At 36.0% G+C, this 144,179-nt stretch overlaps 2 protein-coding genes across 4 annotated transcripts; both read left to right on the forward strand.

Annotated features, from left to right (window-relative positions):
• Nucleotides 1–20,849: 20,849 nt before the first annotated feature.
• GJE1 (gap junction protein epsilon 1) lies at nucleotides 20,850–22,711 on the forward strand (the record flags this gene model as incomplete). Its single annotated transcript, XM_079716109.1, has 3 exons — nucleotides 20,850–20,888; nucleotides 21,566–21,748; nucleotides 22,316–22,711. The coding sequence occupies 3 exons, from the start codon at nucleotides 20,850–20,852 to the stop codon at nucleotides 22,709–22,711; spliced, it is 618 nt and encodes a 205-aa protein (XP_079572235.1).
• Nucleotides 22,712–31,924: 9,213 nt separating this feature from the next.
• Nucleotides 31,925–102,174, forward strand: VTA1 (vesicle trafficking 1; the record flags this gene model as incomplete). 3 transcript variants are annotated; one of them, XM_079716553.1, is made up of 8 exons in its annotated part: nucleotides 31,925–32,045; nucleotides 50,785–50,879; nucleotides 53,432–53,559; nucleotides 54,203–54,278; nucleotides 70,164–70,272; nucleotides 81,896–82,069; nucleotides 93,843–93,923; nucleotides 100,835–102,174. In XM_079716553.1, the coding sequence occupies 8 exons, from the start codon at nucleotides 31,925–31,927 to the stop codon at nucleotides 100,978–100,980; spliced, it is 930 nt and encodes a 309-aa protein (XP_079572679.1). In that variant the 3' UTR covers nucleotides 100,981–102,174. The 3 variants fall into 3 exon arrangements, with proteins under 3 accessions (XP_079572679.1, XP_079572680.1, XP_079572681.1); XM_079716554.1 differs by lacking the exon at nucleotides 93,843–93,923; XM_079716555.1 differs by lacking the exons at nucleotides 50,785–50,879; nucleotides 93,843–93,923 and having other exon boundaries at nucleotides 32,013–32,045.
• Nucleotides 102,175–144,179: the final 42,005 nt, after the last annotated feature.

The following is a 144,179-nucleotide window of genomic DNA, read 5'->3' on the forward strand; positions in this document are numbered from 1 at the left end:
CAAATACAGAAACTTTCCTACTGCTGACATATTATTTTCTAACTTACAGTTTATTGAAATATAGCATGCATAAGGTACACAGTTCTTAAATGTAAGTTCAGTCTAACCAAAATTCAGAATCTACAATCTAACCACTATCCCCTAATATCACCACTATTCATTCTGCCTTTTATCATCTAAAGTTAGTTTGCCTGCTTTTGAGCATCATATAAATGAAATTATAAAATGTTTAATCTTGTGTCCAGCTTCTTTTACTCAACATTATAGCTGTGAGATCCACCCACATTTTTGTGTGTAGTATTTTTCATTGCTGTATACTATTCCAGTATAAATATACCACTGTTCAGGTATCCCTTCTAATGTTGATTGACATTTGGATTCTTTATAGCTTTAGGTAACTTGAATAATGTTTCTGTAAATATCCATGTGCCTGTCTTCTGGTGCACATTGGAATTCCAGAGGTGGATCTGCTAGGTCACAATGATTATGTTAAACTTGAGCAGAAATTAACAATTTTTCAAAGTGAATTCCAAGTTTTTTTCTTTTGGAAACTTGCTTGACAATACCTATTAAGGCTGAACATATGCATGTCTATGACCGAGCAATGCCACCCCTAAGTATATTCTCAATATATATCTGATACATTGTTTTAAATAGAATGTCCCTAAGAACAAAATAACTCTCCAAATTAACACCATTTGAGTCTAATATAAACCTCTCAGGAGTGGCACAGTTCTGAAGTTAGCCAAATAACACTTTTTACATTAGGAAAAAACATCTGGCTAATTCTTGATTAAAAGATAAAATTTTTTTATCCACTTTTATCCAACATTGTACTGCAAGTTCTAGGATTGCAATAGGGAAAAAAATGAAATGAAAGGTATATTGATAAGGAAGTAAGAAATAAAACACTCTTTGTTAGGGAATGACATGATCGTCTATGTAGAAAATCCAAAAAAAAAATCAACAACAACAAAAAAAAGAGCTCCTGTAACTAATAAGCAATTACAGCAAGGTTGCAGAATATAAGGTTAAGTTATAAAAGTCGATTGCTTTCTTATATACCAGCAATAAGCAAGTGGAATTTGAAATTAAAAACACAGTACCATTTATACTAGCACCCACCAAAATAAAATACTTAGGTATAAATCTGACAAAATATGTACCAGATCTGAGATTATTAAAGCAGATGAATCCATGGGGAACCTAACTGGGCTCAGATACTGGAGATCACATTACTTGCAATGAAGGTGGCCTATGGGAGACCCACATAGGTATATTGGGTATATAAAGGTATATTTAGGGGTAACCACTCCCACATGAGTTTGTCTTGAGAAATGGAAAAATTTTCTGTGCAAATGTGTTTCCTAATTTCACTCAGGCAGTTACAATACAATGGATACAACATATATAGTGGATAAAACAAAACTGGACTACCAGGTCAAAGAGACCATCAGGGGAAATGAGACTAGACATAGGTAAATCAACACAAACAGAATTCACCTTTAATGCAAAGAGACATTCAGAGGATAAAACTTTCTTGCAAGAGTATGGTGCCCCATGATATCTTATTCTAGGGAGAAGGCAAATGAGAGTAAGCTTCTTAGTCTGGTAAAGAAGCTTTAACTAAATTTCTTCCAAAGGGAAGAAATGTTAAGAAAATGTGAATGAACAAACTGGTAGGAAGGAGCTTGCACTCTGAATCAAAAAGAGCTGTTAGATACATTACTACAAATAGAAGCAGAAGTAGCCCAGGATAGGAGGACAATGTCTAGAATGGCAGTGCAAAGAGTCCACATACATTCTCCCTAGTGAAACAACCATAATTGGTGAAAATTATAAGTAAACAAAAATAGTCATTTAATGTCTCTAGAAATTGTCCAAAGTACATACAGCAACTGAAGAAATATTATTCAATATTATCTACTAAATCTAAGTGAAAACATCCAAAGTCTGACATTTGAGACTTGATCCTCTTTTTCTATCCCCCACACTGCTAGTTCTGCATGACAAAATCTCCTCTCTGTGTGGGTGCAACAATGAACACAAGACTCCTTCTGCCCCCAGCAGAGAAACCAATCATTAAGCACCATGAAGAACCATGGTAATGTGATATCACAGACACACGAAAAAGAAAATTCTCCGGAAACCAAAATTAAAGTCATGGAATATTATGATCTAACTGATAAAGAATTCAAGATATAATAAAATAAAATAATTTATTCAGGAATAAAATTAATGAACAGAAGGAATACTTTATCAAAGAGATTGAAAGTCTAAAAACAAACCAAACAGAAATTCTGGAGTTGAAGAACTCAATAAATGAGATGAAGAACACATTAGAAAGCACTGGAAATAGAGAAGACCATATGATAGAGAGTATTAGCGAGCTCGAAGATAGAAATATAGAAATGAGACAAGTAGAAGAGGAGACACAATTAAGATGTTAAAAAATGAAGAAATTCTATGACAGTTATCTGACTCCATTAGGAAGGGCAATGTTAGAATAATGGGTATCCCAGAAGGAGAAAAGAGGGAGAAGAGAGCAGAGAGTTTATGTAAAGATAAAAATCAGAGAACTTCCCAAACCTGGGGAAGGAAATGAATATACAAGTCCATGGAACTAAGAGAACATCAAATTACCTAAAAGCAAAAAGGTCTTCTCCAAGACACATTATATTAAAGCTGTCAAAAGTTAGTGACAAAGAAAGAATTTTAAAAGCAGCCAAGGAGAAAAGAATGGTAATCTACAGAGGAACCTCCATTAGGCTATCAGCAGATTTTTTCAGCAGAAACTCTACAGGCCAGGAGAGAGTGGAATGACACACTCAAAGTATTGAAAGTATTGAAAGATAAAAACTCTCAGCCAGGAATACTCCACATGCAAAATTATACTTAAGATATGAAGGAGAAATAAAGGATTTCCTAGACAAACAAAAGCTGAGGGAGTTCATCAACACCAGACTTGCCTTACAGGAAATAATGAAAGAAGCTCTTCTATCTGAAACGAAAAGGGAAAAAGCACACAAAACTTTGAGTAAGATGATAAATAGATATACAGGAAAAATGCAACTCTATTGGAATAGGTTGTTAAAAACTTAATTGTAGCACAAAGGTTAAAGGGAAAAAAGCAGTGAAAGTACTATAACTACTTCAATTTGGTAACAAACACAACAAGAAAAGGGATAATTTGAGACAAAAAAATCAAAAATGGGGAAGAGGAAAAGGATGGAACCCATATAGGCAAATGAAGATAAGATGCCATTAGCAGAAAAAGGACTATTTTATCTATGAGACAGTTTACACAAACCTCATGGTAACCTCATGTCTTTCAAAAATAGGTAGGACTATAGTTTCTTGGGAGTTAGTAGCTCCCAAGAATTTCATTTGAATTCTGAATTTTGTGCTTAAAGGAATCACCACAATGTGATTCAACATTTTCCCCTCTTGCAGCATATGACTGGAAAGTAGTTCATACAAGCAAACAACTTGACTTAGCTCTCAGTAGAAGGTGCTTTATTTTTTTCAAATATTATGAAGTAAACATGAAAGAATAAATATAATCTTCAAATTCAGTATAAAGTAAGAATTGAATAAATCTCAAAAATCATTGGATGTGGCATCAGCACTCCTCAAATAAGAGACAGGATGACTAGCATGTCTTTACCCCCTAAATTCTTATTACTAAACTATAACGTATCTTCATGGGCAATAGGAGTTGACAATTCAATATTTTGTGTCTCATTAGCTCCACCTACTGAGTGCTGGTCACATTTCAGAAATAGTTACAAGTAAATGCAAAAGGAACCAAATCAAAGTAACAGAAGGATGACAATAGAATGATTGTATCTCAACATTTCTTTTAATCCATGCTATTTGAGTAGACATGCAGTAGCCAGAGCAGTGACCGTCAGGTCAAAAAAAAAAGAATTATGACACTTAATTTGATTAAAATATTTGACAAAAGCAAATATTAAGCCATACCAGCCTTACTCATCAGAATTATAATAAAAATTATATTAAAAATGTACGTGAAAAATCTTTGCAAAACACTAAAAATTTTAAAACATTCTATACAATTTAACCCATAATGGAATGTCATTTTCAGTTTTAATTTTTTTCAGAAAACTTTAAAATGCTACAACTGAACTTATGATCTAAGCTAGGCTGTTACCTTAACTTTGATTAATCAAAAAATTTGGGAAAGCTGAAATATTTCATTTCACTGGAAAGAGATTTTCCATATTTGATGTTTAAACCCCTTTCTTAGTATTTTCTCATATCTAGAAATAAAGGGGGGTATATTTATAGCCTAAAGTCATATTTTATTTTTCAGTTTTGAAAATGCATTGAATCATACACACTGAACATGGTGTATTAAGACTCAATTGATGAAAATGGAGTGGTAATTCAAACTTCTGACTTCTCTGAAACAACTGAAAGAGTCAGGAAGCACATGAAGAACTTAAAGTGGTTAAGTATCAAGTTTATTGATATTCAACTGTTGGTAAGTTTTATAAAACAGAGTGGTTCTATTTGGAAAGAGTTCTTCTCACAAACTTTAGCTCTTTTACCACCTTCCTGGAAATCTTGTCTGAAGTAACAAAATAACAATAAATAATAAAGTAATAACTAATAATAAAACTAAAATTAAATAATTCCATATATCTGATTAAATACTTTCATTACATGTTTTTTTCCTACCATATGCATAATGCAGGTAAAACACCAGGATTGAGGAATCAAACAAAGCTCCCATTGCATGTTTTCTCATCCACAGTCTCCAATCGTATAATAAGCAGCTTACTAAATTTGAAAGCATCTAAATATCTGTAAACATTTAAATATTTGCCACTTTTCCCTGACATTTCAATTTTGTCTGAACATTTCTTTTTCACGTAGAGCCTTTGATTTTTGAAAATATAAACATAGCCAAAATATTGAAGTCACTAGTAGTCTCCAAATGCAAATACATGAATGTTTAGCAGAAATCTTGCTTTGGCTCAATTCCTTCCTACGTTCACATTTCCCTGGCTGTAAACCTCTGGTGATGCCCCAGAGGTTTCTCAGCATGAAGAGCCCAATTATGAAATGGGAAAAGCTCACTCAAAGCCTATACATGCAGTTACAAAGTGCTCTGGAGAGGTTAAAAAACTGATAAGAATCTGGTCCACTGAATATAACCTGCCGTGATATTGCTAGAGAAGACAAGAATTTGAATGCACATAGGTTGGAAAAATAAATTACCTCTTTGCCTTGAAGGCAATCTCCTTGAGTCAAGGCTAAGAACTTTTTCTTTGGTGTTGTGTGGAGAATTATCTCTATCACTTTTTTTTCTCCACATAACTAGGTGGTTTGTGGTCAGTAATCTGCTATTTTTTCAAAAATTGCCTTTCAAAAAATGGAAAGGGTTCTCATTAGTTGAATGGAAATGGTTGATCATGCTAACAAATGTCTTTCTCAAAATCCATCATGACTTTAAATCAAGGTCAGGGTATGACTAGGACTTCTACCTTCCTCATATTTATTTTCCTCTCTCTAGGTTTGTATGTCAGTCTGTGTCTAGCTAATGTCAACAGCAGAAGAAAATAACATCATGCTTCAAGGAATGCCGTCTTGTTAATATTTATTTAAGGGGTACGGACTTGATAATGATCATCGGAAAACATTTCAGGAAAAAAAAACAAAAATGTACTTGCGTCTACAAATACATTTAATTTCTATATCAGAAACTTTAATTCAAGGAGAAAATAGACTAGTCCTGAGACTAAGGATGGTGGCACAAAACACAATATTTGTAAAGGTCGGTACAACTTACTGATTAGGGTTTCTATGCCAAATAACTTGCTAGACAGTTTACATTCATTATCTCATGTCATATTCTTACCAACACTATGAACTCCATATTATTATGCTTGTTTTACCAGGAAGGAAACTAAATTTAGAGAGGTAAACTAGCATATCCAAGGTCATCCAGATAGACAGTGACAGAAGAGAGAACTGAAGTCTAGTGAATCTCCATTCACTAGGAAAAATACATCCCGGCAAGGAGTTACATGTGATAGGATTAAGAAGTACTTTTTTCTAATTCACTTAGAATCAGAGTCAGCTCACCCAGCTGTGCACCTGTGGGACTGTCTGCCCAAATTGAGTGAGTCTTTCTCATTTATACAAAAATGTCCAGGGATCTAGTACCAGCCCCGTGTGGTGGCAAATGTTCTAAAACTTCAGGGAGAAGTTTGCTTTTAGCTCAGTTGATCAGAAATAGGATCATACACATAAAATTTAAACTTAGCCTGAAAAAAAGTATAGAATTTTAACTAGGAAGATGAAGAGTGGGAAGGTAAAGTAGGACATTTTTTGGAAAATGCAAAGGATCCATCCATTGTTCTGTGTATTCTCTTAATCTCACAAAAACATATACCTACCCAAACACATACACCCGCACCCACACAAAAACATATCTTCAGCCTACAATTACTATAGGAAGCTGTGCATAGAATATTTGGCTCAAAGGAAATGTATAGCATTATTAAAACCTTGTTTGAATGCAGATAAAGTTCTTCAAGGGGTTCTATTTTTAGAACATTTTATGAAGAACTCATGCTCAAACGGTACTTTCACTAACAGTCTTGAAATTCTAGAAGGTTGTTGATGCTTTTGAGTTGTGACATAGCAGGAATCAGGGGAAGGTCTCTATATCATATCTGTGATACCACTTGATTCCAAATTACTCTGTCTACCAACTCCAGGGTCTTGCTTTTTCACAAGATCTCCTTGTGTCATTTGACAATTGATAAGCAATTTTCAGCCAGGTGTGACTTAGGCATTCTTTTATTTTCTTACCCATCAAATCTCCATTCATAACTGTTACATATCTCAATAGATTTAAGATCTATTGGCATAAAATCATTTTTCAGATTATTATTATTGTAAATTTTTTTTCATCCATGTATGATTTTGTTTTTATGAGTTTCTGCTTTATAACAAAGTGAATCAGTCATACATATACATCTGTTCCCACATCCCTTCCCTCATGCATCTCCCTCCCTCCCACCCTCCCCATATTGTAAATTTTATACAGTGAGGCAAATAACCCCATAATTATTATCTTTGTTGTTAACATAATTGCTTTAAACAAATTAACTTATAACATCATCATTAGAAACCTGCCACCTCACCCAAAATAAGTTAAGTCTTACATACGTTTTATAGATAAAAAGTGTTATTAGGAACTTGCAGCCCATAAACTCACCTTAAATTGTTTGTATCTCAAAAACATAAATGATGGGACTGGTTTCCATTCGTTGCAGTGTACAAGGATCTTGTGATGATAAGGTCACTAAAGGTCATTAGACAGTCACAAAACCTTTCACTACATCTTGAAAAGTATGTACCCTGAACATATAAAGCTGGATAAATCATTCCTTCTAAAACTATCAGAGACTACATGATGGTTTTAGTTCATCTGACTCATAAAACTCGAATAATTATAGTCAGTGGCATATTTATATAATCATCTAATATATGGTTGCATATTTTACCAGCTCCAGTACATTTGCATCCTGAGATCTATATTAACATTTTAAAGGTAAATTAGCATATCCTAATACTTAATAAGTAGGAATTCATAGAAAAATGGACGTTAAAATGTGCTTCTAAAAGGGAGAAAACATGGTTTATATATTAAGTGTTCATAGAAGGAAAGGCATTAATCAGCTTTCAAAAGCTAAATTTGTCTCAAGCTCATTATTATTCAAAGCAATGAATTTTCCCTGGTAACATGTCACAAAGGGAATAAAGAATGGAAGTTCTAATGATAGCCCAGCAATTTAGCACAGGGTTTTAATTCAGTAATCTGGAGTTTATGCACATAAGACTGATTATATGCACCAAAGTTTGATTCTACAAGCATTTCATAAAGTAAAGGAATACTATGTATTTCAACAATGCAAAATATGATTCAGTATATACTGAAATTAAGAAACTGTTGGAGTATACTGCTTTGCCAAACATAAAAGAATCATACTTTTCTCCACACTAAAGCATGCAACAAAAGTACTTACAATTTCTCATTATGTCCAACATTGGAAAATTACAGCAAATTGATCACTTATAGAACTTATACTGATGAAAATTGGGGTGAAATCAAGGATAAGCACTGACAAATGAGTAATATCAAGATTGGGCTTCTGAGTTTGACTCTATAGCAAATAATTTCACAAAAACAATTGACTGTCAGACGTTTAGTTCCCTGCAGATACTTGGTTCATAGAAAATAATTTAATAAAACTGAGCATGAATGAATTTTAAAATTTAGTATTTCTCAGGAAGATGAATAAAGCCTCCAATCAATAAATCTAAAGGGTCCTGTTACAGCGCCATAATGCTCACTAACTCCTTCGGTATTGAAGTAATTTGAAATAATATGAAAATTTGAGCATGTTAAAGGTATATGCTAATACACTCATATTTGTAGTCATCACTAAGTTATTACTAAGAATATTAATCCTGTGCACATAGCCAACCCCAATACCTAAGTTTCCCATTTGCTAATGGCAATTTGTAATAACTTCAGATAAGAGCCCTCCAAAGTCAGGTCTATTGACGCAGATTGTCTCATATTGGGAGAATCTGTTAATTGAAGAATTACACTAACACACCTTCAGGTTTATCTAGGAATCACTTTTAGGAGAAATGGCCATGTCTGAAAATCTTTTGGAATATGTGGACTATTCAAAAAGTGTCAGGAAGCATGGAAGCTTTGGGGAAGTTAATGTGAATCTGAGAGTTAAGAAATATTCCATCTTCCGGCACATCTGAAAGATAAACACCTCAGCTACCTAGAGCTATCTTTTTTTTTTTTTTCCAAAAGCGACTGTGCAGGTTGGTCTAATTATTGCCTCTCTTTCTGTACTTTCTCCATGTCCTTCCTTCCTTCCTCTTTAAGATTGAAATGTATTCAGGAACACATGTATTATAAAGGTTTCCAATTTAAAAAGAAAAAACATTTCCAGATTCACTTGGGTTGCTGAAGGTTGTGTTTAAGAACCACAGGGAAGGAAGGCATAGGAAACCATCTTAGCAGATGTTCAATAACTCTTGATCTCCATACTCCTGATTCAGAGGCCTATGTCTGGTCTCAGAGAGAGCCAGAGCAATGGATCATCTGTATGCCAGATTACCATTCTCTCACTGGGTATGTCTCATATTCATGCTCCCCAAGTGTCAGAGTGGGTTTCACAAGAATGGACTTTGAGATGATGACATGTGTGCAGAAGGTTTACTGAAGAGTGCTCTCAGGAGTTGACACTGTAAGGAAATGAGGAAAGTAGGACTGAGCAGATGAAGAAACACTTGCAATGTGGTTGCAACTGAAGTCTCCACCAATCCCAAGGGTTTCTCCAGAGCTGGAATGGCCATTTAGAGTTGTTCTGAAATAGGATGGGAGCAGGCCTTTTAGCTCTGCATCAGCCAGTTTCTGGCCACATATCCCTTCGCTCTGGGAAGGGACACAAGCTTGGGTGAGGCATTTCCCTGCAATGGAGGGCTGTGTTCGGTGAAGAATATATGCATTGCCACCAGCCAATGTTCCCAGCAGTGGGGGTATGGTGCAAAGACAAAGGGCCATAGCGTTCACCACCCCAAGAAGAGAGCTCTGACTCAATCAGGTTACTTCCACTAAATAACAACACGTCATTAGGCATGACCTTCTCTACTATACCTACTCATGGCCAGTTTCAGCTGGTGCCCTAAGAGCTTGTTTGGTCTGTTGAAGCCAAGTAAATTGGCCTGCTTTCACCCAAAACGTAAAGCAAGGATTCTAGCAAAATTGGTACTTAAATGTTTATAGACTCATCTTCAGTACAACTTCTCAATAACAATCACATCAACAACAGTAATAAAATAGTATTTTACGTTAATTTGGTACATACAGTGCTAGGTACCATGTTAAATACTTCTATTTAATCTATCTTACTTAATCTTAATTGCAACCCTATGAGATGTGTACTGTTATTTTTATATTACAGATGGAAAATTGAAACCCAGAAAAAAAGACTGACAAATGTATTTAATATCACATGACTGATAAGTCATGGAACTTAGAGTTTCACATTCCATCACTGTAAGAACTTTACTAAACTATCTACACAACTTGACTTATTACTAACCATATACTACTTGACACTTGAAAAGAACTCTGTTGACTTCTTAATTTTAAATGTAAAGTTAGATCTACTGTGTTACAAAGATTGCAAAATTGACATTATACTTATTCAAAGCTCATATGATCTTAACTCTTTGGAACATTGTCAAGAACCATGAGACCAGTGTAAAAGATTTTATGTTCTGGTAGAAATGGAGTAATGAGGATTGGATATTCTTTTCTACTTTCTGCATAACAACAACTAGAAAACTGGATCATAGAAGGTAACCATCGTTGTAAAATATGAGATAGCCATTGGAAAACAAGCAGCACAGGACTATAATCACCGAGAAGAGGGAAGCAAACCATGGGAGACTTGAGCACAAGAACTTACTTCCTCGAGGCAGTTTTCAGGCCACTGATCAGGAAGTGGAAACCCTAATAGAGCCCAAAGTCCTCACTGAATTTAGGAACCAGAGGCAGGATCTGAGGAGGCAGAGATGGCTAGAATTTGGAGGGCAGTGTACTACCGAGGTGGGAGCTAAACAGAGAGAACTTCAGAGGTCTGCAGGGGGTTCCACTTAAGGCTTTGACTGAGTACTGATCTGCTTATGCATGAGAAGAAACTTCCCATGGCTAGAGAAAGAACCACCCACTAAGATTTAAAGTACAAACCGGGCTGAGAGTAATTTGTGTCTCCACAGGAGAGTGGAAAGACCTTGTAAAGCAATGTGTACCCTGTAGAATACTTAGAAACATATTATTTGAGTCGTGAGCCTAAATACGCCATATTCTACAAGTTAATCTAAACTCAGCTTTGCAATGATTTGATCAGGCCTCAAGGGTATACAACTGATTCCAGTGACCTACCTGCATGCCAGAACAAATTCTAACACTATTGAAAGTATGACAATACAATACAGCAACCAACAAGTCAAGCATCCAGTATTAAAAATTATCAGTTATATAAATACCAGGAAAATATAACCCATAATGAGGAGAAAATTAATCATTAAAAAGAGACATAAAAATGACAGAAATGATGGAACTAGAAAATAAGGACATTAAACAGCTATTAAAATATACTCCATCCTCAACATCACTCATCATCAGGGAAATGCAAATCATAACCAGAATGAGAAGTCACCTCACACCTGTTAGAAGGGCCATCATAGAAAGACAAGAAATAACAAGTGTTGGCAAGGATGTGGAGAAAAGGGAACACCTGTGCACTGTTGGTGGGAAAATTGGTGCAGCCTCTATGGAAAACAGTATGGAAGTTCTTCAGGAAATTAAAAATAGAACTATCACGTGACCTACCAACTTCACGTCTGGGTATTTATCTGAAGGAAACAAAAACACTAACTTGAAAAGATATGTGCACCCTTATGTTCACTGGATCTGTGTTTACAATAGCCGAACATGGAAACAACCTAAGTGTCCATCAGTGGATGAATGAATAAAGAAAATACAGAATATATATGCAATAGAAAACTATCCAGCCATAAAAAAAGAAGGAAATCTTGCAGTTTGTAACATGGATGGACCTTGAGGGCATTACACTAAGTGAAATAAGTCACTGAGAAAGACAAATATGATATGATCTCACTTATAACTTGAATCTAAATTTTTTTTAAAAAACTGAATTAATAGATACAGAAAACAGATTGCTAGTTGCCAGAAGTGGGACATGGGAGGTAAGTGAAATGGGTGAATGGGATCAAAATGTACAAATTTCCAGTTATAAAATAAACAAGTCATGGGGATTTAATGTACAGAATGGTGACTGTAGTTAATAATAATGTATTGTATATCTGAAAGTGGCTATGACAGTAAATCTCAAAAGTTTTCATCACAACAGAAAAAAATTTGTAACTATGTGTGGTGATGGATGTTGACGAGACTTGCTGTGGTGATCATTTCACAATATACAAAAATATCAAATCACTCTGCTGTATGCCTGAAACTAAAATAATGTAATGTTATTTGTCAATTAAGACAAAAAGTGAAATAAATATATATATATTCCACCTACATTTACAAAGGTAGAGAAAAATATGAACGTGATGCTCAGAGAAATGGAAGACTAAAAAATGATCCAAATAAAACCTCTACGGCAGGGCTTCCCTGGTGGTGCAGTGATTAAGAATCCGCCTGCCTTGGGGCTTCCCTGGTGGCGCAGTGGTTGAGAGTCCGCCTGCCGATGCAGGGGACGCGGGTTCGTGCCCCGGTCTGGGAGGATCCCACATGCCGCGGAGCGGCTGGGCCCGTGAGCCATGGCCGTTGAGCCGGCGCGTCCGGAGCCTGTGCTCCGCAACGGGAGAGGCCACAACAGTGAGAGGCCCACATACCGCAAAAAAAAAAAAAAAAAAAAAAAAAAAAAGAATCCGCCTGCCAGTGCAGGGGACATGGGTTCAATCCCTGGTCCGGGAAGATCCCACATGCCGCGGAGCAACTAAACCCGTGCGCCACAACTACTGAAGCCTGCGCACCAAAAGCCTGTGCTCCGCAACAAGAGAAGCCACTGCAATGAGAAGTCTGCACACCACAACGAGAGTAGCCCCCACTCACCACAACTAGAGAAAGCCCATGCGCAGCAACAAAGATCCAACACAGCCAAAAATAAATAAAATAAAGTAAAATAAATACATTTAAAAAAAAAACCTCTAGAGCAGGATTGGCTCTGGAAAGATTGGCAATTTTTTTCTTAAAGGGCCAGATAGTAAATATTTGGGGCTTATGGGCAATACGATCTTTACTGCAAATATTCAACTCTCACAAAAGCAACCACAGACAACACATAAATGAATGAGCATGACTACATTGCAATAAAACCTTATTTTACAAAAGGAATGGACTGATCCATGGACAACAAATAGTTCACTGACCCCTGTCCTAGAGATAAAAATATCAGAAATGAAAAATGCCCTGAATAGGATTAGCTTCAGATAAGATTCTGTACAAGATCAGGGAAATTAACATAGTGACTATTCACAATGAAACACCATGAGAACAATGATTTATAGAGAGAATCAGGTATGTTTGGCAACATATCAAGCAGTCTTGATATATATACATATTCTTAGTCCCAGAACAAGAGGTGAAGGAGAAAGAAAAAATATTTGAAGAAATAATGGCTGATTTGTTTTCCCAAATGTGTTAAAAACAAGTCTACAGATACAGAGAGCTCAACAAATTCCAAGCAAATGAAGAAACTGAGGTTTAGAGTTGTTAGATAATTTTGCCAATGTATTTTCATTACAAGCTATGATTCAAATTCATGTTTGCTGTTTAAAGAACCCAAGTTTTTACTTATTTGGTAGGCTTCCTCTCAAACTTGATAGAATGACTCTAGTCTCCATAATAAGAGCAAAGCTCATATTTATTGAGAAGCCAAATATGCATCAAGCACTGCACTCCATGTTATCGCATATATTCTCCCATCTAATTACAGTATCTCTATTAGATAAGAATAATTTTCCTCATTTTACAGATGGAAAAAGTAAAACTCACAGTTAAGACGGAATGTTTAAATAACAACCAGTAATGGTAGAAAAAGACATGAACTCAGGTCTTCTGGATTTACAGGCTGTGTTCTCCTATAGAACTTGGCTATATGGATGGAGTATCTGAAAAAAGAAATAAAGCATATGTGTTATATAACTAGATACCATGTATTTTAGGAATATTTAAAATACAAACTCATTGATAAAGATGGAAAACAAGGCCTTCAATTTAACCATTAGGTCAAGTAATTACTGGCATCATAAAAATTACTGACAATAAATCTCAGAGCTAGTACAATAGCTCCAAGTATGGTTATAAGACTTAGAATTTTAAAAAAAAAGCATAGATTGTGAAATTATTTACAAATCATAGAATCCAGTCTTTTCATTTTGGAGAAATGGAAACACACCCCAGAAGGTTAAATAACTTGCCTAAAATAACATCATTGGTTACTGACCCTTTATTCTAAGCCATTCCCAATTCCATTCCAGAAAATATAAATTATTCATGCAGAAGGATAAACCCAATTTTGGCAGGTCAGGGATTTCAATGAGATGTGAATTGGTTAAGGATTGTGATTTATGAATTGAGGCAGCTATCCAGATTGCCTTATCTCAGCTGTCCTTCTGTGAAGCACACTGTTGTGAGCACCTAAATTGACCTCTAGTCCATCCCATTCAACAGTCGTTGGATAGCTCATGTGGAGGAGGGTAAATACTGTAACAGTGCAAAACTTATATAGAGATCATTTCTTCTTGTTTGACAGATATAAAATAACCCAAGATAGTTTACGACACTACTCTGAAGGATTTAATGTCATGCCTCATTTTAAGCAAGTTCTCAGCAGTATACACATCAACTACGTGCATGTATACAAATGTACCTATGTATATACATACAACACAAGCACACATGCTCTTATGTAAGTCCTATGAAGGCAGGGGCCACAACGTTCTTACATACTACCAATACCTTACACAGCAGTTGATACTGTAGGTGCTCAATATTTATTGTATGAATGAGAAAAATGTGTGAATAAGCGCAAACACATAGAAAAGCATAGATCTAGAGCAATACATATAATTCAATTTTAAAGTACTAATTTAGAGCAGATTATTAAATAGTAATAATAACTAATGTATGGATTGATTTTCATGTGTAAGCTGTCATGAATAGTGCTTTTCTACACTTTGAATTTATTCAATACTGTCTTGGGTTCTGCACAGAATTAAAGGTTTATCCCCCTTCCGGGTTAGACCACAAAGGTCTTAAATGTTTTTAATCTCAGAAATTTTAGGACATCAAGAATATGTGTCAAAGATTATATGTGACTTCCAGGGTTTAGATTAGTACTGGAAGATAACAGCCATCAATAAATGCCAGCAATTTGTGTGTATGTGTATAGTAGTAGTAGCAGCAGTAGTAGTGCTAAATCTGAGCTTGCCTTCACCCCGCTATCTGAAGTTAAAAGCTTTAAGCAAGTTTGAGCAAGTAAGCTGGTATGGTTGGCTCAAATTTTGGGTCATTTACTCAGGAAATTGATAGAGGTGTCCTGGTCATTTTTAAAAATCTTTGAGGCTTGGAGAGCAGAGGTAGCTTTTAATGATTAAATTTACTCAAAGCCCACTGCGGTTCAATCCCACTAGTCCTTGCTGAGCAAAAGTCCATATCTTGCCATCTTAGTAATAGACCCTAACAGAAGAGACACGCCTCCCGAATAGATTAAACAGAGAAGAAGAGAGAGACACTGAAAATAGACATGGCATTTGCATGTTATTTATCCTTCCCTGAAACATTCTTACTCTGGCCAACTCGAAGTTTCTTTACATTGAAGAAAGTAGTGGTTCTTCCTTGTTTAAGAAAGATTATTAATATGTTAATATCCTGTAGTCTCCACAACAAGGAAAAATGAATAGAAAACAATTGATGGTTCAAGCTCTCATTAAAGACAGGAGGAATAGTCCTCCAAATGCTTTAATAATCCACATGCAACAACCCTGTGAGGTAAATACTATTGTCATCCCCAGGTAAAGAAGCTGAGATTGAGATAGTAAATTTTCCTGAGATCTCAAATCTAGCCAAATGGTGAAACCAGTGTAGATTTTCTGACTCCAGAGCCCCTGATCCCAGATACCATGTGGTCATTTCGCCTTACACTGAGGCCAAATGGGAAAGAAACATTAGCTAAATTCATTTCTGTGGAGTCCTTCATGTTTCTCAAGTACTCTCCCAGCATGTATTATACTTGGTTAGCTCTCTTCATGGCCTTTCATACTCACAATGAGATCTGGCCAGGAGCATGGGATAAGGGCCAAGCTCTGCAGAACCATCCAGCTGCTGTGTGCCCTGATAACTCTCTGAGCTCTTCTCAGGAGAAAATAAGAATGTCTGAGCTTATTTCCCCTTCATTCCCTGTGTTTCAGGATCCTAGCAATCAACCTATTAATATCCTCAATAATATCCTTTAGCTTTTCATTTAACAACAAGTAATCCATTCACTGTCAGTCCCTACCTGGTTTTGCCACTTACTAACTGTAATTTTGGATAAATTGCTTAAACCCTCTAAGCCTCATCTGCAAAATAGATCTATAAGAGTACATACTTTACGGAGTTGTAAGAATTTAGAGAGATAATTTGTTTAAAACACTTAGTAGCAAATAGAAACTGTTGAATAAGCGTAATACATTATTATTAGCTTTTAACTATAGGAGAGTTCTTTTCCCATCTGTTCTAGTCCTTCTCATGTTCCTTTCAGGGCTCAATGTAACAGCACACAAGCCTGACCTCAAACTTTAGTTCTCATAAATTGATTCTAGGATTCTCTACGAAAGAAAGTACATATCCATGATTCTCAAATTGCATTTTCAAACAGCCAAGATTCTTGAATATTAGATTTACTCGATTTATGCCCCCAGTCATGTGGTAGATTGTAAAATTACTGCAAATTCTTCATCTTTCCACATCCATGCCACTGGAATGTGACTTCAGATCTTCCCACTAAAAGGTGGAATCTAAGTTTGCGGTGACACTTGCTTTGGCCAGTGGGATGTGAGCAATCATGAATCAAGCAGAAACTTGAAAAGCTCTTGCACATTTGGGTTTTTCCATTACTTGCTACTTTGGGAACTCTGCAATCACCACCATAATAAGAAGCCTGGGCTAGTCCCCCAAACAACAAGAAACATGTGCCATAGTCACCCTTATCACTCCACCCAAAGCCTGCCAACCACCTGACATGAGTGAAGTCATTCTAGATAATCCTCCTGGCAGCTTATCTGCATACTGACCACACATACACGTGAGAATCCAGCAGAGGTCAACTGAGTCAGCCCAGACAAGGAAAAATAATCACCCAAACCATAAGCTAAATAAGTGTTTGCTGTTTGACCATTAATTGAGTGGCTTGCTATGAAAAAAATTCTTAACTGATATAGATATTGGTACCAAGGATCAGGGACTACTATAACAAGTACGTTAAAAAAACATGACATCATCTTTGGGACCAGGCAGGAGGCAGAAGGTAGAAAAGTAACAAAGAAACTATTACTAATGTCAGGGAAAGCAATGAGAAACTATTAGTGAAGGCTGGAAAAGCAGTGAGGAAACTACTGTGACAGGCTGGAAATATGGTAACCTTTATTATATGTAGTGAGACAATTAGCACAACAGTCACCTGAAATAACTTGGAAGGTAAAAAATGTATTAATTAAATGTTGGATTTGACTAAGGAACATCCCAGAGAGAATACTAACGGTAACAGTTTGGTACTCCTGGCCACATTTTATAAGGTATAAGAAGAGAGAGATTACCTAGTGAAGGAGCCCAGAAATGAATTTGCAAAGAAAATTTGGGGAAAATATAGAGGGATCAGGACTTGCTACACAGGAATTCCTTTCCTTTTTTTTTTTTTAATCCCTAGTGTTGGCCAGTAAAACTTTCTCATGTAAAACATGGTTTGAGGGTAAAAAACAAATCATTCATGTGACTATAACAGCCTTGATAAGACTCAAATACTTAAGGCATAACTAATGATCATCTCAATCAATTAGACAAAAGTTTTCTAAAAATCTTAAAAGCATGGTCTCAGAGAAGCTTAATCCAAAAATATCAGCAAATAAATAAATAAATATCTGTAAAATAATTGTGGGTACAACTTTTTTTTCCAAATTAATTGCATTAAATCTAATACATAGAAAATTCAAAAAGTGATTAAGAGACTTGTACAAGTAAAAGAACTACTAATTTCAATTAAAATAAAATAGTGGTGAAATTGTAGAAATGACTTCTGGGGCCCCAACTTTCTTCTAACAAGAAGCAGTTTGAGGAAGATAATCAGCTTCAAATATAGCCATTCTTTTAAATGCAAAAGGGAAGATATTTTCAGCCAAGGACCCACTTCCATTAAGCAGTAGAGTACACTAAACTAGGGAGTAGCTTTCAGGGAATAGTACTATACCGTAATCACGGACCTTTTCTGACTCCAGAAGAGGAAGAACTGGCAACATTTCCCCTGCAAGATTTCAAAATTGTTATGGACCAGTGACAGTGTTGTGCCTCCTGTTGGAGTAGAAGCATCTATTGGAATCATCCTACCCCTTATCATCATTGTATATTGACTTTGTATGGAAAATAACTTTTCCTTTTGTTTCATTAGATTCTGGATCACCAAGAGTCACCTCTGAGCCACATCCAGATTTGCACATGAGACAAATCACAGAACCCTGGACTCAAACTTCAATGCTATAATTAGATGAGAGCTCTGACATCCTGGGATTAAGGTGAAGACATGTAGGAGAGATATGAATATATGTGATCATAGGGCACACTGTGGTAGGATATAAAGTTGGCCACAGATTTTTTTCTATCCTTGTACCCACAGCTCTGCAACATGACTTTGCAGGTCCATCAAGACATAGAATCTATTTCTTGAATCTGGGTTGGGATTGTAATTCATCTTGCCTAATATAACATCAGCAAACATGAAGCAAGCAGAGGCCTAAACAATGCTTTCACACTGGGGATTGCCCTCTTTTGCTGTTTGGAAACTTGCAACTATTAACATGTAAGGAAGCTCAGGTTGTCACCCTAATTAACAGCCCTACCAAGTATCATACATGTGAGGCCAACCTCACTATCTTATCTGGTGAGTTCACCTTACATTTGGAAAGTAAAATTTGGCATACATCGTTCATTTCTTAGCATCTTCCCCTTGGGAGCAGGTTGCCCACAGAGATCAATAGTTCTATTCTGCTCTTTTCATGCATAAATCTTATACAGGAGGGGGGCGCTCCATGCTGGAAAGGCAGCCATGATACAGCATTGACCTAGTCTGCACCTGTGTCTGCCTGAGAGTCATGCTTTCCCAAAGAGTTAAGCTATGTCCCTCTTCCAACCACATCTTTATGGTAGTAAGAGTGTAACAAAGGTGACATTTTGGCGCCCATCTGCCTTACTCCTTTGTCTTATGATTCAGTCGGGTCATAACCCATATGAGGAAGACCAGTATTATTTATTTTGCCTCTCATAGATCCCAACAATGGAATGATGCTGCATTTTCCTCTTCTTCACATGCAATTAAGGTTCAAGACAATTTCATTCATCTCTGGAAAAACACAGGAAGAACTCTGATGATTTTTACAAGTCTGACACTTGAATATATTTGTCTAAACAAAAACATTTACTATTGTACAATGGTAGAAGCCAAAGCAGGATTCCTCTCATGCAAATGATTGTTTTGGCTTTTGGATACCCCTTCGAAGGAATCAACACGTAGCGAACCTGGAATTCTGTTTCACAGAAGATGAGAATATATACCGATTTCTCTTACTCAACAGTTCTGAGGGGTGATTACATTGCCCATTTTTATTTTTTCCTATCCAGTACAACAGTCTGGTTCAAAAGGCCACTGCCTCTTGCTCATTGGTTATAACTACATGTGTTATGCAATCACTTCTCTACTTGCTGACAAGAGCAATGAAGTCAATTGGAGTTATCACTTTCACAGATTGCAAACAAAACAAAGATGAGAAAAGCAGGTGAAGAAATCAAGTTTGATCAACCATTAGCTGAATAGTGTTATAGGTGGCTGGAAGGTAGCAAGCAGATGTATTATCAGTTAGAAGGCAGCCACTTGTTCTTGGCCCCTGCTCCTTCTCAGTACCCATAACCATCTCTAGCAGATGATGTGTCTACTGAGGACAAAAGAAAGGGAGGGTGGGGGCTTCCCTGGTGGCGCAGTGCTTGAGAGTCCACCTGCCGATGCAGGGGACATGGGTTCGTGTCCCGGTCCGGGAGGATCCCGCATGAGGCGGAGCGGCTGGGCCCGAGAGCCATGGCCGCTGAGCCTGCGCGTCCAGAGCCTGTGCTCCGCAACGAGAGAGGCCACAGCAGTGAGAGGCCCGCGTACCGCAAAAAAAAAAAAAAAAAAAAAAAAAAGAAAGGAAAGGTGGGATTATTCACATGATTTATGCTAGATCCAGGTCTTATCTTGGTTAGCAGTATCCTATCTTTTTCCTTAGAATCAAGATCTAACTGCAGATTTTTCCATGTCTGTGGTAAGTATTCATCAAAAAGACAAAGATAGTAACACATTAGTAATATTCAGTGATGTAATAGCTATCATAACCTGCTTTACAGTTCCATAAACTTCCCAGAAATCAGTTTTATTCCATGGAAGTAAACAAGAAAGAATCAGGAATATTTCCCACATACTTATCTTTTCAGACATACCTAAAAGGAAGCCAAAAAAAAAAAAAATCACTTGACATTTCAGAGAAAACTCTAAGCTAAAGAGTCCACTGCTTTACGCACAGGCATTTCTTAGGTAACTGAGAGGCACTGAGTGTCAGAACCCTTGCCGGCCTGGCCTCCTGCTTTACTGGCACTCCTGTCTGGCTGGCTGGCTATGCTGACAGTGTAAATCAAGGGATTATCAGATTGACCACATGCCCTACTCTTTTGTTTCTTTGTTTTTGTTTTGTTTGGGGAGGGAGAGAGGAAAGTTGACTGGAGCCCCAGAGATCTATGAAAAAAAAAAAAAAAAAGAAAAGGAGGAGGGGAGAGAAATGTGCAGTGATAAGTGCTTTCTGTTGTAAAAGTTATGACAGAAAATAAGAGTTTGATTCTGGCAGAAACAAACTGGCAATGTGGGTTAAGGATTAACCCACAGGGATGCTGGGATAACATCTCCTGAGACATGTCTCTAAATTACATCAAAAACTTCTATGAAGGATGTGTAAGTATCATACAAGCAGCAGCAACAACAATTGTATGAGTCCTATCTGTTATTTTAACCTGATTTGCATGAGTGCTGATGAATAAGGTCCTCTACATGTATGGAGAATAATATATATATCAACCATTTACTTCAACATATTCTGAATTTAAATAACTGTAACTAGAATAATTCAGGAAGTACTTTTAGCTGTTGGTGCTTTAAAGCTGATCGCTCTCTCAATTTGATAATTGAGAAGAGAAGCTGTAATGACAACTAAATAAACATTATTTGCTTATTAAGATAGTGTGTATACTAATGAATTTAATGTTGGATTTATTATCTAATTTTTTAGAAAGGTACTAGATATACTAAGATTACCTTGATTTTATTGCAGAAGGATTACAGGGGTAAGGGATATTAATTAACTTCAAAGCTTTTTACAAGTTTCCAAAATTATTTATGTCATTAGCAACAAGTCCCTATTTGACTTGCACTTCATATTTTCAAAGTGAAAAGGGTAAGAAATCTCAAAATGCAGGATTTGAATTTGGCTTGATGATCTCTAAGTTTCTGTCTTTCTTCAAAACTTTATGAATCTTAAATTTTTTAAAATGTGATAATGAAAACATACTTTAAAATATCCCCCTTTAATATTTGTTTTCAAAAGTTTTTTTTTTCTCCTAAAACTGTAACAGATGAAGCCTCCCACTGTGATCGGTCAGTTCCACACCCTTTTCTTTGGATCGGTCCGAATGTTCTTCCTCGGGGTGTTAGGCTTTGCAGTCTATGGGAATGAGGCTTTGCACTTCAGTTGTGATCCAGACAAGAGAGAAATAAACCTCTTCTGTTACAATCAGTTCAGGCCAATCACTCCACAAGTAAGTATTTCTGTGTGCACAAATGTAAACCTTACTCCACACCAGATAAAATTGTTTTCTTTTTAAATGTAAAATAATGTCATAATAAGATGAAGAATATTCTAACAGGTATTATTTCTAGAATAATTACCTTTTAAAAATATTAGCTGTATATTTCAGGTAAATTAATTTGAGTTGGTCAAGAGTTTCTTCCAAGTCCAGCATTCTATTATCTATTGATGTTAGAATTATACTCCCGGCTTGTAATTAGAAATGGAAATTGAGTAGATACTAAAATAACATATTTCATCATTATTAGTAATTGGTAGGTGATGACAGTAAAATATGACTACTTTTTCACAAATACTAAGTGTTTACAATTTTAAACTCTAAACATCTTGGTAATTAAATGAGATTATGTCCAGCATTACCACCTTCATTATATTAATTTTATCCTCGTAAGACTTACAAAACTTAGAATTTTTAAATTAGCCTCTATTGAGGGTCAGTGAATTATTGGGGTTTTTTTAGTGTATTTTTTCATTACGTGTTGACTGATTTGACTAAGATATTTCTGACATACTTTAGGTGTTCTGGGCATTACAACTAGTGATTGTCCTGGTTCCTGGAGCTATTTTTCATCTTTATGCTGCATGTAAAAGCATCAATCAAGAATGCATTCTTCAAAAGCCCATCTACACTGTGATTTATATCCTCTCTGTTTTATTAAGAATTAGTCTAGAAGTGGTAGCATTTTGGCTTCAGATTCACCTCTTTGGTTTCCAAGTAAAACCTCTCTACCTGTGTGATGCTGTGTCTCTTGGGAAAAATTTTACTACTATAAAATGCATGGTGCCAGAACACTTTGAGAAGACCGTTTTTCTTATTGCAATGTATACATTTACTGTAATTACAATAGTCTTATGTATTGCTGAGATTTTTGAGATAATATTTAGAAGATTATGCTTTCTAATTAGGCAATGACCAAAAGGTTGATTACCTACTGTCATGCCACAATTATTTATCAACGATTTTTATTTAGTTTTATCTAATTCAGTGAGTATCTCAATTTCAAACATAAATATCTGTTCTTCAAACTAACCTCAGCATGTCTAAAATTTATGTCTAGTATAAAATACAATACTCAGTTCTAAGGCAGGGATTCTTGAACAAAACCTTTGTTCCATTTTAATTTTGTCACACATTAGGAAACATACATGGAACTAATGTTAACTCTTTTTTTTTTTTTTTTTTTTTTTTTTTTTTTTCGGTACACGGGCCTCTCACTGTTGTGGCCTCTCCCGTTGCGGAGCACAGGCTCTGGACGCGCAGGCTCAGCGGCCATGGCTCATGGGCCCAGCCGCTCCGCAGCATGTGGGATCCTCCCGGACCGGGACACAAACCCGTGTCCGCTGCATCGGCAGGCGGACTCTCAACCACTGCGCCACCAGGGAACCCCAACTCATTTTTAAATAGTACTTTTACAGAGTTCTTTCATATACAACATCTTAATCAATCACAGTATTTTATGGCCAGAAAAACTTTTATTAACTCTTTTACACAGAGTAGAAAAATGAGGCTCAGGGAGATTAATATATGCAATCCTAGGATTCAGCTTTCCTAACTATAAAGCTATTTCCCTTTCCATTTAACTATGCAGCATAAACTTTGAGGATGTAATTATTGTTGTATTCATGTAAAATATAACTTATTTAAGTGCAAAAGTTGTCAATTAATTATTAAAAGAGTCATTCTATAATTTGATGACTAACTTGAAGAAATGGAGCACTTACATTTTTAATATTATACTCATACTGTTTTCTTGAAATTTTTAATATTAAATGATATGGTAATGTGGCCACCAAATAAATAAAAAATGCTATGGAAAATACTGTGCATGATTTCCTTGTTGCTTGTTGGAAAAAAAAAAAAACCCTCTGTGCTCATAGATATCCTACAACTATAGTTTCTATATTCAAGACTATTGAAATAGTAAGTTATATTTATATTAAGCTAGACTTCCTAAATAGCTATGAAATGATTTCAAAGGCAATTTTTTAAACTTTTTATTTTATAAAGGAGTACAGCCGATTAACAATGTTGTGATAGTTTCAGGTGCACAGCAGAGCAACTCAGCCATACATATACATGTGTCCATTCTCCCCCAGACTCCCCTCCCATCCAGGCTACCAAGAACATTGTCAAAGGTAATTTTATATTAATTCAGTGCATTTCTTTTTATCTGCCTATCTTACCAAGAATCATGTCCATATGATATCATTTAAAAACTTTATGTATGACTGCCTTATACTGGTGCTTTATTAGGGAAATAAGTATAGTCAGTCAAAAACTGAGGTTTTCAATTTTGTCTTAAGCATTATTCAACCTATGGTTGATATCATGAATTTCTACATTAATTTTTAAATCATTGAGGCTTTCTCCACAGAAAAGCACAAGAAAAAATCCAATTTACCTTCATTCAACAAATAGTTGCATAGTATCGATTATTAAACATGTACCACATTAAAAGTTCAAATACAAAGATAAACAAGATGTAGTACCTTTATAAGATCATATTCTAGTGAGGGGCACAGTGACATGACAAGAGGCTAGGGGCTGTTGGAAATAGCCTCCTCTGAAGGGAAAGACTATTTGCTCATTGTTTTTGTTTAGAATTACTGGCCCTTAGTGATAATAAGCAGCAACAATGTCTAGTATGTTTTATTATTATTTTTAAATTATCTGTAGATAATTTACCCTTTATTGCCTGTACCTAGGGTGGACTGCTCCTACCAATTCTCCCACAAACACATACATCTTCAATATGGGTCATATTTTCCTGCATCTTTAGAAGGCATGTAATTTTTTATTGGATACCAGACATTGTGTGTTTTACCTTGTCGGATGCTGAATATTTTTGTCTTCCCATAAATAATTCTTAAATTTTATTCTGGGGTACAGTTAAATTACTTGGAAACAGTTGATCCTTTGTACTTCCTTTTAAGCTTTATTAGATGGGACCAGTGTAGCCCTTACTGAAGGGCTAATTTTGCCCCGTTACTAAGGCAAAATGTTTCTGAGTGCTCTATGAGATGCCTCTTTGGTGCTTTGGAGATGGTATCTTTCCACCATTTTCAAATTCTTGAATTCCTTCCTCAAGGTGGTTGACTCATTGTCTTAGTCCATTTGGGCTGCTATTACAAAATACCTAGACTGGATAGTTTATAAACAAAAGAAATTTATTTTTCATAGGTCTGGAGGATGGAAGTCTGAGATCAAGGTGCTGGCATGTTCAGGTTCTGATGAGAGCCGTCTTCTGTGTTACAGACTTGTCACTGTATCCTCACATGGTGGAAAGAAGGCCAGAGAGCTCCCTAGGATTCCTTTTATAAGGACACTAATCTCATTCATGAGGGCTCCCTCCCCATGACCTACTTACTTCCCAAAGGTCCCACCTTCTAATACTATCACATTGGAGGTTAGGATTTCCAAAATATGAATTTTGGGGGACACAACATTTGGCCCATTGCACTCATGGTTACAACAGAAATTGCTGTAGCTACAGGAAACAGGTTTTTGCTGTGCCCAGGGAAAGAAGGGAGAAGGGGCAAAAAGACATTCTTCTTGTTTGCCTCTCAAGATTTTTCTAAGGGAAGATCATTTTTTAAAAAAACCAACAGACTTCCCCTAATATCATTGCCCATTCACAGGCGAACAATTTGATTTATTCTTATGCTGATTCATCCTAGGACATTGTCAAAGTATGCTCCTTTTTAAGGGGATTTCTACCCTAGCTGTTGGAAAAAGTAACTATTCTCAGTTCTGTGTGAATCTTGGGTATTGTTTCTTTTAATCCTTTCAGGTAGCTCATTTTCTGCAAAGATGTTTAAAGATGTTACACTGATCAGGACTCAGTCGAAGACCCTTTACAGATCTCTGGAGCTCTCATGCTTTGTAGCTTCTCCCTCACAGTAGTCTGTCCTATGAAAACTAGCCTCTTTAGCCCTGGACTCTCTCTCCTCAACTCACAAGGAGGAAGGATAGCATTTCTAAGCCACTAGAGGAACCCTGGTCACCCCTGCTTCTTTTAAGTACACAGTCCATATTGTTATGTGTAAAGATTCAGATCCTGTGAGAGTTGGTTTGGACAGTCTTTTCAATTCCTTAATGATCTATATTATTCTACGATTTCATTTTGTTAGTAACTATATCAGGATTGTTAGCACACAGTTGTATACTCCTGGATAATAAATGCTACATAAAAATATAGCATTTATAAAATATAAGATATTTAAATATATGTAATATAGTTTAAAATATAAAAAGTGATTTTTCTAACTAAACTTCAAATGTAGAAAAAATTAATAAGAATGTCAAAGCTAAACAAATAACTAACCACTTGAAAATATATTTAAAGTTATTCCATAAAAAATTGTTGGGTCAAATAAGGTAATTCAACCAGAAGTTTTTCAGTTTGTTTATAAATGAACAACAGTCAGAATATTACATATTAAAACCTATAAGATATTGCCAAAATTGCAGTGCATGGCCAATTGACAGTGGAAAATACATTTCTTTTTTAAAAATAAACAATAAATGTAATTCAAACAGCAAATGTAAGAACTTCAAACTAAAACTAAGGAAAACAAAAATAATTTAATAAGGATAAAGACAGGAAGTAATAAATTAGAAAACAAACAGCTTACGATGGATAAATCCAAAATTGTTCTTGAAAAAACTATGTGTGGCATATCAAATCAAGTGTGGAAGTATATCCTTATAAGATTTTATAATATATATGAAGTTATATATTATCACTTGAAGTACACTGTGATAATTTAAAGATGTATACTATTAAATACAAGACAACCAGAAAAACAAAACAACAAAAGTTTAGCTACTAAACCAACAAAAGAAATTAAAACATTCAATTAATCCAAAAGATGACCAAAAAGACAAAAAGGAAAAAAAAACAGATGGGACAAATTGAAAACAATAACAAGGTAGTAGAACTAAACCTAAAAATATCAACAGTTACAATAAATATAAAGATCTTAGCAATCCAAACCAAAACAGGGATTTCTGACTGCATTTTTTTTTTTTCGGTATGCGGGCCTCTCACTGTTGTGGCCTCTCCCGTTGCGGAGCACAGGCTCCGGACGCACAGGCTCAGCGGCCATGGCTTACGGGCCCAGTCGCTCCGCGGCATGTGGGATTCTCCCGGACTGGGGCACGAACCCGTGTCCCCTTCATCAACAGGCGGACTCTCAACCACTGCGCCACCAGGGAAGACCCACATTAAAAAAAAAAAATCCAGATCAAATTATTAACGAGACCCCACTTTAAATATTTAATATTTAAAACATTTTAATATTTTTACAAATAAATAATAATAAAAGTGGAAAAAGATATATCATGCAAACAGTAAGCATCAGAGAGCTGAATTAGCTGCATTAATATGAGAAAACTCAAGAAGATTTCAGGGCAAAGAATAATGACGGGGATAAAAGAGACATTTCACAATGTCATTAGGAAGCATAACAGTTATAAATGTGTATGCCACCAGTGCCAAAATAGAAGAAGCAAAGCCTGCTAGAACTGAAAAGAGAAATAAATCCAATTATAATTAAAGATTTCAACATTCCTCATCAGAAATCAATTGACAAAGTAGAACATCAGGAAGGGAACAGAACACTTAAACATTACCAATAAGCAACTTGAACTAATTGATATTTAGAGAACACTCTTACTAGACAACAGCAGAATATACATTTTTTTCAAGTGCAAGTGTAACATTCACCAAGAAAGTTCATTTTCTGGGTCTTGATAAAGTCTCAATGACTTTGTTTAATTCACAACAGAATTAAACTAGAAATTAATAAAAATAAGATATCTGAAATATGCCCAAATATTTGAGAAACTAACAATACATTTTTATTAACCCATTGATCAAAGAAGAAATTACATGGAAAATTTTAAACTATTTTAAACACAATTTATCAAAATTTGTGGAAAGCAATTAAAACAGTTCTTGAGAGCATTTTAAAAGTTCTATATATTATGTTAGAAAAAAAGAATTTTTAGCTTCCATCTCAAGAAATTATTTTAAAAAGCAGTTTAAAAACAAATTACGTAGTAGGGAAATAAAAATAAGAGCATGAAACATTGAAATAGAAAACTGAAAGACAATAGAAAAATCAATGAAAGGAGAAGCTGGTCTTTGAAAAGATTAGTAAAACTGACCAATTTCTAGCTAGACAGATTGAGATAATAAAAGAGAAAAAGAAAATTACTCATATCATAAATGAAAAAAGAAAGAAACATCACAACAGAACATTTAAATGATTATAAGGAAACACCATGAATGATATTACACCAATAAGTTTGATAGTTAGATGAAATGGAAAAATTCCTTGAAAGACACATATTACTAAAAACTGACTCAACAATAAACAGAAAACATGAATATCTCTATACCTATTAAAGAAATTGAATTTAAAATCAGAAGCTTTCCCAGAAAAAAAAAAATCAGGCCCAGATAGCTTCATTGGTGAATTCCTTCAAATGTTTAAGAAATAATACTTCACAACCTCTTTTAGGAACTAGGAGGGACTATTTGCCATGTCATTTAACAGAGCCAGCATAACCGTGATATCAAAACTTCTTAGCAAAAATAGGCTATGTAATCCAGCAATATATATATAAAGATAATACATCATGTTCAAGTGGGGTTTATCCCAGGAATGAAAAGTTTTTTTAACAGTCTAAAACCAATTAATGTAATTCAACTAGATTAATGGAATAAAGGAAAAAAATCACCTAGTCATCCTAATAGATGCGGATTAAAGCATTTGATTACATAACATCCATTTATAATGAAACAAACAAACAAAAACCCAAATCTCTCACTGTAAAACGGAAGTAGCTAAACTTGATAAAAAGCATCTAAAAATACCTACAGGAAATATCCTATTTAATAGTGGAAGAATGAATAATTTCCCGTATAATCGGGAAAAAAGGTAAGGATGTGTACTTTTACCACTTTTGTTTAACATTGAACTGAAGGCCAATAAGACTAAACAAAACAAAAATTATATATATATCTAATATATACTTATTCAATAAATGCAGTAAGACAAAAAATTGAAGATATACAGATTAAAAACGAAGAAATATTATCTTTAGTCACAGACATAATCATGTAAATAAAAAATTCTAAAGGATGTGCTAAAAGTTACTAGAATTTGTAATTAAGTTATCAAGATTAAAATTTCTGTAGAGCAATAAAAAAGGAAATTTAAATTTTAAAATAAGATTTATAATATTATTCATTAAGTATGAAACAGGTAGAGATAAATTTTACAACAGATGTGCTAAACCTGTACAATGAAAACTACAAAATGGTGTTGAGAGAAATTAAAGATGTTAGGGCTCCCCTGGTGGCTCAGTGATTAAGAATCATCTGCCAATGCAGGGGACACGGGTTCGAGCCCTGGTCCGAGAAGATCCCACATGCTGCGGAGCAACTAAGCCCGTGTGCCACAACTACTGAGCCTGCGCTCTAGAGACCGTGAGCCACAGCTACTGAAGCCTGCACACCTAGAGCCCATGCTCCGCAACAAGAGAAGACACCGCAATGAGAGGCCCATGCACCGCAATGAAGAGTAGCCCCCGCTCTCTGCAAATAGAGAAAAACCCACACACAGCAATGGAGACCCAACACAGCCAAAAATAAATAAAATAAAATAAATAAATTTATTTAAAAAAAGAAATTAAAGATGTTTTAAATAGGTGAAACAATAAACCAAGTCCATGGTTTAGAGGCCTTAATCTTTTATAACTTCGGTCACTCCAAATTGATGTGTAGATCCAATACAATTCCAGTCAAAATCCCAGAAAGCTTTTGTAGAAATTCATAAGCTGCTTTTAAATTTTATATGGGATACAAAAGACCTAGAATAGCCAACATGATTTTGAAAAAGTAAAAGTAGACAACTTACATTATGTATTCTCAAAACTTACTACAAAGTTACAATAATCAAAACAGAGTAGGGTTGGTATGCAGATAGGCATGTTGATTACAGGAACAATAGAGACCAAAAATAGTTCAGCACATATATAGTTGTTGTTTTTTTTAAATTCTCCAATTTAATTCAATGGTGCTGGAACAACCAGATATCCATGTTGAAAAAATAAAAAGCAATTTTTTACCTCTACCCCTGTCTCAGCCATGGATGTGTAATGGACCTGACCAAGTCATTGGTCTTCTCTTTCAGTCTTCTGCTAGTAACTGTAGGGAAAAAAAACAACTCTATTTTAGGGGATGCTAAACAATCAGAATGTGAGTGACATATACTGGAAGACAAATTTCTACCATAGAGAGTGTACCCAAAAGAGACAGCTATAGTATATACTACCCTTATTACATTGGTTGAGCCCTGTCGTTTCCCATCAAAATATTGGTGACCACAATTAGAACAGAAAGTTTTGCTGTGAGAAGACCACGAGTACACTGGAGTCCAGGGAATGGTGCAGAACATTTAACTTTTCCCACCAAAACACCAGTCAGTTCCGGTCTCTCTCCCTTTTCTTCTTCCTGTGGTTGCTCCTATCCCCTATCTCTGCCCTCCCCTAACTTGCCAAGATTCTAGCCCCAACCTGGAGGGTGATATCAGGTCCTTCAGCAACTGATCAGAGTTGGATGGAAGAGAGTTAGGTCTTTCTTCATAGCAAAATATCAGTAAATTCTTAATTGTAAATCATCAACCAGAAAAATTAACTTCATGTTGTTAATATTTACTTTGTTTACACTCATACTTACTAGCTGTGACCTGGTGCAAGTTAAATAAATTCTATGTGTCTCATTTTTCTTACCTGTAAAATAATGAAAATGATAACACCTTCTTTGCAGGGTTGTAGTAAAAATTAAATGAGTTGATTTAAAGTCACTAGAAACATGCTCGATACACAGTAGATACTTGGCAAACTGCTAGCTAGTTATTATTGCTTTGTTGTGGCAGGGAAGAGGTGAAACAACTCATATTTGGTGAACTTAACTTCAGTAGCAGGAAGTGCAGTTTCTGACCAAGGCAATCAGGCTAGAGGGTCTGACTTGAAGAGAGTGGAGAAGGCTTAAAACATCAGCCATGTACTGATGATTCACGAGGGCACTGGCCCTCAAACTTGAGTTGAGATCTTGTTTCTTGGAGATGGTGTGATTCCAATGAAAACCAGTTTTAAGATGAACTCTCAAAATTGGGGAGTGAGATAAAATAAAGAAATAAAGATTAAGGTTACTGGAGGAGGTAAATAAAGTGTAAAGTCCTGATAGCATGGGCTGGAGAGGAGAGAAAAAGAACTGATGACGTCACTGATGGTAGAAGGAAAAGTTGATGCCTACCTACAATGGTATGAGTCGGCAGCATTGAGCAAGAACTACAACCTGAACGCCTTATCTGTGCATTGACAAGATAGTAACTGTCAAATGACTTTGCAAATCGCTCATTACTCTCCAGAAACAAACGATCTACAAATTATTCATTCACTAGTGTATACGCTCTCCAGCTCAGAACAAAAGCTCAATTTTCTTTAAGCTTAATGTGTTAGTATTTATGTTGAAAAAATATCTGGTTGTTTTATCCAATGTGCCCATACAGAAGAGTGTAATTTAAAACTGAAACACATCATCTCTCATCTTACGCAAGAATTAAATTTAAACTTTCTGAAATTAGAAAAGCTTCTATGGACGCTATTAATATAATCTGAGGTACTGGAAACGATAATTCCTGAAGGATACCAAAGGCAATTCATGTCTTTACCTTTTCTCCCAATCAACAAACATTATTTTCTTTTTGTTTTTCCCTTTCTACCCATCCTTCAGCCACAAAAGGCGGGTAGAGGCTGGAAACAGAAGAGAAATAAAACAAAATCTCTTCTCCCTCCGGCCAGCGGCCAGCAGGGAGCGCTGGTGCCATAGGCGGTATCACAGCCAAGCTGCTCCACCTCCTCTGGGCTCTATAGCTGCTACGAGCCAGGCGCGCTGAGGTTGTCCCTGCTGGGTACCCGTAGTTGCCTCGATCTCGCGGAGCAACGGGAAAATGGGCGGGATTTGCCTGCGCGTTAGTGCGCGCACCCTCCCAGACGGAAGCGGAAGTGTCGGCAGCCGGCGAGTAAAAAGGGCTTATTCCTGGAGTGGAGATGGCGGCGCTTGCCCCGCTGCCCGTGCTGCCCCCGCTGCCCCCACAGTTTAAGAGCATACAGCATCATCTGAGGACGGCTCAGGAGCATGACAAGCGGGACCCTGTGGTGGCCTATTACTGTGAGTCTTTCCGAGTCGCCGCGGCCCTACTTACCCTCCGGGGCCCACACACCGCCCCCTGGTTCTTAAGGCAGGCCCCGCTCCCCTAGCTTTAGATCTGAGCTTTGACCTCTGACCTGCCCTGGGAATCCCTTGGGGCCCCTCCCTCCTCAGGGATCTCCACCTCTCTCCGCCCCCTCGAAGGCCCCAGAAAGGCAAAACTTCACAAGGACCATGGTGTCCACCACCTATCCAGTCTTGTGCTTAAATATTTTTAAACAGAATACTTGGGCTCATGAACTCCGGAACACATTGTTCTAAGGGTTTTTTTTTCCTGCGTGTACACACAAGAGCCTCCTGTTGCCACCAGGGAATCCTGATAATAACCTGGGTAGTTAAGTAATTGAGTTGGAGCTAAAACGAAGGTAAGTGTCACAAAGACAGTAGTGATGTGGACAAAAGGAAGATTGACTAGTTGAAACTATAGTAATAAGGGCAGGTGAATTAGGACAACATGCAAACCCATTCAAAAATTCATAAAGAGAGAGTAGCTGCTACAAAACAAGTACTTGGATTTGTCCATTCCCCCTTCTGCATTCAAACTACCCTGTCCCACCAATGAGAATTTATAGTCTTGATTTTGAATAATACCTGGGGTTGAGACATTTGGTAGCAATAGTCTCACTTTGGTTGACTGTGATGCTTATAATCTACAGGTGATGAAAAACACAGATTAAATTTGTTGACACTTTTTCCTTTGCAGTGAAGAGAGTAGGTCCGGTAAACTTTATTTCCTATTCCATACTCTAATGTTACTGCAAATAAAACATGTGACTAAGCAACTATAAAGCTTCTGAAAAGGATTTTTAGCCTTGAGAAGCTCAATATAATATGTCCTCTATTGTGGACGTTTTAAGATTATCTAAAAAATGGTCCACTGTCATCCCTGCCATACTCCAGGTGACCCCATTTTCATTTCTCAAATTGCAAGGCCCTTTCAAACCTCCACGTTCTTCACTGTCTTGGACCGTCTTCCTTTTTTCTCCAATTGGCAAACTCTTTATGATTCAGGGTCTAACTCAAATGGCACCACTTCTGTGGGCAGTAAGTTGATTACTCTCATGGCTTTACCTCAGCTTGTTCAAATCGTAACAGCATTTTCCCATTATACTTGTTTTTGAGGTTCCTCAAGTAGGGACCATTAGTCTTTCATTCAGCTTGTATTTATTGAGATTCTACCTGTATGAGCCTTACCAGACACTGTGACTACAGTTCCTGCATTCATGGAACTTACATACTATGGGGTGGGGAGATTAAGCAATAAAATGAGTATATTATATAGAATATTAGAAGGTTACAAAGAAAAATAAAGCAGGGAAAGTATAGGGAGTACCAGGAGTAGGGTGGTAGGAAGTGAGGAAGGGATTTCATTTTTAGACTGATCAGGGAGAGCTTCACTGGGTTTACATCTGAGCAAGACTTGAAAGGAGTGAAAGGCAGGCTTTGCATCACCGGGGAAAGAGTACTCTCCATAGAGGGGGAAACAAGCACAAAAGTCTTGCTTGAAGGAGGATCAAGGTGACCATTGTAACGAGTGATAGAGCAAGGAGAAAAACGATGTGATTAAAGTCAAAGAGGTTATCTCTTATAACAATGAAATAGGAACACTTGATTCTGTGTAAAGCTAATCCCTGTTTATGGGTTTTGTATTATATACCTTTGTGACTGCCCAGAGACCCTTTATTTCCCGTGTCATTATCTTCCCTCTTTTGCTATTTCTTTCTAAACTTGCCCCAGTTTCCTTTATTTAAAAAATAAAAGGAGCTCTCACTGTGACATTCCTCTAAAGTTGCAGTCCTGTCTGCCCAGCCTCAAAGATAAGCTTGAAATAATTGTCTGTAGTTGTCTTTACATCCTTATCTCATAGAACTTTTTCAGCCCATTGCGGTCTGGTTTTCATGCCCATTATTTCACTGTAATTGCTCTCAGCAGGGTCATGAGCAAACATTTCTATTGCTAAATCCAGGTGACACTTAAAAAATATTTTTGTTATGAAACATATGCATGTTAAAGAACATATATAATCTATGTAAGGAACAGTAAAATGAATGCTAATGTACTCAACCATATTTGCTGCTATTAGACTTAAATTTTTGCTGATCTGACGAGTGTGAAATGATGTCTCATTTGAGTGAAATTTGCAATTCACTGAGCCTTAATAAAGTTGAGCATCTTTTCATATTTTAATTAACCATTTGTGATTTCCTTTTGAAATACCTATTTATTGCTTTTGACCGTTTTTCTATTTCATTGTCTTTTCTTAATAATCTATCTACTGATCCTTTGGTATATGCGTTGTGATTGTCTTCTCCAAGTTTATAGTTTGATTTTTCACTCGATTTATGAAATCCTTTGATGTGCAAAAGTTCTTAATTTTAAAATATGGCCAGTTTATTAATCTCTTCCTTATGGTTCATGTTCTGATTTTCTAGGCCTTGATTTCTTTTTGTGTACCTTATTTGGCACTTTGGCTTCCTGAGTTTGTAGGTTGGTGTCTTTCATTAAATTTAGAAAATTTTCTACTATCATCTGTTCAAGTACTGCTTCTCTGCTATCTCTATTCTCTCCTGCAGTTTTAATTAGGTATGTGTTGCATTTTTCTCCTTTAGCTTCTTTGTCTCTTAATGCTTTCATAGTTTGTATCCATTTTCTTTCTGTGCTACATTCTGTATAATTTCTTTAGGTCCGTGTTCACCTCCACATATCCTATTGTAGAACCCATCTGTTGAGTTTCTATTTCCATTTTTTATTTCTAGATGTTCTCATTTTGTTTTTAAATCAGCTAGCCATTTCTGATAATCTTTTGTTAACTGTGTTTTTAAAACACTCTTACTTCTTTAAATGCTTTAAAAAATATTTACGTTTATATTTGCTGTCTGATAATTCCTGTGCATGTTATATTTTAGGTGTGATTCTGCTGTCTAACAGAAGATGGCTCATGATGACTTTTTTCCTTGTAATTTATGCTCTAGACGTACTAAACCAGTGTTCTTCAAACTTCAGTATGCAAATAATTCTACAGGAATCATTTTCACAATTCTCAACTTCTGTATGTTTCTTTCCTGACAAACTTCCTTTGGTCAAGGTAGCAAAGTAGTATGCTTCTTCTTTTTTTTTTTAATCATCTCCTGTTCTCAATTGCCCTTCTCCTACTTTAAAGAAGAAGGACATACTCTGATGCCTCATTATCATTTTTATGGTGTATTTCCCTGGAGGAGAAGGTGGAAAATACTCCAGGGTGTCCAGAAAAAAGGGACAATTCAAATAAATGACTGGTATTAGTGAAACCTCCATTAATTAAGGTATTAGGTAGAGCTTCCTATCTTTCTCTGTCTTATTTGGAAGAAAACCAGTCAGAGCAAAGAATAAGCTTTTATTTTTAAATGCTGGGCATGAGAAAGAAAGGATGTCAAAGGAACATTCTAACATATAACTTTTTATAAGGGGAGCAGTCAAGAATGAAACTCAGAAGAAGAAGGAATTGTTCTTAGCTATTAGCAGCCATTGTTTGGTCATTTTGGATTTTATCCAGAGGAGTGCAGAGGGACAGTGTGCGACCAAGATCAAGTGCAAGATGGTGTGGAGAGGGTTAGCTGTGGGGACAAGGACATGAACGTACCACAGTGGAAACTTCTTTGTATTTCAGAGTCTCTTACACTTGTATGTATATATATTAAGGGTAACATCTCATGTTCAAAATTGGCCTGTGTTGAGGTGTTCTGAAGTTTCAAAATGGTAAGAGTTTTCATTATATGACCTTACCTTTTTGTTCTCTGTTCCTTACCAAAGTGTCATTCCGGAGGTACGAAACAAAAGGGAAATGCTGAAGTGGGGCAGTGCCTTACTTCATCCAAGTCACAAGCTCATGTAAAGGTCTGTAGGTTATCAAAATTTTAGAATTAGAATTCAGAAATGAGATGGGGCTTGTGGGGACGTGTGAACATATTTATTCAAATTAGAGAAGTCATATTTTTCTGAAAAAAGTAAACCTCCAGTGGCTGATTGGTTTGGCTTTAACAACTGGTTTTGTCATTTATGTAAAATGGTGGACATTCTCCTTAAATGAGGTAAATCTTTAGCTCTGAAGTGTTTTGTTTTTTCAGAAATACATTTAAAACAAGTGACAAAATTAAAATATTAAAAAAAAATTTTTTCCTGCCAGCGGATGTTGAAATGAACAGTATTTCCGTTTTCCCAATCCTGTGTCACTGTCTTAGAATAAAAAGAAGCCTTTGAAAGAAAATGTTGAGTCTTTCTTTATAAGATCTTTTCTGAATACTTCACAGGAATTGAGAAAATGAATACTCTAATGATGGGGTGACAGATTCTTTTCTAGTCTTAAAACAAATTTTGAGGCAGACCTAATTAAAATGTCAGCTAAGAGAGATTATTAACAATATTATTTGATAAGTGATGATGTGGTTTTTAGCCTATAACCCAGAAGGAATTTAAAGAATTCAGTGATTTTGCTGTGACAGAGCTTCCATTCTCATCTGCTGCTTTATATGAATGAATTTTCTCCCTTGTTAGAGTCATAAAAATGAAAGTAGGAATAGAACCAATACTCTACCCTGGTTCATTATGAGGATAAATCATATTAATTCATAGATAGGCAGTTTAACTCATTATTTGATGCATTTCCAAGAAAATTGTACTATTTATACTTAATGATTATTAAAATAAATAATCATGTTGTCTTGATCAATTATACATAATAATAATTGCCAAAACTCAATTCCAGAAGAAATATTTTAACACATAGTACCTTCTCTCACAGGAAATTTTGTCAGAATTTCAATTTTTATATCCTTTCTGTTGCAGAGCAGTATGATAGGATAATCAAGTAGGACTTTTAAGCATACAAATACATTTTTTATAATAAAATTCTATAGGATAAGTAAATAGAAATATGGGTTAAAAGAAAATACAACAGTGTATTATTCCTGACTCTTAAAAAAAGAGCTTTTTGTATCTTAAAATAGATTATAATAGATACCAAATTGCTATGGTATTTACAGTTGAAAGAGTGGTATAATTTTTAGATGTCAATATTTGATGTAGTACAGAAATTACATTTTTTTACCTGTTTAAACTTCTGATGAAAAGTGGTAGATGTCAACTGAAAAATCTGTGAAGGGATACATTTCTATAAACTTAGAGCAAACGAAAATATTCTAAATCCCTAGAGCAAGGAAGAATTTTTTGTGAGAAAAAAATTCAAGATTATTTTGCTAAAGTACTTGCCGATTTATAAAAGTTCCATATTCTCTTATTTCTGAGGCTTTATATATGTTGCTCTCTGCCTGGAATCCCCTCTGACTTCCTCTTAATCTAACTAATTTATGCTTATGGACTCAGTACTTTTTGCAAATTGGTTTTCCTGACCTCATAGAATGGTCTAGAAATTGTTTCACATATGTCCCTCATCTTGATCACGTTGTGTTATAACACTGTTATCTTTCTGTCTCCTGGATTCTCCTGGAAGACAGGGATTGATACCTTTTTTTCACCTGGCACATAATTGGCATTCATAAATATTTAATGAAAGCCATTGTTCTAAATATTATGAATATTCCATTCTTACTAGAATGTAAGCTCTGTGAGAGCAAGAAGTATGTCTTAGTTGAATCTCTTAACTCCTAATACAGTACCTAAGCCATGGTGGATAATTTAAATTATGTAATTTACATGTAATATCTGTTGATTGAATTAATGAACTACACGGTAATTCTTAGTTTTTTCACATGCTCTTACTCTACAGTAAGGAAACGTAATGAAAAGAATTTCAAAACACAGTATTTTATGACTTGTGGGTATTAGATTAAGTCATAGATATGTCATAGGATGTGCTCATTGTGCCTTCTCCTTTCCAGTATTTTGTGATTTCCAAAAATGATTTATATCTGGCCTTAATGGGAATACTCTAGTGTTTTATCTTTTTTTTTTTTTTTTTTTGCGTTTCGCGGGCCTCTCACTGTTGTGGCCTCTCCCATTGCGGAGCACAGGCTCCAGACGCGCAGGCTCAGCAGCCATGGCTCCCAGGCCTAGCCACTCTGCGGCATGTGGGATCTTCCCGGACTGGGGCACGAACCCATGTCCCCTGCATCGGCAGGTGGACTCTCAACCACTGCGCCACCAGGGAAGCCCCTGTTTTATCATTTTTTTAATTGTTACCTTAATATTCCTACATTTCTTAATTGATCTTTTATTTTCTTTTTAAGTCAGGAATGAGTGTTGAAACACCATAGATCAGATTATTTTTTGACTAATATGCTTAGTGTTTACTTCTCTGAACCTTTTAATGTAGTAAATAATAACAAATTATTAAATTTACTCATATTTGGAACATCTCCTCATTCCTGGAAAGAATCCCATTAGATTTTTTTTATTAAACTTTTTATTTTGAGATAATTGTAGATCCACATACAGTTGTGAGAAATAATACAGAAGATCCTGTGTGCCTTTTACCCATTGTGCCCCAATGGTAATATCTTGCAAAATTATAGTACAGTATTACAACCAGAATATTGACATTGACACAATCCACTAATCTGATTCAGACTTCCCTAGTTTTCCATGTATTCATTTGCGTGTGCGTTTTTAGTTCTAAATAGTTTTGTCAGGTGTAGGTTCATGTATCCATCACCATAGTGAAGACAGCAGTTTCCTAAGAAGAATCCTTCATGTTACCCTGTTATAGCCAGAACTTTATGTTTTGGGGGGAAGTTATTTCTTATATTTGTCAATTTCTTACATTGAAAAAATTCGACTTAAGCTAATATTGATGTATTAAAGTTTTCTAGAATATCTTTCATATCTGTCAGATTTTCAAATTTACTGGTTAAAAATTACAAATTTAACCTTCCCATCCTTTCCTCATACCTGTCACAATCAACCAGTCATCAAATGTTTAAAATTTTACTTATCTCCTTAGTTTGTCTGATATCATCCCCTCACCTTATATCTAAGCTATTGACGTAGCTTCCTACCTTCTACTTCAAGCAGGTAATCCCTGTTGCTACTAAAAAGTTCTGCTTTAAATGTTTAGTGGAAAAAAACACAGAATAAAAGAATGATAAAGTTAACTAAACATTTAGGAATTATATGTGACACAAACAGTACAATTTATAAAAACATTGCATTAGGAAAAAATATTTCCAATAGATGAGAGACAAAGGGCCAATATCCCTGATATATAAAACACTCACATAAATCCATTTAAACAAAAACAAAACTAAGATCCCCATAGATAAATGGACAAAGAATATGTATGTACTACTAAAGGAGAGAATACTAGTTATTAACATTCAGGTAAGTTAAAATGGCATACCTTTTTTGGACTATAAAGTTATAACTCAGTGCAAATGAGTATATGGTGAAATTTTCATTGACATGGCTGTGTGAGTTGATTCATAGTTTTAGAAAGCATTTTGTCAGAGTGTATGGAATTGTGAAACTACCTGATGTTCAGTAATTCCAGTTTTGAAAAGCTTGTGCTTAGGAAATAATCACTAATATATTAGGAACTTTATGCAGAATTCTCTGAATGATTATTTATACATTTGTGGCAAGCTCAAAACAACCTAAATATATATCATTGTGGAAATGGTTAAGTAAGTTATGGTATATCCATTAGATAGAAAGTGATGTAATCATCTAAAAATTAGAAAGCATCTTTTGTAACATGGGAGAAAATTGATATAAAAATACAGGATATAAAATTATATATATACTACGATTTGAACTTTCTTATATGTACATACATACATACACTTGGAGAAGAAATTGTGGCTTTTAGGTTTATGTATGGTTTTCTTTTGATTGTCTTTTTTTTTAATGTTTTCTATTCTGTAAGTGGGCATGTCTCATAAATACTAAAAAACAAAAGCTTTATTAAAAGCAAAAATTTTTTAAAGGTACTTGTGGTAGCTCCATCTGACTATCAGAAAAAAATATAAGTGCCTTTAGGAACCACTTACGATTTGAACGTGGCATCATCTTTTGTAGTTTTAATCAAACAATTTCATTCCGTTTCTAGAACCTTACTGGATTTCTGTTGTCTCCAAGCCTTCCAACGTTGTCTCTCTCCCTTGGTCCCTCTTCCCTTCCCTACCATCCCCGCTTCATTTTTATCCTTTGGATACTAGCTTGAATGTCACTTTTTCTGGGAGACCTTCTCTTAAACTCCCTAGTTTTAAGGTGCATCATCTCTGTGTCCTCATTATGCCTGTATGGCTTTACCTAATTGCTTTTCATTTGCCTATTGTGTTTTCTAGGTGGTAAACTTAAGAAGGCTGCACCCTGCTGGGAGCTCTTTATTCATTTACTGTACCAGGTAGTGCTAGGCCACTAGACATATTTACACAATAAAGAATAAGTGCTCCAAAAATGTTAAATTGATCTGAATTTTAAGGCAACTATGGTCCCTACAGGGAACTTTGGCCTTATAGCTGTCACTGAATAAAGGGGCCAGATGACTAACATTTATGTAGCTCTTGGCATTAATAACAATACTTTTCTTCAGGGCGTCTGATTTGAACCTTATAGTTATCCTGGTCCTTTTATTAGTAAGTGATGGAGCCCAGGACCTGAATGACAGATACTAGATGAGAAATGGTTATATGTAAAATTGTTGATAGTAGGTAGTAATTAGAATACCACTTACAGAGTGAAGGTAAAGGGACTAGTTAAATTGGTGAAAAAGAAAGGGGGAGCCAATGCAGTAATCTGGAAGATTCCTAGTAAGTGGAGGGTAGAAATGGAGGACAGGCTTGATGTTATTAACATATCTCTGAGCTCTGTATGTCTCTCTCTTGTTTTTTTTCCTTAATGAAGCCAGAAAATACTTGAGTCTCTACTAAGCATGGGCACCATATGATAACTATTTTGATTCTGTGAAGTTTGGTGTTGTGGATAAAAGTAGAAAGATTCCTTTTAAATTTGCTTAAGTAACTAAATACATAGTTTCAAGTTTGTTTTTTTAAAGTTTCCTCTAGGGGGTGATATTGTACAGTCAATAGACATTCAGTGAAAGTGTACAAGTGTTCTTTCAGAGTCATGTTTATGTGATCATAGGAAAATTAAATGTAGTTTTCAGGAAGTTGTAAATACGTATGGTATATTTCATATACAAGATGTTATAAGATGCACAAGTGTAAATTTTTAATTTAGTTTAAATAAAGGCTGGAAAATATTGGATTTTTTGCTTGCTGGTGGATATTAGGATTAATAATCAGTTGCCTGTTATTTTTTTGTTGTTACACAGAAATTGGATTTTTTTAATGACAGATAAGCTTAACTAAGCCAATGAAAATAAGCAGTGGCTTTTTTTTTTTTTTTTTTTTTTCTGATTTCTGAACCTGTAACAATTAATTTGAGCCCATCATAGTCCTCTAAGTACTTATCATTTTTTATTATAAGCTGACTCGGGATACTTTACTGTAGCAATGACAGGTTAATAAATTCGCACAGAAAGTTGGACTACTGGCTTATCCATTAGTACTCCATTCTTTTTGTTCTTGCAAACATATATGCGGACATGCATTTTATATCGTAAAATAGTCGTTTTAATAATTACTCTTTTTTGTTGTTGTTGTTGTTGTTCTTGTTGTACGGGGGCCTCTCACTGTTGTGGCCTCTCCCGTTGTGGAGCACAGGCTCCGGATGCGCAGGCTCACGGGCCCAGCCGCTCCGCGGCATGTGGGATCTTCCCAGACCGGGGCACGAACCCGTGTCCCCTGCATCGGCAGGCGGACGCTCAACCACTGCGCCACCAGGGAAGCCCAATAATTACTTCTTTTTTGAGTAAAGTAAATCATTTTGGTTTTAGACTCTTTCAACCTGTTTCTAAGGTTGAGGGGACAGGATCAGTGTAGTCAAGTAACTTGTCCTTATCTGTCATTGTCTTATGTTTGGCACCCATGCAAGTTTAAATCATCTTTGATAAGATTCCTTTTCTTAATGACAATTATGATTGTTCAAAGTGAAAGCTTACATCCTCTGAGCAGCACAGGTTTCAGTGCTAGATAAATTCTCACTTTAATTCAATTCATCATGTATTTTTCTGTGGCTTGTCCAGGTTTTTTGGTTTTTAGGTGTTTTTTAATCCCAGTTAATTGTTTCTCTTTGGAAACACTTTGGAGTCCATTGTACCTCCACTGTGGGCTTATTAGATATTCCTCTTTGTTTTAATTTTTTTAATGGTTGCTCTAGCATTTACAGTAACTTATCACAGTCTACTATCATATAACACCTCACATATAAGTTAAGAACTTCGCTTTCTTTTGTCCTGTCCTTTGCCTGTAGTTGTTATGCGTTTTATTTATACATATACCATAAACCCTAGAATATATTTTTTATTTTTTAACCATCCTTTTTAGAAAGGTTCATCAAATGAGGAAATACAATTTTTAATATATTCCCACATAATTACCATTTTTAGCACTCTTCATTCCTTTGTGTAGATCATTTTAAATCTGGTATCATTTTCTTTCCTGTTGAAAAGTTTATCATTTCATTTGTAGGATTGCCACCAATTCTTTCAGCTTCTCTTTTGTGAAACAAGCTTTTATTTCATTCTCATTTTTGAAAGATATTTTTACTGGTTAAAAAATTTTAATTTGTCAATTGTTTTTGCCACACCTCCCCACCTTTGGAGGGGAGGATTCCAATTACATGTATGTTAGAGCACTTGGTGTTTTCCCACACCTCACTGAAACTCCGGTTTTGTTTTTGTTTCTCTTTTCAATCCTTTTTCTCCCTGCTTTAAGTAGTTCCTATTGCTGTGTTCTGAATTTCACTAATTTTTTCTTTTATGGTGTCTAAACTACTATTAATCCTGTCCGGTAAATTTTTTATTTCAGATAGTGTATTTTTCATCTCTGGATGGTCCATTTGTGTTCCTTTGTGTATGTTCCATTTCTCTACGCATTTTATTCATGGTTTCCATTAAATATACTTTATGATAGTTCCCCAGTATTTTAATGTCATTGTCTGCTATTTCCATTATTTTGTCATTGTTTTATCTTATCTTATTGTTTTATCTTACGTTCACATTCTTCTGCTATTGCCATCATTAGTCATTCTTTTTTTTTTTCTTTTGCGACATGCGGGCCTCTCATTGTTGTGGCCTCCCCGTTGCGAAGCAGTCTCAGCTGCCATGTCTCATGGGCCCAGCCACTCTGTGGCATGTGGGATCTTCCAGGACCCGAGCACAAACCCGTGTCCCCTGCATCGGCAGGCGGACTCTCAACCACTGCGCCACCAGGGAAGCCCCCATTAGTCATTCTTGATTGGTTGCAGGACAGAGTGAATTTTAAGTACTTGAATGTCTGTTCTTGAAGGGATTTAATGTGACCAACAATTAAGTTAATCGCTGTTCAGTTAGATTCTTTTGTGCTTTGTTTTGTTTGTTTTTAGCTTTGTGGAGCAGGTCTAAAGTAGTCTTTGCTTTAGGGACAGGTTAACCCTATCACTAAAGCATATCCCTTTGGGGGTCTCTACTGAATATCCTGGGTAAGCATCTGGGGCTCTCCACTCCTTTTGGTTGGAACTTGAATACATCCCAGCCCTGTGTGTGCTCTGGGGACAACCCAGCTCACAGCTTCTGCTCATTCTTTGGCCGTGTGGAGTTTTCTCCTTCACATGCACTATGGTAGGGTCCTCCTGAGCCTCAAGTTTACCCCTACACAGATTTCTGGATTTCTTTTCTTCATAGCTTCATCCTGTTCAGAACTCTGCCCCTCAACTTACAGCTGCCTCAGTCTCGGTGAACTCCAGTCTGTTTTCTCACCTCAGCTAGAGGACTGTGCTCTGCTTTGTACTCCCCTCCTACTCCTTAGACTGGGATGTACCTCCAGGCAGAATGCTAGGCTGATATTGGTGTCACTTCATATATTTCCTTTCTTCAGATGTCTTGGTCTTACCATGTTTGTTTCCATTGTCTGAAAACTTGTTTTGTATATTTTGTCTAGTTTTTTGGTTGTTTACAGTGGGATAGCAAATCTCACTACTCCATGTGGTCAGAATTAGAATCTGTGTTCTCATTTTAGTAATCAAATCATCACTTAGTGTTCGCTAAGTACCAGCATGTTCTTTTAGTAGGAATTCAGAAATAGCTTTTCCTTAAAGCTACTGTATTATGACAGAAGCTCTAAAAAATTTGTTTAAGAAGGAATGAGTGAAGTAAATACCCTTTATTAATATATATTCATTCATACTTTGTTTTTATTCTTTGATTTGGAAGTCCATTCACAAAAGATAATAAAATCCCTGCTTTCACAAAAGCAGGGATTTATAATATACTTATGAGTAGAGTAATATATTCAGTTCTATTTATTGGAATAAAATTTGCCTTTATACATCAGTGTATAGCATAGTGATTCCTATTTGAGTGCTACATTAATTTAACCTATTAACTCTTAACCTATTAACAATTGCTTTTATATACCTTTTGTGTGTTTATATCATGCATTTCATATTTTTAGATTTCTCATGTATAAGCAAGGGTGTGTTAGAATGTTAATGTTTAGATTTAATGTTCATACCTTCAGGATTAGTAAATGTTTGTCTCCTAAATGTTTCACATTAAAGTTAGGTTGGAAAGTATTTAATCCTTTTGCAAATATGCCTCATTACTCATCTTCAAATAATATTTATTCATAAAAAATAAACATATTTCCTTGATGAAATAAATCAAATATATTTTCTTATACATGATTCTAGCTACATATTTATTCTGTTTCAGTAGGTAACTTTCCATGTTAGACATTAATTTTTTGTCGTACTGCTGCTGCTACAATGAATTACTTGTCCTGAACAGAGTTCTAGATGAAAGTGATGCTTTTTTCCATCCATTATGAAAAGGATCTTGTTGGTGTGTTTATTAATTTTCATAAATAGATTTAATGTCTTTTCACTTTTATTAATATTAGAAAGTGTATCTTGTGATACAACTTAAGAATTGTAAACCATGTAAGATATTCAAAAATGTAAAAGGCCAACTTTTATCCTAAATCTTTCTGGGTCTGAGATGATTCTTTCCAGTCCTTCCATTAAAGGTGTTGCTTTATAATGATGTCCTTGTAATTGCAAAGACTGAATATGCATGTAAGCCAAGAAAAGAATGCATGTAAGTGAAACCATTAAACTGTATTGTCATTAAACTATATTTTGAGTATCAGCCATTTGTATTAAGGTTAACTTTTAAAGAACAAGAAGCTGACATTTGTTTATATTTGTGTTGTGAGGGAGATTGATGATGGTTGTGGTGATAGTGAATTGGGAATAATTTGATTTTTGCTTCAAAGGAGATACAGATAATCTTCATCGCTTGGTAGCAAGAAATTACTGATTAATTTTCTGCATGTTTGCTTAATGGGCTGTTAACTATGCTAGATAGCCATTTATGCCCAAAGTTGGTCCACTAAGTAGCTAACTACACTCCATAGATGGTAGGATTCATATATTGTTAACTACTTTGATAAAGTAAGGAGAAAGACCTCCTAGGGAAATGAAACTGTCAGTACTGTATTTCCTCACATTATTGTGTTATTGTGTTGACTAATAGTGTATATAGATATCGAGTAATTAATGTCTACTAAATTTTCTGTGTGTGTGTTTGGGTGAGGTTTTGTTTGAAAGATGTTTGAAAAAGTCATTTGAGAGGTTGGGAAGATAAGGAAATCAGTCTTACACAGTTAATATAAAATGTCTTCAGAGAATGGAGAAAACAGGAGAGAAGATGGTAAACAAAATAGAGAACTTTAATATTTTCAAACCAAATGTTTCACATAGGATGCAAAATGTTGGCACATCATAAAAATATGGATGTTTAAACAACTGTAGCTTGTGCTCAGTTTATAGTGATGGAAAGTGTATTTTACTTTGGTAAATGTATAATTGAAATATTCAATTATAACAAAAGGTATTAAGCTCATTTGAGGTTGATAATTAGGGTATTTATAGTGGTGCTGATCTGCCCGTGGTCTCTGTTGCTAGTATGTAGGCATAGGGAGAGAGGATAGTTGGGCTTATATATGAGTGTGCTTTTGCCAGAGGAATGTAATGAAAAGATTCAGGGATAGGAGATAGGACAATAAAGTTCAAGAAAAATCTATCATAAAATCAAAGCCGGTTGCAGAGGGAAGTTAAAGCAGAAAAGACTGGTTGTAATGAAGAAGTAGGGCAACACCAGTGAACTGGAGGAGGCCTGTTGTAACAAGCAGAGTTTAAAATTGGAAGAAAAGGAATTATGCTTAGAGTGAGTGCTTGATACACTGATATTGACAGTACAGCAGTTTGAGATGGTAATTTAGTTATGGGGTGACTGGCATGTAAAGGGGAGTATATACAGTTATTGGAGATCATTGTATGCATAAGAAATAGATTTGCTTTTTCATCACAGAAAATTCAAAATTACGATTGCTAAGTAAAATAAGGATTTATTCCCTCATTTAAAGCAAAGTCTGATGTTGGCAGTACCCAGTACCAGTGTGCCAATTCCATGAAGTCATCAGGGACCCAAGCTCTTTCTAATTTCAAGTCTACAAACTAGCACGGTTACCAAGGTCGCCTTGTGGTCCAAGATATCTGCTAAAGTTTCAGTCATCCCATTTCTATTCTTGGCAGCAGGGAGGAGAAAGGGGAAGGAGTCAGTAAGGTCTTTCCCCTGCTGTCATTCCCCCTTTTAAGGTCCAGAAGTCTCTCCCAACAGTTTCTGTTTATATGATATTTGTCTTAGGTAATAACATGGCCATATTTTGCTTTGAGGAATACTGGGAAATATACTGTTTTGGCAAGCCACATTACAACTCCCTAATAATGTGTAGGTATCTAGTTTGTAAAGAACACGGGGAGAAAGGATGCAGGTAGACAGCTAGCAGTCTTTGCCAGAAGTATTGATTATCCATGTGAACAGCGAAATTTTCAAGATGGTGGAAAGACAAGGAAAGACCCTGAGGTCCATGGGCAATTACAAGCATAACAATCCAATGGAAGAGAGTGGATGAGCCCTAGACCAGCGTATTTAGAAAACACTGAGAGAATACTGTAATAGTGGGATGCAAAGAGAAAACCAATCATACCTGCCAATTCTCTTTTTCTATTCTCTTTTGCACTAGAAGGAATGTAAGAGAATTAAAACTCATTACTTGAGAGGACTGCAAATAAAATGATTTCTTCAAGTGACATTCAGGTTTTAATTAAGACAAAGAGGAAGAAGGAATCTGCGGAGAGGTAGGGGAGTTTGCTGATTCTGAAACAGTAGTTCCAGGGAATATGGTAGAAGGAACAGGGCTGTGTGGAGAAAATACAGTTTGCAGTTGAGAAGAGCAAGGATGCAGTGAGCAGTGATTCTTAACCTTTTGCTCATCTACCCACAAGTTAAAAATAATTAAACACAAATCTCCAATATTATGTAATTATTTATAAATAACTTTTCTGTATTGATGTACTAATACTATATATGTATTATAAAAATACTATATGTGTTATAAAAGATATGTAAAAATAGGAACTTATAAAGAATGAGATAGATGTATCAATAGAAATGCTGATATCTTCTTCCCCACACTCCTGCCAATCCCTGGGATCTTATAGGTCTCAAAGGCTGCAGCCTCAGTATAGCTTAGGGTGGGGACTATTAGGGGAAATAGGAGCAGCCTAGCACAGAATTGATCCCTACACTCAACTAAAAGCCTTCCCCTTAAAAATAAGAGCAAGGGGCTTCCCTGGTGGCGCAGTGGTTGAGAGTCTGCCTGCCGATGCAGGGGACACCGGTTTGTGCCCCGGTCCGGGAGGATCCCACATGCCGTGAGCCATGGCCGCTGAGCCTGCGCGGCCGGGGCCTGTGCTCCACAACGGGAGAGGCCACAACAGTGAGAGGCAGAGCAAGAACACTTAAAATTCTTCAGAAAAATATTTGTAATACTGTAAGACATAGTAAGATTAAATATGGAGGAAGAAAAAGCATATTATCAGTTACAGGTATTATCATGTGAGATGACATTTAATCTGTGATCTCAGTGAAATCAAATAGCCAAGACATATAAAAAGCAAAAACATATTAAGGAACCACAAATCATTAGAGAAAGAAAGGATTATTTATTGAGTGTATTTGAGACAGATGCCAGTAACTGAGGTGGATGCATGTTATTAAAAGTTAAATTCAAAAAGGAATTAAACTGGAAAAATCATAACTGAATATCCAGTTTCTTAGAGATAAAAGAGCTTTCCAAGCTTAGAATTGATCAGGGGAAAAAATCGCTTTGGGTACATAAATATTTTAAGCTTCTGTGTTTTAAAACAATATTCAAAAATTGAAAGATGGCACAATATTTGCAGCCAATATGTTTATTTTCCAAAGAGCTCATGTGATGCACTTTTAATTAAAAAAAAAAAAATGCAACAAAAATGCTGGAAGACCAGAACAACTCACAGAGAGGAGGTGTTGGGAGTTCAGTCACAATTATAACAACAAAAGCTGACTAAAACAGGTACAGAGCTTGAACAACTCAAGAGATATGACTGGTTTGAAGAGGGGAGGGTGTTCAGCCATGCTTTAAAAGGCGTGGAGTGGGGAGAGGTGATTAGAACCTGGTACTCAAATGGGTAAACGACCTGGACATGTTGTTAAATATGACTGGTTAAAAGAAAGAGAAAAAGACAAAATTTAGTCACACTTGTGATTAAAGCGATGGATAATAAGTGCTTTTTTTGCTTCTCAGAATTTTTTTTTTTTGTCAGAGTGATATCCAGTGCTGGTTACTGTGCAGTGAAAATGAAAGCATCGTGCTTTTTACACTGTAAGTCAGTGTAAATCTATACAGTACTTTTAGAACTCCATTTTTTTCCTCTCATTAATACCTAGATCAAACCCTTAAATCTGATATAGAAATAAATTCGTTAATTAATTAAGCTTAAAGCTCTATAACATGAGATAGCTCTAAAAGCCTAAGCCTTCAAAAGTAGTTCCCTCAGATACAGCTATTGAAATTAAAAATACATGCAGAATACATAACTGTATTATTTGTATATTAATACATCTTTAAAGAAGATATGATTGGGTTGACACAATTGAATTGGAAATCCTGAGAGTAGCTAACATACCAAGCCATGTTCTAAAGCTGCAGTAAATAAAGCAATGATAGACCAGTAGACTAACAAATAACAAAGCAAGATAGACAATATAAAGAATTAGGCCCTTTTATCCCATGAAAACTTAATATATGCTAATGAATGATAAAAGTGGCATTTAAATCAGTGGGGCAGAATGCGCTATTCTTTCATTCATGTATTTATCTATTCAGAAAATGTTTATGGAAGGCCAGGCACTATCCCAGATGCCAGGGATACATCAAACCAAGTAGACTACAATCGCCATTTTCGTGGAGCTTAAGTTGGAGTTGTAGTAGAATCAGAGGATAAAAAAATTGAAGATGATTACCTGCTGAGGAGAAAAAAAGGAAGGAAGGGGGATAGTGTTCACAAGGTTCCATTTGGTGGGGGAAACATGATCTCCCTTCTTCCTACTGTATAAAGAACTGCCAAACAGCAATTTGTTAAAAAGCAAACAACCCAACAGAAAATTTGGCAGATTTTTTCCTTTTATTTTGATAGCTATTCCTAATTCATAAAGGAGGATACAGAGCTATCCAGTAAATCTCTAATACCTTTTGAATAGTGAAAATGCAGAATCAAACAGTGAGATAACACAGTTCTGAGATTGATAAGTTTAATATCAATTTTTAATTTAATATCAATTTTTTGTGAGTTTAGGAGAAATGGGTGCTTGCATGTGTTATAGATAGAACTGCATAGTTGTAATTCGTTTTGGAAGACAGTTTTAAGAGTACCTCTTAAAGTGGGAAAGGTACTACATACACTATGAGCCAGCAATTCTCATTCTTGGTATCTCCCTCAGGGAACTCTTGAATGTGTGCTCAAGAAGGTCTGGTAAGCGCAACATGGTTTGTAATGATGAAAATCTGAGAACTACCCAAATGTGCTTTAGTTTGTTGTGGCCATAGTGTGGAGCACTGTAGTGCTACAGAGATCTCCTTAGCGTATTGTTGAATGTAAGAGGTAAATTATAGGCAGTATATGTACATACCAGTGGTAACAACAATTACCACCAAACTTTACAGCTCTTACCACTGGGAAAGAAGCTATTTAGGATTGTGGTAGCAGAGAGGTTTTTAGCTTCAGCCTTATCTCTAATATTTCTATTTTTTTAAAGAGATGGTATACCTATTTTTATTTGTATATATAAAAATGACCAAAAAAATTCTCCCTGTTAGCCTCAGCTCGAGTGGCATTTCCCATTGTCCCAGCCCATATTGTGTATTTTATCAGAATTACTTATCTTGCCCTTGGCAAGTGCTCCTGTACACGTGGTTGTTTTTCTGAATGCCCTCACTTACCTATTAAATTGCAGGTCCCTTTGACAGCTTAGGACTTAGTCCTTTTATTTTTTAAACATAATGCCAAAAGAGAAGGCCTTATTTCATAAAAACTTGTTATCATCATCATTCATCTTGCATTATTTGGATAATATTTTTGTGTTCTTTATATTTGTGAATAAGAGCCATAGTAAATCAAAGTTTTATTTCTAAATTCACTTAAAATTTGAATTATTAATTAGACAAAACATATTTTAAACATTCAGTCCTGGAAATTGTTCAAATCGTATTTTTCTTTGTAGGTCGTTTGTATGCGATGCAAACGGGAATGAAGATTGATAGTAAAACTCCTGAGTGTCGTAAATTTTTATCAAAGCTAATGGATCAGTTAGAAGCTGTAAGTTGAACACTGAAAATTTATTTTCTGATTAATGTTTAAAATGCCGTTTTATTTCATTTGTGTGTGTGTTGTCATTTTAGTTCTTCCTGTTGGCAGCAATCAGCAATGTCATAGCTGAGGAAAAATGAGACACATTTTTTTTTTCATTTACGTCATACTGCTTAGGGAGTTGTAAGTAGGTATAAGTCGGTTTCAATATCTTTACATATACATTATATCTTGTTCCAGGTTACTGTAGATGACCTTTGAGTCATTCTTTCGTATGACAAACCCTTTCTAACCTTCCTTCATGCAGTCACATGGATGATTGATTTGGGAATTCTTAAATGGCTCTTGTAATAATGAAATCGGGGACTTCCTTGGTGGTCCAGTGGTTAAGACTTTGCACTTCCCCCGCAGGGGGTGTGTGTTCGATCCCTGGTTGGGGAACTGCGATCCCACATGCTGTGAGGCATGGCAAAAAAAAAAAAAAAAAAGAAACGGGCTATTTATTTAGTGAAAAGGACCATAAAGGAAGTTGTCTGTTGTTTCTTCCTCCTACTCTTGGTCCCATAACAAGATACTCTTATGGTCTAGGCATTTTCCTCTGCTAGCAGAAATGTGGTAGGTGACTAATAAGTCATCTTGAACTATGATAGAACTTCACAGGTTATGTAGAAGCACGAATCCAGGGAAAATTGAAGGATTTGATTGGGTGTCAGTGCATCAGGAAGGCAGCGTTAAACCATAGTAACCTTACTTAGTAAGCAGGGCTCCACCCTGTGCCTCCCATGCCCAGCCATCCCAGTTTCTTTTTTAACAATGTCAAGGTTTACTTCTCATTAATGCATCTCCTCCAAGGCAGTTATATTCATAGCTGTGACTTACTTTTTATTTGCTTATTTAGTTATGTGACCTGCTCAAGAGAATTAGAATCCTAAATGTTTATTTGATCAGTTGCATTATTTTGTTTAGAGAAACAAAATTCAGACATACTAAAAATCAATACACTTATACCAGTCAGCCCAGAACTTTTTTTAAATGCTGAAAGTTATTCAGATCAAAGCCTACTTGTATTAAGCAGCCATGGGCAATAGTGTTCTCTCTAACTTTGTATGGGTGCCTGGCCTTCTGACCCAGAATCCTGTCATCTGCTACTATTAACCATCCAAGGTAGCCTGGTGGCACCACTGATGACAACTCAGCTGCCCTTGGAGTCTGTCTGGCCTTCTACTTCTAACTGCTTCTGTGGATGCAGGAAGAATTTGAGTACCCTTCTTTTGGAGGGTGGGGTTAGGAGATGGGAGGAAGAATGTGTCTGACACGCAGCAATACATCTGTACAATACTGTCTCTTACAGAATTTTATATAGAATATATCTCTTTATTAATTTTACAGCTTAACAGTAATAGCTAAAATAACAATGGCTTATGGATAAGACAAAACTCAAACAGTTCTTTATAATACGCAAAATGTAAAATCACATTTATAAAGAACTTACCAGGAATTTATTATTATCTACGTTAAATAACAAGGAAGTTCATTCCATGGTGAGAACATATCTGCTTGTGCTATAATGTTTATATTTATAGTTGGAACACTTCAAGTGTATTATGTTTTTGCTGCCAGATATTTTATGCTGAAGGCGAGATGAAATGACATGCTCCCACTAAATTTTTCTAGAAATAAATTGCCTCTCCAATTAAATCATTTCACAGTGTGGATACAGTAAACCAGTGTTATATGTGGGGCTTTTTTTCTGTTTTTGTTCAGGATAAACGTGCCCAGATGTCCTTAAATTCCAGTATTCAAATTCTTCTGGGCCTTAATTATGAGAATATGTATTTTGCTGATTTTATGAAAAATCCTCTTGCTTTCTCTAAATTTAATTTGTTATTTTATAATGTTCTTTGAAAAAAGCAATTTTTAAACAGTAGTGTGGTACTCAAATCTAATATTGCAGAAGGTCATTTTACTCCAATATGGCAGTCTGAGTAAAATGTAGGAATTCAGTTTGTTGTTTTTAAGATACTTTAAATTATTGTATGTGTAGGAAAGGGATGTACTGACTGGAAATTTACATGGTTGTAAATTGTGTTGATTTGAGATATATATTTGTCTAAATTTTTAAAACTTCCGTAATCCTATTCTAAGTTTGTTTTCTTATACCTTACTTAGAATTAGATCTCTAATGCAATGTGCTCTGAGAGATACTTTTTTAGGATATAATGATCTTTCTCATTGTATTTTTCTACACTTGATAGAAGAAATTGAAATAGGAATAAATTAAAAATTTAAATTATGCATAGTTAGGAAAGAATTTCTTAATCCCATTTTTAGGATACTTGTTAGTACATTTGAAATATTTGTCTGATGCTTTACATAGATAGTTGGATGTTTTTTATTCTTGATTATTTTGATATTTAGAGCTAAATTATACTTTCACATTATCATGAGTGTCTTTCTTCAAAATTTTGTGAGTGTTGGATTTGATTATTGGGAATTTTTATACTTAAGTATACACTTCTGTGAGCCCAGAATCATAAGTTCTGTATCTCATTTTATTTTAGCTTAAGAAACAGTTGGGTGATAATGAAGCTGTTACTCAAGAAATAGTTGGTTCTGCCCATTTGGAGAATTATGCTTTGAAAATGTTTTTGTATGCAGATAATGAAGATCGTGCTGGACGATTTCACAAGTAAGTAAAGATAGATAAAATAAAAATTATAAGTTTAGTTACTGTATAACCAGAATTTATCCAGTTTTCTCTTGATTACTCTCAGACTTCCTGATTAACGATTTAGATTTTTTTTTTTGAATCTCAGAATGAGTTTGGGTTATAAGAGTGATCCTGGCTTTTTAGAGAAAATGGCTAAATGAAGAAAACCCAGAGCAGATTCATTTTCTTAGTAAATATACCCAACTAGCCATTTAGTAAAATCTGTGTTGATTTTAGCCAAAAACAGCCTGGTCCAATGATACTGATTTTAAAAATTCCCACCCCTACCGATTCAAATGATTTGTCATTATTATAATAAGACTTAAATACAGAGAAATACACATGGCTTGATATGGATTCAGATAGTACTGTCATTACATTTTCTAAAATCAAACGCATACTATGAAACCTTGTTGTAGCATATTCACCTGTTATATGTGTTGTAACTTTCTCGTAATAACAGATTACAGAAGGAGCTCCATTGTACTCTTGAAATCTGATTTTATTTAAAACATTAATTTCAGAGTGCTTTTATAAACATTGGAAGTTTCTGTCTTGTAGCTACAAGACTAATTCTTACATTTTTCATTTGAATTAGATGAACTTTTCTTTTCTCTTCCAGAAACATGATCAAGTCCTTCTATACTGCAAGTCTTTTAATAGATGTCATAACAGTGTTTGGAGAACTCACTGATGAAGTGAGTGTACATTCTTTATTGTCTTATTAGTTGGAGATCAGTATTGTTGCTTTTTATTAGTTTTATTATTGCATTGTTTATTTAGAGCAGCATGTCCATCAGAAATGTAGTATAAGCAAAACGTGTAATTTTAAATTGTCTACTAGCCACATTTTAAAAAGTGAAAACAAAAGATGGAATTATTTTTAATGATAAACGTTTTTTTTTTTTTGTAATAAGTTCTTTAAATCCAGCATGTATTTTATACTTAATGAGTACATAGCTACTGTATTGGTCCCTGAACCCCGGGATCAGAGTTTGATTTTATTAAGTGTTTAAGTATTACTAATCCTGGATGCTGTTAAGTTTCTGTACTGTTATTTGGTAAACATTACTGGAGGCAGAGACTTTTTAGTGCTGTTTTTTTCCTATTTTGTTTCTAGCCAGAAATATTATTGTTAAAGATTTGTCTCTATTGTAAAATACATATAGAACTAGATATTTTACAAGATACTTCCTATGCATTTTATCAGTTTGTTTCTCATAACCACTCTAAGATAAGTAGAGCACATATTCATTTTATATATGAGCAAACTGAGGCTAAGTGACAAACTTGTTGCCGTGAGTTCAGTGTTGTTTTCACTGTAGCAGGCTTTACCATTGACGTGGAAAATTTGTTTTCTGAGAGGGGAGATATTAATCTAGAAAGAGAACAAAAGAGAGAGAGAGGGGAAGGAAGAAGGGAGGGAAGGAGGGAGGGAGGAAGAGAGGAGAAAAGAGAGTTACAAATGAGACTGATAGAGGCATGTCATATTAGTGATTTGAGATCTATGAAGACCACTGCTTTCTATGAAATGATTTTTTCAAAATGGTGAGCAGCTCAGTGTATCATTCCAAACAAAACAAAGTACAATCTATCTATGAGATATTTTACATGTTCGTAAAACAGTACATCAAAACTGTGCAATAAATGCTTTGTTTATATGTAAAATGTAGTTAAGCTCTAGGCCTGATGATCATAAGCTGAGTTTTTGAGTTGGCAGAGGTGTACAGGACATTTCAAAATTGTGCCGAATGAGGGACACTTTTTTATTTTGTGTGACTGTCCCTTTTCTTTCAAAACATCAAGCATCCTGTCTCTTGCCCACACAGCATTCCCCAGCCAGATGACTAGAAACCACCAACAGATATTTCCAAACACCCGCGAGGGTATGGGGCAATGCCCAGTGAGAGCCACTGCTGTTAACTTTTCTTGAAATAGAGAAATATAAGAGAAAACTGAGGCCTGGAGTGTGAAAACCACAAATGCTTCTCACTTTTTTGCATTTTAGAGGCCCTGTGGATCCACTGTTTAGCTCCCTTTCTACTCCTGTCTCCTGTTACTACGGATCTGGATTTTTTTCCTGTTTTACTAGTATGGGGCTCTATACTAAACAGGGCATACAGAGGACCTAGAGGTGATTTAATCATGACATTATGGAAAACTGTAGATAGGTAGTTGGGTTTTGGCGAGTACCAGGTGGCTGAAGGAGAATAATGAGACCAGATTAGAAAAGTAAGTCATAAGCCAGATCAGACAGATGATAAAAGGCCTGGCATCTTCAATTAGGGGATTTATTGAATAAAGAATTATGCTTTGGGGTGCTTGGTATGATAAGACTCTATAGAATGAACTGGGGTAGGAAAGAACTACAAGTCATTTGGCAAAAGAACTAGTTAATGATTACTGTGGAACTTCGTACAAAGTGGGTTGTCGTTGACCTGAGGAAAAATAATATGTTTAGACTTAAATTGTAAAGTGTGAGGTGCAGGTATAGCCTACAAAAATAAATCACCACAAGACACTTGGAAAGAAAAAGACAAGAAATATGCAAAATAGAGATGAAAGTTCAAGTTAGGAGATTAGACAAACCCTCAGGTAAGAAGATAGTTTTGAAAGAAAGAGAAGATGGTCAGGTAAACATCCTGATAAACACCTGTATTTAAAAGGCTAGAGGAAGAAGTCAATAAAGAAACACAATTAGAGAAGTGGATAGAAATGTAAGATACCAGAAGAGAAGGTCATGATAAGGCACAGTAGCAGATAAGTTTGCCAGATACTTCTGAGGTGGCTTTTCTTGCCTCTCCTACTTCTTACTTAGAGGAGCTGCTTTTGCCCACATATCTCAGAAGCAAGCACACAGTTCTTTTAAGTTATAACTGCTAACAGTGGGGAACCCAGATAAAAGGTAAAGTAATAGATACAGGAAAAAGAACAAAATGTCCAGAAGTCTTAAGTGAGTAATGTAGGTTTGGTTTTGTTTGTTTTTGTTTTACTTAAGGGACACATAAATACCTCCACACATAATTAACATGTCATTCATCTGCATTTCAGAAGGAAAAAAAATCTAAGTTTACATATAGGTATCCTTAACAAAGAACAGCTTTCTTAGTTATTTGAACATAGTAGCTAAGGCGAGGACTCTTAATGGGACAAATGCGAGGGCTTCAAAAGGAGTTGGGGGAGAGATGTTTAGATACTGAGGATACTAAAGACTACATGTAGCCCAAGAGTGAAAGAGACATTTTTCCAAAATGTTTACACTCTTTTCTTTCCCTGTCTAGTCACCCAACCTGCTACCTAAGTTTTTCTGCCTTGCATTGGCATTAAAGTAGGAAATAGCATCTGTGTTGGTGGTTAAGGGATCCAGAGAGCAGGAGGGGTCTAAAATGGTATGGAAAAAAGAAATTAGGCATTGTAAGGCCAGCATGGAAAGGACGTCCTTATAATTATTTGATTGGGCTGAGGTTTATTCTTTGGGCCTTTATGTAAATCCTGCATTTTAAATTAGAAGATGTATGTACACACGTTTAGTGTGTAATTATATGTGGGTGCTCTTCACTAACTTACATATGTTTGTTATAACATGCAAAGTTTATACATCCAGTGAAAGTTGTATATATCAAAAGTTATAATTTGTTGGGCATACAATACTGACATTTCTCATATCCATTATTATACAGTGATCTTATCCTTATATAACTAGTGAACTGGTTTTTGGCCATTGAACTAAGGTTGACTAAATAAAGGCAGCCGGCAAGGAAAGTGAAATACTGGCAAGACTGTTCATACACCAATAACATAATCCCCCAGCCAGGCAGTTTGATCAGCCTAGTTTCAAATTCTATTTTCCCTTAATTTTAATGCTGGCTTTTGTTCCATCATTTTCCATTTCTAGAAGTGGCATATTCATCATGATCACTGAGATACACATTTTTCAAAATAATGATTTAAAATGTCATAACTTTAAATAATGCTCCACTTGAGTGGAATAGGGAGGAATACACTCTAGCTGTGACTTTCGCAGCTCCTACCAAAACAGATAAGCAAAGTGTCATCGGCATCAACCCTCTCTGGTAGGTCCTCATTGTTGTCTGAGGAAATCTAAGGCTTGTATTTCTTTACTTGTGATTTAAGCACTCTATGCCTAAAACAAGACACAAACTAGCAGAACATTTCTTATTTCACAATAACTATTAAAAACATGACATGTTTTATAAGCTGGGTATAACTGGTTACTCAAAGCATTGTAACTCATTCCCTCCTTTCCACTTTCACTTTAGTTTCATCCTATACTTTGAAAACACTAGCAGAGACAAAGACAGGAAACAGAAAGGTGGGAAAAGAATAAGTTTAAGGATTTCAGGTAGGGAGATTTTTTTTTTAAAGTATATACTCCTGTAGGTATATTTCAGGAATTGCTGTTTCTTATTTGTTCATTTATAAAGGAAATGTGGTGGTGTTATTACCTGCATAATATCCCATAGCTTTTTAATAAAGCTGGAACTTTCTTCAAAGAGTTGTTTCCCTTGCTTCTCAAAGAATGCTGTATGAGAAACATTAAAGTCTACAATAACAGAAAATGAAGAAGGGAAAGGCATTATAATTATCTTATAGTTTTTATTTGTGTATTTTAAAATTATCTTTTAATTTTATCGTCTTTATAATCAAGATAATGGGGTTTTTTAAATTATATTTTTTAAAGTTTAAAAAATGGTGTGGTTTTTTCCTGTCAGTCCTGAAAATTTATTTAAAAGAACAGCAACGGTGGTTGTCAGCGCCAAGCCTAAACTCCAAAGCAAGAGGTCATTTTACGTCTCAGGACTTGGTTTTTCTTCTGTAAAATGGGAAGCCTAGTCAAGCAGATCTCTGAGGTCCTTTGCAGCTCTACCAGTCTATGATTATATGTTCCAAGCATGCAAGAAGAGATGGGAAAAGGAGAATAAAAAGCAAAGATGAAAAAGCAGACAGAAAAAGAAAAGGAGAGAAGCAAAAATAGTTTTAGATTAGAAGCTCCAAAAGGAGGGATGAAAAATTACCCATTTAAGTTATATAAATGATAACGAAAAGTAGAGCCACCAGAAATTATGACAGCCAAGCACTAATTTCTAGTAGGAAGAAAGGAGAAGAAACATGACATGGCAATGTAGGGGCTGTCAGTGTAGGGAGGGAGCAAGACGAACATCTGGGGCCTTCTTATGGCATTTGTACGTAAAGATGTTGAGTCTTCTAGTTAAATTCCTTTTATTTAACTTTCCAGCCATTTTTTTTAAAGGTCGTTGGTTCACAAGCTACACTACTGCAGTTTACCTAATTAATTTTCCTATTTTAGGCTCTTTTACCCTGGAACCTATTCTCCGCTGTCATTGTTTTATTGAAGAACCTAACAGGGACTTTTCCTTTCCTGGCTTTGGAAGTCCAGACTCCTTCTTGTGCTACTTCTTACCAGTCCCATTGTATGTTTGTCAGACCATTCTGCTTACCTCCTGCACTCAGCTCTCACTGTTGTAAACTTTGGATTTTTAGCCTGGTTTGTCTAAGTCTTACCTTCTCTTCGGGTCTTAGCTCCATTATTCTAGCCCTTATATGCATTTCTCCATTCTCTCAACTCATTTAGGATCTTAACTTTATGAATGTTACACTATAAATGTGTTGACTTAAGATTTTTGGGTTTTTTTAATTATTTTTTTTAATTTTTAATTTTGTATTTTAAAGCAAGCGATGTTCAAAATATATATATAGGTTATTTTTCTACTTTAACATCTTGTGTTAACTACTTATGGCCAGTATTGATAGGCTTTCTTTTATCATATTTTAGATCCATTTCACTTCTAGCAGTGTTTGAGGAGCAGATACCATTTTGCCTTTATCTGTTGAGTTTCTGCTAATTTGGGGGAATCAAATGAATATGGTATGTTTTCCTGCCCTCACAAGGTTTGTGTTCCAACTTGGAAAGGGAAGCAGAATAACTGAGTATGATGATATATGGTGTAGTAATGATAAAATACAGTGACGCGATCCAATCCTACCATTTGCCTGGCACTGTGCTTAGACACTTTAGATATATCTTGTTTCACTTTCACAACCCTGAATTACAGTGAGAAAACAGAATCAGAAAATAAAAGTTCCTTGTCCCCAGATGCTATGGCCCAGAACAGTATTAACAAACTCTGTGTGATAAAGGTCTAGCATTTTTTTCTTTTTAATTCCCATTCTGTTGCAAGCTGATTGTTTTGTAAAATATAAATAATGATTAACTAGAAAAATAAAACCTTAAAAAGACATATAAAGTACAAGCCTAATTTGCTATAAGTTTCCCAAATGCTCTCAATTTCTGTACTGTCTTGTCACAAAAGTGGTAAACAGTTTGCAGGCCAGCTCTGGTTCTGGGACCATATTTTGATTGGCACTGATCTACATCCCTCTATGGGAGCTCCCAGAGAATCCTGTTTGTATCTCAATCAGGGACTCTCCCTACTCGAAAAACAGGGCTGCAATATAACTGGAATAATAATGTACATGAATAGCTGTCTGCAAAGGAGGTAGTCTATTTAAGGTATCCATTTGCACTGTAAGGTTCAGAATTAAGCAATATCTTCTTGCTAGCCTAGAAAACCATGGTAGATCAGGAGAAATTCATCTACTTACAAAATTGTGTTTTGTACATACACCATACCTTAAGTTTTCATGCTCTCACTGTACACTGAAGGTCTCATTCTTAGTAATTGTAATAATAAATAGAAAGATATGAGGGTAGTATTGCCTGTCTTATTAGAGTAGGAATTTCATGTATCTTGTATTCATTTTTGTATAATAATTGCCAAGAACAGTGTCTTGTACATGATCTTCAAATAGTTGTAAATGAATGAAGTATTTTTGCTTGCAATGTTAGTATAATGTGGTTCAGAATACTGCAGGCATTGGCCTCAAAATCCCATATGCCACTTCATAACTGTGTGACCCTGGGTAAGTTATTTGACTTATGTAACCCTGTTCCCACATCTGTAAGATGAAGAAAATTGTAACAGCTACTTCTTCAAGGTGTTTTGGATTTTAAATGAGAAAATACATGTAAAGCCTTTAACAAAGTACCTAGCATATAGTAAACGCTTAAAAAACATTAATTTTGCTTTTATTAGTTGATGGATAATGTTCTAATATCCTGTATTTAGAGAGGACATCCACGTAAAATACATGAAAATTTTAATGGAAACTATCCTCATCTACTCAATCTTATATATTAAGATAAATTTATTCAGAAATAGGCATATTATGTATTATTACTACTATATTTGGAGGTCCAGCATGTACAATTGGAGTCCCACAAAAGAGACTAGAAAGAAAATGTTGAAGAAATGACCATAGATTTTCTAAATTGGGTGAAAAAAACAGTTATGGAGCCAAGAAGCTCAGTGAACCTCAAGTAAAATAAATGCAAAAAAACCATACCTGAGAGCATTTACTGGTTGTGATAGTCCAACCAGTAAAGTTCAGTGATGGAAGAGGAAATCTTGAAGGAGCTGTCTTGGGAAACGACACAGTACGCACAAGGTAACAATGCTTTGAAGGATGGATGGCTTCTCATTTTTTAAAAAAGTTGTGGCAAGAAGATAATGAAATTGGCATATTTAAAGTACTGAAAGAAAAAGCAAACAAGCAAAAGAACCTGACAGCTCAGATTTCTCTGTAGAGCAAAGCTACCCTTCAAATAATGAAGGTAAAATAAAAGACATTTTTAGATAAGTTAGTTCATTACTAGCAGATCTGCACTAAAGATCTAAAGAACTAAAGAACAGCAGAAAGGAGGTTTTTCAGGCTGAAAGAAAATGATACCAGATGACAACTTGGATTTATAGGAAGGAATAAAGTACACTGATACAGTGTGTAAGTAAATACATTAAAAACTATATATTTCCTCTTTTATTCGTTTCTTTAAAAAAATATGTATGCCATTTAAATAAAACTTATTGTAACTATACATATATATTTGGTAAACCACCCCCAAAAAAAGGCAGGGAAAGGGAACAGAGAGAAACAGAAGCAGATAAGACTAATATAAAACAAATAGCAAATTTTAGGCCTACATACAGCTGTATCAGTGCATACTATAAATGTAAATGGAGTAACACTCCAATTTAAAAGTAGAAAGCAAGTCCTAACTGTATACTATTTATAAGAGACATCCTTTAAATACAGAGACACAGATATTTTGACAATGAAAAGATGAAAAAATATTCAATGCAAATACTAAGTTAGCAAAATCTGAGGTGTCCATATTAATATTAGATAAAGTAAACTTTAAGATGATGTTTTACCAGAGGTAAAATGGGACATTTTGTTATCAAGAAGATATTACAGTTCATTAAGAAGTTACCACAGTTATAAATGTCTATGTACCTAATAGCAGTTTTAAACTTTATGAAACAAAACGTGATAAAAATAAAAGAAAATACAGAAAAAAAGTCATAATAGTGGTTGGAGATTTTAACACCCCCCTCTCAGTCATTTGTAGGATAAATAGTTTAAAAGCAGTAAAATTATCTAAAATGAATAAAGACTGCCCACATCAAATATTGGCTAGAATGTGTGAAAACAAGAGCTTTCGTACATCACTTGGTGAAAATGTTAGATGTCATAACCAGTTTGGGAAGAGATTTGGCAGATTTTTATAAAGTTAAACATACACCTACCTTTTTACCCAGCAATTCCTTGGTGTTTTTCCAAGAGAAATGAAAACATATGTCCAGAAAAGACTTGTTCAGGAGTGCTCATAGCAACTTTATTCATGATATCCCAAAGCTGTGTAAACAGCCCAGATGTCCACCAGCAGAGGAACTGATAAATAAATTGTGCTGTTACTAAGGTATAAAAAGAGGCTACTGATATACCCTAAAACATGGATCAATTTTGTAGACATGTTGAGCAAAAAAAGACCCAAAAGAATACAAACTATATGATTCCCTTCATAAAGTACTACAGTAGACAACTTGATTCTAGTGAAGAAAATTAGGAGTTTTTTGGTGTATGGCAAGGGGAAATTGATCCGGAAAGGGATATAAAGGAGCTTCCTGGGGAACTAGAAATGTTGTATGTTGATAGGAGTATGTTTTACACAGGTAGATCTTTTTGTCAAAACTCAAACTATACACTTAAGATTTATACATCTCAAGGTATATCAGTTTTACTGCAAAAAAAGTTAAATATTGAACTGTTGTTTGTAGGTTTAGTTTTTCTTGATGATATTAGTTGGCAATTCTAAAACTGCGTACTCTATATTCGAGGATTGTGCAAATGAGTAAATATATTGAGGGAGCCAGATTTCTCACTTCTGGGGAAAGAAGTTACAGTGGAGGGTGGGAGAAGACTAGATTGTATTATAGTGTTGGATTGGAGTTGGAGATGTCCATATTAACTCATGCTTTTAAATATACAAATAAGGCAAAATAGATATATTTCTATAAACAGTATGTATGTATACTATAAATGTGTGCATATACAGTATATGCATGTATTTGTATATACAGCGTATATACATAGGTGTGTGTACACATGCACATAAAACATAGTTCCTATATCTCTGTACTGAAAGAACCTAGAAGCAATGATGCATCAGTAACAGTGAGCACCTCTAGTGCCTGATTTTGGGTTCTAAATACCCCTCATCTATAAAAGGAACCAGGACTCTTATAGGGCTGGGTATCTAGGGCTGGGTAAGGGAAAGTACTAAATGAAGCTGGACCTTCTTACTGTGCCAGAAAATAAAGAAATGGTTCACATAATCACAGGAACATGTCAGAAGGATCCAGAAGCCAACTTGAAAGGGTTCCCACTGTCAGCATCAGGGACAGTTTGACTATCGAAATATGAATGATATTAATAGGTAATGCATTGAATAAAATAAGAATTCATTGGTTCCTACTGAAACATACAATGGAATAAATAAATGAATGAATAAATAAATAATGGAAGGACGGAGAAAGCTCCTTACAGTAGCGTTCTAACTAATAAATAGAGAAATGACAATGAAGTTGGAAATCATTAATGGGATTTAAAACTAGTGGGCAGAAAATTTGGTGACGAGCAGGATATTTACATTAGTCTCTAAATGTCTCCCCTCAGATTGCTTATTAATTTTAAAGGGGAAAATAGTAAGCCAGTAATGGAAAAACCTGTCTGACACCACTTTAACCAACTTGTCAAACCTAACACAAGCAATATTAGGACCAGCTGATATTATGTGGCTCCTAATAAGATGAAGTGAGAAAGGCAAATATCACTTCAGTGCAAATCCTGTGGAAAATGCATAATCTGAACCTAATCATGAGGAAACATCAGACAAATCCAAACTGAAATGTCAAGGTCAAGAAACACTAACAAAGGCTGTTCCAGATTAAGGGCTAAAAAGATAATGACAGCTAAATAATGTATGCTTTTTAAGTTAAATAGACCCAGGGGAGGAACTACCAAGGACATCATTGGGCCAATTGACAGAATTTACTGGGACTGTGGATCAAACAGTATTCTTGTGTAAGTGTTAAATTTCCTGATTTTAATAACGATTGTGTGTGAGATTGTCCTTGATCTTAAAAAATGATTAATGAAAGGGTAAGGGGGCAGAGTGACTTCCAACTTACTCTTAATTGGTACAGAAAAAAATGCAGTAAACATTTTACATATTAATATGTGCATAGTAAGTCCATGCATATATAAGTAGATTGATAATACAAAATGTAAACAATTGGGTGATCTGAGTGAAATGTACCGTGTACTAGTTTTAAAACTTTTGTCCAAGCTTGATGAAATTATATAAAGTTCCTTCACAAAACTATATATGTATATTTTTTCCCCCCAAAAGATAGCATTGGCTTCTTTTCTTGCCCTGGTGGATTAAGTTTTAAATAGTTAATGTTCATACCTTCTTTGGATATCTTTCAGCTAATTGGAGTGTACCTTTCAAATATTATAAAAATAGAGTAAATTTAAGTATTTGTGTATTATAGTTAAGACTTTTTGGTACAGTTTTACTCTCATTTTTAAAATTTGTTTTATAAAATTCTAGTTGCTTTGAAAAATATAAAGGTATAAAAATTTTGAATAAGTCTCCAGGAAATACATGTTATTTGTGATAACACTTTAATATTTGAATCATGATAGTAAGTTTGTTGAATATGTATTTTTAAAGTGTTTCTCATTGTGCTATGTCCAGTGTTCCTGGGAGTTATATAGAGCCCTTGTTGTTTGTGTAATATACTTGGGAGAATTGAGGTCCTAAGAGTATAAATGTGTTATCTGTGATGTTACCACCAACTTAGAGATTCTTATTTTCTTTTGTGTTACTAATTACTTTGAAATGTTATGAAAGCTGTGGCTTCTCTCCCATGCATATGTGTATTGCTTTTTTTTCATATAATTCAGGGGGTTTCAAGGACACCCTTCACCCTATCCACTGACCCCTCCCTGCAAGCTTAAGTGAAACTGTGTACTGAAGTTTAATGTTCACATTTATTCGTTAGCAAAAAGTGTTTCACTCCAGTTCAGTGTTTTTCTTAGTGCTGTTCTAGGACAGCCAGCTTCAGAATCGTTTGTGGTACTTGATGTAAAAAAAAAAAAAAGGATTCCAGAATCTACTGTCCATTCATTCATTCACCAAATATTTGTTAATGTCTACTACATGCTAAACACTGTTCTAGGCAGTAGTAATACAGCAGTGGATTAAATCCCTGCCCTTGTGGTAATCACATTCCTCTGGTGAAGACAGACAATAAGCAAATAAACACATAAAATGTATAGTATGTCATGATAAATATCATGGTAGGGATCCCATGGTAGGGATAGGAAGGTCAATTTAAATAAGGTATCTGGGGAATGTCTCACTAAGAAGGCAACATTTTAGCAAAGCCCTGAAGAAGTAAGGGAGTGAATCATACAGATGTTCCAGGAAGAGACAAGAGAAAGTGCAAAGATTTGTGAACAGCACAGTTACCTGTTGAAGTTCAAGACATAGCAAGGAATACAACGTGGCTGAATCTAGAGTGAGGAAAATGCTGGCAGGTGACGGTGGGGTAGGGGAGTTCAAATAGAGTTGACAGGATTTGACTGCTATCTTTAAAGTGTTATTACTTGCATTATAATGGACAAGGGTGGAAATAGGGGCACCGTTAGTATATTATTAATAATCAAAGTGAGGGCAGTGGTGGCTCAGACCAGAAATTGCAATAGAAGACATGGTGAGAAACTGGATACATTTTGAATGTAGAACTGACAGAATTTAAGATTCATTGGTAGAATATGAGAGAAATAGAGGGCTCAAAAATGACTTCAAAGGTTAGGGCTTGAACAACTACAAGACATTTACTGACGTGGAGGAACGAATTGAGTAGCGGGAAGATCTGAAATCGGTTTTGAACTCTGGATGTTTTGAGCTATCAGATGTACAAGTGAAATGCTGAGTTGAATGTATACATCCTGAAGTTCAGAAGAGAGGTCTGAGCATTTGGGAGTTGACCGCACAGTACTTAAAGCCGTTAGACTGGAAGAGGTCGTCAAGGTAAAGTGTTGAAAACAAGACGAGAAGTCTAAGAACTGAAGTCTGTGGCACTCCCCACCCTGGAGATGAGAAAGAATCACTGTGAAGGTCTGAAAAGGAACACCCAGTGAGGCAAAACCAGAAGACCTTGATAACCAGGAAAGCAAGTGAAAAGGGAGTTGCGAGGAGGAGGGAGTACTCAACTTTCCACCTTAATGGAGACAAGTAAGATGACATCTAAGCTTTGGATTTAGCAAGAGAAGTAATCCGTAACCTTGACAGAAGCAGTTGCAGTGCATACTAGGGATAAAAACTTGACTAGGATGGGTTCAAGAGGAAGAATTGGAGACAGCTAATGTAAAGCATTCTCTAACACACCATTGTAAAGCAATTATACTCCAATAAAGATGTAAAAAATAAAAAATAAATAAAGTATTCTCTTTCAAGGTGGCTTTTTGGTATGCTAATGGAGAATGATTTATATCAGGTTTTCTGTAATTTGGGCCAGGAATTTTTTTTTCATGTGGACCATTTTTTTAAAATCTTTATTGAATTTGTTACAATATTGCTTCTGTTTTATGTTTTGGTTTTTTGGCCGTGAGGCATGTGGGATCTTAGCTTCCCAACCAGGGATCAAACCCGCACCCCCTGCATTGGAAGGTGAAGTCTTAACCACTGGATCACCAGGGAAGTCCCAGGAATTTATTTTTTTATTACACCCTAATATGATTCTTACATGCACCAGGTTTGAGAACCCCTGTTTTAACGTATGATTGGTGTTTGCCGGCCAGTCATTCTTCAGTGTAGCAAGTGCAAATGATTTAAAAATTAAATGAAAATTCTTATTTAACCACTGCTGACTTAGTGGCTAAAATTTGCAGTTGTCAGTGACTCTCATCAATCCAGTTACAAAACAGGAACATAGAGGCCAGGGACAAAAGTAAAAGTTCTTTTTGTAATTCCTGTTTCCCAGAAAGGATGTCTAATCAGCCAAAAGAAGTTAAAAGATTTCAAAAATATTGACACCTTGAAATTCTCCTCTTCAAATATTATTTAATATTTAGCATCCTTTATTTGAAAGAAAACAATGAAAAGGTGAATTAGTTTTGAGTTACAACTGCCAAAATCTGCTCAAAATTTAAGCACCAGTTTCTAGGGGTGTCTTGGAAATAGTGTGGAATAAAAATCAAGCTGTTGTGTTGATTTATCTGCTTTGGGGAAATTTTTTTTTTCTTTTTTTTTTGTTTTTTTTTTTTGCGGTACGCGGGCCTCTCACTGTTGTGGCCCCTCCCATTGCGGAGCACAAGCTCCGGATGCGCAGGCTCAGCAGCCATGGCTCACAGGCCCAGCTGCTCCGTGGCATGTGGGATCTTCCCGGACCGGGGCACGAACCCGTGTCCCCCACATCGGCAGGCGGACTCTCAACCACTGCGCCACCAGGGAAGCCCTGGGGAAATTTTTTTTAATGTATTTATTAAAATGAACCCATTTCAGGTTAGAGTAATGTTTTTTAAACTTCACATACTAATGAGGAACCCAACGTGGTTTAAATGTCTCTACACTGTTCATACTATGAAATTAGGAATGAAGGAACCTTCTAAAGTCATTACAATATGACTTACCCAATTAAGTCGTTAGACAATGTTAAATTATTTCAGACGAAAGAAAATCTGTCTCATTTTTAAAAGACTCCAAAAGAAGGTAACTTAAACTTTCCTAAGCAATTTATTCATTTACTTTCAAAATGATTCTCTTTATATTTAAAGTACCATTTAAAAGCCCATTTTCTGGTTCTGAAGAACCTAGGAGCAGGGCAGGAATAAAGACTTAGTTGTAGAGAATGGACTTGAGGACACGGGTAGGGGGAAGGGTAAGCTGGGACGAAGTGAGAGAGTGGCATGGACATATATACACTACCTAATGTAAAATAGATAGCTAGTGGGAAGCAGCCGCATAGCACAGGGAGATCAGCTCAGTGCTTTGCGACCACCTAGAGGGGTGGGATATGGAGGGTGGGAGGGAGACGCAAGAGGGAGGGGATATGGGGATATATGTATACGTATATCTGATTCCCTTTGTTATACAGCAGAAACTAACACACCATTGTAAAGCAATTTTACTCCAATAAAGGTGTTAAAAAATAATTTTAAAAAAAGCACACTTTCCCTTATTGTATACATTCCTGTCTAAATTGCAAATTGCAGTTTGCTAATTGTAGCTTACCAGAACAGCCCTAAACTGAATGGCTAGGTTGATTACTAGTGTGACATGGGGTAAGTCATTTTACTTTTGTAATGCCACTTCCTCATCTCTATAATGTTGGGACTATAGAATCCTAAGAGAAAAAGATGAAGAAAATATTATGGACTTCAGATAATACAGGTGTCACATTTAGTGATGGAAGTTATTGCCTGGCTTTCACATTGGACTCCAAAACTCATGCCTAACTTGTTCATCCCATTACCTCTAGCACTTAGCATGGTGCCTGACTTGAGTAAATGATATATAGCTGTTGACTTGCTGGGAGTCAGGGTAGCTCATATGGGAATAAACATTTGAACTGAACCTAAGAGAAGAGGAGACTTTTGGCAGAAGAGGAAACCGTATGAGACAAAGAGAATAGCACGAGAAAGACTGCAGGTGAGGCAGAATCCCAGCTGGATTGAGGGAAATGGTAGGAAATGAGACTGAAGCCATGGCCACAATGTAGAAGGCCTTGAATGCCAGGTTAATCTATATTTACATTGAGTCAGTCTTCTAATGTCTCAGAGCCTTACTGTGAGTAAAACATGACCTGCCTAAATTTCAAGCTTGTGGTAAGGACCAGGTAAGGGGAAGTGGAGCAAAATATAATTGTACCTGGAAGAAAATGAGAATCAATGTATGGAACTTTTTAAAAAATGGAATATATGAGAGGATTGTTTTAGAAGAGAAGAGAAGTTAACTATACAAATTCAGTAATTTGAAGGGTTACTTTTTCTTTAGGTTTCTGTATATTGTACTACTTATCTATAGTAGTATGTAGAGAATCTCACATTACAGAATACTCAAATAAGTATTTGGACTGTATGCAGTACTTGTAGTTATTGATGACTTAGTGGATCTTTACAAAAGGCAAATTACAGTTGTTTTCAACATAATAAAGTCATGTGTTCTCTCCAACTTTAATGTGCATACAGATCACCTGGGGGGTCTTGATGCAGTGCAGACTGTGGGTCAGTAAGTCTGGAGTGGGCTATAGAAGAGTCTGCATTTCTAACAAGCTCCCAGGTGTTAGCAGTGCCACTGGTCCATGATTACAATAAAGGTCAAATGAAAATATAAACTGAAAATCAGTAGTCCATCCTAAATTCTAACAGATTTTACTCTTGTATTTTTAAAGCAAATTTTTGTCTTATTCTATAGCATGTAGCGTAAATTTTAAGTCAGGAAAGAAGAAGAGGCAACTAGCAGATTCTTCACTGATTTTCCATTTCTCTTTACAGCAACCCAGTGATGTATTATTTTCCCCTTTTTAGAACCGAGGTAACTGAGATTTAGAGCTGGTAAATAACATAAGTTAAAAGGTCAAGTTTGCGTAGCTGTCAGTCTAATGTTCATGTGTTTGCTGTAACCACTACAGCATCTTAGTTTTTTGTTTGTTTGTTTTCATATATTTGTACAGATTAATTTTTCCCTCTTTAGTGAAAATCGTTTAGTATGTTGTTATTTTATGTTTAATTTTAAATTCAATTTAGCCTATTTCTGTCCTGTGCATGAAAGTTGCAAGTTTTGCTGAAAGGGCACTCCTATAGTTCCTTTGTAGACCTCTTCTGAAACATAAAACCACAAAAGAGAACTAGTTATGTGTCTTGAGGAAGATGGCTTTTCATGAAGTCTGTCAAGCCCTAGGCAGTTGGTAGAATCCCGTGATAAGGTGGGGAGATTGCCAGAATATGTCAGAGCCGTACCGTGCAAAAATAGGTTTTATCACAGAAGTATGATGTAGGTCATCATAATGTATACTTTTATTTGACTTTTTTACTGCAGTCTAACATTGACATAAAAATATTTCTTTTAGAATGTGAAACACAGAAAGTATGCAAGGTGGAAGGCAACATATATTCACAATTGTTTAAAGAATGGAGAGACTCCTCAAGCAGGGCCTGTTGGGGTTGAAGAAGATAATGGTATGTATTTATCTAAGTAAAATGATTTAGTAGAATCATAATTGCTCAATATATGATTATTCAGAGTTTTTAGAAGGAGTGATACAATTTTGTTTCCTTCATCAGGTCCAAAATCACGTGTAAAATTATAAACTTAGGGACAAGTGAAAAATTAAGGCCAAACTGTTCTAATATCTGTCTGTGTCAACTGCTCTGTCTCCGGCCTCTAATCATATTTCTTTCCTACGTGGGACAGGCAATCCTTTTTTAATCTGTAAAATGTTTCCAAACTACAAAGAATACTGAATTTATTTTGTATATACCTGAGGTGGGTTTTTTGGGGAGGGGGGCAGGTAATACTTTCACATGGTTAAAAATTTATACAGTATATAAGAAATAAGAAGTGAAATTCTCCTTTCCACCACACCCTTTATCTTCCCAGATTCTACTGAAACCCAAATAAGTAAATGTTTTAGTGTTTTGTGTATTTTTACAGAGATTATTTTTTATAAATTACTAGTAAATAGGAATATATACCCTCACTTTTTTTCACACAATTGGTAATACACACACTGTTCTACATCTGGTTGGTTGGTTTATTTATTCATTCATTTGGAGGACTATTTAGAATTTTATAATGCCACTCAGTAAAAACGCAACACTACAGTTCTACATATAAATACTATGTATAAACTGTTTTTGCAGCTCTTCTCCTAGAGAAGCAAGCTTTTATGCGTTATTTCAAATGAATTTTTTGCTATCTATTCCTGAAGGACACTTCCTGATATATCCTTGTTTAATCTTGAGGTAGCCTTTTTCACATAGAATGCTTCTTGCAGTCATATAATAAATGCCTTGCATTCATATAATGCCTTAAAGCTTGCAGATCATTTTCATGTATCTCATACCCTCAGAAATCTCCAAGAGACAGTTGATGTTATTTCTGTTTTACAGAAGAGGAAATTGAGGTTCTGGGTTTTGGCCTGCCTAATGTCTTAGAACCACAGAAAAGGAGAACCAGAAGTTGAATTATACTCAAAGTCCTTTGTTCTTTTTACTAACACTATAGCATGAATACTGTAATATTAAGTTGTTATTAACTGTTTAAAGTTAACTATTCTAAGACATGGTTAAGTTTTGGAGTTATTTACATCATGGCGGTGAAATTGGATTTTTTCAAGTGTATTGCTACAACCTTATTTCTCACTTTTTCATTTAATATTTTGGAATGTTTTACATACTTCCTTCGCTGCTTTAATACTGACCACAATCAGGCATGTTTTATGTTAGTCCTACTGTTTACAAAACCATTAGTCACTTCCAGTTTTCCAAAAGAAAAGATCCAAGATCCTTAGCCTACCAAGCAAGACTCACCACGATCTGGCACTGACCAGTTTTATTTCCTACTCCTATCTCCTGTGGTCTTAGTCCTCTAGGGCTGCCATAGCAAAATACCATAGACAGGGTGGCTTAAACAAAAGGCATTTATTTTCTCACAGTTCTGGAGGCTGGAAAATCCAAGATCAAGGTCCAGCAGAGTTTGGTTTCTGGTGAAGATCTAATTCCTGGCTTTCAGAGGACCACCTTCTTTCTGTTCTCATATGGTGGAGTGTCAAGGAGAGGGGGCAAAAGAGGGGGAGAGGCACAGATCATTCCTGTTGGATTAGGGCTCCTCCCTTATGACCTCATTTAACCTGTAGTTACCTCTAAAAACCCTGTCTCCAGATACCATCACATTGGGGGTTACGGCTTCATCATACGAATTTTGGGGGGACAGTTCAGTCCATAACAACTATATAAACCCTTTATTACATCCATAGAAGTTAACAGCAAGAAAGTACCTTTTTCTCTTTAATTAAAACCATTTCTCCCTCCTAAAATGTTCATCTTTCTTTACCTGTCTGAATCCTGCCTATCTGTAAAAGTCTTCCTTCATGTGAATTTCTGCAGAGCTATTTTATGTATGTACGTATAGTTTCTTATAAAATATATATTGTTTAATAAAGTGAGTATTTTCATAATTTATGATAATATTTATAATTTATAGAGTACATGCTAGGTGTTAGGCACTGTGATAGACATTTTACATATATTATCTAATTTAGTCCCCATATAATTCTGTTGGTAGCTGGGCATCCTTATCCAAGTTCTAATGACTAGTTAATGGAACCTAGGATTTGAACCCAAATCTTTGTAATTCTAACGTCTATGTTAGATGTCATAACATCTAACAGTGTCTGCTCAGAAATGGCTTACAGCTCTAAAAGAGGATGTTATTAAATCTGAATATGTATGCAAAAACTCTTCCTTAAAACTGATTTTTCTTTTTCTCAATGTAGCATTATATTCTCTTGTGTTTTTTAATTGTATAAGATATTCTAGATGTAAAAGGTATTGTTTAATAAAAGTCTAATTTTCTGTCATTCTGGAATTGAATTCTAGTAAAGCTAGTAAAAAATAATAGATACTATACCTTAGTTAATTTAGAGTAAGAAAAAAAAGAAGTATACTTAATTTTTGAAAACAGTACTATATCACCGTATTGTCAGAAAATACTTAAGGAAGCCATATGATTGGTACAAAAAAGTGTTCTGGAAAAAAATTTAGGCTCAACTGAAGGGATATCTGTTAACATTCAAACTCTAAGTTTCCATATCCACTTGATTTCAGTATCTGCAAAATGATATTGTTTTTAGGTGATCAATATTAACCTATACCCCAGCAATAAAAAAATAAAAACTAATGAAGGTGGTAATTGTTTCTTTCAAATTTCTAGTGATTTAAAGTTTCCTTCTTTTGGAAAAGCCTAAGGTATAGTTAACGTCAACATTTTTTAGTCTCAGTAAATATTTGTTATTAAGATTGTTGGTTAGATAATATGGGAGATATAAAATAAGTCAATACATGGTTAATCTAAACCTTAAAGTGTCATAATCTAGTGTTAATGTCATAACTTTTAACAGTATCTCCTTGGAAATGGCTTACGGTTCTACAAGAAGGTATCATTTTACATATATAAATTTTTTTGAAGTATTTGAAAATAAATTGGAGATATGCTCTTTTACTCCAAAAGTACTTCATTCAGCTTTGATTAGTTGATTCAGTAATGCCCTCTGTAGCTTTTTTTTTCCTCCTCCAAGATCCAGCCTGGGGTCATGCACTGCATCTAGTTGTCATGTCCCTTTATGCACTGCATCTAGTTGTCATGTCCCTTTAGTTCCTTATTAATCTGAAATGGTTCCTCAGCCTTTCTAGGTGTTTCTTCCCTTGACCTTTTTGAAGAGTACAAGCTAGTTGCAGACTGTCTCTCAGTTTGGGTTTGACTGATTTTGCCTCATAGTTCTATTAAGGTTGTGCATTTTTAGCAGAAATACACCCCAGTGATATAGATTTCTCTCTACCCCATATTGGAAGTATGATTCTGTTGAAATATTGGTGATATTAACTGATCACTCATACAGTGTGGTATCGGTATCATCTACATCATTCCACTTTAAAATTATTTTTTCCTTTGTTATTAATAAGTAGTTTGTGGAAGTTACTTTGAAACCATGTAAGTATTCTATTTTTTATGACACTTTATCCACTATGTTTAGCATCTCCTGATGATTTTCTAATACCATCCTTCCTTATGTATTAATTGGCATTATACTATAAGGAAGAGCTTTTCGTGTCTCCTCCATTTGTATATGTATTCATTTAATTATGTTAGTATGTGATCATGAATTTATATGCAGTGATTATAACCCAGTACTATCCATTCTTATTATAATGGTCAAATTGTGCCAGAATCATACAGTGGGAGTTTTCCAAACTGGGTTATGTGTCTTTTTTTATATATTCCTATCCTTCTTGGAGATTTGAACTTCCTTCCTTGCTTTCTGACACTTCAGAATGTTCCAAGTACATCTAGTTCTTTCTTTGCCCCAGCCCCTAGAATGAGCCTTTCTTTAAAGAGCTCTGAGTCCTTTTTTAGTGAAGAATGATATTTAGAAGCCAAGTCCTGGGCACTAGCTGTACTCATTGTTACTGGTATATCATTGCTTCTGGTCCCTGTCAGAAGACAGAACAAGAAAGTATTCATTCATTCTTCAGCACTACAAATCCTTATCTTTAACTTATTCACTCATTTGTTCATGTCTGGAAAACATGATAGAGTCAGAATCGTTAATTCATACCACTGTAAAAAGCAAACATACAAATTAGTTTCCTGTTTGCTTAGTTATTATTTTTTTAATGTAAAACCTCATGCATCTTAAATATGTAATGCAGTGACTTGACACACAGCTCTCTAAATATAGAACATTTCCATTACCCCTAGAAATTACCTTGTACTCCTTCCCAGTCTATTCCCGCCTTGAGAAGCAAATGATTTTGTTGTTTGTTTAACCAAAAACTAGTTTTGCCTGTTCTAGAGCTTTGTATAAATGGAGTCATAATGTCAAATGAGCCCAGCATTTTTCTCTAAGCATTATATCTGTGAGATACACCCATGTGTTATTTATCAGTAGTACATTCTTTCTTACTGCTGAGTAGTACTTCATTGTATGGATACCACAATTTGTTTATCACTTCATCTGCTAGTGGACATTGTTGTTTACAATTTGAGGTTATGATGAATCAAGCTTCTTGACATTGAAATACATATATTTTTCAGACATATTTCACATGCTATATGTGAACACATGGCATATTGTCAATTCCTCTGGGTCAATAGCTACAGCAGAATTGCTGTTTAATTTTTAAGAAACTCACAAACCATTTTCTGAAGTTAGTGTACCATTTATACTCTCATCAGCAGTGTATTAGTTTCTGTTGCTCTGTATCCTTGCTTACACTTGGTATTGTTGGTAGTATGTTTAAATATAGCCATTCTGACCCATGTGTAAGGGTTCTACATTGTGATTTAAGGTACATTTTCCCAATGACTGTGATACTGAGCTCTGCGTGTATTGGCTTTTTATATATATTTATGAAGTATCTGTTTAAATCTTTTACCCATTTTTTGTGGTAAAATAGACATATACTATAAAATTTACAATTTTAACCATTTAAAATGTACAGTTGACTGTCATTAAGTACATTCAGACTGTTTAGCCTGTAACCACCGTCCATCTCCAGAATGATCTTCATCTTCTCAAACTGAAATTCTGTGTCCATTAAACAATAACTCCCCTTTACTCCCACCATCCCCAGCCCCTGGTAACCACCTTTCTCTTTTCTGCCTCCGTGAATTGACTACTCTAGGTAACTCATCTGAGTGGAATCATACAGTATCTGTCCTTTTGTGACTGGCTTTCTTTTAGCATAATGTCCTGCAGGTTCATCCATGTTGTAGGATGTGTTGGAATTTCATTTCAAAGCCTGAATAATATTCCGTTGTATGTATATACCACATTTTGGTTATCAGTCATTCATTGATGGGTATTTTGGTTGTCTCTGTCTTTTGGCTATTGTGAATAATGCTGCTATGAATATTGATGTATTTGCCCATTTTTAATGGGTTGTTTGTCTTTTTATTATTGAGTTGTTTAAAATTATGAATAAAAGTCCTTTGTCAAATACATGTTTTGCAGATATTTACTCCCAAATATTTGTTCTGTTGCTTGCCTTCTTATTTTCTTAACTATCTTTTGATTACCAAAGAGTCTTTAATCCTGATGAAGTATAATTTGTAATGTTTAAAATTTTATGGCTATTGTGTCCTAAGAAATCTTTACCTGGACTTCCCTGGTGGCTCAGTGGTTAAGAATCCACCTGCAAATGTAGGGGACACAAGATCGATCCCTGGTCCGGGAAGATCCCACATGCCGCGGAGCAACTAAGCCCATGTGCCATAACTACTGAAGCCCGCGCTTCTTGAGCCCGTGCTCCACAAAAGAGAAGCCACCGCAATGAGAAGCCCACAAACCACAACGAAGAGTAGTCCCCGCTCGCCGCAGCTAGAGAAAGCCCACGCACAGCAACAAAGACCCAGCGCAGCCAAAAAATATATAAAAGTAAATAAATAAAAATTAAATTAAAAGAAGAAATCTTTACCTAACTCAACCTCAAAAATTCTCTCTCATGTTTTTAATCTAGAAGATTTTAGTTTGAGCTTTTACTTTTAGACCTTGATTAGATCTTAAATTTTTTTTTTTTTTTTTTTGCGGTACGCGGGCCTCCCACCGCCGCGGCCTCTCCCGTTGCGGAGCACAGGCTCCGGACGCGCAGGCTCAGCGGCCATGGCCCACGGGCCCAGCCGCTCCGCGGCATGCGGGACCCTCCCAGACTGGGGCACGAACCCGTGTCTCCTGCACCGGCAGGCGGACTCCCAACCACTGCGCCACCAGGGAAGCCCTCAGATCTTAAATTTTTTGTGCATAGGGTGTAAGGTAGGAAATCAGGATTCTTTCCTCCATAAGGATGTCCTGTTATTCCAGCATCATTTGTTACACACTTTCCTTTCCTTCTTGAATTTCTTTAGTTCCTTTGTCAAAAATTCATTAACCATGTAAGTGTGATTTTATTTCTGAACTCTTTTCAGTGGCATTGATGTATTTTTCTCGCCTGTACCAATATCACACTGCCTTCCACCTTGTTATAGTAAATCTTGGAGTCAGACTATTTAAATCCTCCAACTCTTCTCTTCTTTTTCAAGATTTTCTTAGCCATTCTATGTCCTTTGAGTTTCCACATAAATTTTAGAATAGGTTTCCCAGTTTCCATTAACAAAAAGCCTACTGGAATTAGGATCAATATTGCATTGAATTTATAGATCAATTTAGGGAGAATTCATATCTCAACAAAATTGAGTCTTTCAATATATGAACATATCTTTCCATTTGTTAAGCCTTTGTTAATTTCTATCAGCAGTATTTTGTATTTTTCAGAGTAGAGATTTTGTACCTCTTTTGTTAAATTAAGTATTTTATGAAAATGAATGAAAAGTTCTCTTATAAGTGGAATTATTTTAATTTCATTTTCCAATGTTTACTTTTAGTGTATGAAATACAAATTGATTTTTGTATAATCTTATGTCTTGCAACCTTGCTACATTGACTTGAGTCTTGATGGTAGTTCTGTAGATTCTTTGGGAGTTTCTATGTAGGTAATCATCTCATCTGCAAGGAGAGAGTTTTGCTGCTGCTTTTCCAATCTTCATACCTTTTCTTTCTTTTTCTTGTCTGTTGCACCAGCCATGATAAATATGTGCATTGTTTTGGTTTGGTTTTTTTGCCCTTCTGATACTGAAGGATTCCCTTTATTTTCCTAGGGTGCTGAAAACTTTTGTCATAAATGGATGTTAAATTTTTTTAAATACTTTTTATGCATTTATTGAAATTATACTGTTTTTCCTCTTACATTCTATTAATATGAGTTACACTGATTGATTTTCAAATGTTAAATCAACCCTACACTCCTTGGTGAACCCCACTTGGTCATGAGGTATATTATCCCTTTAATATATGGCTAGATTTGATTCTGATGTTAAGGAGTTTTGTGACCATGTTCAAATCTTCGTGAGTTTTGCTAATCAAGGTTACACTGGCTTCAGAAAACAAGTTGACAGCGATTTTTCTTCCTGTTTTCTTAAAGTGTTTGCATGAGATTGGTATTATTTCTTACATAGAATTCACCACTTATTGAGGCTAGGTGTTTTCTTTGTAAGAATGTTTATAGCTATGAATTCAGTTTCTTTAATAGATATAGACCTATTCAGATGATCTTTTTCTTGGGTGAGTTTTGATAGTTAGTGTCTCTGTTTCATGATGATAATGATCCTGCAGACATTAAAAGGATGAAGACATTTCACTTAGGTTTTCCAGTTTATTGGCTTAATATTTCTTTGTTGTCCTCATTATCCCCTAATGTCTGTAGGATTGGTATTGATATAACCTCTTTAATTCTTTTTTTTTCTTCTTCTTCTTTTGCGGTACGCAGGCCTCTCACTGTTGTGGCCTCTCCCGTTGCAGAGCACAGGCTCCAGACGTGCAGGCTCAGCAGCCATGGCTCATGGGCCTAGCTGCTCCGCGGCATGTGGGATCTTCCCGGACTGGGGCACGAACCCGTGTCCCCTGCATCGGCAGGCGGACTCTCAACCAGTGTGCCACCAGAGAAGCCCTCTTTAATTCTTAATATTTGTAGTATCTATTTCCTTTTTTTTCTAATCCATATTATTTTCAATATTTTTTATTGTTTCAACAAATGCTCTTCAAGATTTTTTCTGTCTTATTTTCTACTTCCTTTATATTTGCTCTTATTTTTTTCCTTCTCTGTACTTGAAATTTAATTTGCCCTTTTTTTTAAGCTTCTTAAGGAGAAAATGTAGACTTTTTAAAATTTTAAGCCTTTTTTTGGGAATTTCCCTGGCAGTCCAGTGGTTAGGACTCAGTGCCTTCACTGCGGGGGCCAAGGTTTGACCCCTAGTTAGGGAACTAAGATCCTGCAAGCCTCGCAGTGTAGCCAAAGAAAAAATAAATAAGCCTCTCTTTTTTTCTAATACAAACATTTAAAACTATCAGTTTTCTTCTAGGCACTGATTTAATGTCATCCCACAAATTGTGATATCATTTAATTCAAAATAATTTCTATTTTCTTTGTGATTTCTTTTTTGGGGAATGGATTATTTAGAAGTATACTGTTTAATTTTAAAATATTTGGGCTTTTCTAGCTGTCTAAATTTAATTCTGTTTTGGTCAGGGAACATTTTTTTGTAAGATTTCAGTATTTCAAAGTTCATTAAGATTTATTTCGTGGCCCAAAATATTATCTGTCTTGGTGAATGTTGCATGTGCATTTGAAAAGAATGTATTCTGCAGTTATTAGATGTGGTGTTCTGTGAATATGAATTATATAAGGGTATATTTTAATTAATATTTTAATTGATATTTTATTCTCCAACTATGGGGATTTTACTAGTTCTGTCAGCTTTTTTTCACTAGAAACTTTATTTTATTAGGCACATACACTTTTACAATAGCTTTTTTTATATATATGTAAATTTATTTATTTATTTTTGGCTACGTTGGATCTTCATTGCTGCACGTGGGCTTTCTCTAATTGTGGCGGGCGGGGGCTACTTTTCATTGCGGTGCTCATTGTGTTGCGCCGGCTTCTTATTGTGGTGGCTTCTCTTGTTGCAGAGCAAGGACTCTAGGTGCGTGGGCTTCAGTAGGTGTGGCATGCAGGCTCAGTAGTTTTGGCTCGTGGGCTCTAGTGCTCAGGCTCAGTAGTTGTGGCGCATGGGCTTAGTTGCACCGCGGTGTGTGGGCTTAGTTGCGCCGCGGCGTGTGGGATCTTCCCGGACCAGGGCTCGAACCTGTGTCCCCTGCATTGGCAGGTGGATTCTTAACCACTGCACCACCAGGGAAGCCCTACAATTGCTTTTTTTTTAAATTGACCTAACCTTTTTATCATTATGAAACATCCAATTATATCTCTGCTCATATTCCTTGACATGAATTCTGTTTTGTCTGTTACTGAAATTAGCCACTTTCAGCTTTTGCCTCTTGATATTTATATGGTATGTATTTTCATCCTTTCAGTTTAAACGTATCTGAGTCTTAAAGCACATAAGTGTGTCTTTTATTTTTCAGTCTTTCAACATCAGCCTTCAAAATAGTGTTTAGCCATTTACATTTCATGTAATTACTATATTTAAGCCTACTGTTTTAGCCATTTGTTTTCTCTTAGTCCCATCTGCTTCTGTTCCCTCTTACAGTTTTCTTTTCTCTGGTGAATTTTTCTTCTTTCATTCATTATGACTACATTTTTCTCTGTGGCCTTGAATGCATTTATAGTACCTGCTTTAAAGTTATTTTCTGCTAATTTCAGTATCTGGGGCATGCTGGGGTCTTTTTTTTTTTTTTTTTTTTTTTTTTCCTCTCATCGCGGTACGCGGGCCTCTCACTGCCGTGGCCTCTCCCGTTGCGGAGCACGGGCTCCAGATGCGTAGGCTCAGCGGCCATGGCGCACGGGCCCAGCCACTCCGCGGCATGTGGGATCCTCCCGGACCGGGGCACGAACCCGCGTCCCCTTCATCAGCAGGCGGACTCTCAACCACTGTGCCACCAAGGAAGCCCTGGGGTCTTTTTCTATAGGCTCTCCTTTTCTACTGACTCTGGTCACATTTTCTCCCCCCCCCGCCCCCATATTTCTAATAATTTTTATTATTGATAACATCTTGTAGCTTTGCATTCAGTTATCTTCCTCTGCAAAGTCTTGATTCTTGTTCTAGCAGACGGTTAACTTGCCTGAACTCAAACACTGCCCCTCTTTTCTTTCAGCTTTAAGGCTGTTGCTTTCTTCAGGCCCCTTAGAATCTTCCCTGAGTGTGCGTGCATAGTTCAGGGCCATATGGGTATTTAGTTGAAGTTCGTACACACATTTCAAGGCTCACTTCTCTGCAACTCTTTCTTTTGCATAGACTTTTGGGTGCCCTCAGGTGAAAAACCGCATGAAAGCAGACTTTACCTGGTGAGATTTCCTCTCTCAAGGGCCATCTTCACTTTAATTTCTACCAGCTTTTGATCACTTGCCAGTGTCTTTAAAAAGTGTTGGGGGTTTTTTTGTTTGTTTGTTTGTTTGTTTTTTCCTTCCCAGGGTGTATTAGTGTTAGAGTTCTCTAATATGGGAGAAAATGATATATATATAAAGTATACTTACATCTACAACTTTACTTAGTAAAATTCCCAAAAGTGGCTCCCTTATTACTTCTTTCTACATAGACAGCTCAATGTGAAATTTTATTCCTTTGTTTTTGTTTATTAATTTGTTGAACAACACACAGGTAATCATTTAATAGCTAGTAAACAATAAATATTGAGTAAAAGACAGCTGTCAGAGAGTAAAGTTCTTATGGAGAGCATAAATGTGACATGTTTTGCCAAAAATGTCCTCCATTTTTCATAAATTTAAAGAATGGGTTTAAAGAAAATTTATTTTTAAGAAAAATATAATATATGCAAAGATGTTACAGAGTTGGAAAGTATTAATTTAAAGAAATGTTGATCATACTGCCAGGCACAACTAAGTGTTTTAAGAAAAGGAAAAAAATTAAAACAATTATTTTAAGAGAAGCTGCTTATCAATTGCATTAAATAGAATTACATTCAAATGTCTGTCACGTCCGTATAGCAAAATAAGAATATTTGGCATTTCTATTTCAAAATACAGATCTTCCTCAACTTACAATGGGGTTATATCCTGATAACCCATCTTAAATTTGAAATATAATTTGAAAATATATTTAATACACCTACCCTACTGAACATCATAGCTTAGCCTAGCCTACCTTAAAAGTGCTCAGAACACTTACAGTAGCCCACAGTTGGGCAAAGTCATCTAACACAAAGCCTGTTTTATAATAAAGTGTTGAATATCTCATGTAATTTACTGAATAGTGTACTGAAAGTGAAAAACAAAATGGTTATAAGTGTATCGGTTTTTTACTCTTGTGATTGCGTGGCTAACTGGGAGCTGTGGCTGCAGCTGCCCAGCATCACAGAGAGTACTATACTGCATATCGCTAGCCTGGGAAAAGATCAAAGTTCAAAGTGTGGTTTCTACTGAGTTCCTATCACTTTTGCACCATCGTACAAAAACCCCATGAATCAGGGACTGTGTGGACCTCATTTAACATTGCATGTATATTATATAATAGATGTTGAGGAAAATGAAGACGCTGGAACAGCCTCTCTGCCCAGTCAGCCACCTCAGTCTTCATCTTCAACGTATGACCCAAGCAACATGCCATCGAGCAGCTATACTGGAATACAGATTCCTCCCGGTGCCCACGCTCCAGCTAATACCCCAGCAGAAGTGCCTCATAGCACAGGTAGGAAGTTGAAGCTTAACGAGTGTGAACTCTCCTTTCATAAATAACAACTGCACTTCTCGTATGTGTGTCTCATAATGATGGTCCTAAAGCATGATAAGATCTTTTAAGTTCCACTTGAACCCACCAAAAAATTACATCCTTTTTGTTGAAGTTTTAATATTAGTTGTATTTTAATTTTTTAAGAAATGACAAAATATATTTATGTGCAATTGATTACTATTGACCTTATGTTTTATTAGTAAAGTTCCTGTGCTTTTCGTGTGTGTAGCTGTTTTCTTTTTCTTCACCTCCCTTTCTTTCCCCTTCACTGTTCAAGAATAGCACTGAGGTGAGTGGGGCTTATTATAGGATGTGTCTGTCAGGTTCCCACTGTGATCGCAAGATTCATTTTTCTTGACTTATTCCCTTAGGACCCTGTCTCCGCCCTCAACATGGGTATTATTGATGAAGGAGCAAGCTTTGAGGCACAGAATCTCAATAGCAGTGGATTCACAGACAAGTGAAAGGAGGGGGGTTGGGGTTTGTTTGGTTGGTTTTTTAATATTACAAACGTGTCTAAAAATAAACCACAGAAGTGATGCCTGCTATCTTTGAATAAATTAGTACTATATGTCTGTGTTTTCATAGAAAAAAGATCTGACAAAACTAGTCTCCAGGGATAAGTCAGTGTCATAAGATAAACTTTTGAAAGTTTCAGATACTCTTGTTTACTTGTATTGTTGACAGAGTATCACCCTTACTTCCAAATAGAGGCGCATTTAAAACCATAGTTTAAATAAATCTTAAATTTAATTAGTTGTAATTTTTTTTCCAAAAATTGTTTTTAAACTTTTATCTCAGCATAAGGGTAATCTATGGTAGTAACCTATATATTTCAAAATATTTAATTAATAGAATAAAAGTTGTCTTTGTGCCTTGATTTCTACTATTGCGGTTATTCACCATTACTTCATTGACTTTCAAATTTTCAGCCTCAGTTTACCCAAACCATTTAGGTTATTTTGCATGAGTTGAACAACATTTAAGAGTTTTCTGTTTTGACCCTTGTAGCAGCAATTATGATTAGTTTCTTTCCTCCTATTTTAAAGCTTTCAACTTCATATCATCTACAAATAATGCAAACATTTTTGTAAGCATGTTGATGAACATGATAATTTTAACACTGATCTCTTTAGTATCATCATTCTGTATATTTTACCCTGCCTGACTTTTCATTGCTTTAAGGTCTATGTGATGGAATTAATAGGCCAATTTCCATTAGTTTTGTAAGTAAAATTTCATGGAACACTGTTTTTAATATTTTATTATCTTTTGGGAATATTCAGTATTTCCAGGGTAAAATGAAGTAAGCAAAACCAGCTACATATTTAGATGTATTTGCCTTTGATAAATACTGCTCAAGTTATACTATTGGTAGTAAATTTAAAAACTGACCAAGAGCCTCCAACACAAGCATCCTTACAGAAGGGTGAAGTGAGAATAAAATACACTTGGGAGTCACATAGTATTAGTTATTAGTTTCTACTCCTTGCTAAACCACAAACTCAACTGTTACTCAGTTTCTGACTGAGGTTTTTCCCTCTTTTAAAATGAAATTAATCATACTTCTCATAGTTGTTTCATTAAAAGGGAAGAAGTATGAAAATTGACTACTATTCCTAACACAAAATCAGTGTTCAGCAAATTAGCTTCCCTTTCCTTTTTTTTTTCCTTTTTCTTTTCCCATATATTTTATTACAGAATATTGAGTAGAGTTTCTTTTGCTATACAGTAGGCCCTTGTTGGTTATCTTTTTTTTTAACATCTTCATTGGAGTATAATTGCTTTACAATGTTGTGTTAACTTCTGCTGTATAACAAAGTGAATCAGCTATATGTATATATATACATCCCCATATCCCCTCCCTCTTGCGTCTCCCTCCCACCCTCCCTATCCCACCCCTCTAGGTGGTCACAAAGCACCTTGGTGATCTCCCTGTGCTATGAGGCTGCTTCCCACTAGCTACCTGCTTTACGTTTGGTAGTGCATATATGTCAGTGCTGCTCTCTCACTTTGGCCCAGCTTACCCTTCCCTCTCCCTGTGTCCTCAAGTTTGTTCTCTACATCCACATCTTTATTCCTTTCCTGCCCCTAGGTTCATCAGAACCATTATTTTTTTCTTAGATTCCATATATATGTATTAACATACGGTATTTATTTTTCTCTTTCTCACTTCACTCTGTATGACAGACTCAGGGTCCATCCACCTCACTACAAATAACTCAATTTCGTTTCTTTTTATGGCTGAGTAATATTCCAGTGTATATATGTGCCACATTTTCTTTATCCATTCATCTGTCGATGGACACTTAGGTTGCTTCCGTGTCCTGGCTATAGTAAATAGTGCTGCAATGAACATTGTGATACATGACTCTTTTTGAATTATGGTTTTCTCAGGGTATAGACCAATAGTGGGATTGCTGGGTCGTATGGTAGTTCTATTTGTAGTTTTTTAAGGAACCTCCATACTGTTCTCCATAGAGGCTTTATCAATTTACATTCCCACCAACAGTGCAAGAGGGTTTCCTTTTCTCCACACCTCTCCAGCATTTATTGTTTGTAGATTTTTTGATGATGGCCATTCTGACCGGTGTGAGGTGATACCTCATTGTGGTTTTGATTTGCATTTCTCTAATGATAGTGATGTTGAGCATCCTTTCATGTGTTTGTTGGCAATCTGTATATCTTCTTTGGAGAAATGTCTGTTTAGGTCTTCTGCCCATTTTTGGATTGGGTTGATTGTTTTTTTGATATTGAGCTGCATGAGCTGCATGTATATTTTGGAGATTAATCCTTTGTCATTTGCTTTGTTTGCAAATATTTTCTCCCATTGTGAGGGTTGTCTTTGTCTTGTTTATGGTTTCCTTTGCTGTACAAAAGCTTTTAAATTTCATTAGGTCCCATTTGTTTAGTTTTGTTTTTATTTCCATTTTTGCATCTATGTTCATCAGTGATATTGGTCTGTAATTTTCTTTTTTGTGTGACATCTTTGTCTGGTTTTGGTTTCAGGGTGATGGTGGCCTCATAGAATGAGTTTGGGAGCGTTCCTCTCTCTGCTATATTTTGGAAGAGTTTGAGAAGCATAGGTGTTAGCCCTTCTCTAAATGTTTGATAGAATTCACCTGTGAAGCCATCTGGTCCTGGAGTTTTGTTTGTTGGAAGATTTTTAATCACAGTTTCAACTTCAGTGCTTGTGATTGGTCTGTTTATATTTTCTATCTCTTCCTGGTTCAGTCTTGGAAGGTTGCGCTTTTCTAAGAATTTGTCTATTTCTTCCAGGTTGTCCATTTTATGGGCATATAATTGCTTGTAGTAATCTCTCATGATCCTCTGTATTTCTACAGTGTCAGTTGTTACTTCTCCTTTTTCATTTCTAATTCTGTTGATTTGAGTCTTCTCCCTTTTTTTCTTGATGAGTCTGGCTAATGGTTTATCAATTTTGTTTGTCTTCTCAAAGAACCAGGGTTTAGTTTTATTGATCTTTGCTATTGTTTTCTTCATTTCTTTTTTATTTATTTCTGATCTGATCTTTATGATTTCTTTCCTTCTGCTAACTTTGGGTTTTTTTTGTCCTTCTTTCTCTAATTGCTTTAGGTTGTTTATTTGAGATTTTTCTTGTTTTGAGGTAGGATTGTATTTCTATTGACTTCCCTCTGAGAACTGCTTTTGCTGCATCCCATAGGTTTTGGGTGGTTGTGTTTTCTTTGTCATTCGTTTCTAGGTATTTTTTCATTTCCTCTTTGATTTCTTCAGTGATCTCTTGGTTATTGAGTAGTGTATTGTTTAGCCTCCATGTGTTTGTATTTTTTACAGATTTTTTTCCTCTAATTGATATCTAGTCTTCTAGCATTGTGGTCGGAAAAGATACCTGATATGATTTCAATTTTCTTATATTTACCAAGGCTTGATTTGTGACCCAAGATATGGTCTATCCTGGAGAATGTTCCATGAGCACTTGAGAAGAAAGTGTATTCTGTTGCTTTTGGATGGAATGTCCTATAAATATCAGTTAAGTCCATCTTGTTTAATGTGTCATTTAAAGCTTGTGTTTCCTTATTTTCATTTTGGATGATCTGTCCATTGGTGAAAGTGGTGTGTTAAAGTCCCCTACTATTATTGTGTTCCTGTTGATTTCCCCTTTTATGGCTGTTAGCATTTGCCTTATGTATTGAGGTGCTCCTATGTTGGGTGCATAAATATTTACCATTGTTATATCTTCTTCTTGGATTGATCCCTTGATCATTATGCAGTGTCCTTCTTTGTCTCTTGTAATAGTCTTTATTTTAAAGTCTATTTTGTGTGATATGAGAATTGCTACTCCAGCTTTCTTTTGATTTCCATTTGCATGGAATATCTTTTTCCATCCCCTCACTTTCTGTCTGTATGTTCCCTAGGTCTGAAATGGGTCTCTTGTAGACAGCATATATACGGGTCTTGTTTTTGTATTCATTGAGCCAGTCTGTGTCTTTTGGTTGGAGCATTTAATCCATTTCAATTTAAGGTAATTATCGATATGTATGTTACTGTTCCCATTTTCTTAATTTGGGTGGGTTTGTTATTGTAGGCCTTTTCCTTCTCTTGTGTTTCCTGCCTAGAGAAGTTCCTTTAGCATTTGTTGTAAAGCTGGTTTGGTGGTGCTGAATTCTCTTACCTTTTGCTTTCTGTAAAGGTTTTAATTTCTCCATCGAATCTGAATGAGATCCTTGCTGGATAGAGTAACCTTGGTTGTAGGTTTTTCCCTTTCTTCACTCTAAATATGTCCTGCCACACCCTTCTGGCTTGCAGAGTTTCTGCTGAAAGATCAGCTGTTAACTGTATGGGGATTCCCTTGTATGTTATTTGTTGCTTTTCTCTTTCTGCTTTTCATATTTTTTTCTTTGTATTTAATTTTTGATAGTTTGAGTAATATGTGTCTGACATGTTTCTCTTTGGGTTTATCATATATGGCACTCTTTGCACTTCCTGGATTTGAATGACTATCTCCTTTCCTATGTTAGGGAAGTTTTTGAGTATAATCTCTTCAAATATTTTCTCAGACCATTTCTTTTTCTCTTCTTCTGGGACCCCTATAATTCGAATGTTGATACATTTAATTTTGTCCCAGAGGTCTCTGAGACTGTCCTGAATTCTCTTCATTCTTTTTTCTTTATTCTGCTCCCTGGCAGTTATTTCCACCATTTTATCTTCCAGCTCACTTATCCGTTCTTCTGCCTCAGTTATTCTGCTATTCATTCCTTCTAGAGTATTTTCAATTTCAGTTATTGTGTTGTTCATCACTGTTTGTTTGCTCTTTAGTTCTTCTAGATCCTTGTTAAATGTTTCTTGTATTTTCTCCGTTCTGTTTCCCAGATTTTGGGTCATGTTTACTATGATTACTATGAATTCTTTTTCAGGTAGGTTGCCTAATCATCTTCATTTATTTGGTCTTGTAGGTTTTTACCTTGCTTCTTCATCTGTAACATATTTTTTTGTCGTTTCCAATTAAAAAAATTTTTTTGATGGGTGGGGCTTTATTCCTGTCTTACTGGTTGTTCGGCCTGAGGCATCCAGCACTGGAGTTTGCAGGCAGTTGGATAGAGCTGGGTCTTGGTGCTGAGAGGAGGACCTCTGGGAGGCCTTACTCCGATTAATATTCCCTGGGATCTGAGGTTCTCTGTTAGTCCAGTGGGTTGGACTTGGAGCTCCCACCACAGGAGCTGGGGCCTGACCTCCAGCCTGGGAGTGAAGATCCGGCAAGCTGCGTGGCACAGCAAAAAAAAAAAAAAGAAAGAAAGAAAAAAAAGGGGGGTGGGGGGGAACAAGCCAAAGGGAGAGAACAATAACAAACTATAAAGAATAAAATAAATTTAGAAAAATTAAAGCTTTATTAGGAAAAATAGAAATGTAAATGAATCAACAACAGTGAATCCACACGGTAAAATAGAACCCCAATCTAAAAGAGGGAAAAAAAAAAAAGGCTTTGTATGGGGCAGAATTTAGGCGGGGGTGGAACTTAGGCAGGGGTGGGGTTTAGGGTGGGGTGGGGCCTAGGCGGGTGGGGGGTGACATTTGAGCGTGGGGCGGGGCCTCTGCTCAGTACCCAGCTGGAAAAGGCCCTGGGGACGGGGCCTCTGCTTAGGACCTGAAGGGAAGGCGAGAGGCAGCATGTACAAAGGAGGGCCTCTGGAGTGTGGAGTTCCGGAGTTTGGAGGTAGGGCCTGGGTGAGGGTGTGGGAGTGGGGCTTGGGCTCCACACGGCAGGAGGTTGGCTCTGAGGGCAGAGGATTAGGCCCGATAGCCCAGCAGGCTCCCCGGTAGCTAAGTGGACAGGGAAAGCGCTGGCCCCATTCCCTTCTTTTCCTCAGAGCGCCCCCTCTGCCTTCCCCCGCCAGGGTCTCCCCCATCCCCACGGGACCCCTAACCGTGTGTGGGTCACTGGGTGTAGGAACTCCTCCCCTCCCTCAGCCACCCCTCAGGGGTGCTGGTTCCTGAGGTCCAGCCTTTACTTTTGCTCCCCCTTCCTTCCCTCCCGCTCCCTCAGGACCCGCATGGCTGGAGGGGGCGTTGGTGGGCAGAGGATCAGGCCCAGGATCTCAGCAGGTTCCTGGGGGCCCAAGTGGGCAGGGGACACCTGGCCACGCTCCCTTTTGATCCTCTGCCTTCCCAGTGGTTCCCCAGTTTCCCCCTTCGGTCATGGGATCCCTTCCCCTCCCCCAGCCCCCCCCCCGCCAGGGGTGCCAGTCCCTCCCACATCCACTTCCCCTCCCCCTTCACTCCCCCCCCCACTCCCCACGTCCTATCCAGTCGCTGGGGCTTCCTCCTGTCCCCTTAGGTGTCCATGGTCCTCCACAGGTGCCTGGTACGTGCCTTAGTTATGCTTCCTTTTTTTTTTAATGTTCCTTCCTATTTCTGTGCCAAAGAAAGGGTATTTAATAGCAAGTTAATGAACACTTTAAATCATTTTGTGAATCAAGAAAAGTGTCACTGTTAGGGTAAGACATTGACCTTACAAAAAGATTGGCTAAGGGGTATTGCTCAGACAGTGTATCTTAGGGCAGAGTTGTGGTTATAGGTCCATATACATATACTTTATATGTAGGCATATTGTATGTATATACGAGAGGGAAAATATGCTTGTAGTAGGAGGGTTGTAATAGGTTGAACCAAACAAAGTGTCTTTTTGTACAACAAAAATGATAAAATATTAGTAGTTTCATATGTTCAAGCTAATAGACTCCTGCTCAGAATATCCACACATAAAGATAGATATCAGGAGGTAGTCTTCTATTTCTGTTAGGAAGTTTTCTGGCATGAGCAGTTCATTTTGATCCATTTAAATCTGGCATGAGCCTTATTTTATTTTTTCACTCTCATGTTCTTCAGAGTGGGACATAAAACTAAAAACCTTGGAACTGCTTTAGGGCATCAGGTGTACATTCTTATAGACTTAGCATTTAAATAATTATCACAGCTATTTCATAAACTTATTCTAACAGAGCTCTATTAGATATTGCTATCCCTACTTAACAAACTAAAGAAATTAAGCAGTTATCCCAAAAAAAATACACATAGAAACATACCTAATAAGTAACAGTACTAGAATTTGAATCCAAGACTTTTGGATTTCATGTTTTTGGCACCTGTCTTCTGTTTCCCTTCCAAGGAACTAAAGTTCTATCAAATCAAAACCTACATTTCTCATAATATTTTTCCTCTTAAGGTTGGCTTGAGATATGGGAATCTCCTCTTTGCTGGCAGATTTTTTTTCTATTATATTTAAAACAGTAAAAAAAAAAATAGTCCATAGTTGCCTAATAGAAAGTGAAATAACATTTTTAGTTTATAAATATAGCAGATGTTTCCCCTTTTACTCACTTTAAGAATGATTTACTTTCTCTCATATAAAGGTCCAGGATACACTTTTATCAAAGGGAAATCCTTAAGATAGCTGAAAAGAATAGTATGTACTAATATACAGTTTCTAGTTCTTCCACAGAAAAGCAGAGGGTGCAAGGAGGGTGGGGATAGTGATTGTTTGAACAGCCAAGTGTTTACCTCTTTGTGCTTTTACCACTGTGTAATATCAGATAGAGGCAATACAGCCTAAGGTTTTTCTTTCTCTTGAAACATGCTTTTCACAGTCTGTAAATATTGAAGAAGATGTCAGTAATAAATCTAAATAGATTAAAAGAGTTATTTTAGAATTAATGCTAGCCTTTTAATTATAAATGCAGCTCACCTCATAAGTAAATCAAAAACTTAGCTCTTTTATTGTTGTTCTTTTAAGTGACAGAAGTACTGCATTTGAATTCTGCTGTACAGCTTTCAAAGTGGTTAATATTCTGGCCTAACCATTTCTATCGGTGCTATTTTCCATGACTGTTCTGAGGTTTATTTAACCCAATCTTCTTACATTGCTTACAGTGTTCCTCATAGTTAGCATGTCTTTCTCTTTCTCTGCCTCTTCAAATGCTACTGACCTTCAGGGTTCTGTTTAATTAATACTTTTTACAACGTCTTCTAGAGTTTTCTAACTAACACCCATTTCTCCCTTTTCAGAATCCCCACACCACATAGTCAGGAGAACAATTTAGTACTTAATTAGAAATCATATAGCATTTAATTCTTGAATATATATTAATCTCATCAAATAGCCTGTGTAACAACCATCCGCTAAAAAATTAACCAGAAGTTACTTGTTAACATTTCTTTATGTTAAGTAATAGAAAGAAAGAAATTTCTAACACAGTTCTGCTTTCCCCCAGGAATGTTTTTATGGTGACATCATTCCAACATACTGTAGTCCAGGGGGCTGCAACCCATTCACAAATTGACAATTGAAATCTTTCCAAATCAAGAAAGAAGGAAAATTCGCTAGATTTGGGAATTTCAAACAATAAATAACATAAACTAAAAAACATTTTTACTGATTTAACAGATATTTATGCACTTAGTTGAACCTGTATGCTAGGCCCCCATGGGAACATGTCATGATGGCTGCCAAGAACACAGGCCTTGGTCCTTGGGCATGGAAACAAATGAGAAGCAGCATCTCTGACTGCTGCATGAGGCGTGTTGAGCAGCCTGTGCTGTCAGTTCAAGTCTTGGTTGAATGACTGTGACCAGAATTCTTAATAAAATGCGGATTACCTGTGTTTTTCGTTTAATATCGCTCAAGTAAAATTTTACTACATAAGTAAATTATCTCTCTGTAAATTCTGTTTTGTTCTTGTTAAGTAATATTACCTACTTAATTAATCATCTGGAGATGTACAAATAAGCATTTAAAAATTAATGCAGGAGGCTGACCAAAGAAAGTATGCCTTCTCCATAGAGAAAAGGGTTTGTTAGGAGAATTTTAATTTAGGCAGAAGCACAAATTACTTAGTAAGGAATGGCACTGATATCCAGATTGTGAGACGGTTGTCAACTTATCCTCCTTTCTAAAGATCTGTGTGAAGAATATATATAGTCACCTACCTGTGTTTTTATGCTCAGCTGCTTCAAATCACTGGACTTCACCAGGTAGTCTCAAGAGCCCTCTCAAATCTTGCATTCTAACTTAAAAAAATATATGTTATGTAAATTATGTGCCTTTGAAAGTTCAAGTTTTGTGGGGAGAATTATGTCATATTTTTACAGTTTAATATATTTTGTTAGTATTTATAAAAATCAAGCAAAAGATAGTCATTGAATTGGTCAGTTTAAATTTGTATGTCTCCTGACTTTGCAGTTATACTTCTGTAATTTTTTCCTGTAAATATATTCATGCATATATATGTATTCAGTGTATAAAAATATTCATGTAGTATTAGCTGTAGCAACAAAAGTTTGGAAACAACGTAAATGTTCATCAGTAATGGATAGCATTATAAATTGTGGTTCATGCATGGAATAGAACACTATGTAGCCATTAAAAAGAACAAGGAGGATTAGGGACTACCCTGGCGGTCCATGGGTTAAGACTTTGCCTTGCAATGCAGGGGGTGCAGGTTCAATCCCTGGTTGGGGAGCTAAGATCCCACATGCCTCACGGCCAAAAAACCAAAACATGAAACAGAAGGAGTATTTTAACAAATTTAATAAAGATTTTAAAATGGTCCACATCAAAAAAAAAATCTTAAAAAAAAAGGCGGATTTAAATATATTTAATCTGGAATTATTGCTAAAGCATATTAAGTGAAAAATGCACAGAATAGTACAGTTTGCAGACATATTACCATTGGCAAAACATACATACCAAATAATGCATTCTCCATAGAGAAAGGAGTTTGTCCGGAGGGTTTTGATTTAGGCTAGAACACAAATTTCTTAGCAAAGTACATTTATTTCCTTACGCACGCGCACACACACGCACACACACACACACACACACACACACACACACACACACACACACACACACACACACACACACACACACACTGGCTTGGACACACACATGTTTGTATGTGCATAGAAGGGTATCCTAAAACTAGTGATAGCCCTCAAGTGACCTGGAATAGGAATGAGAGGCAGGCTTTTCACCATTTTTTTCTCTCTCTCTTTTTTTTTTTTCTTTTTTTTTCACTATTTAAAATTTGTACTTGACTTTTCATCCATACCCCTTTGTACTGTTAAAATTTTTGTTAGTTCAATTTTTAGTTAAAAAAGTAAGATTTTCATGAATTAATAGCACCAAACCTGTAAAGTGAAACTAGTTTGTCCTAAGACAAAATTAAATGAGATAAAATAGTATATATTTAAACCATTTTTTTTTCCTTTGGATAAGGATTGAGACGATCCTTCACAGTCAAGACTTCATAGCTGCAGAATGTATTTCAGAACTTCAGTCAACCTTTGTGAAACCATAGCTCTAGAACTCTCATTGGCTATGTATCCGTGACCCTGAAAACTTCACAATTTGTTTTCTTCCTCTCTTCTGTTCCTGTCTTCTTGTCCTAGTGTCTATCCTACTTTACCTTTACTACAGATTGCCTGTTCAGATTTAACCTCTTAGCTTAGGACAGAAGAATCCTGTTTTCTATTTGAGTCCATTAATCAAGAGCAATCAACTTTTCCTGTTCATTTGCTTTCTTGTTAATTGAATCACCTAAGTCTCTTTTGGGAAGTTTCAACAATTTGTGTTAATTTTTTAGATGATTAATAATCTTCAACTCTAGTATATTACTTAATATTAGTCAAGAATGCTAGTTATCCACTGAATATGACAGACATGACAAGTTCTAATAGGAAGTCAAAACTAATTGCTTATTGGATATATAAAAATATTATCTTAAAAACATGTAAACTGGAAAACTGGAATATATAATTTATAATTTCATTCATAGTGATGAAATGGGACTCATCCCATTAGTTAAACTAAATCATAATTATATCCCACCTTATCCCCCAAATTAATTATTTATTTAAGAAATTAAAAGGTAGGAAGGGAGTCTGTTACTTCTACAGATATTAGGTAAGCTTTACTTGAGAAGCAACTTGAAGTATTAGACATGATAGAAAATGCAAAATACATAATAAGAAATGTGTGGCCAATACATGTGTGTAAACACTCAAAATGTATTTTTCTGCATATTTCCTGTAGCAGCCTCCACCATCAAATAAGTATATCAAATTTCAGTTCATTAAGGTTTCAAGAAAGTAATTAAGTGAAGTAATGAAATTCCTCCATGATCCTTTGAGCGCTTTCCTAGAATGTAATTGAGAGGTGTAACACTTTTATACCCATTTATGGTTTTCTGATTTGCAGGTGTAGCAAGTAACACTATCCAGCCTACTCCACAGACTATTCCGGCCATTGATCCTGCACTTTTCAATACAGTTTCCCAGGGTAAGTCAGCTGTTTTATGAGATATAGTGTTTCTGCTGTTTGGGGGCGTTGTTTTGTACTTTTATCTTAGGAGTGCAGTGTATTTGAATGTCTAGGTAATTTGAAACACATTTCTTTGAATGCCTTTATTCACTAGATTCTCCAGTAAACCAAGATGGTTTCTTATTATCAAAAATACCTAAATCCAAAGGCATTTTCTCTTTTTTTTTTTAATCTTTTCAACTTCTTTTTTTTCCCCCCACTTGATTGTTCTGTTTGTTTAATTTGGTCATTCTTATTCAGAGTTTTCTTCATATGTCTGCTGAGATTAGTCCTTTTATATTTAGAATGAAGATGTTGATTGGTTATTTTCAGTAGATGTTATTGAATTTCCCCAGATACTATGTCTGCAGGTCTGTTTCCCACTTGATTTTTCTGTTCTCCCCTGTGAGTGGGAACAGGCCATTCAGCTTCCTCCTGCATCTCAGCCATGGATGAGGAGATCTTTTCTTGGAGGTGGATGGCAAAGGGTGTACCACACATGCCTTGTCAGTCCTAGCTCTGTCCAGGAAGTTAATTCCACAATTTTGGAGAGACATTCTCTATCTTTTTTTGCCTAAGGTCTCATGTGAGAGATGGGAAGCCATTAAGGCTGAGGGTGTACAGGTATGCAGAGGTTGATAGAGGGGGGGAAGGATGTGAAACTAGTGCAGATAATTGTTTTAGACTGACTCAGTAAAGATCCCCCCAGTCCCACTCCTCATACAGCTGGACCCTCTCTGAAGTTTCTCTGGATAGGCTCCCCAGTTGCCTCCTATATTACATGTTCTGAGTTGGGATTTTTCTGGATACTGTTTTATCTAACAGCATACCTTCACTTAATTTCTACTTTTCTAGAAGTTTCTTTAAATCTCTTGTCAATTATCCTTTCCAGTTTTTACACTCTTTTCTCTTCTCTGCTTTTCCTTCAGTTTTAGAATTTTATTTCCTTTTGTTTTACCTTATCGTTTTAATATAGTTTCAGAAGGAAAAATAGTCAATTATATATGCTTAGTCTACCATCTAGAACTAGAACCCTGGAATTCTTTACCCAACCAAACTGTCAGGTGTGAAGGCAAAATAAATATTATTAAATATTTAAGGATTCTGAAGTTTTGCCTACTGTACACCATTTCTAAGGAAGTTATCAGAAGTTACTCCATCAAGAAAAGAATGATAACCAAGAAAAGAAATATGAGATATAAGAAATGGTGAAATTAATCTTAGGTCACCTAAAGAAAAAAATTCCATTGACAGCTTTTCCATAGGCTTGAAAAACAATTGCTCTAAAATTAGAACAGAAAATCAGAGCTCCCCTCCTTTAAGAAAAATCAAGCAGATTCTATGCAATACATAGAATAAGAAGCTGTAGAATGGGAAAGAAATAGATAAGAAGCTGTAGAATTCCTTTCCCAAGAACGAAAAGATCCAAGAAAACATTTTAAATCGTACAAGTAGTTTCAAGTAAGAAGCAAACTGAAATATGCCATGATTTTGAGCAATAATAGAATTATGAAATATAAGAAAAGGGATTTTGTTTGACTTGGACACAAAGAACATTCTCCTTGCAATGGCATAGGCTTATCACAAACAGAATACTTTATTCAGGGCAGAATATAAATCAGCACTGACAAGTGAAGGTAGAGAGATATTTCTGGAAGTTGAAAGGTGGAATAAAAGAAAGCTGTTATTAGGACAAGTGTCCAGAAGTGAAATGTTGTGATTTTTTTCTAGAGTTGATGGAATGAGAAATAGAAGACAAAAGTAAGCAACTAAGAAATTTAAAAGCACTAATAAATTTAGAAGGAGATAGGGCAGGAGAGGAGGAAAGTGAGATAAATTCTTTACCTTTCATAGCAGAGTGTCAGTAGATAAAGCCTAAAAACTGATAAATCAAGAAATGGTGGTATAAGCTTATCAACTGGGGTTAGGGAAGTAACCTAGAGAAAACAAAAAATAGAAATAATTCAAATGTGAAGTGGGGAGGGGCAAGGTAGATGACTTGTTTAAGTGTATGAGTTACGTTAAGTTTATTCTACTTTTCCTGGTTTTATTAAAAGCAAATAAGTTATAAAACCTAAAATCAAGAGCTGCAATGGCCTTTGAATCCTGAAAGGCCTAGTTTAAGAGTATGTGTATGGGGCTTCCCTTGTGGCGCAGTGGTTGAGAGTCCGCCTGCCGATGCAGGGGATACGGGTTCATGCCCCGGTCCGGGAAGATCCCACGTGCCGCGGAGCGGGTAGGCCCGTGAGCCATGGCCGCTGAGCCTGTGCGTCCGGAGCCTGTGCTCCGCAACAGGAGAGGCCACAACAGTGAGAGGCCCGCGTACCGCAAAAAAAAAAAAAAAAAAAGAGTATGTGTATGTTTCATGGGGGAACATAGTGCTAAGGTAAGAAGAGTAAAGAAACTATAATAAACTAGCAAATTACCCAAGAACATAGTGGAAAATGTCTATTAGTAGACAGATAACCTGCCCAGCAAATGCTATATTCCTCTGTTAAACTTGTTTTCCAGATTCCTCTCTACAGTCCCATGTACCTGTAAAAGCTCTCCCTAAAATATGATGTGAAAAATATATGAAGCAGAAATAGACAGAACAGTGAAACAGAATAAAGAATCCAGAAATCAGGCCACACAGTATGGGAATTAAAATAATGACAAAAGTGGCATTTGGATCAGTGCGGCAAGAAAAACAAAACATCAAAACTGATGTTAGAAAAAATATATATTAGATACTATCCCCCAATTCCTGTATCTCATTTGGTTGTATCTTAACAGGTTGGACTAATGAAAAGTAATAAATTGCATACAGCAAAAGATTTCCTCTCCCCATTATATTGTTAAAATGCAACTAATAGACCAGGAGGAAATCAATACTTAAAAAAATAAAGAATTACTGTTCAGAGCATACATAAACAGCTCCTGCAAATAAATAAATAAAACTTAACTCAATAGGAAAAAAAAAAAAACCAGAAATAAACATAGGGAATGACTTGTATGCTGTTGGTGGGAATATAAATTGGTAAAGCCTTCTTCAGTAGCATTCTGTCACTGTCAGAATTGCAGATGTTTTTTTGACTCAGCTATTCCACTTTAGGGAATCTATCTTAGAGAAATATTTAGACATGAGCACAAAATGTATTTACAAGGATATTTTATTTCAGCATCACTTGTATTAGTAGAAAACAATTTTAAATGTCTGTTAATGAGAAATTATGGTCCATCTGTCCTATGGAATACTGTGTACATGTTAAAAAAGGTTAAATACTTTCATAATGAATTTGTGGCTCACTCTGAAGAGGAGAATGGAATTGGGAAGGCAGGTATTTGAAGTACAGCATTTACTTTTTTAACTTGGGTATACCTGATAGTATTAGAGTGCAAATAACAACTTACCTCTTAAAAGGTTTTTTAAAAATTAAATGGAATATATGAAAAATATTTAGCATGGTTCGTGACATAATAATATTCTGCCTCTTATCATTACTATTGCTGTTGCCATTATTAAGTGATGTGTCCTGGCGATGCCTGGATTTAAGGGATCAATACTGTACCTTATATTTACCTCCAAGAGTTACTTCAGGGAATCAGCTGATTCCCATATGATTTTGCCTATGCTTTCCATTCAAGTCAGAGGATAATTGAGTACACTAGGATCAGATTATCCAGGGTCCTTCACGTGAATTTCTAGTTAAGTAGGAAAAAATCTCTAAAGACCCATTTCGGAAATATTTACAATTAAGTATTCTATATTCTGTCAAGGTTAGATAAATCAACCTTGAAAATGGATGCTTCTAGCAACTGAGCATGCAGGGATTTCTCTTTATACCAAATAATGTTACCTTTGATCCAGTGCTGACCCAGGCTCTTTCCCCCGGAATAGAGAACTTAACTGATGGCTCTACCTCTCCTCTGCCCGGTTCTTGTCCTTCCCTATGAAGGGGAGAAGCAGCTCTGTGATAAAGACAGTCTTCTTGAAGGCATCTGGAACTTATAAGCACAGATTTCAAAAAAGAGATATTATATTAAATTAGACAACTTCTCTAGTTCTTTTTTTTTTTTTTTATGGTTGGATTAGCTGTATGTGATCTTGCTTTTTTTTTTTTTTTTTTTCCCCCTAATTCTTCAAACACCTTTTAGGTCCACAGTGTGCTCTCTCTGGTTCTGATTATGGCTTCTGGTAAATTTTAATGATAGAAAAAAAAAACAGCTTTCATTTAGGTGCATTAAGTAATAGTTACTATTTTGAATATAAAATCAGATAAACTGAAATTGAAGTTGTTCTCTTCCTGAAATGTGTTTTCCTTTGTTATGTCTTTTTCACTTTCTCTATTTAGTTTTTAAATGCTAAGTTAAAAGAATCCTAACTAGGAAGCAGATTTCATTTTTATTTAATTTAAAATTTTAATTCATGCATTTTATTATTAATGACATAGATAATATTTTAAAAGGAAAGAAAGCTTGAAATATTACAGAATAGCAGAAGTAACTATTTGACATGGCTTTTTAAGTTCTTTATATATTTATATTACATATTTATATAGAATATTTTTATATATTCTACATAAATATATATTTACTTATAAATGTTTATATATTTATTTAATTAGTAAAAATCTTAACATCTGTATAAATCTGTAAATTACATTTTGCATCTAAATCTAAGTTGGTTCTTATCATCTAGTTATTACATTTTATAAGATAGTTACATAATTTGTCATACATGCTGTAAGCTATATATTATGTATCTGTAATTATAGTTTTCTAAGATATTTTATTCACATTTTATAAATATTGAAATTGTTATTCCATGAAAAAAATGCAATATTTGTGCTTTAAAATAGTTTTATCACTAGTAGATAAGTTTAGTTTATAAAAACTAAAATATAGTAACAGAGTTCTTACTATTATACACATTTTTATCTTATTAATAAATAAGTGATATGTCAGCAAAACAGTGTTAAAGCTGATGCTGTAAAAAATAAAATTAGTCCTGAGCATTAGGGCTTTCCTCCAGCAAGTCCAGTAAATTCTGGATAGATGTCTTACATATTTAAATGTTGCCTGGAGATAGAAGAATAGACTATTAAAGCACAAAATGAGTAGTATTAAGGTAAACTTAATTTTCATAGATGTCTCACTCACCTAGATAATATGTCTCACTCACCTAGATAATAGTATACATCTAGGTGACTAGAGCCTCTCAATATACTTTGAAAAAACATTGATGAATCTTTCAGTAAAAAAAAAATAAGCAGAAGTGTGCCTGACTAAATTGTCCAAAGAACTGCAGGACAATTGTTTTTTAGGTTTAATGGGTAACAAATGCCAAGTCACTAAAATACTAAAAATAGAACTGTGGAGAAACTGTTTTTTGTTTTTTAAATATATAATTACATTTTACTAGTTTATTCATTTGTATTTCTTACATGTAGGCAAGACCAGAATTCAGGGAAATTAAAATAAGTTCTGTTAAAATTGGAATGTGTAATCTCTGATTCACAACAGTAAGGACCAACTCTTAATATAAGCTTTAATAATATTAATTCAACAAATATTTGAAGGCTTGTTATGTGTAACACACTGGGCTAGTTACTATATGTAGATGTATAAGTGCATTATCTTAAAATCTGAAATTTAATTAATGTTTAATTCTGTGTGAACTTTTATTCCTTTTAAAATGTGGGAAAGAATTTAAAGTACAGACAGTTTTTTTATATTCCTTTGTTGAAGTTATTCAGCACTTACACTGGGCTAGAAACTTTAGGATACATTGTTTCAGTATTCTTTTTTGCAAGTTTTTAGAATGTAATAATTTGGATAAGAATTTAGTATCAGAGTACCTGGAATTGCTACATAATTTCAAGTCCTTGCCTAGGGAATGTCAAAGTTTTCATTTAATGCTGTACTATCTGGCAAAGTTAAAAGCAACTAAAAAAAGTAATTATATTTATAACTACAAGCTTATAAATAGGATCAAAATATATGTTCATTTAGAAACAGAATCGAAATATGATTCTTTTCGTTATATTGTATGCCCCCAGCCTTCTGACCAGTTCTCCTTAGAATCCGCATAAAAATTTCTAAAGAAAATTGTATTTATTTCCAAAGGTAAGACATAAAGTCAGTTTTAATTTCACCTTTAGAAATATATATTCAAGTATATTCAAATCTTAGATTAAATGAAATGTTTTCAGTGTGTTTTTTTTGCCCAAATTATTTAGTTGGGTTTATCCATATCAATCATATGTGTAATTAGAAAACTTGCTGGAAAAAATTGTGGACAAATAATTGGTAAGGGTTGTTTACATGTTTAAAAATTGTGTAGTGTAATGATATATCTTAGTTAAACCTTAGAGTTTTGTATATGGACAGCACAAAAATGCAAACTATTTTCATGCTTAAAAAAAGATGACTTATGTAATTTTTTAACATAAAGTTTGTTATTTAATTTTTTTTTAGTTATATTTATATTCTAGTTCAAATGAGGGTTGAATGGTTTAGTCTGTGTGTATTTATTGTTCCATGAAAAGAGAGTCTCAGCAATTCTAACATACACACCAAAGCAATTTTCCTTGTTTTATACAGAATATAATTTTTTTGCAGTTAGTTTGCCAAAATATAAAGGCTTCCAGTTTATGACTTCTGGTAGGAAAATCTTGCTCATATAAGTTGTTATGTATTGACATCTGTATGGTTTATGTTAGTAATTTAAAAATTTAAAAGCATAAAGAAACTTTATTCAAATACAACTGGGGATTGGGGGAAAAAACCTTCATTTTTAATATAGCATTAAACATTTTCTGTAATCTTGAATATAAGCACGTACCTAGCCTGAAAGAACACTTCCTATATTCTTTATAAATATCTTAATTACTCTGTATTTCTCTTAGGAGATATCCGACTAACACCAGAGGACTTTGCTAGAGCTCAGAAATACTGCAAATATGCTGGCAGTGCTTTGCAATATGAAGATGTCAGCACTGCAGTGCAGAATCTACAGAAGGCCCTCAAGTTACTGACTACAGGCAGAGAATGAAGCCTTTGTACAACATCCATGCATTTTTGGCTTAAAGAACTAACAGTCCACTACTCTATCTTCAGCCTATCAGGAGCATATTTTAAGGAAGACTTCAGTTCCATTGACTATAACAATGGAATCTGTGTCTGTGTATCAGATTCCTGTTGAAGCATTCATCAGCAGCCTCAACCAGTTTTCATTGTCCATTTAGTGGATTCAGTAGTCTCTGGGTGTATAGGGCTGATGTGAGCAAGGTCCTAAAAATGCCCATTTGAACCCTGCTTGTTCAAAAAATGAGAACACACTTCTATAAAATGTATTAGGAATTAGCTTTGTATCTTAATCTACATAAATTAAGGAATTTTTTAATCTATAATTTGGACAAACACCATATTACTTTGCTATAAAATTCTAAATTTAACTTTTAATAAAGATTGCCAGAATAGTCTAGAAATGTTTTTGTTTTCCTCAGGACTTCTGAAACAGATACGAACATCCTAAACTGTTAGTTGAATCTGAAAGAGATTATGTTCAAATTTCAATTTATATTCATATTAAATATAGCTACATTAAAAGTTAAAATGTTCATGGAAGGAAATGTAATAAGGTAAAGAGGTAGAATCAGTTTTAGACGTAAGAGTAATGTTGGTTGCTCAACTGTTTTCCCTTTTTCATTTACGCTTAAGGTGAATTGGTATTTGCTTCCTAGGCAGTTTGACTGCATGTGTTAGAGAATGAAAACAAGACATTTGTAATAATGCCTGGAAACTTGGTGCTTTGAGTTAAGGTTCTCCTCTGCTGCTATGGAATGGATTCCATAGAGTGAATAGTTATGAATGATGCAGAAGATTATAAAAACATAGACTCTCAGTTGTTAAGTTTATAAGTTATGTGGGAATTATGGACTTCCTATGTCACCTGCATTTGTGCTGTTTAAAAAATAAATACAAGGATTCTTTTAACTAATTCAGTTTATCACAGAGCCAAATGTCTGTTTTGCATGCTAAAATTGTCACTTTTCTAAAGTCATTATTTTTAGTTATAAGAATATAAAGAGAGAGAAATTTGGCAGATTTACCTGAAATTATCTGGTCCATTTCATTTATTCCACTAATATTGGGAATCTTTTAACATAGGAGTCAGCAAACTATGGTCCATGGTCTGGCCATTTGTGTAAATAAAGTTTTATTGAAACCAAATAATAGCCATTTATTTATGTTTTGCGTTTGGTTGCTTTCCACGATGGCAGAATTATATGGCCTGCAAGTCTAAAATATGTACTACTTGGTCCTTTAAGGAAAAGTTTGCTGACCCCTGTTCTGACAGTCTGTTTGAAAGGAAATGAATCATTATCTCATAATCTCTTATGTCTTTCTATTTTTCTTTGCATAAGTGTAATGTTATTTATATAGAGTTCAATAGAATGAATATTGACAGAATAAACTGTTCTAAATTATTGCAAAAACAAGCCCCCCAAAAACATGCCTCCTGAAAAACATTTTCATATCTTTCACAGCTGAATTCTTAAAACATTTGCAGGGTTCAACATTGGCATCTGGAATTCCAGGACTCTGATATAGTTCTATAGATGTTTATTGAAATAGAAAAATGACTAGGGTGATCTTTCATTTTATAAAAGGTAAATGTAAAATACAGTTCAGCAAATTTTAATTCAAATCCTAACATGTCTGGCCACTAGGAAGAAAACTGTCACCTCTCATTTCACACCCTACCTGTTGCTCCCAGTTGGGAGAGCACATGGAGGGGAGAAGATGCTGTGGAAACCACGGAGTCCACTGAGAAGTGAGCTGTGATGTAACACCCCTTACCTGTAAAATGGAGGTGACACCACTAGCCACCTCAGAGTTTGTTTTGAGCACTAAGGTACTACACATGAAGTGCTCAGCAAGTAGTAGCATTCCATAAATGTTTATTGTTATTAACATTAATATTACAATAATAATGCAAATTGTTAATCATTTGTTTCCTGACTATCAGGAAATCCCAGTTGTTTCTGTGGCCCATTACGTTAAAATGCTTTCTTGCATGAAGGGATTGAACTATAAAGATTTTTTAGCTTTGTACTTCTGCATATAAAATCTGACAGGAGAAAGTTAGAATTTTTCTGATGTAACACTAGGGTAAATAGTTTTCATTTAGTCAGTCAACATGTATTTATTGAGCAGCTACTATGTGCCTAGTATTGTCCTTTGCATGAGGAAAGAGCAGAAGACAAGAAAAAAAAATCCCTGCCTCATAGTTTATTCTAATGGGGAGGAAATGGACAAACTTAATAAAAAATATATCATATATTCTATTCAACCAGTGGTTTTGAACATGTAATTGTTAGAAATGTAAATCTCAGTCCCTACCCCAGTCCTACCCAATCAGAAATTCCAAGAGTGGGGCCCAGCCTTCTGAGTTTTAAGAAACACTTTACAAAACACTTCTTGTAATCTGGTGGTCCCTCGAGTCTGAGTGGTTTAGCCCCACTCCCATCGGAAAGATTGAGAGTCTGGGAGGAAGATTCGCCAGAAGTGTGCCTGGATGCCCAGCATCAGTGTCACGTGGCATGGGAATCACACTTCAGGAGCTTCTGTAGTAGACGGTGATAAATGCTCTGGAGAAAAGCACAGTATGGGATAGGAAATGCTTGGGTGTGTGTGGGCCTGTGCAAGTTTAAATAGGATGGGATAAGCCTCACTGAGGTGACAGTTGAGTGAAAAGGGAAAGGGAGGAAGAGTATTCGTGGCAGAGGGAGGTCGACAGAGGAGGGAAGAGGGGATAAGTGAGGAAGGCGGTGAAGAAGCGAGAAGCTCAGGATTATACAGGCTTTTTGTAGAACACTTAGCTTTTCCTCTGAGCAAGATAGGGAGCCACTCAAAGGTTTTGAACAAAAGAGTAGCCTGATACAACTTTTAAAAGGATCATATTGGCTACTGTGTTGAGACAAGACCATAAGGTGGGCAAGGGTGGAAGCTAGGAGAGGAGTTAAAAAGAGTACTGCAACAATTCAAGGTGAAATGTTATGATGGCTTAGATCAGGAGTAGAAGAGGTTATACAGTGTAATGGGTTTCTGTAGAGCCACAGTATTTCTGATAAACCGGATCTGAGGTGTGAGCATAGAAGTAATGAAGGTTGACTCCCCAAATTTAACTTGAATGCTTGGAAGGAGCAAGTAGTCATTAATTGTAGTGGGAAAGTCGTGGAATTCTGCTGACACTTAGGCTGAAGTACAGTGTTCCCAAGTTCTTGTGAGCATCCCAGTAAAACTATTTGATAACATTGTTTTGTCAATACAGACAGAGGAGGAAGAAGAAAAGATAAGTTCTGTCTACAGTGATTGTCACAGACATCTCACCAAATCACTGCTGAACTGGACCTAGAAGCCAAGAACGGTTCCCAAGGTGATGGTCAAGGAAGTTTGCAGGCTTCAAGATCATACCCATGAAAAAGACCCCAGTTACAGGTCTTGAAAATTAACATCCTAGTATTCATAGAATTTATTTATATATAACTTGTACTTCTAGAAATGTGACATCACTGTGTATGGGTTAAGAAATGGTTATATACTGTCGTTTCTAAAGAAACTTAAATCCTAATAGCATTGTTAAAATTATCTTCAACTTGAAAGGAGCAATAACTGACTCAGGGTTGAATGGTTTTGGTTTTCTGCACAGCTTTCTCTACCCATCCCCATTTTTTGTTTTAACTTTACTCATTTTATGTTCCAAAGCAATTGGATCAGATCATCTAGTTTGGACAGTACATAAACCTCCACCAGTAGAAAAGTTCTATTTTCAAGAGATCACAGAATTTTAAGGCGTCCCTCATATGGAAGTATGCTCACCTGGTTGGTTGTAATCTTTGATGTCCATGCGGGATTCTGAGACTAAAAGCTCATTTAATGGAGTATACTTAAGTAGGACTAATTTCAACTAAGTGATACTTTAATAATAGTAAATATAATAACTAACATTTGAGTGTTTACTAAATCTCAGGCACTATTCTGAGTATTTTACATGTATTCATTTAATCTTGCCAGCGATCCTGAGAGGTGGGTCCTACCATTGGTCCCTGTTTACAGATGAGGAGACAACCACAGGGTAATAAATTTGCCTGAGGCTACACAGCTAATATTGAAATTTTCTAAGCTCAGGCTGCCTATTTCAGGCAATAATATTATCATCCATGTAGGTAAAGGATCAGTTAAATTATTATGAGAAAAGTGAGATGTTATCAAGGCCACTGGACAATTCCTTTTATTAGTGGGACGTGTAGCAACCAGATTTTTTTGTTATCTGGACAATATGTTCCAATTAACTGTGGGTGCTAGGCAGTGAATACAGGGCATGATCACACACACGCTGGAGCCATGGCCTGATAGCAAATGGAGTTTGTGTCCAGAGAGAAAATAGGCAGATTTGAATGGCTGGTGCAATGGATTAATATGTCATCTGGAGAGAGTCCCACATCACTAGGGAGTCCTGGGTTTCCCAGACACACCTGTTTTTTTCTCTTTATTTTAAACAACATAACTATTTTTCCTAATTACATAGCTGTCACAGGACTTCAAAATAATAATGTTTATAATTAGTTATTTCTTTAAATTAAATTTTTGCCTAAAAGTATGAGACAAGAACACCTATCCCTTACTTTAGATATCCCTTAAAATTGGGGGGAAAAGAAATGAATGCATAACAATAATCCATGAATATAACTTTCTGGAGAACTATCTTCATAGTGAGCAATATTGGGAAATTTTGTAAAAATGTTAGTATCATCCATTTGTTGAAAAATACTAATATGTATTGAGCGTCTACCATAAATTAAAGTCTAATGTGATAGTGCTGTACCGTATGAGAGGTTATGTATGAGACACAGTCATTCTTCCTGCAGAAAGGGAAGGCCTGGGAAAAGAGATTGACCTGCAGGTTTGCCAGACAGAGAAGCAGGGAGAACTTAGCAAAAATAAAACATGATCAAAAACATGGAGAAAAAAATGTTAGAAATTCAGGGAATTTGAGAAATTTAGTGTTGCTATGGCAGATGGCTTATCAAGACCAAGAATTATAAATGTGAGCTTGCATACGTGGGAAGATGTTATGGACTAAATAGTCTCCCCCCGAAACTTCACAGGTTGAAGCCCTACCTCCCAATGTGACTATATTTGGATATAGGGCCTTTGGGGAGGTAATTAAGGTTAAATGAGGTCATAAGGGTGGGACCCTAAGTCCATAGGGCTGGTGTTACTGGAAATAAGAGACGCCAGATTTCTCTCCATGGTCACGCGAGGGCACAATGAGAAGACGGCCACCTACAAGCCAGAAAAAATGAACTCACCAGAACCCCACCCTGATGGCACCTTGATCTTGGACTTCCAACCTAAATTTCTCACAGTTTAAGGCTTTGATCACCTCAGATATGCTCCTAACATATTGGTTGCTTGCTTTATATTGGTAAACCATCAAGTTGGTTTTTTCTTTTTGACCCCTCAGCTGTGTTATTTGTGTTGTGATACAGGAGCCATTCAAAGCCCCTTGAGAAGGAAGAAGAATGTTTAGATTTGTCTATTGTGCTGTGCTTTTATACTTTTTTTTTTTTTTTTTTTGGCTGCGTTGGGTCTTCATTGCTGCGTGCGGGCTTTCTCTAGTTGCAGCGAGCAGGGTCTACTCTTTGTTGTGGTGCACGAGCTTCTCATTGCGGTGGCTTCTCTTGTTGCAGAACACGGGATCTAGGATGCACGGGCTTCAGTAGTTGCAGCACGCGGGCTCATTAGTTGCAGCACGCAGACCCTAGAACACATGCTCAGTAGTTGTGGCACACGGGCTTAGTTGCTCCGTGGCATGTGGGATCTTCCTGGACCAGGGATCAAACCCATGTTCCCTAAATTAGGTGGATTCTTGCACCACCAAGGAAGTCCCTATACTTTTTTATATAAAACTAATACCCCTCTAACAACCGTAACTTGGCAAAATTACTATTTACATCTTCACCTTATATAGCATGTAAGTTAAATATATATATATATATATATATTCCCTTCATTAGATCATTAGATGCTAAGTATGGTAAGAGCTATTTATACATCTGTGAATCCCTAGTATTTCACATGATGTCTGTTGATATTAAGTATCCCTAACTGGCAAAATTAATAGATGAATGGGTGGAAGAATAAAGACATTATACTGAACTCATAAATGTTAATTGTGTTCAGAAACCTCAAATATTGTGTTCAAAGTTCTCAAATATTGAAGTGTAAGATAAATTTATAAGGATGATTACATCCAAAAGTTCTGAAATTATTTGTTAATCATTACTATCTAAGAAACCCCCATTCCACAATATCAGAATATTGGAATATTGGTAGAATCCATCTATACCACCCAGTAAGTCTTGATTCCTAATTCAAATACATGGTTCTTTATCTGTTGAAAACATGAAGGATAACAGTGACTTAGATATGCTCAGAACATTCTTATAATATATACTAATAACATCTTTGTAACAACATACATGTTCCCTGCTGGCAGCTTATAGGTTCTCAGTCTATCTATACTCTAGCAGAAATTAACATGTTCAAGCCCATTGGAGTTATTTGACAAAAAAACCTCTGTTTTAAAAATAGGGGGAAAAAGTACTCAGGCCACAGTGAAAATTGGAAATAATTGTAATGTCTGAGGAAATTGTAACTGAAAGATTATTTTTACAGATGAATGGGCAAATAAAAGTTTAAAATTTTAGAAGTTGCCACTGAGACCTGAACATTTTGAGAAAAGTCAGAACTCATTCGAATTTTTTTCCTCAGTATATACTACTTTATTCTATCCACTGCTCCAAAGACAAGCAACGGAAGGAAAGGTGTGAAGATTATAAAACCATGGGCACAGGGTGATATAATGCAAAGTGTTCTATTCTGAGTCAGGAACCGTGGTTCCGGTACCCTTGTTGCTGTAATCTTTTCTGCCCGTTGACTAGAGAAAATTTACCCTCCCTGACCTTCCTCTGAGCATTAGTCATCCCACATGTAAAATAAGCATCTTGGGTTAGATATCTAATGTCCTTTAAAGATCTAAGATTCCTTAAGTCTCTGACTACTCCATAGATTTCTGTAGGCAAATTTTGAGGTTAGGTCAGTGGTCCTTGAATTAGTCTTCATTTGAACTTAACACATTATACCATGTTTTCAAAACTTAAATTCTGACATCCATCCTATTTAATGAATAAATATACCCTGAATATCTTATATTAATAAGCCAAGAATTCAGTAAATAAATACTTTTGAACAAAGTTGAAACCAAGGACCAAGAGAGCAAAATAATTGTTGTTCCTTTGGGCAGGGAATTTTCTACTCCAATGCAAAGATTGCCATTGAGCAAAAATCTGACAAAGAATATTACCAGGGACAAAGAGAGTCATTTCATAATGAAAAAGTGGTCAGTTAATCAAGAGGGCATAACAATCCTAAAGGTTTATGTACTTACCAACAGAGCTTCAAAATACATGAAGCAAAAACTAGTATAATTTCAAGGAGAAATAGAAAAATTCAGAATTATAATTGGGGACTTTAATAGCCATCTTATTTTTTTTTTTTTTTGGCGGTACGCGGGCCTCTCACTGTTGTGGCCTCTCCCGCTGCGGAGCACAGGCTCCGGACGCGCAGGCTCGAGCAGCCATGGCTCACGGGCCCAGCCGCTCTGCAGCATGTGGGATCTTCCCGGACCGGGGCACGAACCCGTGTCCCCTGCATCAGCAGGCGGACTCCCAACCACTGCGCCACCAGGGAAGCCCCAATAGCCATCTTATTAATCGATGGAACAATAAGAAAATATGACCCTTAAAATTGGTCTATGACCCTGAATAAAACCAATGTATCTTTTTTTTCTTTTTGCAGTGGGTTTTGTTTGCTCTTCTTCTTTTGTAGTGACTCCTACATAGGATGATATGAGAATAATCTTCTGACCCTGTTTGTCAAAATTGGAGATTTTATTTCTACATGTGTGAAGACTGCAAGCAATATGTCTGCTTTTTTTGATGCTGAATTTAAAGGGAAATGCATGGGTGTGCTAAGTTATTTACAAATGAGTATATATACTTACTGAGAGTGTGTATATATATATATATATATATATATATATATATATATATATACTTATTCTTTTTTTAATATTGTCTTGAGATACTGTCTATAAACATCCCCTGATTTTCTATATATTTCCAAATGTCTGCCAGCCAAGCAGCATAGAAAATATTTCCTCCAAGTCACTATTACAAAAGCTCTCTAATTCTTTATTGGTACCATATATGAGAAAACTCTCAATGTCACAGGTAGAATAACATAGAAGATCCTGTTAAATAATTGTGTGTAGTGTTTGTGTATATGTAATATGTAATTATATTTATGTTATATAAATTACATATATAATTACATATATTACATATGTATATATAATTAATCTGAGAGCTTCTACTATAGTGACTTGGAATAAATTTTTTCCAAGCTGCTTGTTTGGCAGACTTTTGAAAACACTTAGAAAGTCAGGAGATGTTTATAAACAGTGTCTTAAGACAATATTGGAAAAAGAATGAAATTGCTTCATGAATGGCAGTAATCCTTTTGAAAATTATTTTTAGAATTATGTGGAACAAAAAGCAAAGAAAATCATAAATAATTTATTTTCTATTATAATTTCATTATCTGCTAAGACTGGAGGTGCATTTTTGTTCCTACCCTACTGGGTAGTTATTTCTCCTCAAAATGGAGTGCAAGAGATGATCCAAACATTTCTAATGAATGATCTTTGAGCTGAGGAACAGATACTGTAGGTTTTCAATCTACTTCAGTTCAACAAGCTTTGCTTAAGAAGTTGCAAAGTACAAAGACCTGAATTGTGTAACCTGAGGCACAAAGTTTCCTTAGAAGTCTCTGCTACCCACAAGCTCAGAATCTACTTAGAGATGCAGATGCACACAAATAAACATAATTGGAAGCATAGTTTAAAGTGCCAGAAAGAAAACATTCATGAATTGCTATTGAACTTAATTTTTTTTTCCAAACTGGGGGAGCTGGAGCAGACATTTCATTGAACTGGTGACACTGAGTTGTACCTTATTCCAACAGAGAAAATAAGGTGGGTAATTAAGATAACAGGGAAGCATCTGAAGAAAAAAAATTATAGGAAAGCACATGATAACTTTTTTCAGTTACAGCACACTAGCCATATTCGTCCTAAGGAGAAACTGCGTAACAGGATGAGTATAGTCACATGGTCCCAGTGAGATAGACAGCAATCTCTTAAAGATGGAATTGGTAAGTCGAACTGAAATATTTGTATTTTTATCCTTTCTGAAGCTGAATGTGTACCTACTTGTAGATCCCAACCTTGTACAAGCTCTAGCTCTCTTCATGATCTTCAAACACCCTGCCCTAAACCAGACACTATCTATGCCTTACATCTCTCAGGCACCTAAAGATCAAAGTGAGAGAAGCGTTCGCCACGTAAAGCAGAAAGGGCTGGACAGGGCTAGGAGAATAAAGTGGAGGAAAGAAATGGGAAAAGGATGGAATATTTTACGCAGAGCTTTTTTTTTTTTTATAGACATCTTGTTTATTTACTTCTTTATGTATTTTGGCGGCATGGGGTCTTAGTTGCAGCGTGCAGGAATCTTTGTTGCAGCATGTGGAATCTTTAGTTGTGGCATGTGGACTTCTTAGTTGCAGCATGCAGACTCTTAGTTGAATCAAACCCAGGTCCCCTGCATTGGGAGTGCGGAGTCCTACCCACTGGACCACCAGGGAAGTCCCCTACTCAGAGCTTTAAAAGGCAAAAGTAAGGGTGTAACTCTTGTAAGCCCCAACAATTGACATGAAATATCACTAAAGTTCTGCTCAGAGAATCACTGGTTATTTTGTTGCCATGGCCATCTATCTGATCAAAAAATGCTTAGGTAAGTCATTGGGATGCTACAGTTTTTATAAGAAAATTGTTGAAAAGGTTACAAAATGCTTTCATAAAAAAGTTTCCAAGGAACTCACCAATGAACCCCTCTTTCATCTAGGTGTGAAAGAATTTGACTAGAATTGGAACTAGCATATCACTCCAAAGGAGTCTTTTGACAAGAAGGAATGAATCTTATTAGGCATGTGTTCGATAAAATTCACCTTCTCAGGTAAGTCTCAGTATTAGGCATTTCAATTCTTAAACTACTTGAGGAAGCTGAATAATACTAGAAACTTGAATTCAGTCCTAATGAAGTGTTAAAAACTTTAATAATGTTGATGAAGGTGATATAAACTCTTTGATTCACAAACTCTTAAAGACGGTAGAGGTCCCCTAGAGGTAATCTAATCCAATCCTTCCATTTTTACTAAGGATGGAATTGAGACCCAGGAGAGATGCATTTACTTGCTCAGGATCACAAAACTGATGAGTGAAAGAGGAAAAAAGAAGAAACTCCAACTTTCAGAGCAAGAATCTTTTCATATAATAGATCTTGTTCTGAGGACTAGCTCAAAAAGACTAAGCACATTCTTGAAATTTGTCATTTTCACCTAAATATGTATGTAAATACAGTGTGGATCATTAATTGATTAACTGGTCAATCACTTCATACATATTCACCCATTACTACTCTTAAAAGCTCTCAAAGCTCCACTGAGGAACAGAGATGTGTATTACTTTATAGAGATCCAAGCTCATCAGGGTGGTAAGAAACATACGCATGAAAGATATATAACATCTCAAGGCAATATATGATAAAATGCCAAATCAGTGAGAGAGAAAATAGTCTCTTGATTGAGAAAAAAAACATATTTACTGTTTTAAACTCTAGCTGAAATTTACCATTCTTTGTAAATATAAATATAAACAACAAACCACAGTGGTATGAGCAATTCCAGTGACTCTGTTACCAATAAAAATTACAGATATTTTCATACCTCATCACAGTCATTGCAGTTGTTACTGATACATTGAAAAATCATTTACACTCACCACTATTTTGAATTTATGGACATGAGTAGACCTGTTCTAGATCATGTTATTAAATACACATTATTATAGGACAAGTTTGTTTTCTTAATATATTTTTATTACTGATTTCCACATAATTATTTTATCCATAATCCTAATTATGTAGAATAATGGTCCCCAGAGATCCCCAAGCCCTAATCCCCAGAACCTGTGAATATGTTACCTTACAGGGCAAAAAGGACTTTGCAGATGTGATTAAACTTAAGGACCTTGAGGTGGGGAGGGGATCCTGGGTTATCTAGGTGGTCTCCATCTACTCACATGCATTCTTTAAAAAAAGAGAATCTTTCCCAGTGGTAGTGAGAAAGGGGGACATGAAAAGAACTTGATTTGCCTTTGCAGGCAAATGCAAAGACGAGGAAAGGGAAGATGAGGAAAGGGAGCCATGAGCCAAGGAATGTGGATGGCCTCTAGGAACTGGAAGAGGCAACGAAACAGATTCTCCCCTAGATACTCCAAAGAGGAACACAGCCCTGTCAGCACCTTAATTTTAGCCCAGTGAGACTTCTACCAGACTTCTGATCTTCAGAACTGTTGGATAATAAAGTTGTGCTATTTAAGCCACTAAGTTTGTGGTAAGTAGTTATGGCAGCAATTGAAATCTAGTATATTATTTATATTATTCATTTAAAATATTATTCTGAGAACTTCACCAAAGATGTTCATGCACAAGTACAGGTTAAAAACCTTGCCTAGTAGTAGTGTCTGTTGCTACAGTTAAAAGGAAAACCTTAGGTAATCTGACATTGACATCAGTCAGTGTCTACTGGGACCCCAAAGGTAAATATATATATATTTTTTGACAATTGTCCAAATGTTCCAGTAAATATTTTTGTAGCAAAATCACAAGTACAGTTCTCCTTCAGACTTGGCTTTTTCTCAGTACTTTTCTTTCTCAGTGGTTCTTATTTTTTCTGGCTTCCACCATTTCCGTGTCTGGATTACATTCACATACGAAACTCATTCATGCAGGAATGAGAGCCAAGGGAAGAGTGATTTTAATCCTTTTAATCGACATTGTTACTTCACAAGCTTCCAAATGAACCCAGCAGCTACTAAAATATCGTGCTACGGAATTGTTGTAAAAAAATGAAAATCCAGTAAGAGGACATATGCCAAAGGAGATGTGTTTCCCATTCCCAGTAGTGATAGGGTCTCTGATGATTCCTTTGTTGGAATTCCGGGGGTCCATTTCTAATCCTGGTATAAAATGTTGATGCCAAAATGACTTTAAAAAGTGTTTCCATTTTCCTACTTGTTAAGTGTAAATATGCACCTTTTGAATTATCTTGTTAATTAAAATTGATAATGATATTTGTGTTCTGTAAAGTTCTAGGGAAATGCCTGATACAATTTTACTGGTGCATTCTTATCTGTTGCTTTGGAGTCTATCAGAAAAAAAAGAAATTCTTATTCCAAAAGACCTGTTTCTTCCCTACGTAAAACCACACCATGAAAAAAGCAACAAGTATACCTATGTCAACAGCAGCATGGTTTATCTGCTGCTGGTTAAAACTTACAAAACACTTATCAGCACAGCCTCCGCATGCTCTTGTAACAAGCAGTCTTGTTAAATGTGTACGTGTGGGTATTAAAAAAAAATTTTTTTTAATTAAAACCGTCAATGCAAACATTATAAAATTGTAAATCACTGATCAATTTGCTTTGGAAAATATACATATAGTAATCTAATCATTACTTCCCAGGACTCACTTCTTTGGGTAATGAAAGACAGACATGATAGTTTTGTTGAAGTCAAGAACATACAGTGTATAATAAAGTATAATATCTGGACCTTGGACAAAATGGAATGCCAAAACAGTAATGTTGCCAGCTTTCCACTGTGCAAGGTCTAAGTTAAGTGATACATCTGCTCTCTGTACTTTATGAACCTTGATGCATTTTCAGGAATTCAAAACTAATGTTTCTCATTAATAGAGATGCACATCCGGCCTCAGGTACAGAAAGTTGTGTTAAATGACATCTATTATCACATAGGAGATTTTCAGAATGTCTTGCAGGGAGTTTTCTAAAATGTAGAAAAAGTAAAGTGATGCTAAAATGCAGCTGAAAAATCAAACATTTAAGTTGTGCTTCCTAAAGTTTGGACTTACTTTTTCACTAAAGCAATTATATACTCTCACACCTGAAAAATATCTCACATCTTTAATAGCAACCCTCAACTGAGACCAGCATTTTATTGGTATTGTCATATAACTAAAAACTTCCTAAATGCTGGGCATTGTATGGTAAGTGGTGACAAAAGAGAGGAAATACCTATTGGAGATACAAACAGTGCTTGACCGTTCTGATTTTTTAAATTAATTTTAATATAATAGAAAATAATGTACTACAAAAAGCAGACAAGGAGCCTCAAGAAAAAAGAATACAGGCCAATATCACTGATAAACATGGATGCAAAAATTCTCAACAAAATATCAACAAACTGAATTCAATTAAAAATATCATACACCTTGATCAAGTGGTATTTATTCCAGGGATGCAAGAATGGTTCAATATTCACAAATCAGTCAATGTGATACACAACGTTAACAAAATGAAGGACAAAAATCATATGATTATCTCCATAGGTGCAGAGAAAGCATTTGACAAAATTCAATATCCATTTATGAAAAAACTCTCAACAAAGAAGGTATAAAGACAATGTACCTCCACATAATAAAGGCCATATATAACAAGCCCAGAGCCAACATCACAATCAACAGTAAAAAAGTTGAAACCTGTTCTTCTAAGATCAGGAACAAAACAAGGATGCCCACTCTAGCCACTTTTTTTCAACATAGTATTGCAAGTGGTGAGTGATGGGCCCAGGCTGATTCTGTCTTGTGGCTCTCTCATCCCCCAGAGGCTTTTTATCATCAATATCCAGCTGGAGGAATGGGGAAAAGAACTTGGAGGTGATACACCCTCTTCTTAAAAGATTTTCCCCAGAAGTTGTACACATCATTTCCACTCAAGTTCTATTGAAAGAATTTGTCACATGACCACACCTAACTGCAAAGGAGGATGAGAAATTCAGTATAGCTTGTGTGCCCAGGAGGAAGAGGAATCAGCCTTTGTGAACAAGCTCTAGTATTCAAATCATCATAGGTTGATTTTCACGGATATGAGATGTATAGCTTCTTATTTTGGAAAAATAACTCATTCTCAGTGGGAAAAAGAATCCAACATTGTAGGGAAGAACAAAGTAGTAAGTGAAAAACCACCTCAAGCCCCAGAGATAATCACTGTAAACATTTTGATAAAGATGCTCCCTTTCTACAGGATTATATATTTGTAAGTTCTTTATATCATGTAATACCACTCATGTAATTCTATATCCTGATTCTTTTTATTTAGCAATATCTATTATATTTTTTCAAATCACCACAATAAAAGTATATGTCATCAATTGTAGTGCAACATAGTACTCAATTTTATGTGTTTGTTGTAATTTAATTAATATCTTCCCTGTCTGCTGTTATAATTGACAATTATTCAGCAAACATAAATGTGGGTATATCTTTTGGCATTTAGGTGTTGATTTTGGGGGTAGATATTTATGTGGGTGGGATTGCTGGATCAAAGAATTTGAATATTTTACATTCTTAAATATATTTTCTATCTGCTCCCAGAAAGGTTATGTCAAGCCACAGCCCCATCAAGGATATGTAATAGAGCCCTTTTCCCAATGTCCTCTACATTGCAGCATTTGGTATTATTCATATTTTTACCTTTGCAAAGTATATTTCTTTACTTTTCTTTTTTATTTTTGACTGCACCCCACATCTTGTGGGATGCTAGCTCCCCAACCAGGAATCAAACCCGGGACCCCAGCAGTGGAAGCCTGGAGTCCCAACCACTGGACCTCCAGGGAGCTCCCCATTTCATTTTTAATTGGCACTTCTTTTATTATTAGTGAAGCTCACTATTTTCAGTTCTTTGGGAGCCCATTGTCTTTCATGTATGGTTCAAGTATGTTTCCAGCTTGTATTTCATCCTTATCTGTGCTTTCATATGTATACAGTAAGAAAAAGTTTAAATTTTATATGAGTCAAATTTGATTTCTCTTTATCTTTCGTTGCTTTTAGGTTTTGTGAAATGCTTAGAAAGCCTTCTATAACTGAGGCTTATAAAAATATTCACTACAACAGATTTTTTATTTCGGATATTTAAACTTAGTTGAATCCCAACAACAGAACAAAGTAAAAAACCCCAGTTCTCACTCTTCACGCTGCTTTAGCAACAAACATCTGTGAAAAGAGAGACTAAGGCTAATAAACTAGTTTATTAAATTAGTCCCAGGGAAACATTGTCAAGGCTGGGAAATGTTCACTAAATTTGCTGTTTGTTAACATAAAGTCAAACATCCAGTTTAGCTGATTATTTTCTTTGAATTGATCAAGAATTTAGTTAGGAAATAGAATAGAGCTTTTGTATTACTGTAATGGCACATTTATTTAATAAAGATGATGGTAAAAAAGAACCTAGAAGGACCTTCAAGGTAGCAGAGGAGTAAGACATGGAGATCAGCTTCCTCCCCACAAATACATCAAAAAGACATCTACATGTGAAACAACTCCTACAGAACGCCTACTGAACGCTGGCAGAAGACCTCAGACTTCCCAAAAGGCAAGAGCCTCCCCATGTACCTGGGTAGAGCAAAAGAAAAAAGGAAGAACAGAGACAAAAGAATAGAGATGGGACCTGCACCTCTGGGAGGGAGCTGTGAAGGAGGAAATGTTTCTACACACTAGGAAGCCCCTTCACTGGTGGAGATGGGGAGTAGGCAGGGAGAGCTTTGGAGCCACCAAGGACAGCACAGCAACAGGGGTGTGGAGGGCAAAGCAGAGAGATTCCCACACAGAGGATCAGTGCCAACCAGCACTCAACAGCCTGAGAGACTTGTCTGCCGGGGCGGGTGTGGGCTGGGAGCTGAGGCTCCCGCTTCAGAGGTCAGATCCCAGGGAGAGGACTGGGGTTGGCTGCATGAACAAAGCCTGAAGGGAACTAGTGCGCCACAGCTAGTTGGGAGGGAGCCCAGGAAAAAGTCTGGAACTGCCTAAGAGGCAAGGCACCATTGTTTTGGGGTGTGCGAGGAGAGGGGATTCAGAGCACCGCCTAAACAAGCTCCAGAGATGGGTGTGAGCTGAGGCTATCAATGCGGACACGAAAGACAGGCATGAAACACTAAGGTTGCTGCTACAGCCACCAAGAAGCCTGTGTGCAAGCACAGGTCACCATCCACACCTCCCCTGCCAGGAGTCTTGCAGCTCGCCACTGACAGGGTCACGTGATCCAGGGACAAATTACCCGGGAGAACACACAGCATACCTCAAGCTGGTGCAACGTCACACTGGCTTCTGCCGCTGCGGGCTGGCCCCATAACCTGTACCCCTCCCACTCCCTGGCCTCAGTGAGCCAGAGCCCATGGATCAGCCACTCCTTTAAAACTCTCCTGTCTGGGTGAAGAACAGACACCAGAGGGCAACCTACATGCAGAGCCAGGGCCAAACCCAAAGCTGAACCCCAAGAGCTGTGCAAACAAAGAAGAGAAAGGGAAATTTCTCGCAGCAGCCTCAGGAACAGCAGATTATATCTCCAAAATCAACTTGACGTACCCTACATCTGTAGAATACCTGAATAGACAACAAATCATCCCAAAACTGAGGCGGTGGACTTTGGGAGCAATTGTAGACTTGGAGTATGCTTTCTGCATCTAATTTGTTTCTAGTTTTATGTTTATCTTAATTTAGTATTTAGAGCTTATTATCATTGGTAGATTAGTTTATTGATTTGGTTTCTCTCTTCTTTATATATATATATTTTTTCTTTTTCTCCTTTTGTGAGTGTGTATGTGTATGCTTCTTTCAGTGATTTTGTCTGTAGAGGTTTGCTTTTACCACTTGTCCTGGGTTCTGTCTGTCCGTTTATTTTAGTATAGATTTTATCGCTTGTTATCAGTGGTGGATTTGTTTATTGGTTTGCTTGCTCTCTTGTTTCTTTTATTTTTAATTACTTTTTTATTTTTTTATGTTAACAATATTTTTAATAACTTTATTTTATTTCTTTTTTCTTTCCTTCTTTCTTTCTTTCTTTTTTTCTTTTCTCCCTTTTCTTCTGAGCTGTGTGGCTGACAGGGTCTTGGTGCTCCAGCCGGATGTCAGGCCTGAGCTTCTAGGTGGGAGAGCCGAGGTCAGGACATTGGTCCACCAGAGACCTCCCAGCCCCATGTAATATCAATTGGTGAAAGCTCTCCCAGAGATCTCAGTCTCAATGCTAAGACCCAACTCCACTCAACGACCAGCAGGCTCCACTGCTGGAAACCCCATGCCAAACAACTAGCAAGACAGGAAAACAACCCCACCCATTAGCAAAGAGGCTGCCTACAATCATAATAAGTTCACAGACACCACAAAACACACCACCAGATGTGGTCCTTCCCACCAGAAAGACAATAAATATCCAGACTCATCCATGAGAACACAGGCACCAGTTCCCTCCACCAGGAAGCCTACACAAACCACTGAACCAAACTTAACCACTAGGGACAGACACCAAAAACAATGGGAACTATAAACCTGCAGCCTGCAGAAAGGAGACCCCAAACACAGTAAATTAAGCAAAATGAGAAGACAGGGAAATACACAGCAGATGAAGGAGCAAGGTAAAAACTCACCAGACCAAACAAATGAAGAGGAAACACACAGTCTATCTGAAAAAGAATTCAGAGTAATGATAGTAAAGATGATCAAAAATCTTGGAAATAGAACAGAGAAAATATAAGAAACATTTAACAAGGACCTAGAAGAAATAAAGGGCAAAAAAACAATGATGAGAACACAATAAATGCAATTTAAAATTCTCTAGAAGGATTCAATAGCAAAATAACTGAAGCAGAATAACAGATAACTGAACTGGAAGATAAAATAGTGGAAATAACTACCACAGAGCAGGATAAAGGAAAAAGAATGAAAGGAATTGAGGACAGTTTCTGAGACCTCTGGGACAACATTAAACACACCAACATTTGAATTATAGGGGTCCCAGAAAAAGAAGAGAAAAAGAAAGGGACTGAGAAAATATTTGAAGAGATTATAGTTGAAAACTTCCATAATATGGGAAAGGAAATAGTCAATCAAGTCCAGGAAGTGCAAAGAGTCCCCTATGGGTTAAATCCAAACAGAAACATGCCAAGACATATATTAATCAAACTATCAAAAATTAAATACAAATAAAAAATATTAAAATCAGCAAGGGAAAAGCAACAAATGACATACAAGGGATACCCCATAAGGTTAACAGCCTATCTTTCAGCAGAAACTGCAAGCCAGAAGGGAGTGGCAGGACATATTTAAAGTGATGAAAGGGAAAAACCTACAACCAAGATCACTCTACCTAGCAAGGATCTCACTAAGATTCTACAGAGAAGTTAAAACCTTTACAGACAAGCAAAAGCTAAGAGAATTCAGCACCACCAAACCAGCTTTATAACAAAAGCTAAAGGGACTTCTCTAGGCAGGAAACACAAGAGAAGGAAGAGACCTACAATAACAAACCCAAAACAATTAAGAAAATTGTAATAGGAACATACATATTGATAGTTACCTTAAATTTAAATGGATTAAACACTCCAACCAAAAGACATAGACTGGCTCAGTGGATACAAAAACAAGAACCTTATACATGCTGTCTACAAGAGATGCACTTCAGACACATACAGATTGAAAGTGAGGGGATGAAAAAACATACTCCATGCAAATGGAAATCAAAAGAAAGCTGAAGTAGCAATTCTCATATCACACAAATAGACTTTAAAATAAAGACTATTACAGGAGACAAAGCAGAACATAACATAATGATCAAGGGATCAATCCAAGAAGAAGATATAACAAATGTAAATATTTATGCACCCAACATAGGAGCACATCAGTACATAAGGCAAATGCTAACAGCCATAAAAGGGGAAATCAAAAGGACCAAAATAATAGTAGGGGACTTTAACACCCCACTTTCACCAATGGACAGATCATCCAAAATGAAAATAAACAAGGAAACAAAGGCTTTAAATGACACGTTAAACAAGATGGACTTAATTGATATTTATTGGACATTCCATTCAAAAACAACAGAATACACTTTCTTCTCAAGTGCTCATGGAACCTTCTCCAGGATAGATCATATCTTGGGTCACAAATCAAGCCCTGGTAAATTTAAGAATATTGAAATTGTTTCAAGTATCTTTTCCGACCACAACGCTATGAGACTAGATATCAATTACAGGAAAAATCTGTAAAAAATACAAACACATGGAGGCTAAACAATACACTACTCCATAACCAAGAGATCACTGAAGAAATCCAAGAGGAAACAAAAAATACCTGGAAACAAATGACAAAGAAAACACATCACCCAAAACCTATGGGATGCTGCAAAAGCAGTTCTAAGAGGGAAGTTTATAGCAATACAATCCTACTTCTATAAACAAGAAACATCTGAAATAAACCATCTAACCTTACAGCTAAAGCAATTAGAGAAGGAAGAACAAAAAAAGCCCCAAAGTTATCAGAAGGAAAGAAATCATAAAGATCAGATCAGAAATAAATGAAAAGGAAATGAAGGAAACAATAGAAAGGATCAATAAAATAAAAGCTGGTTCTTTGAGAAGATAAACAAAATTGATAAAACATTAACCAGACTCATCAAGAAAAAAAGGGAGAAGACTCAAATCAATAGAATTAGAAATGCAAAAAGAGAAGTAACAACAGACACTGCAGAAATACAAAGGATCATGAGAGATTACTACAAGCAACTATATGCCAATAAAATGGACAACCTGGAAGAAATGGACAAATTCTTAGAAAAGCACTACCTTCCGAGACTGAATCAGGAAGAGATAGAAAATATAAACAGACCAATCACAAGCACTGAAATTGAAACTGTGATTAAAAATCTTCCAGCAAACAAAAGCTCAGGACCGGATGGCTTCACAGGTGAATTCTAACTACCATTTAGAGAAGAGTTAACACATATCCTTGCCAGAATCTTCCAAAATATAGCAGAGGGAGGAACACTCCCAAACACATTCTAAGAGGTGTGGCCACCATCACCCTGATACCAAAACCAGACAAAGATGTCACAAAGAAAGAAAACTACAGGCCAATATCACTGATGAATATAGATGCAGAAATCCTCAACCAAATACTAGCAAACAGAATCCAACAGCACATTAAAAGGATCATACACCATGATCAAGTGGAATTTATCCCAGGAATGCAAGGATTATTCAATATATGCAAATCAGTCAATGTGATAAACCATATTAACAAATTGAAAGATAAAAACCATGTGATCTCAATAGATGCAGAAAAATCTTTCGGCAAAATTCACCACTCATTTATGATAAAAACCCTCCAGAAAGTAGGCATAGAGGGAACTTACCTCAACATAATAATGACCATGTATGACAAACCCACAGCCAACATCATCCTCAATGGTGAAAAACTGAAACCATTTCCTCTAAGATCAGGAACAAGACAAGGTTGTCCACTCTCACCACTCTTCTTCAACATAGTTTTGGAAGTTTTAGCCACAGCAATCAGAGAAGAAAAAGAAATAAAAGGAATCCAAATTGGCAAAGAAGGAGTAAAGTTGTCACTGTTTGCAGATGACATGATACTATATGTAGAGAATCCTAAAGATGCTACCAGAAAACTACTACAGCTAATCAATGAATTTAGTAAAATAGCAGAATACAAAATTAATACACAGAAATCTCTTGCATTCTGATACAATAATGTTGAAAAATCTGAAACAGAAATGGACGAAACACTCCCATTTATGATTGCAACAAAAAGATTAAAATACCTAGGAATAAACCTACTTAAGGAGACAAAAGACATGTATGCAGAAAACTATAAGACACTGATGAAAGAAATTAAAGATGATACAAACAGATGGAGAGATATACCATGTTCTTGGATTGGAAGAATCAACATTGTGAAAATGACTCTACTACCCAAGGCAGTCTACAGATTCAATGCAATCCCTATCTAACTACTAGTGGCATTTGTCACAAAACTAGAACAAAAAACTTCACAATTTGTATGGAAACACAAAAGACCCTGAATAGCTAAAGCAATCCTGAGAAAGAAAAATGGAGCTGGAGGAATCAGGCTCCTTGTCTTCAGACTATACTACAAAGCTACAGTAGTCAAGACAGTATGGTACTGGCACAAAAGCAAAAATATAGATCAATGGAACAGGGTAGAAAGCCCTGAGATAAACCCGTGCACATCTGGTCACCTTATCTTTGATAAAGTAGGCAAGAATATACAATGGAGAAAACACAGCTTCTTCAATAACTGTGCTGGGAAAACTGGACATCTACATGTAAAAGAATGAAATTAGACCACTTCCTAACATCACACACGAAAATAAACTCAAAATAGATTAAAGACCTAAATGTAAGGCCAGACACTATAAAACCCTTAGAGGAAAACATAGAACACTCTATGACATAAATCACAGCAAGATCCTTTTTGACCCACCTCCTAGAGAAATGGAAATAAAAACAAAAATAAACAAATGGGACCTAATGAAACTTGAAAGCTTTTGCACAGCAAAGGAAACCATAAACAAGGTGAAAAGACAACCCTCAGAATGGGAGAAAAATTTGCAAATGAAGCAAATGACAAAGGATTAATCTCCAAAATATAGAAGCAGCTCATGCAGCTCAATATCAGAAAAACAAACAACCCAATCCAAAAATGGGCTAATGAAGATGTGGCACATATATACAATGGAATATTAGTCAGCCATAAAAATAAACAAAATTGAGTTATTTGTAGTGATGTGGATAGGCCTAGAGTCCGTCATACAGGGTGAAGTAGGTCAGAAAGAGAAAAAGAAATACCGTATGCTAACACATATATACGGAATCTAAAAAAAAAAAAAAAAAGTTCTGAAGAACCTAGGGGAAGGACAGGAATGAACATGCAGACATAGAGAATGGACTTGAGGTTGGGGAGGGGGAAGGGTAAAGTGGGACGAAGTGAGAGAGTGGCTTTGACATATATACACTACCAAATGCAAAATAGGTAGATAGTGAGAAGCAGCCGCATAGCACAGGGAGATCATCTAGGTTCTTTGTGACCACCTAGAGGGATGAAATAGGGAGGGTGAGAGGGAGAGGCAAGAGGGAGGGGATATGGGGTTATATGTATATGTATCGCTGACTCACTTCGTTCGTTATACAGCAGAAACTAACACACCATTGTAAAGCAATTATAATCCAATAAAGATGTTAACATAAATAAATAAATAAAATAATAATAATAATAATAAATGCTGTGTAAATAGTTGCTAACACAGCAAATTCAAGTTTTGCTTTTTAGAGCATTCTGGAATTTTTTTTCAAGTATTTTCAAGCTGTGGTTGTTTGAACCTGCAGACGAGGAGCCCAAAGATATAGAGGGCCGACAGTGTCTATGAGTTTGGGGGTTTCGTTTGTTTGGTTTTGGTGTTTTGGTTTTACTTTTCAGATTCCATAAATAATTGAGGTACATATTTGTCTTTCTCTTTCTGACTCACTTTACTTAGCATAATGCCCTCCAGGTCCATCCATGTTGTCACAAGTTTTCTTAGTTTGAAAAGCAGTTGCATATTTTTTTATTATTGTAAAATATTATTAAACAGAAACTTCAATTAGAGTTGGGAGACCAGAAGGGGGAGTTCTCAGGCCCTGAGAAGACAGCAGAGCCCAACAGGAAGAAGTATGACTCCTCTTCTTTCCTGGCAATAATTCAGCCAATGAAAAGCCATGGACTCTTTGTTTACAGTAGTCCTCCCAACTTCCTTTTTCCCTCTATAAAAGAGTTCTTCTTCCTTTGTCCTGCAGGACTTGCATGTGGCTTGCCAGGGTTGCATACACTGAATTGCAACACTATGCTGATCCAGAATAAACCCCCCTTTTTTTTTTTTTGCTGGAGAAATAAATGGCAGTCTATTTGTTTTACGTCAACATTATTCAGTTTGAAAATCTTCAAGAATTTTTTCAAAAGGATGAAAGTGTTTTCGATTGGTTTTTTTTAAGACAAGGAAAATCCATACTTGAAAAAATTTCTAATCTGCTCAAGTCTTAAAAGAGTCCCAGTTCAGTTTGCTTTCTCCCACGCAGCTGAGGTGCTTCAAACCTGCAATCGGAATAAGATTGAAATGAACTGACAATAATGTTGATGGTAAAGGAGAACTTTCCAGTTTTACTTTTATTCGAATTCCTGATGGATGAGGCTGCAGCACAGTTGAAAGAGGGAGGGGGTGAGGTTGGCCACTGTGTAGGCTGAAAGACTCCTGCAGTGGAACAGAGGAAAAAATCAGAAACGAAGCCAAATCTACGTGTCTTCTATATACTATTCCCCTAGGAGGCTTACAAATATAAAACATGTGAAAAAAGTAATTGAGTAGCTATAAATTCCATCATAAAATTTTCCCAGTGGGACTAGGCAATAAGTCCATTAAAAATAAACCACAACAGGAATTCTTGATGGTGGAAAACATTATAAATAACTCGCAAGCTGGCAAGAAATTACAACCAATAAGCGTGTTCTAAGAATAGTATTCTGGAGGAGGGAAACTACCTACAATAAATGATTTCCAAAGGAAATTCCAATTATTAGAAAAAGGCCAACAAAAGAGGTGGAGATGGCTTGAGTTTTAGCATGCAGATCTCTGTCTCTTTCCATTGGCTTCAGTTAAAAGGAAGATTTAAAAAAAAAAATTTTTTTTATTATGAGTGGTTCCCATGCTTTAATATAGTCAGAAGATATATTTGTTTTCCCCACAATGTAGAAGGGTGCCTCATTCTTTAGGAAAATAATGAGAACTGCAAACAATTCTCACCCTGACTCTGTCTAGAGAGGTTTATATTTCTGTGTCTTGAAGAATCATCTACAGAGTTTACAAATGAAGCTAGATGGTGTCCATAAATTCTAGTCCTTTAAGAAATTTACCCATATAAAGAGCACATGTGTCATTGCCACACGGGAGATTTAGAATCAAATAAGACCTCAGCCTTTCCTTCAGTGATTTTGTTTGACCCAGAGCCTGACATTAGCAAAAATAACACAAACTCCTAATAAACCACTAAGCGAAATCAATGACAAACCAGTTAATGAGTGTTGGCAATTTAGTGAGCATTTAAAATAAGCCACTAGACAAGAAAACTTTAAACATCAGAAATCCCACAGCTTGTATGTGAAAAAGGAAACCTGATAAAATTTCCCCAGATTTGACATGAACCCTAAAAATTTATGACATTATCATTTCAGTTTTGAAGCTGAAAGTTTTCTAAAATATCAATAACTATAGTTATTGAGTAACAATATTAGTCTTTCATAATAGTGGAAACACTAAATTTTCTTTTCATTCTCACAAAAGAGTAATATTATAACAGTTGTTACATATACCAACATTATATATATATATATATATAATGTGTTATACACACATTATAATGTGTGTCAGCAGTTAATTAATAAAATTCTTTTTTCTGTATTTTCTGGTTTGTGGTGTCAGTTTTTGGAAATTGTAGTTATGATTTTAAAATAATAAGTTAGTAATTAATAACATAAATAATAATTTTAATAAATATTTGTTTTAATATCTAATGCATTATTCTCATTAAAGAGTCCCACACATTGTATAAGGTTAGGGACCCAAAAAACTTGGATTTGTCCCCATTTCCAGCCTATTATTTTTTAAAGCCATTCTCTTTTGGATGAAGGCATTGCCTTTGTTATATGGATTTCAAGTTGTCTGATGTTGCTTTATATGAATGTTTACTTGAAGAGACAGCAACGTGCACTGGATGGAGCTCTGGCTGGGAGTGAGTAGAGCAGTGTGCCAGCCTGCTTCTGCCCGGCTGCACAAAGACTAATATCAGACTAAAATCAGAGTTGGATTCATTTAGTAAAAGAACTTAGTTAAATATAAATCTCCCTAAAAGAAAAATATTTTAAGCTGTCATTAGTCACTTACAATTTAGTGCAGTCCTGTCCAATAAATGGAACTTTCTGTGATGATGGAAATGTTCTATATATAGTGTGCTGTCTGACTCGTAGCCCAGTAGCCACATGTGGCTGTTGAACGCTTGAAATGGGGGTAGAAAAACTGAGCAACTGAGTTTTTATGAATTTATTTTATTTATTTATTTTTGGCTGTGTTGGGTTTTTGTTGCTGCACACGGGCTTTCTCTAGTTGTGGTGAGGGGGATTACTCTTCGTTGTGGTGCACAAGCTTCTCGTTGTGGTGGCTTCTCTTGTTGTGGAACACGGGCTTTAGGGCACACAGGCTTCAGTAGTTGTGGCACTCAGGCTCAATAATTGCGGCTTGCAGTTTCTAGAGCACAGACTCAGTAGTTGTGGCACACGGGCTTAGTTGCTCCGCAACATGTGGGATCTTCCTGGACCAGGGATCAAACTTATGTATCCTATATTGGCAGGCGGATTCTTAACCACTCTGCCACGAGGGAAGCCCCAGCAACTGAGTTTTTAATTTTACTTAATTTATTTAATTTAAATGTAAATAGCTACATGTGCCCAGTGGCTCCTCTATTATAGGTCAGTGCAGTTCTAGTGTAAATGACTGATGAGTGAAAGGTTAGAGGATAAAGGTACGGAATACTGAGAAAAGGAGGATGGAAAGACAGGACAGAATGTGGTTAGGGCTCACTGTAAAAATTCATTCCCTGGGAAGTGTAGGAGGCGAGGCCATGCCAAAATGTAGCTTTGGAATGCCTGTCATTCTCTATGTCACCATCAGATAATGTTGAAGAGGAATTTCTCAGGAGATGACTCTGGCTGTCATCTGTCCTACTTCTCTTCTACAGTCCAGGGTCCACACAAGTAGATAAAGCTCATAGAATTCTTGTATCTCTTATTAGGAAGGCAGCAAAGTGTAGTGGAAAGAGTACAGCACCTGGAATCAGGAGATCTGACTTTGCATCTTGGCTCTGCACTCAAAGCTAAAAATATGTTGCTTTGTATCTCTGAGTCACTGTTTTTTGTTTATTTGTTTGTTTGTTTCATTTATAAAGTACAAGTGGTAATACACGAGGGAATACAATCTACTTGGCTTCATTCAACATATGTGATAGAGTAAGGTCAAGTAAAGCACTGTTAATGGAAACCCCTTGGACCCTAAGAAGACCACTTAAATATTATTGATCATTCCTGTGGATATACAGGGAGTTATGATATACAGGGACCTGGGGCACCACACACCACCCTCCATGCTGCAGGGAGAAGTACAAGAAGGCCACCTCTCCCTATGGGTAACCCCGTAGGATCTGGTGGGGGACTGCCTTTGGAGGAGAGTTGGAGGGAAGCACCTCCCCCTCTATTAACTCTTGAGAACTGTTCTTTGCCTCCAGTCCCTACCTTATTCCAGAATGGGGGGATGGGGTGGTGACCACATCAGTTTCTGAACAGTAGTATTCTTTTAAGTTGACAATATGCATTGAAAATGGGTTCATCTAGTTAAATAATTCCTAGTTAAATAACTAGTTAGGGATATTTCGGTCTTGTATCAATCCTCAAATCAGTTTTATATTTTTAATGATACTATGGGTCAACCATTTTAAAAATAGGCAAGTAAATATATTTCTGTTTTATATTGATAACGGTCCCAGAGAGTCTTGACATACATTTTGATAGAAGAGTGAAAGAGTTTCAGAAAAAAAAGAAAAGAAACAAAAATAAAACGGAGGGAAAGGTAAAAGTAACAACAAGACTTGAATAGAAGTGACGGTGTGCAGCAGTGAGAGGCCCGCGTACCGCAAAAAAAAAAAAAAAAAAAAAAAAAAAATCATCTTATTAGAAGTGACAGTGTGACCATTTGTAACAACAAAGAGTATATCTGGCTGCCCTTAACAACACACCACAGAGTCGTTAACAAAACGTCTTGCACTTTGGCTTGACCTCTGGTAGTCTATTTCAAATACTGATGAGAGTAAATTTAATATAATTGAAAACAACATATTTAGGATCAACAAAACCAAAAATTGTCTACGAAAATCAACAAACCTCTGATAAGAGTGATCAAGAATAAACAATATAAAAGTGTGTAGGGGTGGACTATATGTAATAGAGTTTTTTTAATCAAAGAAAATTACATGAATAACTTGATATTTGGTCAATTTGAACACAGATAAAATGAACAATTTCTTGGACAAATACAACATTAATACTAATTGAGAAATTTGAATTTGTATTTAAAGGTAAAAAAGAAAAAAGAGTTCCTGAAAAACATCAGGTCACAATGTTTTACTTGGCAAATTATGTGCACTCTTCAAGCTACATATTATATCTATCTGAAAAAAAAAACAAAAACTGTTCCAGAGGATAAAAGTATGGCAAAATTCCCCAAGGAATTAGGAGTGGAATGGGAAATGGGTGGGAGAAGTGAAACATTCCAGAGTTCTCATGGAGGTAGGAAGGAATAGTAAATGGAAGGGGATAGTGAAAGTTTTCTAATATTCTTCTGATATTAAGATGGCAGAGAAGCAGGGGGAAAATAGAGTATCTTGAAGGGGAAACTGAAATTCACTGGACATATGTTTGTGCTGTTTGTGACTCATTACATGAACAGAGAAAGGAAATCTGATCACTGATAAAATGTAAAAACACAGTAGAAATTCCACAACAAGGTAGTGAAAAATGAAATGAATAAAAATTTGATCAAACTGTAAAAATAACATGCAAGAACGAGATTAAGAATCTAAAGTTAAGTAATACATTTAATGGAAGGAATAAATAGAAATAAATGGACTTATAAAAGAGAGAATATCAGGTTATATTTTACAAGGTTTCCAAAAAGTTGTGAAACATAGACTAAACTTCTTGTTAAGCAGTATGTTCGTTATAATTTGAAAATTATCTTCAGTATTCTTTAAAACAAAAATCGTTCAGACAGGTTTTCAAATGAGGTATCTCTAGATTTAAAGCAATGACTTCAATTTTGAATACTGCATGGACTGTCCAAAAAGTCCATGGAAACACAAGAAAAACTGTGTGCTTATTGTACTTTTTCCAGATTAACAATTGAGACATAGAGGCAAAATGTGAAATGAGTATAGCTTTGTAGGACAATCCAGAGGAGTCTGTGTAAAACATAGGGGTAGAGAAAATCTTCTTAATATTGAAAATTCCAAATTGTTTAACAATCTCAAAATTAAAAGTTTTTAGATGGCAAAAATGTTACAAATAAAATGAGGAGGTAACAACCATATAATGGGAAAATATTTGTAATGTAGATGCTAAAGAATTAATATATATGATATACAAAGATACAAAAATTTACAAGAAAATGACAGACAACCAAACAAAGTATCCAATAGTACAGCCTAAGAGTAAAAAAAAAATCGCAGAGGAGTCATCTAAATGGGCAAGAAACACTTGAAAGAAATGGTTATTTGGAGAAAAAAAAAAAGCTCAAAAAACCCAGAAAGATATCACTTTGTACCCACCAGACTAGTAAAAATTAACAAGATCTATAAGACCTATTGTTGGCAGAATGAGGGGAAATATTACTTTCATATATTTTCTGTGGAAATATGATGCGTTATAACCACTTGGAAGGCAATCTGGAAATAAACACTAAAATTAAAAATAAACACGTCTTTTGAGGGGCCATTCCTCTTCTGGGGCTCTAACCCAATGAAATATAAGTACAAACATGTAGGGACATATGCAAAAAGCTATTTGTTGCAGCCATGTTTTAGCTGCAAGAAAACAAGCAAAATGTTAACATCCATTAATAGAGGAGTAGATGAAGAAATTATAGGACACTTTTTCAGCATTTTATGAACATTTATTCATATTCATGAGCCCTTGTGTTATTCAACCAATAAAAAATTACTGCTCTACTAATTTACTTGGAGATATTCCCAGAAGTAATGTTGAACAGAAAAAGCAAGATACATAAAATATATTTAATATAATCTCATTTTTATAAAATGATTTTTAAAAAATCCTTCTGCATGTGTATTTATATTATGTACATATATATTATGTACATATTATGTACATAGAGGGAAAGAGAGGTCAATTCTCAGCTCACTCTTCTAGTCCTATATTCTAGTATAAATGGGAACTTGATGAATTACAACTCAGAAGGGCATTAGAGTAGGCATTAAAGATCAGTAGGGAAACAGTGGATACTTAATAAATGGTTCTGGGACAATTAGCTATAGGAGAAAAAGGTGAAATTAGATCTGTAGTGCACATCAAATACTAATAAAACACCTGGAAAGTTTTGAGAAAAACTTTTTTTTTTAATTTTTAGTTAAAATTTTTGCATGAACATAGGAAAATTGTTACCATATCTGGGGAAAGATTTCTTTAAAAAAAGAAAAAAGCACAATCCATAAAGGAAAAATTTAACAAAAATGGCTATTTTTAATTTGACACTTCTATACACCAAGAGATAATTAAGAGTGGAGAAAAACAGGCCACAGATTGGGAGGAGGTATTTGAAACTTTATATATTCATTGAATATAAGAAAACTACTAAATATTAATACAAAAAGACAACCCAACAAACAAGTAAAGGATTTGCATTACTTAAGGCAATGCTGCTAGCATGTCTAAAATTAAACCTCCAAGTTTCCTTGGGTTAACACAAAAGTTCATTTTCCATTCATATAATAGTTCAAAGAGAGTATTCCTGGTTAATGGCCAGCTTTCCTCCACATGGTCCTCAGGGATTCAGATTCCTTCCATCTTGGAAAGCTCTCCATCTCCCAGGGCTTCAGAGGCCTCTGCAAACAAATAAAAGAGAAAAAGGAGTAGAGAAGGCATACTTCTTATCCACCTCAATCCAGGTGTAACACATCATTTCTGCTCCTAATCCACTGGTAAGAGCAAGTCATCTGGTCCAACTGAGATGACAGGGGTGCCTAGAAATATTTCTAGATGATATCATTTATCAGCAACAAGTCCACAAAACCATAGGGGAGCATGAATCTTTGGCAGTGCTCTCTGCCACACGTTATGAACTGGCTAGTGACAGAAGAAACTGGAAAGATCTAGAAACAAATAAAATAAACTTAACCTCAGCATTCATCAAGAAATTATCAATTAAACAATGAGACATATCAACTTTTACACTAAATATGGCTTTTTTAAAAAAAATAAAAAGACCTGAGAATATAAAGTTAGCAAGATTGTAGGGAACCATTTTTAAACCATGTGGTTGACAGCTTAAATTGAAAGAAGCAATCTGGAAAGTAATTTCATTATCAAGTAAAAATGAAGATTTCATTCCCTATCGCACAGTAATTCCTCATTTAAATGGACTCTCACATTTGCAAAAGAGGAAGTTGTAGGATGTTCATTTGAAGCACAGTTTGTAATGTCCAAAATGTGGGAAAATGCAGTAGGAAAATGGCTACATATAAATGGTGTTTCTTCATTTAATATAATTTATACTGCATTATATTAAATAAACAACGTCTGTATAGATCAACATAGAGAAACTAAAAAATATAAAGTTGAGAAACAGATCAAGTTGCAAAAGAGTACGTTTGGCAAGCCTCCATTTATCCAATGTTTTGAAATATAAAAAACATAATATATACTGCTCGTGAAGACTTACAAAAGCACTACATATATAAAAACAAACAGACATAAAACCCCCAACTTTAAGATAATGGTTACCTCAGCAAGTATGCTGGGAAAAGGAATGGGGTTGAGGGAAATTTTAGTTTACAGATCTGAAACAAAAATGGCAAAATACTAATGTTTAATGCCAGTGTTGGGTAAATGTATATCATATTATTTTCTGTGCTCTTTTCTGTGTTTCAAATTAAAATTATAAAATTTTGAAAATTGAAAATTTATTTATTGTTAATGAAATAAAAGCTTTGTCATCAGTCTGGGGCAGACTTTTGGAAATAGTTGATAGGCAAAATTCTTGCTGTCCAAAATCAGATTATAAGGTACCAGATATCTTTAGACACTTTTACAGGTAATTGAAAGAATTCAGCATTATTTTGTAATGGAAAGTAATCCATATTTATTGTTTTTAAACAGAATACTCTTCTACTCTATACTATACTATATTGTAGTACAAATTACATTAGTCTACCAAAATATGCCCATACTTAAAAGTTTATGTACAATTATCTCTGATAATTGCCATAGAAAAAATTGAGGACAAAAATTTGTTCTTTTAAAATATAGGACAGTGAATAAGAGTAAAATAACTATTACCATATATTAACAAAATAGTTCATATTTGTACTAACATTTTCATCTCTAAGTATATTTGACAAAATCTCTATAGCTTTAGCAAAAATATGATGTAGGAATTATTATTCTTACAACTAAATATTCACATAACTAACTGGAGGACTTAAGCGGCAACTAATAAATAGTGAAATTGATAACTGAGTCCAGGTTTATCTTGTTTCTAATTCTTACTAATAAACACTAAGAAACACTCTCTTACTTTCCTTATTCCTAATGTAGAAAAGGATCAAATGAGAAAAATCATTGAAAAGATACATCACAGTTTTTGAAAGTAGGTGATTGCTTTGTTCTCCTTTGTCAATTTATAGTGATTGTTCTTGCCCATAGTCTTGATAAAGTATACAGGCATGGGCTCACTTCGATCTAATTTTGTGCTGTAAACAGGAAGGATGAGTACATTCAAAGATACCATTTTGTTGTTAAAATTTTGTACTCAAGTTTATTTTGTGTGAATGTGAACTTCCCAGGTCAGCCTCCCTTCTTGACTACTAAAAAGTATAATGAAATTTTTAAAAAGAAATACTCTAAAATGCTAGATAAAAACATTTCCTCATATGACTCTAAATGATAGAGCTATATTCTCTTCTGTTCAACTGATTGAGAAGACCAACCCCATCTTGACATTCTTCATGTATAAGAGTGTATGAGAAAAATGTGTAAGAATGTTCAATCTTGCAAATAGTGTCCTGTTCTCCCATGAAGTACATCTGTCAAGGAGAATAGATAACAAAGAAAATTTTGAATTTAGAACAGAATTTTGATCAATGAAATGTGACAGAGCAGTCAGAGGATTGTCATGAAAAAGCTGAAGATATCAATGTAAGGGCAACTTCATACCAGAAAATGACCATATCTAAAAAAAGACCACCTTCATCACCGCCTACTAAACTCATAGTTCCAGCTAAATAGTAATAGTGGTAAACTCTGCAAAATTACAGATTAAACAAATTTAATTAATTAATTAATTAATTAATTTTTAAAATTATTTAATTAATTATTTTATTTTGGGCTGCTTTGGCTCTTCGTTGCTGCGCGCGGGCTTTCTCTAGTTGTGGCGAGTGGGGGCGGTGTGTGGGTTTCTCTTGTTGTGGAGCACGGGCTCTAGGCACATGGGCTTCAGTAGTTGTTGCATGTAGGCTCAGTAGTTGTGGTGCATGGGCTTAGTTGCTCAGTGACATGTGGGATCTTCCCGGACCAGGGATCAAATCCATGTCCCCTGCATTGGCAGGCGGATTCTTAATGACTGCGCCACCAGGGAAGACCCAGATTAAACAAATTTAAACGTTTCTTTATTACAGGACTTCTCAGAGCCTTTATTTTGTTAATCAGATTAATTATTCTTCAAGAGAGGGGTTTATTATACATGACTGTGTGATCTTCCATTTTCTTCAGGCTCTCTAACTCAATAAGTGGTTCCAGGAAAACACGTTGAGGACTCCTGCCCCTGAAACCTATGTCTTTCAGTGTCCTGTCTTGCATTTTACTCAGTACACATTTGTTTATTGCATTCCTGCTCTGGACCTTGTACTATGGTGGAGGCTAGAGACCTCATGAAGTTCAAAGGCTAGTTGGAAAAGCAGATATGCAAACAAATTGTTATAAATAGACTCAGTTCAAGGTTGGCTCCAGGTTAGAAAGATACTATAAGATAAGGAAGAACAAGCTTTTGCATTAACAGTGCAGTGGAGAATAAAGATCCCAACTGCTCAAAGTCAGAGAAGTAAAATTTAGGACTCTCGCACACCAGACTGAAAAGTAGCCAGGTCATCTTTAGTATACACCATGACACTGGACCTCCACGGGGAAGGAATATTGACTTTTTTTTTCCTTTTCAACAATATTTTTAAAAGATCTAGTACAGACTAGACACTTATTTATTGAATTAATTATTGACTGAATGTATGTCCCCCACCTTAAGCCCACATCCTTGCCAAGAACTCACCTAGAATACTCTTCTCTGGAGCTTGTGACTCTTAATTCTTTGTTTTTAAACTCACTCCTTAATTTCCCAGCTGGATATCTCCTGAAGCTCTGCTCTCTCTATCCATAGTTGAAGAATTCTTTACTGAACCAATTGAAAAATGACTTCTTTTAGTTTCTCCAGAAATTTACTTGTTTTCCTATCTTATTTCTCAAAGCCAGATTTTTCTATCTTCCAAGGAAACAGTTACTATATCTGATGCACTCATTCTTACCCATGTGCTAATGGGAGTGTGTTAATTTTAGACCTCCAAGAAGGAGATGGGATTAGGAGGGTAAGAGAGTTCTGGGGGGAAATACTCATGAAATTTAAAGAGAAAGGAATAGGAGAGGACGAGGAATCCTTCCGTCTGCAACGCAGTTCCGACATCTGTGAAGGAGAGGGTGAAGGAAGCAGGATTGGGGAGGAGTTCTCAGACTACAGCACAGTTCTGAGAAGATTTCAGCCAGGCCAATGGAGAGTGCTTGAGACAATGTTACACATTACTCAAGTAATGAGCCAAGAGACTCAAGAGACTCAAGTCAAGAGACTCAAGTTAGGTGGGAATGGCTGTGGCGCTCAGCCACAGATGGCCTGGAAGGGGAAGATTGGCCTTGAAGGGAACAGCAGGTGTATGAAGTGAGGGAGCAGCAGCTGCATCTGTCAGTCAATTATGTTCTTTGCAGAGGATCTGAGTGGTGTGTTTTTATGACCATGACCGCCACAGGGAAATAATTTAGAAGTGCCCCTTTAGTGTTTCTCTCCCTGCCCTGGTAACAATTGGGCATTTCCTAGTGCTCCCCGAAAACAAGGCTCTGCTCTTATTTACTCTTGGGCTTCCCGTTCTCTGTGGGCACACACAGAAAATGCTCATATATCGACAACACATTGTAGTACATAAAGAGAGGCTCAGGGGCTCCAGCAATGCAGAGGACTGATGCAGTCTGTATCCTAAACTTTCTTAACCCATTTGAAGCACAGTGTAGGGAAATTGTGATCTAACCCATTAGTTATTTTTGGGAAGGAGGCTTTCTGCATTGTGATTCTCAACCCTGGCTGTATATCTACAAAGTGCAACTCCCCTTACCTATGATGTGGTTGCACAGTGACAGAGTTCTATAGGAAAATCAGGATGCATGTCTGTTTCTTTTCCTTTATTTACCCGTTCTCAAAATAATCAGTCAGTTACACAGTATTCTCTACCTTTTCTTCTTCAGCCAGGCCACCAAAACATAAAAGCTCCTAGCTATATGTGTTGATTAAATATGTGTCAGACATCTCTAAAAAGTATATTTTTCTAAAAAACATGGCTCCCTCTTAAATGCCAAGGCATGGGAATAACTTGATTTTTAATCAGGAAAATGTGTTAGGCGACAATTTTAACCAGCCACATCTTTGTTTTCTAAGTATTTTGGCAAGCCTGAGTGGATTTGTATGCAATTTCACCCAATTAAGAGATTTTCATTTATAAATTGCAAAATTCAAGACCCAAAGATGCCTCTCTTGGGTGGGAACTGAGACCCAGACACCAATATTTCCATGTGATATACAGAGATTTGGGGAAGTGAGAAGGTGGTGTCAGATGTGAACAGAGTCAGCTGATGTGGAAGGAAAATAGATCAAAGGTCTGCCCTCAACTCTTTTGCTCTGAAAGGCCAGAGGAATCCCCTTTAAAAAGTTTCTGAGTCGGGCTTCCCTGGTGGCGCAGTGGTTGAGAGTCCGCCTGCCGATGCAGGGGACACGGGTTCGTGCCCCGGTCTGGGAAGATCCCACATGCCGCGGAGCGGCTAGGCCCGTGAGCCACGGCCGCTGAGCCTGCGCGTCCGGAGCCTGTGCTCTACAAGGGGAGAGGCCACAACAGTGAGAGGCCCGCCTACCGCAAAAAAAAAAAAAAAAAAAAAAAAAAAGTTTCTGAGTCATATATGTTGAATTTAATGGGCATGTCCTTCCTCAACCCTTTAGTTGGCAGGATGAAGCCCATAATGCACACACTGAACAGATCTTTTATTGGTTGCCCTTGTGTTCCCAGCAGGTTACTAGGGGTCACAAAAAAGAGAGAACAGGAAGGCATGGATCCTGTTTTAGGGGTTTACATTGCAGTTGAGTACAACTGAAATGACTCTTCCCCATGGGCAGGCTTGCAACGCTCCTTGCTCAAGAACAGAGAAGCACTTAATATAAAGTCCAACGCATGTAGACCCTTAGATGATGAAGTGTGGTCATGAGACAGAAGGAGAAGGACACTTGGATATAAATTTGAGAGACCCGGACTTTTGGTCTTAGTTTGTCTCTAACTTTCTAGGTCACCTAAGTCAATCAGTGTATTTATTCTAGCTTTTGATTTTGTTGTTGTTGTTGTTAATAAATCCTGGATTAAATACTCTTTACCTCTCTCAGGAGTATGTTTCTAAAATACTAAATGGTGGTTATATAATCTAAGGAAAAAATATTATAGGCAGGAACCTCTGTGCACTGTATCCACTGGTATGAAAGACTGAGGGAAAAACAAGTCATAGACCCTGCAGGCAAGGGCCACTTTCTACTGGGAGAACTACCGAGTTCTGTTGTGCATCCAGTGTGGAGCTGTGACTATACAATAAAGCGGGCAGCATGCTCTAGCAGAGGTCCAAGAAAGGTAAGATAGGAGTGTCTAGACATATTCATCGATTTTAAATATTTTACTTTCAAAGTCAGCGGTCCCCAAACTTTTTGGCACCAGGGACCGGTTTCACGGAAGATAACTTTTCCATGGACCCGGCGTGGGGTTGGGGGGTGGGGGGAGTGGCGGGGATGGTTTTAGGATGATTCAAGCGCATTACATCTATTGTGTAGTTTATTTCTATTATTTTTACATTCTAATATATAATGAAATAATTATACAACTCACCGTAATGCTGACAGGAGGCAGAGCTCAGCCGGTAATGCGAGCGATGGAGAGCGGCTGTAAATACAAATGAAGCTTTGCTCACCCACCCGTGCCTCACCTCCTGCTGTGTGGCCCGGTCCCTAACAGGCCACGGTCCGGGGGTTAGGGACCCTTGTTCTAAGGCATTGAAAAAAAGTCAAAAGGCCTCTCATACAAGATGGATTATTTCTTCTCCCTGTTTTGTTTGTTTGTTTGTTTAGGCTGTGCCACGTGGTTTGTGGAATCTTAGTTACCCAGCCAGGGATCGAACCCAGGCCAGGCAGTGAGAGCACCGAGCACTAACCACTGGACCGCTGGGGAAATCCCTTCTGCCTGTTTTAAAATGTTCCATAAAATTTGGGTATTATTGTTTCCTATTCTCCTTAGAATTTGCCATGCTAGACAGGTAGACCTCATGATTCTTATTTATTTCTCCTGTGGTAGCTTCGAATGGTGGTACCTCTGCCTATAAATATATGTGTCCTTCTCCTTTTTTCACATTTATCCCATTCCTACCTTCCTTCGATGCCCAGTTCATCTTTCTTTTTCTCTGTGATGCTTTCCTCAGAACTCATCTTGTGTCTGCGTCACTCACTGTGTTACCTACTTATCCTTTACTTTGTAATGTTATTGTGACTGTTTCTTCAGGAGTCTGGGGCTTGTTTTCCTGATGAGGCAGTAAAATTTAATCAATATCAGGGAGTGCCTACTTTGCACAAGACACAGTGTTAGAGAATTCCGACTTCAGGGTAGAGTAAGATAGCCCCAAACTTCAGGAAATGTATAGTGGAATTGGAAGATGGACGTCAGCACAGTTTAAAGAAGAGAAGATTTTAGGAAGAAGTTAGCACCTGATGATACCCTTCCTCATCAGGAAATAATGGGGGAAGTTGGGCCAGACAACAGGAAGGGCTTTTAGGTCAGAAGGGAAATCAAAGGAAAAACACAGATGTGAATCTCATCTTTCACTTCTTTTTAACTTTCCACAGAAGCTGGTCAAAGTGCTAAGTACATTTGTGGGAACTCAAGCACTAAGAATTGAATTTCACAGAAGGAAGGAAAGTGGGGAAGTAACTCTATTGGAGGAGTCAGACAACTCAATATTCTGGGCTGTCTCTTTTTAAAATCAAATCAAGCTTGAATATGTATCCAACTATTTAAGTTCAGAATGTTCATGGAACAGAGATCGTAGTAGTCATGGAGTTACTCATTACTTGTCATTTATGTCCTGCTCAGAAACCTGGGGATCTCCATGAGCTCTTTGTATAACTTCCCAATATGCCATCAGCATCTCTGATGAGAGGCAGTATCTTCAGTATATACTTTCCTTTTTTTAGTTAAGAGCTTACGAGGTAGAGGAAGTCAGAAATCTAACCCTTTAACTCAGCAGTGAACACAAGTAATCAATCACAGCAAAACAAAAATGTTAATGGGGGTCATGGGTTTCATGTCTTTGTATCCAGGTAGTACTGTACTTGAATGATGATCTATACCAAGATCATCCTTCTTATTTTTAAAAGCAAGTAGATGATTCTACTTTCATCAGTAATTTATTCATTTCACTGATTTACAAATTTAGCTCAATTACGTTTTATGCTTTCTTCTACCACCTTTGGTGGTTTACATTTTAAGCTAAACCACTAAAATCTCTGCTCCGAGGTGACATTAAATTAACTTTATTTTTGCTGTAGAAGTTCACTGCTTAACAGAGTCTTTATATGTTTTTAACTTTTAAAAATGCGCATAGTGTTTTCCACAAGGAGCTTTTCAGTTTGCTCTGGTTTCCATTGTGACCACCTCATTGTACTGACCACCCACCAGTTCCTTGTTTTTCATGCATAATAAATTTTAAAACGAAGTTTCAGCCAACATTTCTGGTAGAAACTCCTACCTCAAGGGAGGGAAACTAGGTGTTCTTTTGATTTATTAATTGACCATTAAGCATAGGCATTTAAATGCCTGCAAAGAGACAAGTGCTGAAATGAAATCTAGGTGGCCAAAGAATAAAGTTTCCTGTAAACAAAATAAAATGAAACTCAAAGATACCCTGGAGAAATCATATTTAGGGAAGTTTCAGAGGGCATATTTTTATTAGCCTCAAGTACAGAGAGAGTATACAAATTTCTAGTGGAATTCTGGGCACTTATCAAAATATTCCCCTTGCTCAACCAATGGGGCATTTTAAGGAGGAATTTAATAATGACTTGGAAATGACAACTGCTGCCCAGAAGCCAATTTAATATTCAGGTTTCTCAACAGTTCAAATATCAAGTGTACATGATTTGCATTTCTATACATCTGGGAGGTACATAAAGGATTTTTTTTTCTTTTGACCAAGTGATTTCTCTAGGTACAATACAAGGAAAGACATTTCTGTTTTTTTTTTTTTTTTTTTTAACATCTTTTTACAAATTATTTGGGTTTTGGTGTGTTGTACAATAACAAGGTGCTGCTTTCCTTTGATGTTTTTGAAGATCCGCCCCCCCCCCCAAAGTCACATTCCAGTTGCCATTCTGATATCTTTCTGATTCGTGTGATTGGAATGTAGCTGCAGATCACAGGCCACTTAACATCGATGGACAGAGCTGATTTTCCGGCTGTTGGCAAAGGTCTTCTCCTGAATATTACCTTTGCTAATATTGGAAATTCCCTAAATTCTACCATTTGATATTTATTAATTTTGTCCCCTATATTTTAAACTACAAATACCTTGGGACAAAGGTAGCATAATGCTCCTAGTTCTGATTCTTATTTACAGCCTTCCCAACTGTTCAGTTGGCAACAGATTTTGATGGAGGGATAGAGCAAGAACAGAAAGACCACGAGGAAGCCTGACCCTGAGGAGTTGGGGGAGATGCTATAAAAGAAAGAAAAGACAAGCAGGGGAGCATTATTGGGAGATTAGGCATGAAGATTCACATTTTTAACAGCCAATTTAATGTCACTTTCTCCCTGAAGTCCTCCCCATGTGTGTGATCAGAAGCAAGATGACACCACTCTCCTATCAAATCTAGGAGGACTCAGCACCAATGTCCTGATAATCCCACATACTCCCTTGCACTGTGGTAGTTTTTACAAATGTTTAAACTCCTGTTTTGTGCATAGATATATTTTATAAATTTCTCTGATCCTCTTTTATTGTCCTTTTATTTTTTTTAACATCTTTATTGGAGTATAATTGCTTTACAGTGGTGTGTTAGTTGCTGCTTTAAAACAAAGTGAATCAGCTCTACATATACATATGTCCCCATATCCCCTCTGTTTTGTGTTTCCCTCCCACCCTCCCTATCCCACCCCTCTAGGTGGTCACAAAGCACGGAGATGATCTCCCTGTGCTATGTGGCTGCTTCCCACTAGCTATCTATTTTATATTTGGTAGTCTATATATGTCCATGCCACTCTCTCACTTCATCTGAGCTTACACTTCCCCCTCCCCATGTCATCAAGTCTATAATCTACGTCTGCGTCTTTATTCCAGTCCTGCCCCTAGGTTCTTCAGAATCTTTTTTTTTTTTTTACATTCCATATATATGTGTTAGCATACGGTATTTTTTTTTTCTCTTTCTGACTTACTTCACTCTGTAGAACAGACTCTAGGTCCATCCACCTCACTAGAAATATTCAATTTCGTTTCTTTTCATGACTGAGTAATATTCCATTGTATGTTTGTGCCACATCTTCATTATCCATTCATCTGTCAATGGACACTTAGGTTGCTTCCATGTCCTGCCTATTGTAAATAGTGCTGCAATGAACATTGTGGTACATGCCTCTTTTTGAATTATAGTTTTCTCAGGGTATATGCCCAGTAGTGGGATTGCTGGGTCATATGGTGGTTCTTTTTTTAGTGTCTTGAGGAACCTCCATACTGCTCTCCATAGTGGCTGTATCAATCTACATTCCCACCAACAGTGCAAGAGGTTTCCCTTTTCTCCACACCCTCTCCACCATTTATTGTTTGTAGATATTTTGATGATGGCCATTCTGTCTAGTGTGAGGTGATACCTCATTGTGGTTTTGAGTTGCATTTCTATAATGATTAGTGACGTGGAGCATCCTTTCATGTGTTTGTTGGCAATCTGTATATCTTCTTTGGAGAAACGTCTGTTTAGGTCTTCTGCCCATTTGGGTTATTTGTTTTTTGATCCTGAGCTGCATGGGCTGCTTGTAAATTTTGAAGATTAATCCTTTGTTAGGTGCTTCATTTGCAAATATTTCTCCCATTCTAAGGGTTATCTTTTCATTTTCTTTATGGTTTCCTTTGCTCTGCAAAAGCTTTTACGTTTCATTAGGTCCCATTTGTTTATCTTTGTTTTATTTCCATTTCTCTAGGAGGTGGGTCAAAAAGGATCTTGCTGTGATGTATGTCATAGAATGTTCTGCCTATATTTTCCTATAAGAGTTTTATAGTGTCAGGCCTTACATGTAGGTCTTTAATCAATTTTGAGTTTATTTTTGTGTATGATGTTAGGGAGTGTTCTAATTTCATTCTTTTACATGTAGCTGTCCGGTTTTCCCAGCACCACTTACTGAAGAGGCTGTGTTTTCTACATTGTATATTCTTGCCTCCTTTATCAAAAATAAGGTGACCATATGTGTGTGGGTTTATCTCTGGGCTTTCTATGTTGTTCCATTGATCTATAGTTCTGTTTTTGTGCCAGTACCATACTGTCATGATTACTGTAGCCTTGTAGTATAGTCTGAAGTCAAGGAGCCTGATTCCTCCAGCTCCGTTTTTCTTTCCCAAGATTGCTTTGGCTATTAGGTCTCTTTTGTGTTTCCATACAAACTGTGAAATTTTTTGTTCTAGTTTTGTGAAAAATACCATTGGTAGTTTGATAAGGATTGCATTGAATCTGTAGATTGCCTTGGGTAGTATAATCATTTTTACAATGTTGATTCTTCCAATCCAAGAACATATCTCTCCATCTGTTTGTATCCTCTTTAATTTCTTTCATTAATGTCTTATAGTTTTCTGCATACAGGTCTTTTGTCTCCTTAGGTACGTTTATTCTTAGGTATTTTATTCTTTTTGTGGCAATGGTACATGGGAGTGTTTCCTTAATTTCTCTTTCAGATTTTTCATCATTAGTGTACAGGAATGCAAGAGATTTCTGTGCATTAATTTTGTATCCTTCTACTTTACCAGATTCATTGATTGGCTCTAGTAGTTTTCTGGAAGCATCTTTAGGATTCTCTCTATATAGTATAATGTCATCTGCAAAGAGTGACGGCTTTACTTCTTCTTTTCTGACTTGGGTTCCTTTCATTTCTTTTTCTCCTCTGATTGCTGTGGCTAAAACTTCCAAAACTATGTTGAATAAGAGTGGTGAGAGTGGACAACCTTGTCTTGTTCCTGATCTTAGTGGAAATGTTTTCAGTTTTTCACCATTGAGAATGATGTTGGCTGTGGGTTTGTCATATATGGTTTTTATTATGTTGAGGTTAGTTCCCTCTATGCCTACTTTCTGGAGGGTTTTTATCATAAATGAGTGCTGAATTGTGTCAAAAGCTTTTACTGCATCTATTGAGATGATCATATGGTTTTTATCTTTCCATTTGTTAATATGATGTATCACATTGATTGATTTGAGTATATTGAGGAATCCTTGCATTCCTGGGATAAACCCCACTTGATCATGGTGCGTAATCCTGTTCGTGTGTTGTTGGATTCTGTTTGCTAGTATTTTGTTGAGGATTTTTGCATCTATGTTCATCAGTGATATTGGCCTTTAGTTTTCTTTTTTTGTGGCACCTATGTCTCATTTTGGTATCAAGGTGATGGTGGCCTCGTAGAATGAGTTTGGGAATGCTCCTCCCTCTGCTATATTTTGGAAGAGTTTGAGAAGGATAGGTGTTAGCTCTTCTCTAAATGTTTGAGAGAATTCACCTGTGAAGCCACCTGGTCCTTGGCTTTTGTTTGCTGGAACATTTTAAATCACAGTTTCAATTTCAGTGCTTGTAACTGGTCTGTTTATATTTTCTATCTCTTCCTAGCTCAGTCTCAGAAGGTTTAGGTGTTTTCTTAGGTGCTTTCCTAAGAATTTGTCCATTTCTTCCAAGGTGTCCATTTTATTGGCATATAGTTGCTTGTAGTAATCTCTCATGATTCTTTGTATTTCTGCAGTGTCTTGTTACTTCTCCTTTTTCATTTCTAATTGTATTGATTTAAGTCTTCTCCCTTTTTTTCTTGATGAGTCTGGCTAATGGTTTATCAGTTTTGTTTATTTCCCAAAGAACCAGCTTTTATTTTACTGATCTTTGCTATTGCTTCCTTCATTTATTTTTCATTTATTTCTGATCTGCTCTTTATGATTTCTTTCCTTCTGATAACTTTGGGGCTTTTTTGTTCTTCCTTCTCTAATTGCTTTAGCTGTAAGGTTAGATGGTTTATTTCAGATGTTTCTTGTTTATAGAAGTAGGATTGTATTGCTATAAACTTCCCTCTCAGAACTGCTTTTGCAGCATCCCATAGGTTTTGGGTGGTCGTGTTTTCTTTGTCATTTGTTTCTAGGTATTTTTTGTTTCTTCTTGGATTTCTTCAGTGATCTCTTGGTTATTGAGTAGTGTATTGTTTAACGTGCATGTGTTTGTATTTTTTACAGATTTTTTCCTGTAATTGATATCTAGTCTCATACTGTTGTGGTCGGAGAAGATACTTGATATGATTTCAATTTTCTTAAATTTATCAAGGCTTGATTTGTGACCCAAGATATGATTTATCCTGGAGAATATTCCATGAGCACTTGAGAAGAAAGTGTAATCTGTTGTTTTTGGATGGAATGTCCTATAATATCAATTATGCCTACCTTGTTTAATGTATTATTTAAGGCTCGTGTTTCCATATTTATTTTCATTTTGGATGATCTGTCCATTGGGGAAAGTGGGGTGTTAAAGTCCTCTACTATGATTGTGTTCCTGTTAATTTCCCTTTATGGCTGTTAGCATTTGCCTTATGTATTGAGGTGCTCCAGTGTTGGGTGTGTAAATATTTACAATTGTTATACCT

The sequence above is a fragment of the Hyperoodon ampullatus genome (genome assembly GCF_949752795.1).
Source record: "Hyperoodon ampullatus genome assembly, chromosome: 12".
Lineage (NCBI taxonomy): Eukaryota > Metazoa > Chordata > Mammalia > Artiodactyla > Ziphiidae > Hyperoodon > Hyperoodon ampullatus.